The following is a 142,539-nucleotide window of genomic DNA, read 5'->3' on the forward strand; positions in this document are numbered from 1 at the left end:
TGCATGTTACCTTCTATTCAGGTTGAGACCCTCAGTATAATTAGTGAAAGTCCTGTAGTGTGGATATATATTTATCTATTACGGACTATATAGATATGATTGAGATGTCTAGGATGTATCTGCGTATCGGGTCTCTGTTTGGATTGTAGTTAGGATAGAACTTGTTCGTGGGCATGACCCACTATTATTTTTCAGGTAACGGACGGTTCCAGGTCTTAGAGCTTCTTCGTGCTGAGCAGAGACGTCTACTCATTCTACCGACGATGTAAGAGGTTCTTCATGGTTTAGCAGTGGACTTCTTTTTAGTTGTTCGCTTTCTAGTATTGGCTTTTGATTAGGGGTCCACCAGATGGATTCTCGAGTTGTATTAGAAATGGAGAATTTGGATGTATCAGAATAATTCTTTATTAATTTAATTTTATTCTGAGGTTTCAGTATTTGGTTTATCATTCTAGTTTCTTTTCAGCAAATTTTTATTTATTCCTGTTCCTTAATTGTATTCTATGTTCGTTTATTACTAATTTGTTTGATATCCTCGGGTAGTCGGGCGTGGGCCTGGCCAACCCACATCCGGAAATCCGGGGGTATCATAATTTGGAGTCCGAACGAAGGAAAACGAGCGAAAACAAAAGTCGACGTCACGACGTCGAGACGAGCACCCCAACAAACACCATGACATGTTAAGAAAGAAAAAAAATTCAGCCAGAACTGAGAGCCAAAACGAGGTCCGAAACGAATTTTTCTGGAAAAATATAAAGAAGAAATCCCCCCCCCCCCCCAAATCAAGTTTTCTACCCAACAACGCGGACGAAAACACAAAATAAAAATAAAAATCTCATTGTGAAATACCCAAATTGCCCCTAAATCAGAAGAGGTCAAGAGAGTCAAAAAGCTGTTACAGGATCTGTATGCAACTGAGAGCAAAAACGAGACATCAAACGAATTTTTCTGGAAAACACGAAGAAGAAACCCCCCATAAAATCAAGCTTTCTACTCTACAACATGGACGGAAACAAAGAAAATGCCCTATAAAATGCCCAGAATACCCCCAAGAAAATTAAGTCAAGAAGTTTAAAATCTTTCCGAGCTACTGCCAAAGGAAAGGAAATGGGGCTTCGGGAGGTTTTTAAATTGTTTAAATTGAAAATGCAATCTTAAAATACACCCACAAGACCCCCGGAAGTTTTGGATTGATCAACACATTTTTCAAAAAAAAGTTGATGAATAATACCAAGTACTAAAATCTCAAGTTTTAAAAAAAACATATTTATAAACTTTAGAATTAATGGCCTTTGGCCTCATGTCATACATACAGAATAAGCATCCAAAAAGTATTCTTAGGTACACATTACATATCTGGAATTATGGATACAAGTTTTGCTACATAAGGCTACAAAAATGGCATTTCATGCTAATATTTGTATGAAATGAAAACTTAAAAATTACAAGTCATCCAAGGAATGATGAGCATCACGAACCAAACCTTCGTACCTAAAACAAATCCCAAGTAACTTCGGGGTGAGTAAAATAAAGTTACTCGTAGGAAATGAGCATGCATCGACCTAGCATTTTACAAAATTATCACATTATGGTGAAACATGTTAAAGGGGCTTATGCTACCTAACGTCTATATCAAAATGAGACTCAGGGAGCATTCTAAGCTACCTTAGAGCATTTCTAGCATAACTACATTATTTATGCAATTCACACAATATAGAAGCATGTTATACAAAGTAACAAGATATAGATTGTCAAAGTTATCAACTTGAAATCTAAAATACGAAAACCATTAAAGCGGATCATGCCACCTAACGTCTATGTTCTAAATGAATCTAGGATCATTCCTAAGTTACATTTGAACACCAAAACACAAATCACAATATCGATGTAATTTAACCAACATTAGAACTTCCAATACAACGTATAAAACATGATTTCTCAAAGTTAACATCTTGAAACTCAAAATGGAAAATCAAGTAAGGAACAACAAGTTACGATATCATCTAGTTATCAACTTGAAATGTAATGCAAAATCAAACCAGGTGGATACTTGGACATCACGCTGGATCAGACCGACACCATAGTAACCTCCCTATGTGCGCACTAGACTGTAGAGGACAATCCCCCGTACTAGAACCATATCCTAACCGTAGTCAAACAACAACATCCCCAAGTTTCCAAAATCAACAAGTTATGCAACAACGTATATATCAATATGTATATACAAGATAATCAACTATCTACCATGCACAACCGAATTTGGAAACACATACAATATATGCTCTAAGTCCACAACTACTAAGGCATGACAAATGTCGAATCTTCAGTGTGCGATTCGTTACATGCTAGAACAATATATCTCAACATTGAAATCATAAACTTATGAATCTAATATAAGTCCAAAATCATGATTTAAACATATAACCAATGTCAAACACATAATTAAATCATTAACTCTATAGAAACGGAAATTAATTAAATAAACTAATTAATTTCTCTAAGTTTCAAATCTCAATCTAATGATCCCTAATTAACACATATTAAACAATATTGCATAACCATTACATACATCCATTCAAAATCTTAATTAAACCAATGGAACAACAAAGTATAATTTAATTAAATCATGATAATTAAATCTCCAACTTCTAAAGTTGCTTCAAATGGTCCCAATTTAATATATGCTAGTAAACAAGTCCTAATCATTTCAAATATCAAGTTTAAAACTCAATTAAGCCAATGGAATCCTTAAATTGATTTTAATTAATTCATTTAATTAAAATCTCTAAATTTTCATACTCATTCAAATGCTCCAAAATTAAAGTATGTTAAAGAGCATGCCAAGACTTAATTTAATAGCCTATCACAAGTTAATTTCATGCAAGGTACGGCCATGTGAATTAATCTTTCACAAAAGAAAAATATTAAATAAAAGTTGCAATTCTTATTCAAATGACCCAAATTTAATATATATCAACAATCATACCAAGGCCAAATTTACTAGTATGTTATACTTTAATTCTAAATTATACACATCCTTGAAAATTAAAGTATATACAAGGAAAATAATTTAATTAAATTTTAGGATTAATACAAAACATGCATACAAGTGGTATAAACTTATAAAATCATCAATGCAACATAAATAAAAGTCTAAGACATCCCCTACCTCAATTTGAGATGAAAATCTCAAAAGCCACCAAAATGAAACGGCTTTGAATCTGACAATACTTCGGAGTTTTATCGAGGACAACGTTGTGAACATTAAACTCCAAACAGGACCTACCAAAATCCTAATAAGGGGAAAAGATACGTGTAGTCAAGACAAGCATAAAACACGAAGGCACTACAACTTTTTAACAAGGGGAATGAGGTTTAATTGAGAGAAAAAGGGTGGCAGCCCCCCTTGGGCTGCCATGACAGCTTCTGGTCATGCATGAAGAGAGGGGAAGATCACTTTTTAATTTTATAACCCCCTATTTATAGGAAAACCCTAAAAGTGCCCTGCCGGATCCGAAAAAGTGAAATTTGAGGATTCGTGCTCAAACGGCAAAACTCTGTGAACAAAAAAGAACCGAAATGAGAAAATATGAATAACAGAAGAAATGGTGTTGAAAATCGAGTCCTGAGTAGAGAGATATTCTCCGAACAAGTTCGGCGACAACTGGGACCAAAAACCCTAAAATTGGGAAAAAAAAAAAAACTACCAGAAGACAATTATAAGAGTACACGACTCGACGAAAAGTGAAAATGAATCTCATACGAGGACCCAGGCTCAAAAAGAGGCATTTTTACAATAACTTTCATTAATTACACAATGGCCTCTCCAAAAAGTAAAAACTGCACTAATGACCCAGAATGAAAATATCTTCCAAAAATATTTTCTCAAAAACTACTGAAATAAAATATCTTTAAAAGATATTTATGAAAAATATTCCAAGAAAAAAAAAAAAAAATTCTGAAAAACACTGCATCCATGCCCCTATGAACACGTACCGGGAGTAACCAGAGTACTTTATTGCAAAAGTAAAGATACGTATTTCGTGGAAACCACTTAGAATAAAGATACATGAAGTCAAAAACTAACTCCGAGCACGAAAAATGAGGTTGTGCCAAAAAGTGACAAACGGGGAAAAGACAAAATAGGGAAAAAGACGAAAAATGAATAGTGTTGAAAAACGAAAAATATGAAAATGACTCGATCTTTAAAGGAAGTTATCAATCCAAAGAAAAGAGTCTCAGAAACCATTTCCGAGCACTCAAGACGACACTAAGTGATGAAAAACCAAACACGGAATAAAAAAGACAACGGAAAAAATTTATCCGCAAAATTTGAGGAAAAAGGAAAGGAAAAAAATAACCGGGTCATTACACGTGTCCGTGTCCAACACTGGTACGTCGACCCACAGAGCCGTGTCGGTGCTTCATAGCTAGTCAGAGTATTGTAGCTGGTTTGCTAAAATTCTCAATAATTAGGCCATATTTGGTGTGGGTGAATGGAATGAAATAAAAGGGAATGTAATGCTTTTCTTTCCATTCTTGTGTTTGGTGTGTGCTTTTAAAGGTGGAATCATTATTCTCCACCATTCTCAGAGAATGGTCATCCACCAAAATCATTCCATCTTTTTACCAATGGAATTGACATTCTATTCCCACATGGAATAGGATTTAAAAAAAATTATACCTAAAATAAAAAACATATTCATCATCGATCTCTTTCCAACCCATCATGATCTTCCAACCCATCATCATCTCCTTTTCTCAAACGGTACGTGGAATATAAACACATAACCCTTGCTCCGCCGCCACCATCATCATTATCCTTGCTCCGCCGCCATCATCATCATCACAACCCAGCCGCCGCTATCATCACAACCCTTGCTCCACCGTCATCATCATCTCCTTGCTCCGCTGCCATCATCATTATCACAACCCAGTCGCCGCCATCATCATCACAACCCAGCTGCCATCATCACAACCCTCTAGTCTTTGTTTCCAATTTCAGTTCATAAAAAGATGAGGCAGGTTAAGAAGATGCTTTTTTGATATTGATTTGAAGGTTATTTATTAATTTGAAATGATCATCAACTTTTATATTGGCGCGGTAAGGCAAGATCAGAACTGTCTAGAAGCGGTTCAACATCATGAAAGATTTGCTCCGCCACCATCATCACAACACTTGCCCCGCTGCCATCATCATTATCATAACCCAGCCACGTTAATTTTTTTGTTAAATTTTTTTTATTTTATTTTTTTAAGTTAAATTTCTTTATTCATGATAAAGGGTAATTTGGAGAAATCAATGTAAATTAATTCCATTCCAGTTTTAAATTAGTTCAACGAAACACATGAATGAGAATCATCATTCCATGTTTCCCATTCCATTCTCAACTTCATTTCATTCCCACTCTATTTCATTCTTGAACACTAAACTAGCCCTTAAGGATTTTCTTTTTATGAAAGCGTTTTGTAGTGACAAATTAAAATGGAATGTGTGCGTGGGTGGTTAATATGAGGAAATGTATAGGACGGTTTGTTTTCTTATTTAGAAAATAGTTTTTGTTTTAAAAAAATAAAAAATTTAAAACATCATGTAGAGAAGTGTTATATTCTCTTCCCGCACTGAGTGACAAACAACACATTCACATCATTTTGTTTATGGAATGATGAAGAGATTCAATTTTATTACAGTATTTCTCTAATATTAATATGAATGATATCACATAAACAAGAGGATGTTTCTACTTGCTTAGGGCCTGTTTGGCATCTATTTTGTTTTGTTTTTGGCCTGCTATAGTAGTCTTTTTAAAGTACAAAATATGTTTGGCTGGGCTTGTTGTGTTTTAAATAGTTCCAAAACAATTTCAAAAATAGGCCCAAAATATGAAATACCATTTTGGTGTTTTTCCATCTTTCGGCATTGTTTGGGCTACAAATTACTGTAGCGGAAGAAACAATTCTTTCATTAAACTATAATAAGTATAACACGTATAAAAGGCAAAATGTCATTTTCTAAGGTTTTGTTTGGCGCAGCTGTTCTTGGCGATTTTAGGCGATCGCAAATCATTTCCAATCGCATCCATCTCTATTCTCGTTCTCTACTCTGATCTTACCCTCTCCCTGTCTCTGCAAGTGCAAGCTACAAAATCTACAAGAATCAGAAGTTCAAAACCCATTTATTTCAGTTTATCTATCTGTCTGCACCTATTATTACCTATACCTCCATCTGTATTCTTGTTCTCAGATCTGAACTTGCCCTCTCTGTCTCCTCTCTCTCGTTCTCATATCTGAACTTGCCCTCTCTGTCTCCTCCTCTCTCTCTCTCTATGCAATTGCAAACTACAAAATCTACAAGAATAAGAAGTTCAAAACCCATATATTTCAGAAGTTCAAAATCCATATCTGTTTGCAAGAATCAAAACCTATTACCTATATAATCAAAACCTATTACCTATATCAAAACCCATATGGGCATATCATTTCAGATTGGTCAAAAAATCAAAACGCATATCTTTCAGTTTCCGTCACCTGCTGCTCCAGTTCGGGTTCGCCATTCGCAAGCTTCCATCGCCTGCTGTTACCTAATAGTTTATTGCAAAAATTAAAAAAAAAATATATATATATATATATATATATATATATATATATATATATACATATATATACATCCCGAATATCCTATTTTGGTCGGATCTAAAATGAATTAGAATTACTATTATTAAATGTGCAAAATGTTTCAGTGTTTCGATATTTCAGTATTTCAATCTTTATTAATTTATATAAAAAAAAAATATTTACTATACTATTATTAAATGTGCAAAGTGTTTCAGTGTTTAGTATTTCAGTATTTATTTATTTATATAAAAAAATATTTATTAATTGATATAAAAATAGTTTCTATAAAATTCTAAAAATTACCTAATAAAATCAATCACATTCTATATAAAATTCTTATTTTTAGCTATTTTTTATGGATAATTATAGTTTATGTAAAACTCTAAAAATTACCTAATAAAATCAATCACATTTTATATAAAACTCTTATTTTTACTTATTTTTTATGGATAATTATCACAATATAACTGGCCCGGCCCAGTTATGATTATGTCATTATCAGGAAAGTACACATGTTATCATCCTATTCATCTGAGAAACCTATAAATAGAGGCATGGAGGAAGGAGGAAGGGGTACAGAAATTGAGAATTCTAGAAATCTAGAATTCCAGAGTAAAATACAGAAACTCTGCCAAATAGTTTCAGTATTTCAATATTTATTTATATAAAAACAATAGTTATTAATTGATATAAAAAGAGTTGAATTCTAGTCAAAGAGTTTTACTATTAATTTATACAAAAAAAATAATATTTATTAATTGATATAAAAAGAGTTTTTATCTATACTATTATTATATGTATAAAGAGTTTCAATATTTATTTACTTATATAAAAAAATATTTATTAAATGATATGATAAAACACTAAAATCTAAATAATAAAATTTAAATTAACCTATTTATCAATTTATTATTATCAATTTTTTAATAAAAGAAAATCTAATTAGACGAATTATTAATGTAAAAATTATTTTTTAATTGATATATAAAATAAAATAATTTTTATAAAACTCTACTATGAGTTTCTTAATAAAATTAAATCTTATTGGACAAGTATATATTTAAAGAAAATAAAATAATTTCTATAAAACTCTATTATAAATTACCTATTTTATTTTTAATAAAACTCTATCAACAGAGTTTCTATAAAACTCTAATACAAATTACCTACTTATCTATTTATTATGAGTTTTTTAATAAAAGGAAACCTAATTAGACAAGTATTATTAATATAAAAAATTATTTATTAACTGATACAAAAAGAGGTTTTAAAAAACTCTAACACAAATAACCTATTTGTCTATTTATTATTAGTTTTTTAATAAAACTAAATCCAATTAGACAAGAATTATTAAAATAAAAAATATTTATTAATTGATATAAAAAGAGTTTTTAAAAGAGTTTATATTAAATTCTAATACAAATTACCTATTTATTTATTATAAGTACTTTAATAAAATAAAATCAAATTAGACAAGAATTATTCATATAAAAAATATTTTTAATTGATATAAAATATAAAATAATTTTTCTAAAACTCTACCACAAATGACCTTTTATTATCAATTTTTTTTAATAAAAGCTAATCTAATTAGATAGGAATTACTAAAATATAAAAATATTTATTAATTCATATAAATAGAGTTTAAAAATATAATTCTATAACACTCTAACACGTATTACATATTACAATTTTTTAATAAAAGAAAATCTAATTTTCAGAGTAAAATATAGAAACTCTACCAAAGTGTTTTCGTGTTTATTTATTTATATAAAAAAATAATTGTTATAAAAAAGTTTTTATCTATACTACTATTAAATGTGCAAAGAGTTTCAGTATTTAAGTATCTATTTATATAAAAATATATTTATTAATTGATATGAAGAGTGTTTTTCAAAAAAAAAAAAAAAAACTCTATCAAACTGCAAAATCTATCTAATAAAATTTAAATTAACCTATTTATCTATTTACTATTATGAATTTTTTAATAAAATAAAATTGAATTAGACAAGAATTATTAATATAAAAAATATTTATTAATTGATATATAAAATAAAATAATTTTTTGAAAACTCTACCACAAATTAACTTTTATTATGAGTTTCTTAATAAAATTAAATTTAATTAGACAAAGATATATTTAAAGAAAATAAAATATTAAATATGCAAAGAGTTTCAGTATTTATTTATTTATATAAAAAAATATTTATTAATTGATATGAAAAGTGTTTTTATAAATAAAAAATAAAAAAAACGAAAAAAAAACTCTATAATGCTCTAAAATGTACCTAATAAAATTCAAATTAACCTATTTATCTATTTATTATTATGAATTTTTTTAATAAAAGTAAATATAAAGATTTAGTATTTATTTATTTATTTAAAAAATATTTATTAAATGTGAAAAGAATTTCAGTATTTCAGTATTTATTTATTTTTACAAAAAAGTTTTATTAATTGATATGAAAAGAGTTTTTATTAAAAAAAATATATATAAAAAAAAAAGAAAAGAAAAACTCTATAAAAGTCTAAAATCTATCTAATAAAATTCAAATTAACCTATTTATTATTATGAATTTTTTAATAAAAGAAAATCTAATTTTCAGGGTAAAATACAGAAATTATGCCAAGTTGTTTTAGTATTTATTAATTTTTGTAAAAAATATTTATTAATTGATATAAAAAAAAGTTTTATCTATAATATTATTACATGTGCAAAGAGTTTCAGTATTTAAGTTTCTATTTATATATATAAAAAAATATTTATTAATTGATATGCAAAGAGTTTTTTTATAAAAAAATAAAAAATAAAAAAAAATCAATCAAACTCTAAAATCTATCTAATAAAATTTAAGTTAACCTATTTATCTATTTATTATTATGAATTTTTTAATAAAAGAAAATATCTAATTAGACAAGAATTATTAATATAAAAAATATTTATTAATTGATATATAAAATAAAATAATTTTTCTAAACTCTACCACAAATTAACTTTTATTATGAATTTCTTAATAAAATTAAATCTAATTAGACAAGGATATTTTTAAAGAAAATAAAATAATTTTTATAAAACTATATCACAAATCACATATTTTATTTTCAATAAAACTCTATCACACCCGACAAAGATATAATATTTAAAGAGTTTCTATGACAAGCATTATTAAGATAAAATATTATTTATTAATTAAGATAAAAAAATGTTTGAAAAGAGTTTCTATAAAACTCTAACACAAATTACCTATTTATCTATTTATTATGAGTTTTTTTTAGTAAAAGGAAATCTAATTGTAGAAGAGTTATTAATATAAAACAATATTTATTAATTGATATAAAAAGTGTTTTTTAAAGAGTTTTTATTAAACTGTAACACAAATTACCTATTTATTTTTTTATTATAAATAGATTTTCAGAAAATAAAATAATTTCTATAAAATTGTACCACAAATTATCTATTTTATTTTCTTTAAAACTCTATCACATATAACTTGTTTTTATCTATTTATTTTTTAATGAAGGAAATCTAATTAGACAACAATATATTTAAAAAAAATAAAATATTTTTTAAAAAGAGTTTATATAAAACTCTAATACAAATTACCTATTTATGTTTTATTATGAGTGTTTTAATAAAATATAATATAACTAGACAAGAATTATTAATATAAAAAATATTTAATAAATGATATAAAAAATATAATAATTTCTCAAAAACTCTACCACAAATTATCTTTTATTATGAGTTTTTTAATAAAAGAAAATCTAATTAGACAAGGATATATATATTTAAAGAAAATAAATAATTTATATAATATTCTACCACAAATTACCTATTTTATTTGCAATGAAACTCTATCACATTAAATAATGATATATTTAAAGAGTTTTTATAAAACTTTAACACAAATTACCAAAACTTTACCACAAATTAACTATTTTATTTTCTGTAAAACTCTATCACATATAACCTGTATTTATCTATTTATTATGGATTTTCTAATAAATGAAAATCTAATTAAATAAGGATATATTTAAATAAAATAAAATAATTTTTATAAGTCTATCACATTAGACAAGGATATATTTAAAAAAAATATGTGATAATATAATAATACATATAAATAAAATATAAATATTAAAGAATTTAAACATTTCGGTATTTATTTTTTAATATAAAAAATATTTATTAATTAATATAAAAAGAGAACTTTATTACATATAAGTATATATAACCCTTGTATTTATATATTTATTATGAGTTTTTTAATTTAAAAAAAATCTAATTTTACAAATATATATCTAAATAAAATAAAATAATTTTTATAAAGCTCTACCACAAATTACCTATTTAAAGAAAATAAAGTATACTTCCAAAAACCACAAACTCCATATAATAAACTTTTATATTAATTTCAATCTAATGTATGATTAGTGTAATTGAATTTCTATTTTAAAATTTAATTAAAAATTAATATAATTGAATTTCTATTGTAAATTAAAAATTATACTAAATTACAAATTACCTAATAAAATTCAAATTACCTAAAGAATTTATTACTTTGCAAAACTCAAATATTTCACTATTAAAATAAAAAAAATTATTAATTAATAAAAAATAATATATACATATTTCAGTATTAATATAAAAACGTAAAAGAATGTATTAATTTACGAAACTTGAACTCTATCACCAATTTCAAAATATTTCAGTATTTATTTATTAATATAAAATAAATATTTATTAATCAATATAAAAAGAGTTACAAAAAATTGCAATTTATTTGTAATGTTTATTGTTACAAGCTTTAAATCAACAATTAGAAAATATATATATATATATATATAAACAAAAATTTTATAAGTTACAAAACATTCACTACGTGCATCACACGTGCCTTTTCCTAGTATATATATATATTTGTGAGACCAAACATGTTTTGCATGTTTTTGTTTCTCCCATTTCTACAGCAAAATATAGTCCCCAAAAACACTCCTACAACAAAAACATTATTTCTGTTTTAGCCAAAAACAAAACGCATGCCAAACGGACCCTTAGCAAATGGACCATTATTCTTTGTAGTCTGAAAAGAAGAACCCCGTGGATTATTGAATACTGAATATATAAAAGTGATGCAATAGTAATAATAATAAATAAATGGAGAGATATGTGCTAAGAAAACTATGATAATTATTTATTTAGAAAAAAAAAAAAAAAAATCGAGTAGCAAAAGACTAATTAAAATTTGAAATTAAAAAATTAACCACCCACTAGAGTAACAATCTGGTAAAAAAATCTACCATTTACCAAAATTAACTAAAAAAAGAAAGAAAAAAGATTCCCTAGCAAACTGCCTCCACCACAAGCCTCTTGGCAACATCCCCAGCACAGCCAGTCGCCCCAAAAACTTCTTCGGAAGCCTTGACGCTGCAGGTCTCCTTTCCAACACATGCCTACAAAATTATATTAATTTAATTAAGAATTTCTATTAAAAGTTGTTCACTATATAATAAACACACAAACAGAGAGAGAGAGAGAGAGAGAGAGTATTTACTTTTTGGACTATGGAGGATGCATCATTATTGGCTTGGCAAGTGCCCTTTTGGAGTGAGCCACATGTGCCTTGTACGTCTCCGAAACTAGCGAACTTGATGGCTGAAATGGGTCGACCATGGCATGACAATTCCATGTGGTTGTTTTCGTAAGCATTTCCACAAGCTGTCCCAACCTCAACAGTTTGGAAGTTCACTAGAGATGGGTTGCCTCCAAACTCCTCAAATAGAATCAATGTGTTTACATCGTTGGTCATAAACGACCGTGGAACATGGTACCTGAATATTATTATTATTATTATTATTTTAATAAAATTAGCAAGGTATTATTCATTTTCAATTAATATAATAAAAAAACGATGAAATTGAAATAAATTATATCTCACCATCTTTGTGTGGGTTGACCACAGTTGTAGACACATTTTTTGTCGTCGTATTCACCACGATAATCACAAGCATCAGTGCTACAACCATCCTCCTGAGCTAGAAAGCTAGGCCAGTATCGTCCAATGTTGTGACCATTCACCCAAGCAAAACCTTTGCCCAACCCTTGCAAGTCTAACACTACTGCTTCTTTTCCCAATGGAGCTTTGAAAGTAGTCTAATAACAACACACAAAATGAAAAAGAAAAAACATATGTACAATTATTTCTTTTATTTTTTTTTTCAATGTAAAAATGAATTTAAAAAATAATAAAAATTTTGTTTAAAATACCTTATACCAAGTCATCATCCTGTTGGTGGGGAGATCCTCTACGTACCACTTGGTTTCATTCCGTGAGTCCTCAGTGTACAACTTATTATCATCAATGCCACTTACTCCCACCTTGTACACCCATTTATGCGCTGACAAGTCCATTATCACTCTCTCGTCACCTTTCCTTCCGATCAGCTCAACTGGTCCTGGTAACCCCGATTGTACCTCATCATAATTAGGACCATAGTTCTGCATAATACAACACTCATTATTACCAAACATTTCAAATCAATATAAAAATTAATAAATAATTAAATTAAATTAAAAAAATACCTGTAGCCCAACAGTAGCACTGAGTAGGGATATTTGATTCTTTCCAGGATTCAGCTTAACCTTCTTCTCAAACACGTAGTTGAAGATGCCATATGTTGCCCATTCAGAACCTACAATTTCAATCATATGTTATATAAAGAATACAAAAAAAAAAAAAATACTAATAATTAATAATTTAAGTCGAAAGTGATTTGATATTTACCTATATGTTCGCCATTGATATAAGCATGAAGAACATGACCAGTACCATTAACTCTGATGGTCATATTATCACTCCAGATGGGATCATCATCCTTGATGTTTACGCTATAAAAACGATATTGAAAATATATATATATATATATATATTGTAACTTAGAAAATTGAATCAGAAAATAAGTAATTGACAATTTTCTAAGAAGAATTGTGAGATATTTACCTTGTCATGTACCACAAATAATCACTAACATCATTAGTAACCTTTTGATCTATGAGCTGACTTGCTGCAACATCACCCTTGCCATGTAACACCGTTTCATCAACGTTCTCGGGCCTCCACACCCATTTAAGAGAACTTGGTTCACTTTCTGCTTCATTTGACTTCTTTACCATCACAGAAGTTTGAGTGTTCACCTATATAAACACACATATATATGTATCAATAGCTATATATATATATATATATATATAATATTAATTTTTACAATAATTCATGGTAATTTACCTTTGCACTATTATAAACTTCATTCTTGCAATCTGGAAGAATGCTAACAGACCAAGCAGGAACATTATATTTACTTCCTTGAAAGTTGACTGTAGCATCCGTAGTGGTATTAGAATTGCTGATAAAGCAGCTTGATGTATCGTTGGTAGCATATATGGTTGCCTAAAAAAATTTAAAACATGATTATTAATTATTAGAAAGATTTAATAAACATTATTTACAATATAACAAATGATATATAAAAAATAATGTTATAATATATTATCTCACCGAAATATCATTCCCCAAATCAGATGTGGATATGTTTCCATAAGTGAGTGTCTTCTCGATCGACTTCAATACATTATGGAGCTCCTTTAGATGTCCCCATTTTGGTTGATTTAAATTACCTAAATATTTAAAATATTAGTAACAATAACAATAATGCAGGATTAAAATCCATATATTTCTAATATTTGGAAGTTCAAGTATATCTAACCATATTCATCAAGAGGTGCATCATAATCATAAGATGTGGTGATGTATGGACCACCAGCTGTTCTTCCAAAGTTAGTTCCGCCATGATACTGAAATGAAACAGCACAATTGTAAAAATGAAAATTTAAAATAAATAAATATATGGTAATCGTATGACAGCATTTAAAATAAATAAAGATTTACCATATAGTAATTCTGGAATGTGCCACCAGTTTGATAGAACCGTGCAACAGCATAAGCAACATCCTCGGCAGTCCTATGTGGATCTTTACCACCCCAATTCTTAAACCTAAAATTATTGTTCAAAAAACAGTATTAATTATGTTTAAATAAACTAAATAAGGAAATTATAAAAAGAAAAAAAAAATTAATAAACTAACCATCCAGTCCAATTTTCAGTCCACATCTTGGGACTATTGGGATTGTTTGGAGTGAATGAATCACAGTACCAACCATTGCATGTGTTTATCTGTCAATAAAGTAAATGCAGAAAAAAATAAATTAAATTTTAATGGAAAAGACTTGAAATATTTGTTTTCATAATTAATATATATATATATATATATATATAAGAAAAATACCATTGGCTGTGGAGCATCTTTTTGTTGGCACATAATCCATGGAATTCCAATATCTAGAGAATCAGCCATCTTAGCACACCAATCAATATAAGCTTTCCCAGCATCACCATAGGATGTCATTACATTCCCATATTCATTCTCAATCTGTTTAAATTGAATTGTAAGCACAAAAAAGGAAAATCCCAAATATATATATATATATATTCAATAATAAATGAAAATAATTATACATACCTGAGAAATTATAATAGGGCCTCCTTGTGATGCATAAAGCTTTTCTTTTTTCATCATGTCTACTATCAAGGTTGTAAAATTTTTCATCTCATCCTAAACATATAAAAATATGTTACAACTTATACAGAATTTTTACAGTAATGCTTGAAAAAAAAGGAAGTTATATTTACCATATAAGGACCATTTGCGGTACGAAGTTCGATTCCAGGAATATTATGGAGCCACACAGGTAATCCTCTATGTAAAGAAAAAAGGAAAAAATGGTACATAATATGATAAAGTGAATACGAAGTCATAATTAGTAGAAGATATGAAAAAAAAAAATTGATAATGAAAGAAATTTAATTACCCATAATTCCATTCAGCACAGACATATGGTCCTATACGAAGAACAGCATAAAGTCCAGCATCTTGAATGGTTTTGATAAACCTTACAAGATCAAGATTGCCCGTAAAATCGTATTGACGACGCAGTGGTTCATGCGCATTCCAGAAAACATAGGTTTCAATTGTATCTATTCCACCTTCTTTTGCTTTATTTATCAGATCAGGCCACATCTAACATTATTTTAAACACAAAACAAAATTAATGAACCGACATAAAGAAAAACCATATGTTTCATCAAGTTATATATAGAATACAAATTAGTGAAATTTCATAAAGAAAACTAAACAAAAAATTTCACCACTTTTTAAAATTCTAACAATATATTCTCTGTTAAATAATAATATCACATATGAATGGTTTTGTGTTTTCTTCATTATCTAATGGATAAAGTCCATCAAAAAAGATGGCTTTTCCCCGGACGAAATATATATATATATATATATTATATCATATATTTAAGATAAATTTTACCTCAGTTGTGCTTCGGGGATAGTGAATTGAACCGGACAGTAGAATTTTACGTTGACCATCAATGGTGATAGCTCTTCCATCATGAGAAACTTCAATGGAGAAGATAGGAGGACAGAAAACCAATAGAGTAATGGCAAAACAAAGAGCATAAAAGCAACCTTTAGAATAAGCCATCTCTAAGATTTTAGAGAGGGCTAATAATAATAATGTTAACTCAGCTCGACTGTATATATATATATATATATATATATATTAGAGCAGTATCACAATTCTAAAGTAATTCAAAGTCTTCCTGATCGAGTAGAAAGTAATGTTGGTTTAAAATTCCAAGTATATTATCCAAATTTTATAAGTATTTTAAAATTCGAACTTATCCAAATCCCTATATTAAATGAAAATCCTAGTCAATATTCTAGAGCTATCCAAATATTTTCGTATCATAATTTAAATAGTAGTTAATTTAAGAGGTTTTTTTGGTAAGTAGTTAATAAGTTTCGAGCAAAGTCAGTCATGTAAATAATTGTTGTTTGTATGAATTCAACTCCTTTCTCATAATGGAAAATAATTTTATTAGAACAATTGAATGCGCCTTATTGTTCTTCTCAAAGTTACAGCTAAAGTCCTATATGCATTCCACTCGCCCAAAAAAAATTTGCGTTCTAATAAGCTTTTATTAGAATTCAGATTTATGTGAAGAAAGATGGGTAATTCATTGTTTACTTAAAAATAAATAAAAATAAATTTATTGGTAATGGGACATGGAGTTTAGATTTATGTGAAGGGAAAAAGTTAGGTAAATCATTCATTATTCGCTTGTGCATTTTTTCACAACTCCACCGTGAATTAGGATAAATTATTAGATGGCAGAACCATTAATATTTGGTTGATCAATTCAAAAATGACCTCTTGACCATTAATATTTGGTGAATCAATTCAATTAAAACTCTTTGATTGAGAAAATGACCTCATAAGAAAGTATTTATTATAAATAAATCTGAATAACAATATGGTCCACCAAATATCAAATGGTTTAAGACCATCTAATAATTTCTCGTAAATTAGACCTTAAAAAATCCACTATTAATTGGAACTCCTTTCGTCGAAGCCTCCATTGTAATTAGACAGGTTTTCGCCTTGCCCCGCCCCGTCCCTAATGGGATGGATTTGGTAGCCTCTAAATGGGCTGGAGCCAGGTATAATAAATAATCAAAAACCTGAAGCGGATTTGGGGCAGGGACGGATTTAGTGACAAACTCGCCCCAATCCCGCCCCAATTATATATGTATCTTTAATTTATATATATATATATATAATTTGTATTTAATATTTTTAAGATCCTTATTATTTTGTTGGAAGTCTAATTTAATATTTTAATATTCATTACTTAATAATTTAAAAGTTGAGTCAACTTATTTATTAGTCAAATTTGAACACATTGGGCTAGTTTTTTACTGCATAATAAAAGTGGCATAATCCGCCTCGCAATTAAACGAAATATACGTGGTGGAATTGGTACTTTGTCTATCGAAGTAGGGACGAGAATAGTATACGAATTATAAATCAGACCCAAAATAGAAACAAAATTGGTACGACAATATTCCAACATTGCGGAATAGGGTTTAGCAGAACCCACTCCACTGCCATCCTAGTTGTAATAAGCCAAGATTTTTGTTAAACCTCGTCTGCTGATAATCTTTGGTTGGGTAACCTTTCAAAAAAAAAAAAAAAAAAAATCTTTGGTTGGATAGTGTGTAAAAAAAAACAGAGAGGTTTGGGCAGCATGTAAAAAAAAGAGGTAGAAGATTTAAAGCATGAAATCAATTGTTAATGCATTTGTTACCGTGAAAAAGAGAAAAAATGATATTAATTACGGTAAAAAAGAAATGAGAAAATAGTATAATTAACTACTTATTGTATATGGTTGATTAATTAAAAAAGAAAGAAAATGATAATTAAAAAAAAAGGAAATAAAATTATTTTAATGATTTTACTATCCTTATCTTTTTTTATATATAGTTTTGTCTTTTAAAGATTAAGGTTAAATTTAGTATTAACAAAGTTTTATTAAAAATGCTAGTCTTTCCTTACATTTCCTCCACGACTGTAAATGAACCAAGCTTCCGACATATAACTCGAGCTCGGCCCGGGTTTACTAAACGAACCAAACTCAAACGAAATTCTTAGACTAGTTTATTAAACGAGCCAATTTCAAACACCTCTTTGTTCGACTCATTTGTACGTGAGAAGATTCATTTTGAGCTCGAAATATATAAATATATATAATTTTTTAGTCAATTTTAACCGGCCAATTATCCCACATTATTATTTCATTTTAAACCACCAAGAAAGCCAAGTCCAAGTGTATTCCACCCAACCCAACCCAACTTTTACTCAGGACAAGTGCATCCAGATCTCACCCTATGGAAAATAAAACCAAATGCGAGCTCATTTTCTATTCCCAAGCCCATTCCCCCTTAATCTTTTTAAACCCTAACCACAACATTATCTGTTCTCTCCACTGACTATCAGCCGCAAAACAACCCCAACCCCCAGCGACAGAAGCCGCAGCACTAATCGAAAACGAACCCAACGAAATCAGTAACAGCAGCAAAATCTACCATCTCAGCTTAGTTCTCTTCTCCTCTCATCTGGTCTCACTTTTCTCTTTTTCTTTTTGAACGTTTGTGTTGAATTTATTTATCATGATATATTTCTGTTTGATTTTCTCCTTTCTTTAAACATATAGTTATATACATACACAGAGGCTTTGGAGATGAAACACTGATATGGAACTATGGAAATCAAGATCGATGGCATTATGGCAGCTCACAGATTCATATATGCAATTATTTTTTAAAAATTAAAAAAATAAATAAATTAACAAGCAGCCGAGCTGAGCTCGAGATCATTCGAACCAAGCTCGATCCTGTGCAGGCTAAACTCAATCAAACTCGAGCTCATTCGAACCAAGCTCGATCCTGTGCAGGCTAAGCTCAATCAAACTCGAGCCAAGCTCAATCATTCCTATTGACCGAGCTGAGCCAAGCCCAAACAGCCCAATGCTCAGCTCGGCTTATTTACAGCCCAAATTTCCTCCCACTTTTGGAAGGACACAAAACCTACACATCATGTCTAATTTGTATCATTCCGACTACCTCAGTTTCCTTTCTTTTGGTTTGATAATCTATACCAAACATAATAATTCATTTCCCTCCATTGCCTTTCTTTTCTTTTCCATCCACTACCCTCCAACCAAACTGGGCCTTACAGATTCTTCAATCTGCATAAAGACAATTAAAAGAGTGCCCAAAAAACCCCTCAAAAACCCTAGAAAGAAACTAGAAAGAGCAGGTGTTATGCATCTAGGTAAGCGGGTTAAATCAAGCCCTAATTAACACAAACCATAACTGCTACAACCAGTTAAAAAAGTAAGGGCAACCTGCACAACAAAGAAAGCAAAGAAAACATTAAGTTCCCCTATCATTCGACTAATAAAACTATTGTTTGAAGTAATAACTTGGATGCCCTTAAAATCAAAGCTGCCCAATCCTTCCACAATGGAGCTTCGGAACAACCTTTGGTCAAGATCTCATCCCCAATACAAATACATGATATATATCGTCACGCATCACAGGTATATTGATAGCAATACACAAACCTAAATATAAAGTGAAGAAAGAAAGAAAAGTTGAACATCCTACACTGTTTAAAGATGTGATTCCTGCCAGCCAAGCAATGGTAGGGGTTCCTATATGATTATTACTGGTAGTACATAGGCGGCTGGGTCGTAGCAATGTTTGGATATCCACCATCGTAGATTGCCTGACTTGCTCCAGCAGCACCCATTCGCTGACCCTGAAGATGCATAAGCGCTTGCATGCCACCCATTTTACTCAATGCCATCTGTCGTTCATATGCTGCAAGGTCAGTTGCTGAAAAACCTGGCATATGTGCAGCAGTTGGTGGGGGTAGGGGTGCAGAGCTGGTCCCTGGCGGAGTAGGTTTGCTACCCCATGAGCACTGCAACATAAATAAACAATCAAGCCTTTTAGTACAAGCAGGATGTCTTGAGAATTCTCTTTACCAACTCATGAATAGAGAGAGAATATAGTTTGCTACCCTATGTGCTTAATTGGCATTCAAAAACTCAAAAGATTTAGTAATTGCCACAATGCTCTTATTTGGAACTCTACTGGGTGAAATATCCTAAGCTCCGCAATTTCACATTTGCAACAAGTAGAAATTATCTTTACATTAAAATTGACGGTATAAAAGATTACCTTAATCGGTTTGCCAAAGAGAAGCTGGGCATTTCCCATCTGAATAGCCCTAGCTGCTTCAGCATGAGTACTATATCGCACAAAACCAAAACCTTTATCTCTTTGTACCCTTACATCTTCAATAGCCCCAGCACCAAGAGAATGGAAATGCCTGTGGAGATCAACTGAAGTGACCTGCAATATTATTGTTTATGATAGATATTGCTCATGAGAAACAAAGCTAAAGATGGATGTTCAAAATATATTGCTAAACTTCTCCCAGGAAATATGAGATGTAAACATAAAACCAACTTATTGAAAATATGGCAAGATGGAAACTAAAGCCAGTAATGCTTCAGTTGATTTAGTCATTAATAACAGAACTAATACTACCATAACTTATTGAAAATACGGCAAGAGGGAAACTAAAGCCAGTAATGGTCCATAAGTATACATTTGCTGCAGGAACTAGAACAGTGTTCTTTTTGTACTCTCTTAGGTAACATGGACTCTTCAAAAATGTGCAAAATATCCATGTTGAACACACTACACATGGACAAAGGTATGAGGTACGTGCCTTGACATATTTGGTTGGACATGTACCCAAAAAACATATTAATTTGATGAATAATTTGATATCAATTTTATATAAAAAAAAAATAAATAACTAGGAAAAAAAAAATTTATTCAACATTTTTTTAGATTATTGCTTCAAAAAGAGTTAAATGCTTATTCTGAACACTATGTTACAGAAAAACATTACTTTACTCTAGAAAATAGAAGAAAAATATTTAGCAGTATCTTTGTATCCTTCTACTTAGGGATTTGATACATCCTACACTCAAACCACATACCCCACACCCAACACACATACTGAGTCCAGGGTACATAAATACTATTGCACACTTTGTTAATAGTTAAGAAAGGGGGAGATAATAGAGTAAAAATATTTTAAAAAGTAAAGGAAAAGAAGAGAATACAGGTTAGATCAAAAAACCTTTTTCTTGTATTTTTAACAAAATGAATTCAAAGATGCTACCACATTGCCATAGGAAGTGATACTGGCAATGGTGGCTCAGAAATATATAAGGGCGCCAAGGGTGCTATTTGAACAAATAAGGCAAATTGAAGGAGATCCCACTAACTGTTTGGGAGATTCAAACAAAATTGAGTGTTCCCAAAGTGATATTGGCAGTGCCACGCAACATTCAGAGAATGGTGGCTCGGATATACATAACGGTGCCAATAGTGCTGTTTGAAGAGGGAGGCAAAGTGAAGATAATCCAACTTACTGTGTCGAGCATGGGCTCACATGCATGGACACTTTTGAACCCATCTTTAGCAATATAAAATAATCTAACAACCCATAGCTTCCCATGGATTCACTGTTCCCTCCTTGTCCCACCACAAGGCTGGGACAACATTTGCAGTTTTCATTATATACAACCAATAAATAATAAATTGATAAAACCGATATTCTTTTAATATATATATGTTCAAGAAATCCTCACCTCTGGAGCAAGATTGCCAACGTAAACAGTAGTATACTGAGGATTATTCTCTGGAGCATCATCACTGGCCCTCTCTTGACCATCTTCTGCAAAAATAGTAACAGTCTGGTTGAGAAGTTTATAATGAAAACAGCTTAAAAAATGTAAAAACCATACCTTGAGCAACCATACCACAAATGTAACTTCAATACTAGTTTGATTTCTTTACATATTTTTATGATTATTTAGAAGTTTCATTTTAATGTCTCTACTCCACCTGCATCTGTACATGATAAGAATGACATCACTTTAAGTGTAGCTTGAATTGGACATTGTGCCGATGCTAAATATTTCTAAACATTTAAAGTGCACCAATAAACCTTTTAATAATTATTAGGGTCAAATGCAAAAAACCTCTCTGAACTATTGGGTTTTGCAACTAACCCCCTGAACTACAAGAAACCTCCTTGAACTATGATTTTGTTGCAAAAAAAAACCCTGAATTATTGATTTGTTGCATTCCGGTAGGTGACTTGGTTGGAAATATTAAAAGACAAATTTACCTTTACTTAAAACTACGTGGTTTTGAAAGTTATAGCTGATGTGGCAGTTGATAATTTAATAGACCAATAAAAATGTGACACCAATGCAACAGATGAGACCATGGCGGCGAGGATGGTGGGTCTGCAACGAAGAAGGACACAATGATGCTGTTTTCCGGCATCGGAAGGAGAGCCCCTGGCCGGAATTCATCGCCTCTTGCTACCCAAATCAATCACCTAATCACCAATTTGGATCACTGTGCTCACCCCAAAAAAGTGCATAAACACCCACAAACCACTACTGTAATCAATCAAACAAACCAAATCTTACACCCAATCACAACCCCACAATCAACACCCCAATTCGCATAATCGGACCATGTAATCAACAATCCAGAACTGTAAATTCGCACTATTGCAGCAAACAAGGGACATTAGTGTCTTTTCATGGTCATGAGGGCATTATGGTCATTAAAAATATAGTAGGTGTCATGTGACCATCACGTGATACTTTAACGACAAGATCCAACCAGAACAGTGACGGATGGGGTGATCTGCAACTTTTTTGCATAATTCAAGAGGTTTCTTGCATTTCCTCATAGTTGAGGGGGTTTTTTTGCATTTTACCCTAATTATTATTCCCTCAGTTCCAATTAGGTGGTCCCTCTTTTCATTTTTGAATGTTCCATCATACATGTCCATTTTGAAAAGCAAATGTACCAAATTCTATAACATTTCTAATCTACCCTTTTTAATTTTGAAAATCCAATTAAACTACTTTTCCAAAAGTTGCCTTACAAGTAATTCTCTAAATTTTTTGAGTGTAATTTAAAATATTTTGACACACTCAATATAACATGCATGCATTAAATGTAACTTTCTTAATAATGAGTTTAAATTTCAAAAAATGGACAATAAATATGGAACAGAAGGAAAACCGTGATTTGCAATGGCAGCAATTAAAAACCACATGGCAATTCAATATAAAAATTTAATGTTAACAACCAGCAAGGCAAAGAAGGAAAGAACAAAAAAATCACAGTAATAAAAGTTAAAATTAATAAACCTTTTCCCCTTGCACAACTAGGTATTTAGCTAGAAGTGAAAATTCATTAATGAATAAACCTGATGTTCCATTGGTTAGTTCCACGACACTTTTGACATCCGAATTCTGCTTGTTGTCATTGCCAGCACCCTTTGTCGCCCAGTTGCACCGGATTTGTCTGCTTCCAAGCCACTTTCCTGTAATTTTAGATCAGAAAGTATCGCAATTTTACAAGAAAACATGAAATTGTAACAGGGGTGATCATAAAAAAAAAAAAAAAAAATCGTACGAAAATAATGATGCACTTTTTAAAATTTTCAATTACAATTATCTAATGGTGTAGCCATTGACAGGAGACAATTGCCACAACATTGATATATATGCTATCATATAAAGCCAAAATAGGCACGACAAGTGAAGCCGACCCAAAATTTCAACCAATGACACCCCTAAAAGAAAAAATTCTCAAAAATAATTTTAACGGATATGATAGTTATTTTAAGTCATCCTGGTCATTCAAACTTCTGCAATCAACACAGGGCAACTATAGCAAATCCTATGTTAATTGGCTCCTCTTAAGTGATAGATTCTCGTTGGAACAATATATTGTACTAGAATAGCTACATTATCAAATAATGGAAGTCTTTTTACATCCAATATATTCAATGAGAAGAGGTGTCACGTCACCCTTTTCATATTATCATAGAAATGATAGCGACAGAAAGCTTCCAGAACATAAATGGCAAAGGTATTCTATGTGCTATATTGACAAGTGGAAATTACACTGAAAAGAAAAGCTGAGCTAAAACAAACCAAAACGCACACGAAACAAGGAGGCATAGCTCTTTTATATGCTTGTCACCCATATATTTCCAGCCTAGTAAGGGTAATAGGAAGAGGAAGAATGACGACAAATCTAATGTCTCCAATCAATGATAGAACCTGTATGACAACTAAATGAGATGTGGTGTAACATCACCCTTTTCATATTATCATAGAAATGATAGCGACAGAAAGCTTCCAGAACATAAATGGCAAAGGTATTTTATGTGCCATATTGACAAGTGGAAATTACACTGAAAAGAAAAGCTGGGAGTCCAAACAAATCAAAATGCACACAAACACCCATAAATTTCCAGCCTAGTAAGCGTACTGGGAAGAGGAAGATGACGACAAATCTAATGTCTCCAATCAATGATAGAACCTGTTTGACAACTAAATGGGCACCCGAATCGGACTGAACCATTTGTAAGACAGTGATTTCTCAATAAGATCAATTCTTTTGATTGTATGATGGACTCCCCTAAAAAACATTGGCACATGTGTAAACAAGGTGCTCAACCTAACTGAGCTATAGCCCTTAGTGTCTGTGATACAAATTTTATCATGTAGATACTTTATTGTCAAGATGAATATTCCATGATTCAACATCATAGCTTTTTGATCTGTTTATATGATATTTATAATTCATCGATGCAATGGGTCCCATTCGCCTCTCTTTGTGATGATAAATGAACTACTAACTCAGTGGTTAGAGTGTTGATTTCATACAGCGGCAATCAGTGGATCAAATCCAATAGTAGGTAGAACTTATTAGATACCTTTTATTGATTTTGTATCTTTTCTATTTCATTTTTTTAGTTTTCCAAATTTTTTTTTTTTTTTTTTTTTTTTTTTTGGTTGCATTCAAATCTGATTCTGCTTGATTGCATATGATATTACTTAGCCAAAGTGGCTGCTCCCAAAGCTCGTTTTATAAGATAATATGCAGAGAGAGAAAACAAACAGTGAAAGAAACAAAAGCAGAAACAAACTACAATGATGTAATGAAAACTTCCTCACCATTCAAATCATTAATTGCAGTTTGGGCATCCTGGCCAAAACAATAAATAAATAACACAATCACGATGTGATCCAATTAAAAAAAGAAAGAAGGCCAAATAACATCAAACTAAAAGAAGGAAAGAAAATAAAAATAATATAATTAAATAAAGCTCAAAGTACCTGTTGATTCCGAAAAGAAACAAACCCAAAGCCCCTCGATCGTCCAGTCTTTTGATCCCACATAACCCTCGCATCTCTGTAAGCATCAAGTTGCCAACACATTTCAAATTAGCATAAAAAAAACAAATGTTGAGCTTTCTGTAACATTCAGTTTCAACTCCTGGGCGATCAGAAGTACAAAGATAAAATACAGAACAGGAAAACAGAGCTTACGAGCAACTATGATAAACGGAGAAACATGCAAACAAGGTAGCATCTGTAACTTCAGGGCTAAGATCGCCGACAAAAATGTTGAAGTGACCTAGGACCAATGTGGAAATAGCATAAGTGATCAACAAATTAATGTAAAAGGCAACAATGAATCAATTTGTAGTATAAGGAATTAAATAAGTGAATATATACAGACCTGACGTATCCTCTCTCTGACTACTGGCATACGCCCAGTTAACTTTGATAGGCTGCCCAAACCTGCAAACTACATGTTAAATACAGCACCAGGACATATGTAACATGCAATTCATTAAGTTATTTAAAAGGTTCTATACTCACAGATGCCTTCCATTAAGAGTCACGATAGAAAGGGCAGCTGATCTACGATCGTAGTAGTCCACAAAACCATACGAGGACTGCAAGCAAACAAAAAAAAAAAAAAATACACCACCATGTCAAAAGTATATGATAAGAAGGAATCTAAAACAAAAAAGTCTAGAAGACACAAATTTACAAAATAAACTAGTACATAAGTAGCTTCAAGCTGTGTCTAACACAAATGAAGCATTCATTCATATTGGATACAAAAACTAGTCGGGGAAACTTTTCTCATAGCATTCTGTCTAGTGTAGACATCATGAACAAAAGGAGGTTTGAAATGAGAACATTAAAAATAGACCTTCTCCTTTCGAATCAGCTTGCATCCTTCCAAGGGACCGGTACTTGAGAAAACCTCTTGAAGAAGTGGTTCAGTAACCTGTGGATGGATGTTTCCAACATACCTGCATTATATCATAGATTAAAAAGTGATCAAAAACAGCATGACCATATTAACACTTGGAATCTAATTTCATTGAAAATTTGATGTGTGGACAAAGCAAAACATATAATTTAGGGGGGAAAACCATATAATAACAAGAGATAAGATAAGATATACTTATATACTGTGAGAAAGGAATATTCTCTTGTATGTAAAGTATAATATTGTTGATATGCAACATTTAAAAACTAGATCGAGGCAGGAACTAAGTTTCCATGTTCCAATGACACTTGAACATAGTTCAAAAGAGCGAACCGAATAATGACACCTAATTTTCCCTGTTGAAATGACACGAGTTAAACATAGTTCAAAAGAGTGAACAGAAAAGTGACACTTACACACTACGGCATGTACTTGAATCAAACCCAGGAGGCAGGTTTCCACTCAAGATAGGCTCAATCTGCAAAATCAGCAAGCACTGTAAGAAACCAGATGGATAAAAAAAAGGGTTACGTGCAGAAAACACCCCTCTACTATACTTGTACATATCCCCTGGTGCACAAAACACCCCCAAATTACCAAAATGTGCAAATAAGTCCTACCTGACACATTAAAATTAGAGTTTGACCAAATTACCCTTACATACACATTATTTTAGAAAAGATGTTTTTGTGAAATGATAAAAGAGGACTCCCTAATCTCCCTCTCTCTCTACCATGGCTCTCTCCAAACCCACCTTCTTCACCCACCTCAAATTCCTAACGAAACCCCATCACCATTGCCCGCTACCATCGTTCTCAGAAAATAATTTACATAACTATTTCAAAACCATGAGTATGGATTAGTTCGAGAATAATCAAAGTTGACACCTCTTGATTAATACCAAAAGGCTCTAACAGACACAACTCATGACCCTAGCTATTCAGAATTTTTTTTTTTTTTTAACCAACCTAGCTATTCAGATTCATTTGAGTTAATTTGTCTTCAGTTAATTAGTTTAATAATGACCTTAAAATTTATAGTAAGTACATAGACTACTCCATCGTAGAACAACTAATGTTGAGACTTAATTGCCATGGAAGCAGATAGAAGTCCACTCTTAAATGTCAAATTAGATATTAGGTTTTGCTGCAAATCAATTGCCCAATTAAATACAATTATTGTCGACCAATTAAGTTGCTTGGTTGGACTTTGTTTTCGACTGCCTTGCATTGTTGAGCTGTTCCATCGGACATTGTACAATTACAATTAAAATGATGAAACTAGTATACAATTAAAATGCTACATATATCCAGTAGCGACTGAGCCTTTTATAAATTAATGTGTAGGTCCATATATATACACACACACACACACACACACACACACAACATTTTGGAATGTAGCAGTACTAAGTGAGCCTAGTCCAGAATATACATAAAAAGAAATGCCATGGAATTTTACACACATAACTTAATAAGGAGCTTCCTTTGTTGACAAGAACAAAGGAATGGTCAACCACAAGGTGTGTCCGCCTTCAATTTATAGTCTAATTAGATAGGAGTTGAATCCTATGACCGATACAAGTAAAGCATAATGGCTCAAGTTGCTTGATATATAACTTATATTTGCTGCCTTTGGCTTAAAAGATGCATTTTCTTCTAATTTTTTTTTTATATAAAATGCAAAGAATAATGGCTTCAATCATTCTTTAACTGGACAGGCCAAGCTAAAAAATAAAGATTATTACTTGGTACAAGGGTAAAAAGTTGCAGTTTGCAAAGAACAGTTGGAAAAAACAAGAGACAGTTGATGATCTTGAATCACTATATTGTACCCAAATTATCATATGAACATTCTCGTTCTATCTTATAGGGTTCATGTGCCCTTAACACCCCTAAACATTGCAAATATATATAATCCACACCCCCAAAGGCAATTTCGGAAGGGTAAAAAAGAAAAACTGTCATGTAAGCATTATTTTATGTCACTTTTCTGCAACAAGTAGTTTGAAGGGTGTTTCCGCACTTTTTTTTCAAAAATAAGGGTTCACATAGCACGTTTTAAAAAGTAAGGGGCAAAGCGCTATGCGGAATAAACTTTAGGGGTGTTTTCCGCACTTAACCATAAATAAAAACATGCAAGAAAGAAACTCATGGAGTCATGTAAACGTAATAAATTAGGAATATTGAAAGTAGACAGATGACAGCAAACAAACAAGAATCCCGGTCTTCCATTTTTATAAAGAAATTGATTTTTTATTATTATTAATTTTTTATAAGTATTTTTATAAAGAAAATTTTGCCAGAATACTGATCACATTTATCCAATATCTATTTAATGCTTCATTTCCTAATCGACTCCATTCATTTGATTTCTTTAATACTACTAACTCACTTGTTTAAGTGAACCACCAGAAGAGACTAGAGGGAAAATGATGGAGAAATACACTTGACTTAGTCCACAAATCTTCAAACAGCAATTAGAATAAAATAAAATAAAATAAAAAAATGCCAACGCAAATAACAAAAGCATATATCCAAATTTTTGGATTTATAATCCCCAAAATGTCCTAGGGACCACAGAGAGTATCTCAAAACTAGGCTCCAGCTGATAAGGCCTCAAAGAATTTCCAGCCAATTTAAAACAGAATCACAGTGAAAAGTTGAAAGTTCAATAATTATTTTGACAAAAAGGATTCCAATTGAAGTGTTTAAACCAGAAAAGCTCTAACAACAAAAATTCAATAATTATTATGACAAAAAGGATTCCTAACTTGTAGTATTATATAAATGAACAAAAAAGGAAGTTATTTTCAAAAGCTTTTAGCATTTCATTTTCTTTTCTAGAAACTTTTAACTAAGATATAACTCCAAAATAAACAATAGCTAACAGGCACAGGCACATACACCTACACCCACACAAGGACACACATTCACATACACACACCCCGCCAGTAATACAAATTAGAAAGATCTCATTTCACGGATGATCTGAAAACTGTCATCTACAAAAATGAGCATAGCCTTGAAAAATATCTTCTCCTTATTTCCCACTATGTCTCTATATTTAAATTCCAAGTTGAACAGCTAAAATGAAACCCTTAAAACATGTCTTCAATCATACTTGAATTCCAAGTTACACGGTGAAAGTTAAATGCTTACAACCATATCCTCTCGCAGACTCAAATTCAAAATCTCAACTGGGAAAAGATGATTCAGAACCAAATTATTCGAAGCCAAAAAATACAACAGTAGAACAAAATTACACCCACGCGATTGTTTAAACAGTAGAGCAACAAAAAATTCAGCACATCTAAAAAAGAAGAACCAAAAGAAAATCTCAGTCCATGGTTGAGTTGCCGAAGGCAAGCATTTTAACAACTTTGAACCATATGCAGGGATTCAGATTCCCCAAGAATTATTAGTATTGAAAATAACCTATTCAGGTAAGCCTCATAGTTAAAGTAAGCTCATTGGAATAGATATTCCAGCTTCTCAGCTCACAGATCAAGGAAAATCTAAAAAATTTGAAAACTTTCACTGCTCTTTTCCCACAATTTCAAACAAACATATAACCAATGAGTAAAACACTCGAAAATTAAAAATAAAATAAAATAAAAGTGCTTTGTAAAACTATTACAACAAAAAAAACTCGATCTTCCTCAATAAACGAGTCCCAAAGTTAAAAAAATAAAAAATTGAGTTTGGACTTGTTAAATCTACAAAAACAGAAAAAAAGAAACCGAAATCAAAACAACACCTAGTTTATTAGTTTTTTTGAATCATAATCCACACAGAAAAACAAAAAATAAAAATAATAATTGAAAAGGAAAGAGAAACAAAATAATCAAGCAAAAAAAAGAAACAAAACAAAGAAAAAAATATCAGAAAAAATGCAAAAAAATACAAAGAGAATAAATGAAGAAACCTGAGGGGCTAAAAGACCAGGATGGTAAAGAGATTGCTGCATCAATGTTTGTTGCTGCTTCAGTCTCTGCGGTTGCATATTCGTGAATAGTAATAATATATATATATAATGACAGAAGAGAAAACTGTCCTGGAAAAGTTAGGGTTTTGTTTCAGACACGACGAAGACGAGAGGAGGAAAAAAATTGAAAAAAAAAAAATGAAAAAAAAAATAAAAATAAAAAACCCTCGACTGAGAGGGGGAAAATAAGGAAAGAGGGAACGGAGAGTCGATAAAGAAACGTCGCACTCGATATAATGATCTCAGAAATGCCGTCGACCCTAATCTGGTACGCCCGTTTGCATCTCAGTGATCAATGCAATCGGTATAAATACCATTCATTTCTGATACTAAGATTTCTTTATAAGGTAATTCATTTTAATATTAAATAACTTGCCAAAAAAAATTTAATATTAAATATTACTAGTGGTTTTTATTACTATGTAAAATGTCTTTAAGAATACAATTCATTGGTATTTAAAAAAGTATATATACCGCTTAAAAAGGGTTTGGATTATATATAAAAATGAATAGATATTTTTAGGGCTAAAATCAGGACTCCCAAATCAAGAAGTTCCTGAACTATTTAAGAGTTTAATCAATGTCTTTTTTCTTTTCACTTTGTGGTATTTCTAAACTTTATCTAAACCGGATTCATAATTTTCATATCCACAAATTAACTGTTTAAAATATCTACCATTACTAATTTATTATTAAATTTTTTGAGTATTTAATTTTCAGTAACATCTCCCTCACTTCTTACTTTCTAAAGTAAAAGATTGAGGTTCAAATCCATATAAATAAAAAGTAAATTAGATGAATGATTGATATAGTTAAAATTTACAGTTTTTGATGATGTCTGACACCTAACAATATATTATTTTGAGAAATAAAGTATTCCCACTTTTTAAATTAATGCAAATTTGTTAATAATAAGAGTGGATCAAGTTGGAAAAATGATTGATACAAGTGACTTCGTTTATAAGATACTAGTAAATTCGCTGACGAATACTTTTTGAAAAAATGAAAATATAAAAGTTGTTTTTTTTATTTTAAAAAATATGAAAAATGATTAAAATAGGAAAAAGTTTTTATAGATTTTTTTTTTTTTTTTTTTCACAGGCATGCCTTCACTGAATCCTAATCTCCCCTTAAAAAGTAGGAACCTGCACACTTTTATAATATATATATATATATATATATATATATATAGAGAGAGAGAGAGAGAGAGAGAAAGAGATTTCTATATTTAATAAAACTATAAGACTTATTTGTATTTTTTCTGAAATTCAATTATGTTCGAGAAGTACTGATATTTATGAATAAATTTAAATATTCTTCCTAATACAATGCCTATCTCACACAGTCCAAATTGGGCCATAATGCTTAACTCTAATAATAGCAATAGAGATATACACACACTGTTCTAGAATTAAACCCTCAACTACATTCTTTCGATTTAAATGTAATGCCATACGTTAAAATTCTCAATAACAAAGCAAAGATTATCTAATGATTTCTTCCCAACATAAATAAATCATATAGTTTCGTTCTCTTTCTGTTCAAAAAGTTCGATGGAAACTGTAGCAAAGTTTTAATGGAAGAGAGAGACATCCTTGAAAACAATTGAACCTGCTAATTCAAAGGTTCTGGATCTGATTGGATTTTGAATTTTTATTAAATGATGTATTAAGTTTGGGTTCAAGTGATTCTCTTCTAAGCCCATGAATTTTTTGAGAGCCCATATACTTACTTTAGTTACAAAATGTTGAACATTCCTCCAACAAGACTCAGGCCCAGACAGGAACAGGCTATTTCACAAATATGTTTGCAAACGTGGGCCATAACTCTAGGTGGGGTCCACACCAATTCAATTTTATTTAGTTTAGAAGGTATAAATTTAAAGTCAATGTTTGTTTTAAGCCGCATAAGCAAGAACCTCCTTATGATGAGGTGATCAAATAAAACATTAACAAGTGTTAAAGGTTTTTTTTTTTTTTTTTTTTTTTTTAAATAATGACTACAGGAAATAGAAATTGATCAATATTACTTTTGTGTTTTGAATATAAAATTAAACATTGTTCTAGAGGGAAAATATATATATATACACCACATATTATAAAGAGTGGGCCCAGGTGAGGGAATGACCCTAGGCCTACATTAGCTAATGATAATGTTCTCACTTTCAAATATAGAATTACATGTTATATATAATGTATAAACGGCACATTATACCAAATTAAATAACTTTTTCGATAGAAAAATCTAATAAATCTATTTTTATTGTTTTTATTTGGTGATAATTATCTTTAAATAATTTAATTTGGATGAGAAGTTCGTAATTAGATATAAAAGAAAAGAAGATGAACATAGAATGTTTTGTAATTTAGGAGAGATTGGGATGTGAAAAGAAAAGAAAAAGAAAGGAAGATAAACATGAAAAGTTTGAAATTTATGTATAAGCGAAAGAAAAAAAAAATTTCAACAAAAAACCCTAGAAAAAAAAATAAATAAATACTCACGATTAGTATCATGAAAACGAATTCATGATTAATATATCATTTTTCATGAATTTAGAGTGATTATTTGTCTTAACTCTCATATATAACTGAAAGATGTCAATCTGATATATATATATATATATATATATATATATATATATATATATATATATATATAAATGTTTGATTTTAGATTCAAAACACAGAAATAATATATATATATATATATATAAATGTTTGATTTTAGATTCAAAACACAGAAATAATATATATGGCTGCGTGATAGAGAAAGAGGTAATAGTCAGTTTCTATTCCCATCATTTTTTTTCCTTTTAAAATTCTAACACTTATTAATATTTTATTGGGCCACCTCATCATAAGAATGAGGTTCCTTCTTATGTGGCCTAAGGCAAGAATTATTCTAAATTTAAACAAAAATGGTTCTAAACAGATCCAGAATAAGACCGACAAACTGTATAAAATGAACCAATCAAAATTATAAAACATCGGTTTGAAAAGGTTTGATTCCATGAATTAAGCTTTAATTGCTTAAAGGTTTATGTTAGTGTGAATCAAAGGACATTGTTTACTTTTTTTTATGATCTAAATAAATTTATATCAACTCCTAATAAGTAGAGGGAGTGTATTTTTCGAGGTGTCAAGTGCCAGAGACCATGAATTTAGGTTTAACAAAAAGAGTAACAAGTCACAACAACTACATGGGTATATACATATCTATATATATATATATATGTGTGTGTGTGCGCACTGCGAATTACAATTACATTTATATAAATATATTTCTTCCGAAAAGAACTTCGACAATATTGTTTTAGGAGAGACTTAGGTCACTTAACCATCTACTTTTTAAATTAAACAAAGGAAAAACACCATTAGACCACACAAAAGCTTAGCTAACTTTCGATCATGGTATGTAAGTTCATTCTAATATCACAATGTCATGTTGGATACTTCTTTTATGTATTTTAATTTTTCTATGTATAGTTTTATTTTTTTATAATTTAATAAATTATATAACTTATCGAGTGAACCCTCAATTGGACTAGTACCTTGACCCGTGACACCTTTCAGTTGGACCATGATAATTATGGATGATATATATATATATATATATATATATATATATCACAGAAAAAGACATATCGAGTTATGTTGTAGTATACGGCATAGTTGTTTATGGGCATCACATGACAATATATATATATATATATATGCAGAGGGGGAATGGGTCAATAGAGGGGGAATGGGTCAAAATATTGTCATGTGATGCCAATAAACAACTATGCCGTATACTACAACATAACTCGATATGTCTTTTTCTGTCCATAAATTAATAACCATGAGTCTAGACGTGAACAACGTGAACAAAATAAAAGTCTTCTTTATCAAGTATTATAGATTCCTACCGACACCTAACACTGGTTGGTGCGTACCACTTGACCCGTCGTGGTCCATATATATAGATTATACACTATGTAATAATTATATATACACCATTCGTCTCGTGAACTTACTTTATTTCATTAAAGATATTTTCTATTCAAAAGTAAGTAGTCCATTAGTTTTCTGGGTGCATTTTTCAAATGCGCGTCTTTTCACATTCTTTAATCGACTTTAATCAGCACAATTTATCATGTGAGCCAAATTGCCAGATTAAACTAATTTTTAATTTACATATCATTGTGTTAGTAACGTAAATTTATATAGTGAGTCTATTTTTATAATTTTAATTAAATTTTTTTTATAAATTTTTAATTTGTGAAAAAAATTTATATAGTGAGTCTATTTTTATAATTTTAATTGAATTTTCTTCTTAAATTTTTCAAAATTTAAAGTATAAAATGCTAATAAAATAATTCAGTAAAACAAATTATAAATTTAGTTGAAACATTTTTATAAATTCTAAAAAATATAAAATATATATTAAAAAAAATATAAAAAATTCAATGGAAACATCCGCCCCCACGGTCCAGTCCGTGCCTGTGTGTCGGACCATTTTCAATCAACACATCTACATGGTGTTCAGAAAATTCGAGACACCTCTTGAAGGCTAACGGCAGAAATAAATAAATTTTAAACATAATTTTTGTTCATTAAAATTCCCAACCATATACCATGGTGATTCTAAATTCTTCATTGAAGGCTAATGGCAGAAATAAATAAATAAATTATAAACATAATTTTTGTTTATCGAAATTCCCAAACAAATACAGAACGGTGATTCTAAATTCTTCATTGAAATTTTATTAAAATGGAAGAATGATGATTGAACTGAGGTGGGTATTTAATGAGAAATGTTGGGCAAATTTTGATATAGTCTTAAAGGCCGTGGATCAATTTTATGAATATAAAGAAGATCAAAACCCTCTTTCCAGGAATTTTAACATACAGAGAGTAATGGAATTGAACTCAAATCCTTTTGAGTTGTGGTTTGACTGCGCACACATCCATTTCCAGATTAAAAATTACATTAGGAAATAAAAAATTCATTAAAGATATAGATAATTAAATTCTTACAGAAACTAATAGTAAGATCAGAACAGTTAGATCTAAAGACTGGGCATGATAAAGCCAAAATAGATAATGCCCAAAACATATAGTTAATTAAGATTGCAGTGCTGCTGCTGCTGCTGACAACTAAATATAGCCAGGAAAAAAAAGAGAGACTGCAAATGGTGCTTAAACTGCAGCGGAGAATTGAGCAGCTAAGCCTAGCCATGACTTGGTTTCGGCAGGCTTGGAAGGATGTTCAGCAGCCGAATTGCTTGTCTTGTATGGCGCTTGAGCCGTAATACTGTAAAAAAGCAAAACACAGAAATAACAAGATCAATTTATGAACATGTATAATTCAAACATTTATCTTATTGTTTATGGAAATATAGCAGCAGTTGCATTGCTCAATTTGCAAAATTAATCCCAATCACCAAAGCTCACAAACAAATCATAATTACATTTTTTTTTCATACATAGATTGATCTGCTGCTATATCTCTCTCTACATAACCAACTAGCAATTGTTTCAATTGTTTTTGTTTTTGATTGCTTACCGATCTTTTCTCTTTTCCAAGAACCGGGTGAGTGAAGCCTTCCTTGCAATTGGTAGATCTGCACATGTGAAAAAGAGTTCCTCATTAGATCCATCAGAAATATTCAAAACACTCTAATAACACTCCATAATTCCCAATTTTCAAATGAACAGAAGCTAGCAAGGAGAGTAAAAAGCTTACCAGTGACCATGGGTTGAGGAGGCTGCTGCAGTTGAACGCTGTCCTTGACCAAATAAGGGGCGACATTTGAGCAGGAGGGAATCAAAGGGGTGGACTCAATCGGATTAGGGGCCAACTTCTTAGGGTTATGGGAGCTAGCCATGCTAGCTAATTGCATCACTTCCTTTGCCTTTTCTGCCGGGAAGTCATTGAACACGATAACTTGCCCACCATAAAATATGGTCATTTGCGCAGTTTCAGGCTCAGATTTGTTAACCCTGCTACATAAATGACCAATTATAATCAATTTAATTGAAAAATATCGTGTTTAATTAGGCTAGTTCATGGCTATTAAGTTCCCAATATCCAGGAAATTATTATTATTAGCTCAATAATGAAGACAGTCCTCTATGGTTATAGAAATTAGGAAACTCCGTATGATTCCTTCAATTCCTTAGAACCATTTAATAGCAGGCCACAACACAAGTTTAGTACCAACACTTGCAACAATGCCCAATTAATCCACTACACACATCTACAGTATATATATTATTATTGTATTTTGTATTTTGTAATTTTCGGATTATAACGCACCTGGAATCAACTTTCTTGGGGACTTCTTCCTTTGGGAGATTGGTAGCAAAACCAGCTTGCTGAGGAAACAGGGGCAACCCGGCTGCATTTTGGGTCAAACCACCCGATTTCCCCATCACTGGGAACAAATCCATAGTTGTTGCCATCGCAGACGGACGAAAGGTATCAGGCACGCCTGCAACATAGCAAACAGCACAATCAGATCTCTATTTCAGTTCGAGACCGAGCACCTTCTTATATACAAGAAAGAGGTTTTCATATACATAAACAGGTTTTTATCTATTACCAGAAAAGAAAAAAAAAATGAAAATATAAATGGAAATATGCTTTGTTTTCATAATTAAAAAAAAATTAACAAAGCAATTTTAGCGATTCAACAGATACCTAGAATATCACACATTAATTAGTCCGTAAATTAGGAGGCAAGATTGAATAGTTGTAGGAGACAATTGAAAGTTGTGATATTGTTTCACCGAAAGAGACGAAAAATTGCAGGTTTGAGATCGGAAGAAGAGAAAAACGAAGACCGTACGTACCATTTGTGTCAATATTGCAAGTCATCCCGAGACTGAGATCTCCAAATGTTCCGTTTTCTTTCAAGTACTGACTCAGAAGACTGCAAGTATGCGAAAAATTCGGCTTGTCCATCGCTCTCACCGGCCTCTGGCCGGAAAACTGCACCGAATCAGTAAAATCCGACGAGCTGGACATAGTTTCCGGTGAACAAAACACGATCTGTTTGTGACCTTGTCGTTGTAGAAAGCCAAATACGAAAACCTAGTTACCAAGAATCAATGCTCAGAGAATAATCAATATCAAAGCTCTCTCGTTCTTCGAAGCAAGCTTTAGATGAATGTACTTGGAGCAAAACGCTTTTTCCGTATCTATCTATATACTACTAGTACCCCTCTCTCTCTCTTTCTCTCTCTACCTCTGTAAGCTACAAGCCTTATCTCTTTTCCTGTGACAAAAAAGCACGAGGAATATATGGGGCTTTTGGTGGGTTCGTTGCAGCTTCCAAACCTTAATTATTTAATATATTTTTTAAATGTTTCTCTTTCTTCTTTTTTCTATTCCACAATTCCAAACACGTGTTCTTTCCTCACAAAGCGGTGTCCATTGCGTGTTACCTTTTCTTATTCCAATACCGCCCACGTTTTACAATTATTTTACGTCTCGCCCCGGTTTCCTGCCAATTCTCTATTTTGTTTTTTTTACTTATTTAAAAACCAACCATTTACCTCAATAAATTATTGATAATGCACTGACAAAAACTGCCGACAAAAGTCAAGACCCATAGATTAGACTCTAATCTTAAACAATCACAAATCACTTATGTAAATGATTAAAAAAAATAAATTTATCTTCCATTAAATTTATAAAGAGTAATACATAAATTTATCTTCCATTAAATTTACAAAGAGTAATACATTTATCGTATTATTATTATTTACCTTTATTGCTTCTCTTCTTAATTTAAACTTTTAGAGCAACTCCGTCAGTGCTCTTTTTGGTAAAATTGGACCAATTTTTGAAGAATGAATGCTCCAATGAACTATGTAAAAAGTGGGTTCTAAAGAATGACTCTTGATGGAGGAGGTCGCCAAAAAGGGAGAGTAGTTTGGTGATTGAGCTCACTTTTTGTGAACCCATTTTTATTTTCTTTCATCTTTTAAATTCAGGCTAGAATGTTATTCCTAAGCCCAGAATACTATTCCTAAGTGCATGTTTGACTGAAATATCTCTCTTTTTTTAAAATAATTGAACCAAATAGTCATTAAGGCACTGTTTGGCTGATACAAACAGTGCCTTAAAGGCTTTTTTAGACAAAAAAAAGTTTTAAAAAATTGAAAAAAATTTATTTTTTTTCATTTTTAAATTTTTAATGTTCCTATTGACATTATAGTCATTAGAAATATAGCCGTTAAGAAAAAGTTAAAAAATAAATTTTATTTTTAATTTTAAAAATATTAAAATATTAATATTTTTAAAAATATTAAAATATTTAAAATATTAATATTTTTAGAGAGCAAAAGTACACCATTGGAGTACATGCTATAGTTAAAATTTAGACACTCTAAAATACTGACGTGGCCACGGGAAATATTTATGTGGCTATTAAAAAATGTTGATATGGCAAATTCGAAGAGCCCTAATTTTAGAGAGTCTATTGGAAATGCTCTTAGCAATTGTGACCATCTAATTATCTTTATTTGGTAAAAGAACCACTTAAAAAAATAGTTTAACATTAATGATGGATTTCTAAATATGTATTTACAGTATATAACTTGTTTTTTTGAACTTGGTATGAGATCAAATATGTTAAATATTTATCTAAGAGACTTATAAAAATAAGAAGGATTTCTTTTTTGTCTTTTTTTTTTTTAAAGTTCATCATAAGTTTAGTTTTTGTCAATTTCAAGATGCCTCAACTATCAAGTTTCAAAGTAAAATTATTTGGTAATATCAAAATTGGCTTAAAGCTAAGTAACTGAATTTTCAACTATATTTGTTTAATTAATATTGTAGCTTAGATTATTCTTTTTTTTTTTTTTTTTCTTTGGCAAAAAACTCATACTCATTTATTCATATGAGAATTAACCTCAATATTTTTATTTGGAGAAAAAATACTACTTCCTATTAGACTTACCCAACCCTAATACTTAGAATTTGTAATACTATTTAAGTTTACGTTACAGGAAATAGTTTTATAAAATTTGTTTTACCAGTACTACTAACCTCGTTTAGTGGGGAACTAAATCCTATGTATTTTGAAAAGATAAAGAAATTGAATTTGAAATGAAATTTTATTTGTGTGTCTAAATAAAATTAGAATTTAAGATACTAAAATAAGAGTTAAATCAGATAAACTGAAAATTTTAATTAAGTAAATTTTAAATATTAGTTTTAAAAATCCCACCACTTCTAAATTTATTTCATTCCAAATAATATGAATCCTATTTTAGAATTTGGTCAAATGTTGTTCCCAAATTGCAAACAGCGTGCGATTGGGAAGGGGTAGTTTGGTAAATTGAGTAAAGTGGGATTGATATCTTTGTGCAGTGCGTGAACATGAATTGAAATGGACGGACGGCGTCAGAATAAACGGAATTAGGTTAGGGATCTTGTGAGTGCGTATACTACGTGCCGTCTTGCAGGTAAGCAAGCGACAGGAGTGGGCCACCACCACGCACCCCCCATCTAAATTCGAAAAGACTGGAACAAAAGCAAACGGCAATTGCACGTTCCTTAGACAAACCATTGCTCGACACGTGGAAGGTACAATTCCGCGTGAGAATTGAGGCAACGCGGAGGAGTTGGTGGTGCACATGCACCGTAACACGTGGTGGAATCTCAGCGGTTGGTGGGAGGCGAACATCTTCCCCTCCCCGTGATTGTGACGTCCGAATTTTTATAGTTATAATATATATATATATATATATATATATATATATATATATCTGTATCTTCTCTGGCACGTGCCTAAATATAGTACTATGTACATGTGACTGGTTGAACTTGATTCGATCAATCAATTGGCTATCAGACTCCAGCTCATACTCGTCTTGATGTGTAGGACACTCACACCATCAGAACTATTTTAAAACATTCTCCTTTCTTGGTAAACAAAGTATTAACAATTTTAACTGCCGAAAAAAAAAAGAAAAAAAAAAGTATTAACAATTTTCTAGTTCAAATTTGGATAATATCACTATCATGTGAACCCATGGTGAGGTTGAGACATTTTGATATGAAAAGGGTGTGGATGGTGCATCTTATAACAATTATCATAATTTTTATATTTTTCTGTTATAACTATTTTTAAAATTTTTTGTATGATAGTCGATTTTATGAATATTTTACCAGCATATATTTTTCACCTTAACTGACATTTGCATTTTCGTCACAGAAATTTGGGTATTTATGTTTCTTTTCTATTGCTTAGTATTTTCACTCGTTCAAATGAATTTGGGTATTTAAGATCTTGTTTTCGAATCAGACTCTTGACTAGAATGGTGCGTGTAGAGCTGATCACCCAAGCCCACCAAATTATTTTTATTTTTTTATTTTATCTTTTTTTATACCTAATTTTAGCCAGCCCAACAAATATATATATTATTACTACTCCTATTAGTCCACCCAAAGAAACATTAATCGACCTTATTTACAATTTCTAAATTCGTCTTTAAATACAAGTGTTCTAATATATATATATATATATATATAGAGGTTAATTTTAATAACACGACATTTTGAAAACTACTTTCATTTTGAATTTTTGACCGACAACTTTTTCGTTACTTTACCTTTAAGAATGTGTACAATAACAATTTTACCCTCATTTATTATTATTTTTAATTCAAAACATCAGCATCGTTAAATATATAGAGACATTTAAAAACTTGAAATTGAATACTACAAATATAAAGTTTCTTAATAAATATATTTAAATAAAAATTTATATACAATACATTTAATTTTAAATATATTTAATAGAAATAAATTTTAAAAACATGAAATTAGATAATCATACATATAAAGCTTCTTAACATATATATTTAAATAAAAATTTATATATAATGTATTTAAAATTTGAATATATTTAATATTCAATTAAATTTTTATTTAATGTTAACATTATTATTTACGTAAATAAATAATTTTGGATGTAAATTTGTAGCATTTCTCAAAAAAATATATATTATTTTATACACAAAACAACTCTTTAGTAAGTTAACACAAAGTTAAAAGAGTAATAATATCATTTTACATATAATAAGTGTTTCAATACCTCTAAAAAGTGACATTTGGAGTATAAGTAAAAAATGGTTCAAACGGTTGTAATGTGAATAATAATATTTTTGAAAAATGTGTCTTTATATGAAATTTATCAAAATGTCAGAAAGTGTTAATGGAATTAACCCTATAAAATAACATATTTTATGATTGTTGAATATATTTTTTCCTTTAGTATATTTAATACTTGTTAATCACATAATAGCCCAGTAGCATTTCTCCACTTTGTCGAATTAATTCTGATTCTATTACTATATCAATCTCTCTATTTTTTGGACATTACTTTAAATAAGGTAATATATACTGAGTAAAAAATAAAATAAAAAGTATTACTTTCGCCTCAAAAAAAAGTATCATTTTAGAGAAATTATGGCAATTTAATTTGTGAGAATCATAACTTTTTAAAAAAGATATTTTTTATGAGATAAAGGGAGTAATATTCAACAATAGGCGATTTTGTTTTCAGGAATAAACAAAAAAAGCATAACTTGATATATGTAAATACGGTAAAGAGTGAAGATATTAAATTAAACCAACATAATAATAATAAAATGTAAATGTACTATTTTCAGAGTGTATCTCGTTATGACATAAAATCCAAATCCTACTCGATAAGGTAGAACCAGTAGCCCTACTTTTTGATATTTGTTGTGTCTGCAAATCTTGAGATGGTCAGTGGTGGTAAATGACGTGTTTGAAAAGTCTTTCTGCATCTACCACGTGAACAACGTGTTCACATTGATATTGCCAGATGAAACAACCTTCTACTTCACCAAAATTACAACACCACCTGCTTAAGAGACTAGTATTTATTAGTATAAATATAAAATGAAAAAATGGTATTACTAATACTGTGCCGTTTTGACGATACTGAGTAACTGACACCCAAAACGAGAACCGCCCCCATTTTGGCGCACCATACTAGGAATAGGGTGTCCAAATTTGTTAAAAAGGTTTATACAATTAATTTTGTTTAAGTAATTGTGTCACGTTTGAATTGACAAATGTATTCTGTTTATTATAATTTAAGTTATATGTGTTATAAATAAAAAAAAATTTGATTCCTTTATCACTATTTAAACTTGTATTTTACATCGTATAAATTTTTTTTTTTTTTTTTTTTTTTTTTTGTGGATTAGAGACAATTTAGTAGTAATTTGATTGAATTGAAATTTATATATTTTTTAGTATTTATTATTAGATTGAGTATTAAATAATCTAAATAATATAATATTTTATTTTAGTAAATAGATCATTAAATGAATTACACGTGTAACTTTTTTAATAAATAGAACATGTTAGTGTTAAAAATTCTTGACACGATTATTAAACATATCGTGTTCAAGTCGACTTATTTAATATAATAACTTTAAGTTGACCTGACACAATTATGACCTGCGAATACGAATTACTAGATAGATGCGATGAACTAATCGTAACCTATGATCCCATAAAACACATATAGGTTTTGACTATGGCGGGCATATTATGTAACTCCGTCGATTCACAATTCGCAAATCACCCCAACTATTATGGGATAGAGGGAGTATTAATGCAAGTAGACATGCGAATGTTAGACAAGGTAAATATTATTAGGATAATAAGGATTTCTCAAATTCTATTACGACTATGTGTCTATTTTAGAGTCGTATTTTATCATGTAATTTTTTTGATAACTAGAGGGAATTGTGATTTTTGTTGAGGTTTGGGCTCTATAAATAGATACTTAGGTTATTGTTGATGAAAGGTATGCGTGAAGAGACATGTAACCCGTAAGAACAAACTCGTGAGGGTGTAAATATAATGGGTGAAGAGAATTTACTAGTGTTATAATATCTCTCTAAATTGATATAGTGAAATTTTCTTATCTATTGACTTAACCCTTAATTTGGGTGAATCATGTAAAATTTTAATATTATTTTATTTTATTTTTGCACTTTTTATTTAAGAAATTAAAATATTTTCATGGTTTCACGAGGAGGAGCATTTAACGGTGTCCATTGACTACTCCATTAACCTAATGTCCGTGAAAAAGAAGAAATAATTTACTCTTATTTATAGAAAAATATGAATCCCAACACACACAGTACAAAACTCTCATAAAAGTAATCTTATTCGTAGGCCTCAACTATAATGTCTTCCAATCTCTTTATTCCTAAACCACAAATGATGGCCTCCTTGTAAAATATTTTTAGGGTACAAGAATCTAGTTCGTTTCTTAGACAATAATGATTAATACAAAAAGATATTCGCCTAAACAAACTTTAAGAGTTGAAATTAATCATACCTACATATGCTTAGGCCAAATGCTGTTTTTCACAATAATATATCGAGTCTTATTAAAAAACAAAAATTTCATTATTGAAGGACGTGGTCATTGGCAATATTAGATTGTTATTAATTGTGTTACATCATGCCAACTAAACAAGTTATGGTGGATTTTAAGGGCCATAAATGTATTGCTTGAACCTTTTCAAATAAGGAATTGTTGCTTCAACCCTCACATTTATTATTTTATACTTTTTTAATATTGAAAGTTGGGGTGCTTGAGCTCCCTAGAAACTGTTGAGATAGCTACATCATACCAGAAAGCTTAGGAAAGTCCAGCTGCAATTAAAATATGCCCCATATATATATATATATATATTACTCTTACTGAGAAATAATTTCATATTCTATCTTCAACCATGTTGACCATTTCTGGTCACACAATTGTGATATATTATTACTCAGAAATTGCAAATTCTAACGCGGAAATAACTCGAATACTACATTATTCAATGTCCCACATTTGCTTGTTAAAGAAAGATATTCTAATCTACCCAGAAATGTACTAAAAAGAGGTCAAACTTGATTACCATACAAAGAGTCCACAGTTGAATTTAGTGTGCCCATATATAGTTTCCTAATATAAACTATTTATACACACACATGTACTAGAGACAGAGAGAGAAGATGAAAAGAGATCAACCAATGATGCGAACTTAAGGTGTAACAGTAACACTCATCATAACAATATTATTCAGGACACATGTCATGGGCATAAAGGTAAATGTATTCAGATTCATTGTATAATTTAAACAAATTTATTATTATTATTATTTTTTTAACTTTCATCATTTAAATAGCCAGAGGGAAGCCAGAATTTTAGTTTAGGAGACCAGATGTTAAGAAAAAAAAATTATTTAAAAGAGTAGAAGGGAGAAAAAAAAAAGAAAAGAAAAATCACTACTTAAAAAGAAAAAAATAAAAATTTTAATTTAACAAAAAAAATTAAACTTTTTTTAAAGGAATTTGAAGAGTAAATTAAGAAAAACTAAAAAAAAAAAAAAAGAGATAATTTTAAAAATTAATAATTTTAGGGGGCATTGTATAAAAAATTTCATATATATATATAATATCTTGGTTTTCTCATTGAACACGGTGCTTCTAAACCGGTGACATCTATGTTTGGTAAGTAAATCCCATTTATATTAATTTTTCAAACAAAAAAAACTTACACACTTACTTATCTGTATTGACGAAACAGTTATTCTGAGCAAAACTTGAGTGCATCCAACCTTTATTTTAAGTGACATTAATACCTAACTCACATAGATTGAGAACTCAAAAACAACAAAATCAAGTCACGGAGTGGGAGACAAAACAGAAACATGCACGGAGCATGAAATCAACAACTGTTCAGAATATAATTATCAAGAGCGACATCCTTTAAAAGAATTATGTGACTTGAATCAATAGTATTATGAAGTTAAAAGCAAACTTTGAAGCAGCCACAACATGTGTTTGAATGGATTGTTAAATAACTGATGCCAATTGCCTAGTCGTCTTCATCTCCTTACACCAAATAGATCTGTTAGGAAAATTTCAATCTGACCAAAATGAATCCAGACACCTCTGGAAGTAAAATCCACATTCATAAATAGCTAACCATATATTTTTTATAAACCATTCTAAGGACTATGAATCTTTTTAATACTTGATTGATTCAGATTTTGTGGCAGCATATCATCCCATGTGTAAAGTACAAGATCTGCTCGTGATTATGAGCAGGACAATAGAAATAACACCACCCCTCGCAGTTGGTAAAATAACTTTTCTTGACATTTGACACTATATTTCTCATCAGTATACAGAGAACAAAATTACAGGAGAAGAAAAAGGAAAAGCAAATGAGAGAGGAGACAAATATAGAACAGGACAACCAGATAAACTAATCCAGCCTTTAACACCCAAACTTAAACCAGACAATTTCTCAAAAATCATAATCTATGTCTGACATGTTTTGGGCATCAGAGCGCTTAATGAGCTGTCCTTGCTCGTCATATAGATCAAGGTTTTCACAGGGGGCAGGGAAGACGGTCCCTATTACACGACCTTGAACAAAGGCACACTGGAATACATGCTTCTTCTTATATGTTATCCCCACTGACATATCCCGGAAAGTGACGTTTTTAATGGGAATTTCTTCACTCCCATGGATGCGCACGGGAACACGGACCCCCTGGCCATGGATTGAGGTGTAGCTTATGTCCTCAATTGTTGGGAAAGCCTTGGGGTCAAACCCTTCATCAGGATGTTCATTGTAGTCTGTCTTGATGACAATCCCGACTCGAACATTGTCAAATGTCAGATTCCGATATGTTATATGTCGAACATAACCCCCTCTTCCAGGACTGGTCTTGATCCGAACAGCACGCCTTGAGTCCCACACATAAAGGTTCTCTACAGTAACATTTGAGACCCCACCAGACATCTCACTGCCTATTGAGATGCCAGCACTGTTACAGTTCAGGCAAGTTAGATATGAGTTGCCATACATACCATTTGCAGATATTGTTATCAAAGACTAGTAGATGGAAAGACGCTAACACATGCCTCAATATGCTGCTTGTCATTCAATTGACCATGACTAACAATTAAACATTATCACTGGCCCATTTACCATGGCCCGAAACTATCAGGTTAAACACATAATGATCTGCCCGAGTGATTTTTTGAATGCACAAGTAAAAACCACCCATATCAGTATTGTTATTTTTTTTTTTAGCAATCTAGGAATGCAATTTTGTTTAATTCCCCTAAATTTGACCTATGATATGCCAATAACAAGAAAGCTTGTGCTTTCTTTGTACACCACGGCATTCTTTCTACATCCTCCAAACAAATAAACAATACTATCCTTCGATTAAAAGGAAATATACAATGGAGAGATTCACATTTTATTCAAGTCAAGAAAGAGTAGAAACAAAATGAATACAACTCAACAAAGCTGTATTCCAACTATTTGGGGTAATATTTCGGCAACTTATTTGTGTATACATAATCAGTACGTACAAATATTTTTGAGAAATTCAGGAGAATATCAAGGAATTGACAATGAAGGAGAAATTAAAGGAGAGAATTAAGAAGTAATAAATATTAATTCTAGTAAAGATAGACATATAAAGGCCTCAATTGTAAATTTTGCCTTAGGTCTTAACTTGTATCAAGCTGCTTATGCCACGGACTTGTTGAACATGCATGAGTTGGCATATATGAATAAAAGACTCATGAAGTGGTTCCTTAGGCTTGCACGTGTTTAACAGTTACATAATGCAATCATTAGATATACTTTCTTGATGCATCATAGCCAATAGCATTAACCTATTTCTGTTAAGTTGAAGTAATGGTAAGATATCTAACCTGACCATCGAGCGAACTATAACGTTACGAATGAGAATATTCGTTGATGGGCGTGCATAAGCAATTCCATATTGATCCCAACCACTCTTTATTGCAACACCATCATCTCCGACGCTTATGTAACAGTCTTCAATTACCATATCTTCGCATGAATCTGTTTAAACAATGGTGGCTAATCAGGTAACCTTGTATTTTGTAAGTTGTAACAACAAAAACAATGGCTGAATAGCTTCCTGAACTAGAATTTATAGAATGACTGAAATCATTGAAGCAGCAGCATTTTATTTGGCATATAGAAAGCAAATAAAGAACTCATTTTGATCAAAAGCAAGGTGATCCTACATTCCAACTATATTCATCCCCTGACATGTTCTTTTGATCTTCAACATATAACTGGCTGGGAACAGACTTTTAAACTCTAAAAAAGCATTCTCCAAATTCATTGATCAAGCCTGTTCAGCTGGCTGGCAAGGCCAAAGTCCCAACAAAATATAATTTGTTGAATTTATGCCCCACTCTATCCAAAAGTCAACTCAAAACCAGTGACTTGGATCAACTGGACTGGACTGGACTTATTATCCGAGGATAGCGTCAACTGGACTGGACTTGCCACAAGTCTGATTAAATAAACAGTAAATCAGCAGAACATACCAGGATCTATACCATCAGTGTTGGGAGCTTCAACTATGGGAGCCAAGATTGTGACATTTCTGATTGTTACATTCTTACAGTCATATGGATGGAGTGTCCAGAAAGGAGAATCACGTAAAGTTATGTTAGAAATCAGAATGTCACTTGACCACATAATCTGCACAAGTGGGCCCCGAGTGTGATTGAGAAGCTTCTGCCGATACTTCTTCCACCATGTTTGACCCTGTCCATTAATGGTACCATTATGCCCTGTTGGCCAGCAATAACATATATAAAATCAGACCAAGTTAGCAATTAGGCGACTGCAGAGAGAACAAGTGAACAGTATCTACGCCCAACATGATTATATCCAAGGACATTTGACTAGCCTACAATCTCAGCCATCATATAAGGAGTTAAATGTTTACATAGATGGCTAGTACAAAAGAAGAAATTCCTAAGCACAATTAACTAGTATGATTCCTGGCTATATCTCATACAAGAGACAGTAAATGACCAAGTGTCAATTAAAATATTACTGGCCCATGTGAATAATAAAGATTGCAATTATAAGCCACAGCACTTGTCATTGTAACCCGAGTATTTTCTAGCTAAAACAATTTCAGGCAGTTGTAAGGCACAGAAATAATTGGACAACAGTTGTCACAGGGATAATTGCATATAACAACAAATTTTGTAGCTTCTACTTCTCTCTCTCTTGCCCAGATACTTTTATTGAAAAAAAAACAATCAGCAATTATTTTATCAATTATGTTCTGGTTATTAATAAAAAAAGCCTGAGAAAAAAAAAAAGCACTAATAAAATTAGGTCAAAAACTTGCTTGAAAGGTCAAAGTCCAATCAGGACTATATCTGGTACAGTTGTATAATGACTTGGGTTAACGTTCAAGGCTGTTATAGTCTTGAATTTGGAGAGGCATAAAACCAGAATGTAACATTCAAAACCAACAGAGAACATTTATTTTCAGTAACAAGGATTTTGCCATGATATATAAAAACTTTATAGAACTCCCACCTGCGGATAGAGGATAAGAAATCTGACCTGTGATAACTACATCTTTTAGATTTTGACCATGTATCAAACTCCCATATCGAGGTCCAGGATGCTCTCTCCCATACCCATATGAGGGTAATGGAGGCATGAGAGTCCAGTATTTCTCATCCTGTTAAACACCATAAAAGAAAACAGATACAGAATAAGCATAAAGCTTGCTTGCAAAAAAGATGTAAAGCCTGAGAAATAGACAACACAGTTTAATCAAGCGTCAAAATCCATCCATTTCATACGCCTATTCTAAAGATCAGCAAAGCATATTGGTTAAAACATGTTGAATGCGAAAGTACTTTTGAGTTTTGACAAAGCAGTCCAAGTCAATATTGAGTAATGAAAATATACACAGTATAATTTCTTATCATATTTTACTCATCAAAAAAAAAAATTCTGATGATATTTTATGCCAGGTCTAATTTAATATCAACAAGTCAAGTAATACATGTCATTAGTGCCAGTCTGATATGAGTTTGATTCCCTACTCTGGAAAGCAAGAAAGTAACTAGGTTGTACTAATCAGCTATATATCATTGTTCATTGGTAAATTTTAAAATGACAACCAGCTTCATATTGATGATGAATAACAAGACATTGTGATAAATCATTCAATACTGTAAGATTCAGTATTAAAGGCCCGATTTCACCACTTCCCTAATATCCAGCTCTTCCATTTCTTCCCCCCATCTCCATGGCCATACCTAAGTGATTCATCATGTTGCAACTTTCTATTTGATTTCAATGTTAGTGGGGGCTGTAGCAGATATAAGTGCTACTAGTCAAAATTTGATAATGAGTAGCCTAATACAAACACATGAAATTGCACACATACATTATACAATACAACTTCTAACTTGTTATGCTGATCTACTACTAAGGCACCTAGTATGTGATCAGTTCTTACTTATTAATTCCTTTTTAACCTAATTTTCTCTTTTCATTTATTTTGATAAGTAAATTATTTTTATCTTAAACATCATATTTATAGTGTCTATTTAGGAGATTTCCTACCCTTGAAATTTTATTTTTTATTAAAATTTAATTCATCATAAAAAATATAATATATATATATATACACACACACAATCACCATATACACATATATTATATTATTGCTATTTGTCACAGCAATTTGTAACCATATGTTTGCTGTTAGAAAATTGGAACATAAGAAACATCCTTGAATAGGGAAATTAACAAGAAATGAAGAAGTTCTTGAATTACACTAAACGCAAGATGCACTGGTGTGTTGCTCAAATTGTCTACTTTCAACTGATATCACACTATTGTCTGTGATGTTGCAGCTAGAATTTGGTTTCGGGTCGCAACAACCTGACGACCCATTGATTGAGCTTTGCGGGTCATGGACCCTGTTCAATACTTGCTTGTAGCCTTATATATAAAGGCGTTTAGGGTTTGGAGTGGGACATCGAGAGACACTTAAAATCGCATAAAAGAGGGTGAGAGCTAGAGTTTGGGGGCTGAAACTTGTAATCTCCTGATTTTCGCATAGTGAAACCTTTCACCGGATCTTCATCGTGGACGTAGAGTCGTAGACACGACTTGTGTCGAACCACACTAAATCTTTTTGTTCTTTGTGCGACGTGTTTATTTTCTGTCGTGCTTTTTTTTTTATTGTTTTCTTGGGTTTGCTGCGTTTGTCGTAACAATTACAACTGAGAAACAAACTGCGACGTCAGTTAGATCAAGAAACATAAAATTCCACAAGGAAAAAAAAAAAAAAAGTAAAAAATGCAGGAAAGAACATCGCAATAATCGACAATTCAATGCTAAATGAGGTCAATGTTTACCCAGAGCGGAAATTTATAGTGATGAATTTAGAAGTCCTTCAACATGCTATTGTGCATTCTATAATTTTAAAATGAACTGAGAAGTATTCAAAAACTGGATGAGTTTTCCATAGCTCAAGCCCATCGATTATTTGATAGTTTACCGCATGGCTTCAGGTCATTTGACAAAAAATCATGTCAGTTGGGCCCCTTTTCAGAATTGACCGAGGAAGCTAAACTCGACTCTGTGAGGGAAAGAAGACAATAGACAGTTACTGAGTGCACTATTAGCAACAGTATGGGTGCAGGAGCAGCTAAAACTACATGTTAAGCATCAATTCACCAGAACAATTCAAGAGATATAAAGATTGATTGGTACACTATTAGCAACAGTGTGGGTGCAGGAGTAACTAAAACTACATGTTAAGCATCAATTCACCAGAGCAATTCAAGAGATACAAAGATTGACCGACACTCTTCTTAAGGAACAAGATTGCATTTTTGGGGAAAAAAAAAAACATTTCCTTTTTGGTTTTATGTGTGTTTAGAGAGAGAGAATCTTTGAGAAAGGTTGGGGAGAGTGAAGTCTGTTGGCCAGTGACTCTGTCCTTCATGATGAAATCTCAATTGCTAGCTCGAAAATAGAAGTAAACCTTGCTTTCTGAAAAAATGACCTAACTGCATCTTGGGAAGAAGTTGAAGATGAAGAAATGACCTTAGACATAAGGTCATTACAGAATGTACTCTTGATACCCTATATAATAATTGGAGCCTACTCCAAATTGGACACTTGACTCTAAAAGACACAGTTGAAGTCCTGAAATTCTTGGTGCCTCTGGGGATGCTGAAATTTATAACAAGATGGTTAATTAGTCAAATTCACTCAACTGACATGTTGCATGTTCCTGAAGGCTTTAACCACCTTTTTTTTTTTGGATAAGCCGAAGCCTCTAACATTATTGGAACTAAAAAGACAAAATGAAGGAAAAGACAATGCTCATTCTTCTATTCAAAAGGGACAAAATTGGAGAACTCCCTTTTCTTTCGCTCCATTTTGGCATTTTCTTCCATTCCAAGAGGTATACAGAAGTAGGGCGAAACATGGAAAAAGCAGACCCCTCCCTCCCTTTTCCATCCCCTTCCTCCCGAATCAGTCCATCCACACACACTGAACTGGCTACTATAAGTGACTTGGTAGTGGAAAGAATGTTTGGCATGAAATCAGAATGCAAATAACAAGGTTGCAACATGAATATGGATTTATGTGAAAAGATAAAAGGCTGCATTAATATGATCTGATGGGGCTAAGAGGAATCTACTAAGCTTTAACCAGAAAAGAAAAATTAAAAAAATACACCAAAAAATACTTACTTATTTTCCAGCAAGTATCCCGCTTTCCTAACCTCATTAATAGAATTAATCTAATACTATCAGCCCAAATTCGATCACAGCATAAATTATCAACCGAAAACATTGTCATTAGATTCACCAAATAATACGTGTATCTCATCCACTCAGAGGTATTCTCCTTAACTTGTATATATTATAAGATTCAGTGATTTTAATAAACGAACTTCAACAACTATTACACCATTAAAAGTTCTGGACAAGAATGCAATACACACACATACATAATACACACACATTTATACATAAATTAAGAAAAGATCGCAGGTAGCATTTTTATACCCTTTCATCTTAAATGCAGACATACAAGAGAATGAAAGCAGTAAAATTGAACAAGAATACAAGATATATAGTTATTAACCTAAGTAAACAAAACAAGTATACAAGTAACACAAACACTACACAAGCTAAATTTTGGTATATCCAAGCAGCTTAATTTCTTCTACATCTCCATCTAAGATAAAATTTAGAACATAATAACAAAAAAATAAAAATAAAAGAAAAGCACAAAAACTCACATCGATGCCAAGTATAACCGCATCTTCAGCAAGGAACAGAGTCATATGACTAGTCAGATTAAACGGTGCCGTGAGCCAGTACCCGGCGGGCACGTTGAGCTGAGCACCGCCTCTCTTCCCCAGCTTCGAAATCGCCGAGACAGCCCTCTCGAAGGCCTCGGTGTTTGGCGTCACGCCGTCACCCACCGCCCCGAAATCTGTCAAATTAAAGGCCACCGGCCGGAGCCTGGGCACTGGCCTCTCCGGCACAGCACGCCGGAAAATAAAAAACCCGTCGACTATGTTCCTCTGCCATAGGAACACCGACGCAAAGCCCACGATCCACAGTAGCGTGAAGAGGGTTTTGTGGGAAGTAAAAAACGTCGGAATCAAGCGCTTAAAGTCGAGCCTTTGGTGGTGCAATCGCCTCGGCGACGCTAGGGTTTCGACCATGGTCCAAATGAAAGGAGATCAGAGAGGAGAGAGATAAATGAGTGGAGTGGTGGGATTGTTTGGATACATAGAAAATCTTTGTGTATATGCGAAGCGTAAACGAGGGGCTTTGGTGAGTTTGTGGGAAGTTGGATTGGGTGTAAATGTCAAGTGGTCAGAATCAGGTGGATCGGGGGAGGTGGTGATGGAGTACGTTGGAAGGGAAGGGAAGACTGCGGAGAGGAGAGAGAAAAGACAAGTTTCACTTGGAAGTTGTTTCATGGACTTGGCAACGGGTAGTCTCATATAGAATTTGGTGTTACTTAGTATCTGTTGTGCCACGTGTTGTGGGATTTAATTTATTGTACACTTGTAAGTTTTTCATTAAACTTGATGTACGACCCACACCTATTCACTGATTAGTTTTCATATGTTTGGTTGAGCGAAGCCTTTAAAATTCTGCTAATATTATTTATAGCTTGAGTAATATTATTATTTAAAATTCAACAACATAGACTAATGACCAATTAAGTTATATTTGTTCATTTAAGAAACAAAAAGTAGAACACAGGACTCAAACTTAACATTTATTTTCTCTTCCACCACCTAAACAGCATACCAAACAATGATGCTAGTTTTCACTTACTCAAACATCCAGGATTCTCATGGTTAACACTTCTGTCACTTTTAATTGTTTATTCTTGTGACCTAAACCTAATAATTACGTGTGTGTGTGTGTGTGTTGACACAAACATTCATAAAAATTTATCCCCTCATGATTTCATTTATTGTGGTATCATTTGACAAAGTTAATTTATGTAAAAAAAATTATTAATCCAAAGTTCAAACTGATAGAATGAACACTGATAGAGAACATGAATACATATCAGCGATTAAAATTAGGAAATTTACTTATAATCTATTGATATTATTTGATAAAGTTAATTTATGTAAATGTTTTTATTAATCCAAGGTTTAAATCGATAGAATGATCACTGATACAGAATATGAATACATATAGTAGTGACTAAAATCAATAAATGTTACGTATAAATACTGATTTTTAAATTGTGTATATGAGATCAACTAAATGATGGGTAATATTTGCGAAAGGGGTCTTCATTAATAATCCAATATATGTGTACTGCAATTAAGATGTCTCTTTCATGGGGGTGTGAATTAGCAAACACGATACCCCCTATTGGTGAGGGGTTGCAATCTGTGTGGAGTTAAAGTCTTCAAGAGTCAGATAATTAGCAGGAGATTTGTTATATACCCAACAAACATGCCAATTAATATGTTGATGAATTGGGTTCGAACCCTTGCTAAATTGTGGCACTTAGCTTTTGGATTTTGATGTTAAATTTGGTCATCAAAATCAACATCACAATTCACAAGTTGATGGAAAATACAAGGTTAATAAAATTTTTGGTAGTTTATCTAACCCCATGACACTAGTCTAGAAATAAGCTGGAGTAGTTAAGGACATTGATTTTTAATAATACTTTATTTTTTTCTTTATTATTATTATTATTATTATTATTTGTCTATTCCTGGTTAGTTGGGAATTATTGGTATAGATAAAGGGTTTCTTTCCTTGTTTTAGTAGGCTAAGCACCTACACTGCTCATCTGAATGGCCTTACCTCTTACACTATACTACTATACACTATACTAGGTATTGTAGTATAGTGTATTATTTCTTTCATTTATTTTATTTATTTATTTATTTATTATACTCAAATATACATGTTTTCACTGAGTTAGATATTGTTAGACAATGACTCGTTGATTTTTATTTATTTATTAATATTTTGTGAGAATCAGGAATCAATTAACAGATCATCTTTTTAAAAGTTCAAATGATTAGATTCACGCAATCATGAACTTAATAGTTTAAATGAAAAGATTAGTAGAGAATTTCTTATTTCAAATAAGATTTAAGTTTACCCTTCTACAACATGCTTAAGGGATAAGAAATCGTTGACTAATCTTCTCGATTGGACTATGAGGTATAGTTAGACTAGCCTTCTCTGTTAAATTAGAGAAGGAAAATTGAGTTTTCAGACCTGGGTTAGATTATTAGACCTCAATAGCATTGTGGAAGGCAAATCTAAAAGCTTTGCAAGTTCACAGTCCAACTCACATATCCAAACACGTGTCAAACTGAAGTACCATTGGCCCATGCAATTCAATCAATCAAGGACCATCCGCTTCTAGACTACCAGTGTAGATAAGCAACTGGTGAGCCACCCTGCTAAAGCCCAGTGTACCAAAACCTGTCTCCATGGCCCTAGCCATTGCTTCCACCGCACTGTCAAGCCTTCCAACAAGGTTATACATACCACTTCTTCTACCATTACATTTCATTGCATAGCTATTGATTTAATGTGGTTCTAAGTTTTTAATCATTGCTCACTCCTAACTTTGTCCTGTTTGGTAATAGAGAAATACCCAGAAAATCTTTTCCGGGAAAACTCACAACATGCTTACCAGGAAGCACTCGTTTGAATGCAACAAAAGGAGGGGTCTCAAGTGTTTGTGAACCACTTCCTCCTGATAGACCCCTGTGGTTCCCTGGAAGTTCACCTCCTGAGTGGCTTGATGGCAGGTATTAACTCTCCCACTACATTCTCTGACATTACAGATTTCAATCTTTGTATTTGTGTGTTTCTCACTAATTATTGCTGGAATTGAGGATAATTTTTTATTGACTTTGTTAATTTTTTAAAGAACAGATCTTCTAGGGCTCAGATTATGTTAGGGATCGACCAGATTTTAATTTTAAATAGTTTATGATGGCTCCTAAAATGAAGTAATGCATTCGGATTGGTGATGAAAAGAGACAGTGCAATTTATATAAACATTATAATTGAACCAAATTTTTCTAAAAGAAGTACCAGACAGGGTACTGAAGTTAAAAAAGACCACATGGAAGATCTGCAAAATGGTGATAACACAAGATGCCCTTAATAATATCATCAACCACTTTAGTAACGACTGAGCGGTAACAGCAGCACAAAAATGAGACATGATGAGGAGTTTTAGGAACAATTTTCGTACTAACTCTGCTTAAAACTACCTTATTATACTCCACAATGGTTACATAGGAATATGATATCTTAAGCTTTTGTATATCTTGGTGACAGGAATTTTCTTTATTTGTATATTGCAGTCTTCCTGGAGATTTTGGCTTCGATCCACTTGGATTAGGTATGCGTATATTTTGAGTTATCAATTCAAGAAGTGCATTAGTAGTGTTGTGTGTTTGGAAGCAGTCGAGGGGAAACTATGGCCTTAAGTAGAGCGGAATGGAAACACATGATTCATGGAGCCGATCCCAAATAATTGGGAAAAGGCTTGGTTGTAGTTGTTGTAAAATCTTGGTGAACTTATTATTACTTAAGCTTACATATTACACTATCATAGCTTTAACAAACCTCTTTCTTTCAAGTTTTTCCTTGAAGAATCGTGCAAGGATTGTTACTTGCAAATTGTTAAAAAGGATCGTACTGTGGCTCAAAAGAAACAATTGGCTTGACTTGTGTACCAAAGTCATGATCCTGTTTTTATTCGTGTCTTGCTTGGTTTGGCCTCAAGTATATCAGGAATGGGCTACTCGTAGTCTAGTATTCGACAGTCATATTAGGAGCTGTTCTACTTTAAAGTTGCTTGCAAAGGCACCCCTAAATTATTTAAGTAGGTGACATTCATCATAAATTCATAATGCTTTCAGACATTGTTATATGATGCATCTCTAAAGCATGACCAATTTTTCCAGGATCCGATCCAGAGTCACTTCGATGGTTTGCACAAGCTGAGCTAATGCACGGCAGATGGGCAATGCTGGCTGTTGCCGGAATTCTTATTCCAGAATGGCTCGAAAGCCTTGGCTTCATTGAGAACTTCTCTTGGTATGATGCTGGTGCTCGGGAATACTTTGCAGATCCAACAACTTTATTTTTGGTGCAGTTGGCCTTGATGGGTTGGGTTGAGGGCAGAAGATGGGCTGATATGATCAATCCAGGGTGTGTTGACATTGAACCTACACTCCCAAATAAGAAGAAACCAAAGCCTGATGTCGGTTACCCAGGTGGATTATGGTTCGATCCCATGATGTGGGGGAGAGGGTCTCCGGAGCCAGTGATGGTGTTGAGGACCAAGGAGATCAAGAATGGTCGACTTGCTATGCTAGCTTTTGTGGGTTTCTGTTTCCAAGCCATTTACACTGGACAAGGTCCTATTGAGAACTTGATGGCTCACATTGCAGATCCTGGGCACTGCAACATTTTTTCGGTACATCATCTTCAATTCCCCAAATAATTATTGCATATTATATTCACTTTTAAACAAGGGCACATATATGCATCTCTAAGTCACAGCACAATCTAAATTAGTTTGAAAGAGCCTTTTTTGCCTGGTTCTTATGAGAATCACTTCCGTTACAGAATTGTAAACCTAAATTACTGAATTGTTGAATATTATCCAAATGCAGGAGCATGAGAACTAAATTGGTAATGGATAAATGTTAACTACTCTTTTCTTGCTTCCAGGCTTTCACATCACAGTGATGTTGTGGACTAGAGTACTGGTTGAGGGAAGATGTTGAAAATGTGATGAAGCCAGAGGCAGATCTTCCGATTTTTCTTTTGGTATGTAAATCATGAATATTGTTTTGTTGTTGAAGCGAAGCAAATGTACATATCAACAAGTAAAAAAATAGTTCATTTTGCTATTTTGGCCCATTTTTGTTCCCTTGTTTGTCATAAATTTTCATTTCTTAGTGTTCAAATAGATTAGTCGAAAGACTAGCAATGAGAAAATCCTCTTTGACCAACAATCCAAAAATAGAGTGGTTTGAATGAGGAAAAGTGAGAGGAAAGAGGTAAGAAAGACCTTTAGTTCGAAGCCATCTCCCCCAAGCCTTCGGATTTTGAGCTTAAATGAACCCCCAGCCAAGACAGAAGAGAACAGTCACTACCTCTGATCATGTATATGCATTTGAAAGTCATCTCGCATATGAAATGAAATTGTGCCTCAATCCATCAAACGCCCTAAATTGAACATGGAAGCAACATACAATTTCAAGACACCACATCATTGCTTTGTTTATGATCCATTCTAAAAACCTAAAGTACAAATATAGAGCAACTAATGCATATTTCAAATATAGAGCAACAAGACAAATTGTGCAACAGTTAAAAAAGAAAAAAAAAAAAAAAGAAAAACCAATTTTAACAACAGAAGTGGCTTTTGTTAAGGTAAACAGAGTTGACCATTTTCTCTCTCCTTTTCAGTTTTCAACCCAAAAATATGAACCTATTCTTAGCAAATTTGTGTCATTTGGAGTTGTCAACTCCATGATCACTCATCCTTCATCACAACACAACCCACATCGCGCCATGGCACACCATTCCATACCCAAAATTAGACAAACCAAAGTCCCAAACAAAAGATTGATCAGACTCATCCCCCATCTCTCCGAACAGCCGCAAGTTCTTCCCTGGAGGTGTCAGATTCCGGTCAATCAAATATGGCCGCTGTTCACCTCCTCCTCCTCCTATTCTTCTTCTTCCTCACATCCCTCTCTCTCTCCCCCCTCTCTCTCTCTATAACCGACAACGAGGCCCTCCTCAATTTCAAGAAATCACTCACGAATTCAATCAATCTTGATTCTTGGGTTCCAGACACATCACCCTGCAACACCGCCGGTGCACCATGGGATGGTGTTGTGTGTTCCAATGGAGTTGTCAATGGCTTAAATCTCGGCGGTTTGGGTCTCTCTGGTACCATCAATACAGACGCATTGCAGGAACTTCCTGGCTTACGAACCGTGGTTCTGGTGAACAATTCTTTCTCGGGTAAGATACCCAAATTCAATCGTCTCACTTCTGTGAAGGCTATTTATCTATCCAACAATAATTTTTCCGGGGAAATTCCCTCGGATTTCTTCTCCAATATGATGTCTTTGAAGAAACTTTGGCTCTCCCGAAACAAGTTTTCCGGGAAAATTCCGGATTCGTTGGGAAAAATAACACATCTCCTTGAACTTCACCTCGATTACAATGAATTCTCAGGACCCATTCCGTCTATTAATGGACAAGATAAATTAGTCGCATTCGACGTGTCACACAACAAATTGGAAGGTGAAATCCCCAAGAATCTGTTGAAATTTAACGCTCGTTCGTTCAAGGGAAATTCCCGGCTCTGTGGGCAACCAGTGGGCAAAGAGTGCCAGAAGGATTCGCCGCCGATATCGGCTCCGGTGGTCCACGAAGGGACGACGACGCCCATTGCGGCGTCACAAGAGAAGCCCAAAAAGACCAAAGTGAAGTCGAAAGTAGGGTGGGTAGTGGTAGGCATAATGGGTGCTCTGCTTTTACTCACAACGCTACTTTACCATAGGAAGCCTAAGAATGGTAACTTCAATTTGCTTGGCACAGAGCAGCTCAGTCATGAGGTGGTTGAAGTTCAGATTTCGAGGAGTCCAAGCAGGGCAAGCACTAGCCGGAAGATGAATCTATCAAGTAGCGGAGCAGGGTTGCCGAATCAGCGTAAGCCCACCAGTGATATTGTCATGTTGAATGCAGAAAAGGGTGTGTTTGGGTTGCAGGACTTGTTGAAGGCGTCCGCGGAGGTGCTTGGAAATGGCAGCCTGGGATCAGCCTACAAGGCGGTGATGGGGAATGGGGTGGCTGTTGTGGTGAAGAGGATGAAAGAGATGAATAATTTGAGCATTGATGCATTTGATAATGAGATGACTAAGCTTGCCAAGTTAAAGCATCCCAATATTTCGCCACTTTTGGGTTACCATTACAGGAAAGAAGAGAAGCTGCTAGTGTGTGAGTATGTTCCAAAAGGCAGCTTGTCATATGCGTTGCATGGTATGAAACTAATTGCTTTTGTGACCTTGAAGACTATGATATCAAATTTAGATTCCATGAATTTTGTTCTTTAATTTGAAACCTTTTTTATTCACATTTTTTAGATATATCTCTCCCCCTCATCGCATAGTGAAAGTATACAGTACTCCTAGCTACATGAAATGTGGTTTCCTTCTCAATAAAAACTCCAACTCCAGCTACATGACATATGGTTTCCTTCCCAATGAAAACTGCAACTCCTTGTGGAATACGAGTAGCACTTCTCAAAAGGGTATTGGATAACCCTCGGCAATGAAGCTAGTAAATTCAAATGAACCGGATGTGGACCTAACCTTTAGCATTAGTTGTAGAAAGAGCCCACAGACCATTGCTTATCATTTTAATGATACAATTCTAATTTAAAACAAGAGTAGAATGAAACTGCACTTCTTTCCCTTCCTCCACAAAAGGAAAACCTGCATTTTTTTTTTTTTTTTTTGCTTTTATCCATCTAAAACATTTATGATTTTATCCAATTATTTAGTTTAATGATCATTATTGCACATTTTTGGATACAAAATCTATTCTTATTTGTTTATTAATTATTGTTACCTTCTTACTACAAACATCTGATTATCAGGGGATCGAGGGACATCTCATGGCGAGCTAAACTGGGCTACTCGTTTAAAGATTATCCAGGGAGTTGCCCGTGGAATGAGTTACCTTCATACTGAATTTTCATTGTCTAAGCTGCCCCATGGAAATCTAAAGTCTAGCAATGTTCTTCTTGGCCCAAATAACGAGCCACTACTCTGTGACTATGGCTTCCATTCATTAATGAACAATACTGAATCCGTGCAATCATTGTTTGCTTATAAATCCCCAGAAGCCACACTAAAACACCAAGTTTCTCCCAAGTCTGATGTTTATTGTCTTGGAATTATCATCCTTGAAATTGTAACCGGAAAATTTCCATCTCAATATCACAACAACCAAAAAGGTGGTACTGATATTGTGGAATGGTTCCGGGAAGTAGTTTCTGAGAGGAAAGAGAAAGAATTGATTGATCCAGATATAGCAAGTTGTACGAGTGCACTTGGACAGATGGAGACGCTTCTCCACATAGGAGCATCATGTGTTGAAGACGACCCTAGGGAGCGGCTTGACATCTGGGAGGCCACTAAGAAGATAGAGGAGATTCAAATTTGAAGCAGTCTTAGTTATAGGTATGGGTAGACTAGCACCAGCCAATGCTTCAAACATGGACGCTGAGCTCTCCAATCGAATCCATGAGTCGGAATGGTGATAGATATGTTTTTGATGTTTCAAGACTACCAAAATGAAGGCTTTTGCGCGGCATTTCACAAAGGAGTTAATTCTCATTCCCAATTCTTAAACTAGGAAGAGGAAACAAATTGCGTAAAAAGAGTGTCGGAGGTTGAATTCTCTAGTCATGAGCGTGCATTTTGAAGAACTCACCTGGTGACCTTCAGTTCTGTGTTTGTGCCTTTGTTTAAGATGCAGGGTCAGGTTTGTTTGACACACTCAACATATATGAGACACGCAGACACTTTCACGCGAAAGATTGGATGACTACACACATATATGGGCCTATATGGCAGCTGAGAAGGAGTTATATATATGCATTTGTCCTTTCTTCTGTTGGCAACATTCAGTTGTTAATCCTTAGAAGTTCATGTACAGTTTGTATGTTATGTTAGAACAATTTTTTTTTTGCAATTGCCAACTAATTTGCAGAGAGGGCTTCCACTTCAGTAAAGAATGAAAAGCTGCAATGGTTGATTTACAAGGGCCATCTGGGAAAAAAAAAAAAAAATAGTTTCCCTTTTCTCTCTTTGGAAGGTTACCCTCTTGGACATTTTTGCCAATCCTGTAATGTTATACAGTAAAAGAAAATATAAATTTTTTTCCCACTCATTTAAACACAGTAAGTAGGGAGTGTATGGATTTATTTATTTTATTATTTTTATGTGTACTATGAATAGAGATTAATAAGAGTTTACAAAATCTACACAGAGTCGCTGTTCTTCGTGGTTCAAAAATGCCCTAAGCCTCTCCTCCCTGATTTGCCAAAAATGAAAAGACCCAAATGCCCTTATAGCAATCGTTTTTCATCTTCCTTCATGCACGCTGTAAAATTATGTTTAATTTCAATGTCACTCAATTGCTTTAGTATGCTTGTAAACAACAGTATATATCTATAAATAAAACTTGGATAAATTGTAAAAAGAAAATTTTTGTGTTTCTCCAATTGAATGATATTATAAATGGATTATTATTCCTACTAGACTTGCAAATTATGATATTGAATTAAAATATGTTATGGTTAATACCGATTTTTCTGACATGACAAAGATCATATTGAAAGTTATTTTAGATTCTATATAAAGGGAAAACTTTAAATGGGTATTAGAATGATCAAAGCTATTCTTCTCTAAGGAAACAAAAACATTAAAAAAATCAAATAACCAAAACTCAATACGCCTCATTTCAACTGCCCAGGAATCTTTATCTTTAATTCCCAACTTCATAATCACTTCAATAATATATGTATGTGTGTATGACAAGGAAGAGATCAGATACTTTAATTCATGATAAATAAGGGGATCAGAAATTGGCATAGATATAGCCAGATCAGTTTTTTTTGAGGGGAGAGAGCAATGATAGTAATGAAAATTTTGAGAAAGAAAAAGGAATGCTAAAGGGCAAAAAAGTCATTTTAATAATAAGTTGCGAGAGAAAAGTTGGAGCGCGAATAACAAATTCTCCCTTAAATTTTTTTTTTTTTTTTTTTTTTGGAAGATAAATTCTCCCTGAATTTTGTCAACAAGAAGAAAGTAGACCAGGGCTGGTGACAAGTGTGCGCAGCACAGAGCGTTACGTGGAAACCCCAAAATCAAGAAATATAAAACACACACTCTCTCTCACAAATAACAGTCAGTCCCGACATGAATCGATCGGCGGCGAAGAGCCTGCTTTTCTTGACGTCGTTGGTTCGTAACGCGCGTCTTCGACCATCTCACAACCGAACCATTCTGATAAACTCATGTCGCTTTTCCACTCCGGCAAATTCTCGAACATTTTCTGGTCAAAGCCCTAATCACCATCAACAATACCAACAAGCACAATCAGAAACCCTAAATCATAAAGATTCTGCTTCTGCATCGTCAGGATCAGCCTCTGCTAAAGAAGAAGCTCGTCATGAGAGCCAAACCTCGAGAGGAACACGACCACGAGCTGAATACCAAGACGAACAAGCTCGAGTGCTCAGTTCCTCCCTTAATCACGTGGTACCTACATTCAATAGCTTCTTGTTCTTATATATGTGTGTGTGTGTATTAGATTGTTTGCCATACTAATAATCATATTTATTATCTGTGATTTGAATAATTTTCGGTTATAAATTTGAGCACTATCATTGATCTAGCATTTGCATTGCAGTTGACATTCTTTGTCTTGTAATTTTTTCTGCATTTTGGAACTTATGAGCCAATCTTATCAAAAAAAAAGCAATGCTACTCAAACCCGGCTGATTAAACCATATGAAAGAAAAATAACCAAAGATTACATTCATGCGTGTTCTATATGAAGTTTTCACATCAATTTCCATTGGTCGCTTTTCTTTCGTCTTGGTTAGCTGACTTAGTTCTTCACTTTGAAAGCATTTACATAAAAGAAGGGAAAATCGTGAGGAAAATTTGATGCTCACACGTTGACAAAACTGTCTTAAAAATAGAATAAGCCTTATAATTGCATAAAAATACAATGGGCTTATTCAGTTTTTGTGGGATATTTAAGGTGTGCTATTAGTGAATTAGAGAATAGTGTTGATTTGTGTTTATTTGTAGATTAATCTGGGATGGACTGAAGCAGCCATGATTGCTGGTGCAAGGGAGGTTGGTGTATCTCCTTCTATCATTGGATCCTTCCCTAGGAAAGAAGCTGCACTAGTAGAGGTATAATATCCTTTTCTTCATTATTAAATTGTCACATGAATTTAGATTGCACTGCAATACATTTTAGGTTAAATTAGGCTATTAATGAACTACTTATTTGGCTAATTGAGTGTGAAGGACATTTTTTACGTTCATAAAGAACAGAATTTGATACCAACCTAACCTTTATCTGACTTTTCTAGTAATTTATTTCAGATGTAATTAATATTTAAGCAAAAACTCAGTTAAAACATTTGGGACAGGGTTATGGCATATCTGGCTTCTTTTGTTTTGTTTTTTTTTTTAATTTTCATGTGAGATAATTACTGCTTGGAGGTTTTACAAGACTTGTTTGGTTATGGCATTAGAATTAAATGTTAAATGGTAAAAATCTAATAAATTATACCTTGAAGGGCCAGCAAGTTGAGCTTTCTGGAAGAAGTTTTGGGGTTTTTCCTTAAGGATGCTAGAGCAATGAAATATGAGCAAGAGAAATTGAGAAAGAAAGGGAAGCGATTTGGTAATAAGTAGGATGCTACAAGAATTAATCCTGAAAGTTAGTTGAATGAATGATAGGGGTTTAGGCATACTGTTCTATGTGGGATTTTTGTATTCCAACTATGTGGTCTAATTTCTTATAATTAAATTAATCCAATGCCACAGTTGTATGGACTATGGCGACTATGGCTTATCCCTATCCCAATCCTGTTCCACGAAGAAAAATCAATTATCAAACCTACCCCGTTTTGGAATCGAGACAAGTTCGGAGTCTCGAGACATGTATAATTTATATAACTAAATACAATTCAAGACAGAATCTTTCAGAAAAAAATCAAATATAATTAAAAAAAATTAGCAATTATAATAGTAAATTTTGTTAACTTTATGATTAGGAATCCAAAAGATCATTAAAAAAGAGAGAACAGAACAAAAAGAAACATGTAATAAAATATTTATTTATGTAACTTTCTTAAAACTAAATAAGACAAGTTCGAAAGAGAACGACTTTTGACTCATTCACAAACCGATTGGATTAAAACCAAACCCTATAGAAGTGGGCACAGCAGGTCCCCATTGAGGTGGGTCGAATTTGCATCCTTACTTGTTCTTTGGTTTGGAATATATTCTGGTCATATGAAACCTCAATATAGTGTGCCAGGGTTCCTTGAGTGAAGAATATTGTTTTTTATTGTTTTTTATGCTCTTTGAATTTTTTACATGATATTACATAGTTTATTGTTCCGCGCCTATCAAGTGTTGGGGTCTCGTACAATGATTAATCATTCTAGTGTACTGAACTGAGTAGAGACCATCGTTATATTCCTATTATTCTAGCTCCATAATACAGTCTGGTTTGTCCAGTTATATTTCATTTTTATGCAAGTCACGATATTGCTGATAACTTTTCTATTTCCCCATTTAATTTGTCACAGTTTTTCATGGATGAGTGTTTGCAAAGGCTTATCGATAGAATTGAGTCAATAGAGGATTTAGGTAACACGATACCCAGTGAACGCATTGCAAAGCTCGTCAGGATTCGCTTAGAAATGCAGGCACCTTATATATCTAAATGGCCTCAGGCTCTTAGCATCCAGGTATCATTTTATGTGTACACTAACCTCTTATCAGATTACTACTTCATTTGTTAAGCTGAACGCTCACGATCTCTGTTAATATAATTTTGTGTAGGCACAACCATTGAATGTCCCCAAAAGTTTCAAGCAGCGGGCAATGCTAGTCGATGAGATTTGGCATGCTGCTGGTGATGAGACTACTGACGTTGATTGGTATGCAAAACGTGCTGCTCTTGGAGCAATATACTCAGCAACTGAGGTGTACATGTTGACTGACAGTTCTCCAGGTTTATTTTTCTTTTTCTTTTTCTCTCTCCCTCTCGTGAACATCCAGAGGACTAATTTGACGATATGTGGGAGCCATTTTCCTGGAACCTTCTCGGTAGTACAACTTGCAATCCCCTTTTGGTTGCTTACATCATGCATATTTTGCACAAGAATTGACATAATTAATGAGCGCTGTGGGAAGAAATGCAGCCAAAAGGGGATAATGCACAGAGCTGCCCTTACAAGTTACATGCGGCGCTTATTTTTTTTCCTAGTTGGGTACTCACACACACATGCCTCCACTGAGGCTCGAACCCCTGACCTCTCTTTGAGAAGTAGGGGTTTGGTACCGCTAGACCACTAGCCTGTTGGTATTAAGAGCGGCACTTAATCAAAAGTGATGTCCATAACCATAAAGTGGTGACCTATAATTCTGGTTACATAAAGATCACCCCATAATCTAGTCATGCAAATGTGAAAATGCATAATGATTCATTAGTTTCATGCCAAATTCTGACAGATTTTCACGATACATGGGCGTTCCTGGATGGGCGGGTTAAAGATGCCTTTGATTTGAAAAAGACCATTCAAGAGGTAACTCTTCCTTGGTCCCTTTCAAATGCTTTGATTCGTGTCTTTTGTCATCTATGGAATTCTGGAAAACTAGGGTTCTGTAAAACCCTAATAAGGGTGATGGAAATTTTGCAGGTAAAGTATTTAGCAGAAGCTGTTGGTGCAGGGATGGGGAGTACTTTGCAAGGTTTGATGGGGAATATTTTCAGGCCTGAACGCTAATGGTTGGATGATTTGGAAGGTTCTTTAGCAATCATCTGTTTCATGGTTGCTTAGCGGTTCCCAGGATTCGGAGTTTCTATTTATTCGTCATTGTTTTTACTGTTGCCTTTGAAGCATTGCTGAGTTTTGGAGAAATGCTATGTTTATGGAAGAGAGACCATGTTATGTTAATTGTAAAGCTGAATATGAGAAATGGTTATTGAACTCAAAAATATAAAGAAATAGAGAAATGGTTCATGCTATTAGCATCAATAGCTAGAGAATGGTTCGAGTATAATACCGATAAAATACTCAAATACAATGCTCTCGGACAGGTACAAAGTGACACGAGCGTGCAAACTACATGCACATTATGCTAAAATGAAGCTGAGTCCGCCGTGAATGATTGATTTACATACCTCCCTACTGGTCCATTTATCACTTCATTGCAAATTTTTTTCTCTCTTCTGTTGACCAATTTCAGTAGCATAATTAACCCTAGCCTGGATAAAATAGAAGTAAGAAAAGGTTAATACCCCCTTTCCAAAAAAAAATGAGGATCAAACTGACATGTTTCTTAAGCAACCGAAAGTGGAGATTCTAAAATTCACGTCATAGATAAAGTTACGGATTATTCTCTTCCTCCTTTGCATCCTTCTATGTAAATCACTATCAATGGTTTCTCAAGTTCCTATTTCTATTACCTCTGTTGTTTTCAACAAGTTTTCAAGCCACAGGACATGGATTTTGGTGATAGTCGGCCAATTGTCTGCGATAATGGAACAGGCTCGGTAAAGGTAAGTCAATTCCTGATCAGCTAAAAGAATGTACCCTTCAGTGCTGGAAATTTGAGCATGACATTCAATTCCAGCAGCTCAAATTGGTATTGAATTTGCCTATGACAATTAACATAGAACTCTCTCATCATGCAGGCTGGTTTTGCTGGTGACGATGCTCCATGTGTAGTTTTCCCAAACGTGATAGGGCGCCCCCGAAACAATCATCCACTGATTGGCATTGGACAGAAGGACATGTACTTTGGAGATGAAGCGCAAGCCAGACGTGGAGTCCTAAGATTAACCTATCCTGTTGGTCATGGAATGGTGAGAGATTGGGAAGCAATGGAGAGTCTGTGGGAGCATACATTTGAGAAGGAGCTCAGAGTTTCCATAGAAGAACACCCAGTCCTCTTAACAGAGCCCCCCATGAATCCCAAAATCAATAGAGAGAAAATGATGGAAATCATGTTTGAAGCTTTTGAAGTTCCTGCCACCTATGTAGCAATTCAGGCTGTGCTCTCCCTCTATGGCAGCGGTCGAACAACAGGTAACATTGAAACCATGTCCGCTATAACAACTATTATCTGTTATGATAAACACATTTGTGAGTGCACACACAATGCAAAATTGCACCTACTTTTGTCAAATATGTGTTTTTTCACCAACACATAATAATAATAATAATAATAATAAATTTTAACCAGGAATTGTGATGGACTCTGGAGATGGGGTCACACATGTTGTTCCCATCTATGAGGGATATGCTCTACCACATGCCATAGAAAGGCTTGATTTAGCTGGCAAGGACCTGACTGACTATCTCACCAAAATCCTAACTGAAGAAGGTTATGTGTTCACCACATCAGCAGAAAGAGAAATTGTTAGGGATATAAAGGAGCGACTCACTTATGTAGCAATGGATTTTGAGAAGGAACTTGAAATGTCTAGTGAAAGCTCTGAGCTAGACAAGCAATATGAATTGCCAGATGGGCAAGTCATAACGATAGGAGCAGGGCGTTTCAAGTGTCCAGAGGCTCTGTTTGATCCTAGCAGAGTGGGAATGGAGTCGGGTGGAATCCACGAGGCTGTGCTGAAATCAATCAGAAGGTGCGACATGGACATTAGGCGCGACATGTTTGCAAATGTGGTGCTTAGTGGGGGTACCACTGTAATATCCGGTCTGGCTGATAGGTTACTGAAGGAGCTGAGCTCTATGGTGCCTCCCGGAGTCAAGGTAAGGGTGGTTGCACCTCCTGAGAGGAAGTATAGTGTCTGGATTGGTGGCTCCATCTTAGCTTCACTTAGCACCTTCGAGCAGGTACCTTACTAGAACATGTATTCATTTCTCATTATTTGGGTGTCTCAAAAATTGGTTCAAATGATTTGTTACCATTTTTATGAATCAAAAAACAACTGAAAGCATAACAAAATCTCATTTATTTGTTTTGTTCTGTTTTCACAGCACCAAACCAAAAATATTACAGTAAAATATTATATCTCAGCTGTATAATTAAATATTGACCTACTTTTAATTTTGTTTTAGCAACTGATAACGGTAGCATGTATGGCAATCCAATTAACTTATACTGATTGCTGTGTTGCAGATGTGGATTTCCAAAGAAGAGTACATGGAGTCTGGTTATTCTATTGTGCACATGAAATGCTTTTAAGCACATTATAATAGATTGTGTTTTTTTATTTTTCGATCTTATAATGTATTATTCCTTCTTTTGCGTTATCCAATTAATAATAAAAAAAAAAGGTTCAGAATGCCCTTTTATCAGTAAAAAAACTTTTTTTTTTCTTTCTTTATTTTATTTATTATTTTTGTGGAGGTAATGGTTAGATCCTCCAGACCTGTATTCATTTTGTTTTTCTAAATCCATTTAACTTGAGATTATGACATATATATGCCCTTGTTCAAGAACCCACAAGCACCTAGAGGAGGTGACAAAGTTAGCTAAGCCAAGAGTAACAAGCAGCATTTTGGTGTCATGACTACCCAAACGCTATTAGAGAGTGGGTAATTAGAAAAAAGGTTATTTGATAAAAAAAGAAAAATTATAAAGTTATAAACAATAGAAACAAAAGGGTATTATTATCTCTTATAGTTCCTTTTCCTTTCTCTTCCCTCTCATGTTTTAAACAAAAACCATAAAATAACGTCTCTTCTTTTTCAACTTGTGTCCTTCTTACTTTCTGAAAAAAAGAAAAAAGAAAAATTTGTGTGGTTCGACTCTTGTATGATGACCATTAATAATAAGTATGACAAATTGCTTGATATAAAAAAATAATAATACACAAATAAATAAATAATATTAATCAAACAATATACCATTATTAAAGACATTTATTGATGTGTCCTGTCGTGTGTTTTACTTACCCATGTAAATAATAAAATAAATAAGAAAATAATCAATACTGGACAGATTAAATCTCCAAAAATAACAAAAATAGTCAATTTTGTACAATAAAAAAGAAACCGAAAACTGGTCAAAACAGCAGGTGGCTGGTCTTTTTCACTCCTGATATAAATAATCTAGTCAAATAGAGTGCGCCTCCACTACAGGACTGCAAGCACAAGCGTAGCTTATACTATAATACTACAACTAAATACATGAGCCTTGGTTCAAGATTTGAAAGCAAAGAAGATGATGGCCTCAGCTTCACAGATCGTTGAAAAATTGAATCTTAAGCCCCATCCAGAAGGTGGGTTCTATTCGGAAACCCTCAGAGATACTTCTATCACTCTATCCAAATCTCAACTTCCCCTCGAATGTAAGTCATACACTCATTAGATTCCAACTATTTCAGGATCTTGTTTATATGTGTGTATAATATATTCACATCTAAGTGTGTGTAATGTTTGTGTGTGTGTATATATATATATATATTCATATCTCTGTGTGTCTGTAGCGATTATGATTTGTTGCTCCTACTTGTGTAGTAGTTATGCTGTTAGATTCTGCTGTTTGCATTTTCTCAAAAGTGGGATCTGCTCTGCATCATCTTAGATTTGCGTGCCTAACTGAATATGCAAGTAAAAAGTCACAATTAATCTTTCTTTCTTTTTTTTCCCCCAATTTTGTGTGCTTATATTGAAATTTCTGATCTGGGTACTGTTTTGGGGCTTATGAATGTGGTACACATTTTTTTTTTTGTTTTTTAAATGGGGTATGATTTTTGTTTGCTTGTGGCCATTCATGTTGTTTTCCTTTTTGGGGCGTCCATTTTAGTACATCGTTGAGCATAGGTGCACATTGAATAGGGTTGTATGAGGTGCCATTTAATTTGTCTTTTGAAAATCTGAAATAGTAGCATATTTTTCATTTTCAATTTTAGAACTATGTTCTAATTCTTGTAGTAAGTTGTAGCATGTCTGGGAGAACTGCTAAATATTCACTGGCAAAATGAGAAAACTGCTAAATATTCATTTATATATTTAAAATATTCTTCTTTTATTTCTTAGGGTAAAATGGCATTCTCTATAAAGATTAAATGCTCAATATGGAGACTTTGGTAGTCTTTGATCATAAATTTAATAAAAAGAACCCACTAAGAGAGTTTATGTAATGTCGAGAAACTTAATTCTCTCATACCCTTACTAATACATGTTCGTTCAGACAGGTCCGACACAAATCTATACATAGAGGTTGTTTGTTTGACATGGTACTTTTACACATTTAGAAGATCTCATTTATGTAATAGTTATGCTGTTAGATTCTGCTGTTTGCATTTTCTCAAAAGTGGGATCTGCTCTGCATCATCTTAGATTTGCGTACCTAATTGAATATGCAAGTTAAAAGTCACAATTTATCTTTGTTTGTTTTTCCCCCAATTTTGTGTGCTTATATTGAAATTTCTGATCTGGGTACTGTTGAGTGCACCTTTTGGGGCTTATGAATGTGGTATACTTTTTTTTTTTGTTTTTTAAATGGGGTATGTTTTTTGTTTGCTGATAAGGAATATGCTTGTGGCCATTCATGTTGTTTTCCTTTTTGAGCATCCATTATATAATACAACATTGAGCATAGGTGCACATTGAATGGGGTTGTATGAAGTGCCATTTAATTTGTCTATTGAAAATCTGAAATAGCACCATATTTTTCCTTTTCAATTTTAGAACCGTATTCTAATTCTTGTAGTAAGTTGTAGCATGTCAGGGAAAACTGCTAAATATTCAAACTGGCAAAATGAGAAAACCGCTAAATATTCATTTATATATTTAATTTAAAATATTCTTCGTTTATTTCGTAGGGTAAAATGGCATTCTTTATAAGATTGAATGCTCAATATGGAGACTTTGCTAGTCTTGAATCACAAATTTTTTAAAAAGAACCCAATAAGTGAGTTTATGTAATGTCGAGTAACTTTTAATTCTTTCATACCCTTACTAATACATGTTCATTCAGACAGGTCCAACACAAATCTGTACAGAGGTTGTTTGTTTGACATGGTACTTTACACATTTAGGAGATCTCATTTATCATAGGCAGTAGGGTTTCCCAATACTGTTTAAAAAAACACTAATTGGATTAAAATGAGAAACTTAGGTGGCACCGTACTACCCATTTTGAGCGTAGGTTTTAAGATGAGGTTGTTGTGCTGATTTCTTTATATATTGGAGGATTTGCCATTTCATATCAATTTATTGCATCTGTTTTGTATCTGAACAATTCTTTTGGGTTCCCCCCCCCCCCCCCCCCCCCCCTCCCCCCCGCTCTTATACCAAATCCTGAATTTTAGCTTTTTGGCAGACAAGGTTGATCGCCCTATCAGTACATGCATTTACTTCTTGCTGCCTTCAGGGAGTGTGTCACACCTCCATCGTATTCCATGTGCAGAGACCTGGCACTTTTATATGGGAGAACCTATTATGGTATAGGCCTACTTCTACTTACCTCTTATACATTGCGATATCTGCTCCGAAATGCAACCTCACCGCAGTCCATATGGATCATTCAGTGCTTACTATATTTGACGAACTGCCACTGAATTTGCCGGCATCATCAAATTTAATACATTTGATTTACATCCTTTCTCCATGTAGCTTAGTTATCATTAGAGAAGTTATATATTATGATGGGAAAATTTAGTGCCTCAGCAAACCAGATGGTCATCTATGTGCTTTCCATCGGACCCCAACACCTGGATAGCATCATAGTAATGATGCTGATTCATAATTTAAACGGGTGTTCTGACAGTGCTTTACATTTTATGCAAATGGCGCATAACTAATTTTGTTTCGGATTCTAGTTGAATCAAATGCATCTGGTGGACGTGTACAGAAGCCTTTTGTTTTGAAAGTAGAAGTTGTGCCAAGTACAATTTCCTTTTCCCATCTGCAAAATCATTGTGGACTATTCCTCTTGTTGAAATGTCATCTTTTAACCTTAAATCATCCATGAATGGGTAAATGGAACCTATATTAAGAATGACTTAATTTTCATATGGTGTGTTACAACAAACGTGCATCAAATCACCCAATAAGAAAAGAAAAGGGAAAAGCAACTCTTTATTTATGAATTATGTTTCTTCCTTAACACTCATTCTATCGCCGCCATGTGTTGTTTCAGATATTGGAAATGGATGAGAAAGATGGCAGTGTCAAGTTAACATGCCTTGGACCCAATCTAATGGAAGACAATCAGCATCTGCAGTATACAGTGCCTCCTAATGTGTGGTTTGGTTCATACCCATCAAAGGATGTTAACATTTCGATGGACAATGCAGTAGTCAAAACTGCACCGAGGGATGCTGAAAACCACTTTTCTCTTGTAGGATGCACCTGTGCTCCTGCCTTCCAGTTTGAGGACTTTGAACTGGCAAGACGGTCAGAGCTCATTTCACACTTTCCTGGTTATGAGGCCCTCATCTCTTTTCTCACATTTCCAGAGTGAGCAGAATGTTTGTTTTTTTGGTTCTATTGGGAAGTTTGGAATAGAGATTTAGCACACCCTCAATTGGAATAATGTAGCTGTTTCAAGTACTGCATCGTGGCATTGCCCTCATGCTTGGATCTGATATCTCATCTACTAAAGATGAGATTTACTTGATATTGAATTGTGATGTTTGTTGTTATACTGAAGGAAGAAATATTGAGCTTTTCTAAACCGAAATATTAATATAATAAAAGCTCATGTTGCTAAATTTTAAGACACATCTCTTGTTTACTTGCCAAAGTCTGCTGGTATACCTCATTTGCTTGCCCAAAATATATATGAGCAGATATCTTAATGTCCAGCATGCCCAAAGTTTTAAACCTAAGATTGTCTTTAAGGTTTGAAACTCCATCGGGTTTTGAGACTTGGACCCATATGTAGCCCCTTATAAAGTGTTTTCACCTTGGCAAGGACATCACATGTATTACTCTTTTTTCTGAGTGAACCAAGTCCGGGTAAGGTCTCACCTGTTAAGCCGTCTTTACGACGATTTCAAAGAACTCAAATCTCCAAAACAAATCAGTGATAAGAAGGAACCACCACATAACAAGCGAAACAGAGTAGAAGAATAAGAAGGCAGCAGGCAAAACAGGATCAAACAGGGGCATAGTCATATTTGAAGATAGTGTGAGGGAGATGCCACTGCTTATTGGCATGGAAACCTGGACCAAATTTTGAACTGAACTTCATTAACAATATGGGCATTGTTTTTCTCTCTCCAAATAAAACTCACCGCAACAGCCCACAACCAACTTTTAATAGAAAACCCATGAAACTAAATCCATCAGGAAATTAGACTCGCACCGAACATTGCATTTAACCCTCCTAAAAGAGCGAATTCTGTGAGTGAAAAGAGCACTCAGAGAGTAGGTAGTGTTTATGATCTTCAACACCAGCTCTACAAAACTCATGCCAATTAAGAATAGGTGTCTATGATCATCATTAGACTGCCACTTAATCATGGCATGCTCGGAATAGTGTCCTTTAAACAATTTTGAAGTCAGTCTCTTCCATTTTAATCAATGAATTAAAAGATTAATAAATAATTCCATTAAATTTTTAATTATAATTTTAATTTTTTAATTATCACAATTTAATAATCAAGTATATAGAGTTCTTTAAAGAGCGTTACTCTTGAAACTAGGTCATCAGTGGAAATACTGTGTGGTTGGATCATTGACTTCCTCAAGAATGCCATTAATCACAGTATAAATCCCACATTATATAATGTGACGATTAGAATGTAACATCATCACAGAACAAAGTCAACAAACACTAGCGCTTGGTACGAGATGTTTGCAAAAAAATACGAGACGAGCGGAAGTGACGCAATTTTGAATTTTCTCGAAGGGCAGAAGCGACAACTTGTAAAGGTAAAGGTTGCGTGGCATTAAAAATGGAACCAAATCCCTTCACGAGGCTCGCTCTGTGTTCGTCTAGTCTAGTGAGTGGAATCTCGGAGCTGACTTGCGCGGTCTTCTTCGTGCCGAAGAAATTGGAGCGCCCTCTCTCTCTCTCAGAAATGGTAAGAAACCAATGTATATGTAACATTCTCTCTAAGAATCTTCCTCCTTTAACATGTATCTTATCAACCATATATATATATATAGTTAGATATATGGAAATTTTGGCTTTGGTCCGATCTTTCTCTTTAATTCTAAAGATCTTTGAGGGAATATTAATTAACTACACTATGAACTGTCCTTTACACATTCGAGTCGGACTAAAAAAAATGCAAACATTTATTATGTAAATGAATTTGGCAAATCAAATGTGATGCATAGTATTTAGCATTTCAGTTCATCTTCTATTCTTAACTAATCTCAAGGGCTTGGTCGTTAAGAAGTCTAATTTCTATAAATCTTATAGAGCTGATCACATAAAAATGGTTAATAAGCTAGTGAAGGATTGATTCCAACAGACCCCACTTTCTATTTGTTGAAAAAAGTCACTCCAGACCACCCATTGCTTATCAAGATTTCTCCTATATTGACCATTTTATACGCCATAAAACTTTTTTTTAAGTCTTCCTTGAAAGCATCTGTGTTGATCAGCTGGGTTTCTTTTGTTATGCTTATGTTTCTTAATTCTTAGAATCATGTAGGAGACAATTCAGTATTCCGCAACCAAATATACCAACTCAAGTTACTCAATTCAACAGCATTTTTCCAACTACTTAGGTTTGGCTATATGAATTATGTTTCATATTCTGCTCTATGTAAGACCATAGCCTTAATTAAAACACATGTTATCTCATCTTAACTGACTATCTCAACCCATTTAAGTTTTGGTTTTCCTCCTTCCCTAGCATTATCCTCAATTAGGGCCGTGTCACTTTTACTACCCGGTTCAATTAACTGGCAATTGCTACACATGTCCAAACCGTGACTCATTTTATCTCCAATTGCGCTTCTTCAACCATCTCATGAACGTCTTCGTTTCTAATTTTATCTTCTTCTTTTTTTATCTTTTCCGTATCGTGAAAATTAAAGTTTTGACGTTTTTCATGCGGGATTTGATAAGATTAGGAAAAGAGGGTTCATTTAAATAACAAAATAACAAGTTTTATCTTTTTTTATAGATACGGCTGGACAAAACTACGGAAATCCTAACATAAAAATGCATCGTGTAAGAATCCATAGTTATTATTATTTTTTTTCTTCTTTATTTCTGTTTATTTCAGTAATGTAAAAAAGAAAGTAAATAAAAAAGGAAGAAAGGTCTGCCACACTCATTTTAAGAATAATTTGTTTTTTATTTTTCCGGGAAATTTTTTTGTTGTTTTTTAGTTGTTCAACATGGTGTCCCATAATATTTGCTTGGTCTAATTGTTGTTTTATAAAATTTACCTTTCAATTTGGAGGTATATGCTGATCACTCAATACGTCAAAAGCACTCCTCCATTTCACTCATTAAATGCCACACTAACAATCTTTCTTAGCAGTATGGCTCACCGAACTTCTGAATGTGGCAACTTCGTTGTTCACTCAGCAGACAAATGGTACCTTTCTTATTGGATGTGCACTCCTTTTTTATAGTAGTATTCTCTCTCTTTTCCCTTTGATTCTTCTTTTAGATAAGACACTGATTGTATCTTTTTCTTGCATTCCTTTTTGCTTCAAGTGGATTTGAGGTGTTGGTCATTGGTGAAGGGCAAACAATAATCATTTTATATTGACAGGATTTATTTGAGAAAGAGAATCAAAGGCCCCCGGCATTTTTGTTAAATGTAAATATAATTCTTAAAAAAAAATAAGCCCCACAAATCTTCAAAAAAGTTTGAGCAACTAACCTGGAGGGAGGTGTGGGTTTCAGTAGAATTAACCAAAAAAGGAGAGAGCATGAAGCACATATTGTCTTAGCATATGGAGTGAGCAATCTTTTCCAACAAGGATGACCGCTCCTCCTTCATCACGATTGAGGCTGAATATTAATAATAGTAGTAAGGCTGGTAAGCTAAACAATTTTGTCTGACTTCACAAATCAATCCAATAGATTGAGTTAAAATGTTTGTTTATTCATGTGACCAATTTAATTTTCTGTGTGCTTGCTTGATGTAGTGACAGGGGAAAATGAAACAGAGAAGGATTTAAACTGGTATCTGCCACTGTATAAAGCTGCAATCAGAGGTGATTGGGAGAGTGCTAGAAGATTCTTTGACCTCAATCCAGATGGGGTCATGGAAAAGATCACACGAACCTCCGAGACAGCACTCCACCTTGCTGTTGGGAAAAGGAAGACAATTCATTTTGTGGAGAAACTCATGGAGTTGGTGTCAACAGAGGCATTGGTTGTGGCTAATCAATTTAACGAGACAGCCCTTCACTTTGCTGCAAAATTTGGGAATACTGAGGCGGCCAAGTTATTAGTGACCAAAAATGCACACTTGCCTCATATTTGGAGCAATACGGAGTTACTACCTCTCCACTTGGCTACTCTATTTGGTCACAAAGAGACGGTTGTATATCTATTAACCGTCACCAAAGATGATGTGGATCCATGTCCCTTTGCAGACGAACCTGGGATCAAGCTTCTCAATATTGTAGTAGATTCAGGATTCTATGGTGAGTAATAAGAAGCCAGTTTCTTATTGCTGCTGAATTTATAAAATGAAAAAATAAATAAATAAATAAATTTCTAAAGAGTGTGAAAAAGGAGAAGCTAATAATCACCAAATTGTGTATTAATTTGGTACCTGTTAGTATTAAGTTTATTTCTAACTCTTTTTCATTGATGTTATAATACATATGTAGATGTGGCTCTGGATCTGCTTCGGCGATACCCTAAGTTGGCTACAACTGTTTCTCGTGGCGGTAATACTCCTCTGAGTATTATAGCAGGAAAGCCCTCTGCATTCCCAAGTGGAAGTTGCCTAAACTTTTGGCAGCGCTTAGTCTATTCTTGTGAGTTTCTCCAACTCCATTTTATGTTTTCTCTATCATCTGTACTCTCTTGTGTTGTGTTTCTATATTCTATTCAGTTTAACATACAAGAAGTGGAAACCGCACATTCCAAGTCAAGTAAGCCAATGATTGTATACCCATGTGAAAACCTAAAATGACTTGATGTACTTCATTCTAAATACTCACTTAAGTGATCGTGCGACACTTGCTAATGATGCATATAAAGGCATGATTACTTCTCAACCAAATATAGCTGCATAATTGTTGTTTAACATGCCAAAAATATGTTTCCAGTTTGCCACATTCTAGAAACTGGCAAAACCGACCTTGCTTGTTTTCACACAAGATCACATCTTGTAAGCTTCTTCTTGCCGACGTGCTTGATTAAAAGATTAAGGCTACATTAATAGTTCCTCCATGCAAAAATACGAATATGATTTGATATTTTCATCAGTTGATTTTGTTCAGATTCTTTGGATGTTGGAAAATGTTCTATGAATATTTCAGAAGGTTAAAAATGAGAAATTAGGGGAATTTGATATGTTTTCCTTTGTCACGTTGTTGTATCCTTTTCCATTAGTGATAGTTAACTGATATGCAACAAATAGACATTTTTTAGTACAATAGGGGACAATATATGGAGCCCACTAATATAGGTTCTTAGACCATAGGAGCATTCAGTTTTACTCAAAAGAGCATTTGGGGTATATATTGAAGGAAATATATTTTCTGTACTCTTTCATCTTGAAGGTGTTCCTCTGAGGCAGGAGAACTTACACCACTCCAATGTAAGAGACATTGAGAATCTGCCAGAAATTTCTCAACAGTGCATGCAGATGTGCTGCCAGGTTTTCGGTCGAAAACACTTCATTTCCGGTATGTCATTTTTCTTGTTTATAATTTGGTCTTATATGCAAGACATTCAATTGATCAAACAATTGAGGGGGTGTTTGAATCTCTCTGATAACTCAGATGGTGCAAGTGCACAGTTTTTAGCTTTGAAGTGAGAATTCTGCTTTTAGAATTGAACCTTTACAGAAATTGGAAGACTTCACCAGATATGATGATATGGGATTAGAGTTCTGCGAACTGACAAAATTTCAAGTATACTAAATATGATACATGCTGTATCAACATGAGCACGTCTTAATCCCACAAAACAATTTGGGTCAATGTCCTGATTGAGGATCATATTGGTCGATGTGAGTGGGGCCCCAATAATTGGACCAATTAGGTGTCAGGGATCTAAAGGCCCTCACCATATCAGTTGGTAATTTGGCATTGCTTTCATTAACTACAATTAGTTAATGTTTTCCTGTACACTTTCTAGTGATCTTGATTTTTTGTACAGTGTGCCAAAAGTTGCATGCAGTAATTTGGGAAATTATTGAAGGATTAGGTATGATACACAAAACTTGCCCCGTAAGCACCATCATTTTATTTTAAATTTATGTCATACATGAATTGATTTTGATTGCAGTGCCGCATGTTATGCATATACGTGACACAAAACTGATGCATCAGCAAGCTCTTCAACTTGTCAAATGCTTGTGCGTTGAAATTATTAGTGTGGATAACTCAAAAGCTGCCAAAATATTTAAACCACCAGTCCTTTTGGGAGCAAGTTTAGGCATTCATGAGGTAGTAGAAGAAATTTTAAGGTCATTTCCAACTGTAATTTGGTCTTTGGACAAAGAGCAGCATGATGTATTCCAACTGGCAGTTATAAATCGTCATGGAAACATTTTTAACCTTTTATATCAGATGAATGGGCACAGACATATGGTGGCTCAAATTAGTGATATTAACGGGAACAATATCTTGCATTTGGCTGGAAAGTTGGCACCTCCACATCGTCTCAATCTTGTCACTGGTGCAGCTTTGCAGATGCAAAGAGAGTTACAGTGGTTTAAGGTGATTAATTTCTTTCTGGTCCAGAATTATTTGATTTTTGTTATCACGCATGATCAGGCCCAAAACCACTCCTCAATCACTAATTTAGGTGTGGCCTGGGATCCCATTTTTGAAGTTGTTTCTTTCATGGCATCTTAAAAATTGGTTAATTTTGTTCTTTGATCCTTAAGTTTGGGTTTTCAGGAAGTTGAAAAACATGTTCAGCCTAACTACAGAGAGAAGAAAAATTCTGCTGGAAGAACGCCTGCGATGGTATTCACTGAGGAACACAAGAACTTGGTTAGAGATGGAGATCAATGGTTGAAAGACACAGCAAAGTCGTGCATAATTGCAGCATCCCTCATTGCTATGGTAGTGTGTGCAGCAGCAATTACTGTACCGGGTGGCAACAATGGTGATGTTGGTTCTCCAATTTTATTCAAGGAAAAACCCTTTGCTATCTTTTCCATTTCAAATTCATTCTCTTTATTCTCGTCCACCACTTCTGTGTTGATGCTCTTGTTTATCCTCACTTCACGATGCGCTGAATCTGATTTTCTCTATGCGATGCCGATGAGGTTAATTATCGGTCTTGTTACCCTATTTCTCTCCATAACTTCCATGATGGTAACCTTTAGTGCCTCAATTTATCTTGTATTTGGTGATAAAAAAGCATGGATTCTTATCCCACTGGCTGCATTAGCATGTCTTCCTGTGACGTTGTTTGTGTTCTTGCAATTTCCTCTCCTCGTGGAAATGATTAAGTCCACGTGTGGCCCCAGCATTTTTAGTAAGCGAAGTGAGCATCCTTTCTACTAGATCTGCAAACGTAGAGAGTTCTTTGCTTTGCATCCAAATCCTGTAGTGAATACATAATGTTTGCCTTCCTTTATGTTTTTTATCACTCAGATGGACACAAAATTTCAGTGATCTGTTTAGGAATGTTGTAGTATAACTTACATGTTTCCTATGTATCTTCTAAAGTAGTTTTGTGATCAAAACAATTTTGGCCTCTTTCTGGGGAAAGTGATCTAGCCTCCAAGATCTATTTTCAACTTTCTAAAACAAAAATCAATTTCATTACAAATATCTGGAAGTTTTGATATTTCGTCCACCCTGCACCCTTGACTACAATTTGAGAGTTATTTTGAATCTGCAACTCGGTCATTAACTCGATGGGTGCATAATGCTCGGTGGAAAATGCTGTTGAACCTGATGCCTTGTAATTACTGTTGGAACATAATGCAGAAGGATAATGACTGTTTTCAGAACATCGAAGAAGCTATCAGAATGCATGAAAAAAAAAAAAAAAAATGGTCGCATGTGAGCGTCGAGACGTTACTGCATATAGTATAATGGCTTTGAGGTGCATCCTTTCTTGCAATTGTGCCATTCAATCATTCATCAGAAGGCACCACACAACCCCGGTTGGTGATACTGTGTCATCCAATAATTACAAAGATAGCATCCGTAAATAGACAAATGTAAACAAATGACTGAAAATTTCAGAAACAGCAGTCACAAACATTTCTACAATTATGTAGGTACCATTGTTTCAAATTCATAGGACTGCAAGACCAAACTCTTTTTCTGGTCAAACAGCCGCAACCATCTCATGATCAGACATAATCGATATGGTTAGTCATTATCTTCTTCGAAATCTAACCAATCATTTGAACGCAATAGAGAACAACACAGGATGAAAAATCCTTCTATTATGATCAAGGTGGAAATGCAAGCACAAGAATTTGTTCCTCTAATAAACAAAGATTATATAATTGTTATTGTATATATGTTTCTACATCCTTTGCTAGGTCATCGGGAATTTAGAACAGGAATACATGAAGAATAAAAATATGCCTTCCATCTTACAAATATTCATTCACACTAAATTTGATAAGAGACAAACAGTAATCAGACCACCTTCACCTTGCCTGCTGGTCTAGTAGAGGAGACGCTCACTCCGCTTACCAAAAATGCCAGGGCAATATGTAGAACATACCATATCCACTAGGAGGGGGAATTGCAATGATACAAACAAGGTCACTGGTAGACAGGCAAATGCAGCCACTGGAATGAGAGTCCATGACTTTTTATCACCAAACACAAGATAGATTGTGGCACTGAATGCTATCATCATGGATGTTATGGAGAGGAATAGGGTGACAAGACCGATCATTAACCTCTTTGGCAGGGAATAGAGAAAATCAGCTTCTGCATAGCGTGCAGTGAGGATGGACAAGAACATTAATAGGGATGCAGTGGATGAGAACAGAGAGAATGCATCCGAAACAGCAAAGATGGAAAACGCTTTTTCTTTGGAGAATATTGGGAAGCCCTTGTCACCATCGTTGCCTCCTGGTACAGTAATGGATGCAGCAAAAGCTATTGTCGCAATGAGTGTTGCTGCAATTGTGCATGAATTTGCTGCGTCTTTCATCCATTTCTCTCCTTCTTTAACCAAGTCCTTGTGTTCCTCAGAGAATTCCAGTGCAGGTGTTCTTCCAACTGAGTTTTCTCTATCTTTGTAGTCAGGCTGCACATATTTTTCCACTTCCTGTAAGGAAAACGCTGACGTTTGAAACTAATCAACAAATCTGACCTGTTTCTAAGATATGGTGAGAATAATAGGATCTCCTAAACCTCATTACCTTTAAACTAATATGAAATTCTAAAAATAAACTTATTACCTTATACCACTGTAATTCACGCTGCATCTGCAGAGCTGCACCGGAGACAAAATTGAGTTGATAAGGAGGTGCTAGCTTTCCAGCCAAATGCAAGATTGTGTTCTCTTTATGGTCTCGTAACTGTGTTGCCAACTGTTTGTGCTCATTCATTTGGTGTAAGAGGTTGTAAATGTTTTCTTGACGATGTATAACTGCCAATAGGAATATATTATGGCCCTCTCCATCCCGAGACCAAATTGCAGGTGGAAATGACTCCAAAATCTCTTCTACAATCTCACTAATCCCTAACCTTGCTCCAGAAAGAACTGGTGATCTAAATATCAATGCAGCTGTTGAATAGTCCAACCCTGTAACTTCCATGCACAAGCATTTAACAAGTTGAAGATTTTGCTGATGCATCAATTTGATGTTCCTGATATGCTTCACATGTGGCACTGCAATTAAGATCAGCTCAAGAACAACAATTAAAATCAGCTAAAGAACAACATAACCTCCAAACATGATACCTACCCGAATAGCAAAAAGGGAAAAAAAAAAAAAAAAATCAAGAGCTTTTGTGTGCTGACAGCCAATTTAGTATTTCGTACCTAATCTTTCAATGGCTTCCCAAAGTACTTCATGCAATTTTTGGCATACTGTAGCACAAAATAAAACCAGTTGCAAGAAATTAGACACATAAGGGCATTTTTTTCATATCAGAAGGACAGTAATTGTCATTTCTGAGAACTTGCCAAAACAAAGAAAAGATTGTTATTCCTCAGGCAACAATTGCCAGGTCTCAGTAGACATAGTTTAGACATTAAATATTTGATTTCTTAAGCAATGATAGATTAAAATATTTATCGCAAGTAGGTGTAATTGAATTATTTATATCGCATGTAACAAAAATCCTGCCAGTTATGCAATTAGGAAATTTGTAGCAGATGCCTAATGAAAACAGATATTATTCAATTTGCCATTTTGGTTTTACTCCCAAGTGTACTAGCAGTCAATAAAATGCATTTAAGTAGCTTGTTAATTATAATCCTGGATCAAGAACAAGGAAAATTTGACATACCAGACAGATTGTGTCCCCCAAAAAGTCCAACCCAGCTGCATATATGCACACAAATGTGAGAGCTAATAGGAGGATTCTCCATGTCTCCTCCTCCCTTGGGGCATCTGGTGTTCTCAAACTTCACAGGAACACCTACAAGATGAAAGAGGAAAAGAGTTATGCTTCCCCCAGTATTATTATAAATTTCCCTCTGGATAATCTTTTAATTTAAATAGATCTATTTGTGAGATCTATCAATTGAATTTTTTCAGTTACCAAAAGCATCCATCCAGTGAATGCATTTTAGCAGCTGTCATCAAATACTTGGGAGACAACACTAGTGTTAGAAAAGTGAGCTCTAGTCCTCTTAAATTTCCTTGTCTTTTATTCTTAGAAATGCTGCATCGTATTGTTGCACAACATGACAGCTTCTTTCTGAAAGACCTTGTGTTTGTGAGGCAGACATTCATGGCAATGTATCACCAACATCAAGTTGGTAAAAGAATAGTATTGGTAATAAGGTAGGCAACAGATGATAAGAGGATAAAGAATGGAGTGGAGAAGCTAACAGGAATAAATGACCCGTTGCCAAAAATTTAGGCGACTTCCACTAGGGAATGCAGAAGGCTTTCCAGCAAGCATACTCAAGGCAGTGTTACCAGCAGATGACCTCAATGTAGCCAACCTGGGGTAAAGGCGAACCAGATGCAGAGCCACGTCTGTCAATGTAAAAAGATGGATACAACATTAGATTTTTTTATTCTTTGAACTCGACATGGAATGAAGCAGCTCAATATTACTAACCATAAAATTCGGCAACTATTACGAGATTCAGAAGCTTTGCACCAGATTCATCTGCAAACAGATTGGGCTCCATGTCATCTCTAGTGACAGTTAATAAATATGAAACCATCTCCCTGTGGGCATATCCAGCAGCCACATGGAGAGGCAATAATGAACCATTCCAAGTATTGGTCAAGTCTGGATTATGGGCCACTAATAACTTGGCCGCCTCAACATTGCCCAATGTTGCAGCATAGTGAAGGGCCGTATCACCCATTTCATTTCTCAGACTTGTCACTGCCTCTCTTGGTATCAACTCCAACAGCTTCTCCACAAAATGAATTGCCTTTGTTGTTCCAACTGCAATGTGGAGTACTGTTTCTGAGGTTCTAGTGATCTTGGCCGTGACTGCATCAGGATCTTGGTCAAAGAATCTTCTGGCATCCTCCCAATCGCCTCTGAGTGCAGCTTTGTGTAATGGCAGGTACCAGTTGAGATCTTTCTCTGGTACTTTGTTTTCTTCTGTCTTCAAACTTGTGTCATTGTTTCCTCTTGGACGTTGAAGCAGTAATTTCATCAGTGGACCAGGTTCGCGATTGTGGTCAACATTCATCCCAGATTGCTGTGAAGAGCTTGCCATGTTTATTGGACCTGATCCTTAGTGTGCTAAGGCAATTTCAAATCAGTCTGTATTTGCAAGCTAAACCCTGCCACAACCTCCACCACCTTCAAGATCTTTAATGTGATTCAACGGTGCCATTGTTTTAGAGAAAAACATAAGCCACCCTTTTACTCTCTCTTTGGCAATCTTCCGTTGAGAGCTCAGTCAACATCAAAATAGCTCTGATCAGTATCCACCGCCAAAAAACTACCTGAGATGAAACAATAAGGAACTCAGGGAACTATATCCCCAAACCAGCATCCCCGTAATATTAAAATAAACGACGGAGGAGAAAATCAATGAGGAAAAGAAATATGCATATTCCTCTGACCTCTATAGTAATAAGAGAAGACTTCAAGGAGATATGACATGATTGTATTCTCCTTACAGCTCATATTTAGAAATATACAGGAAAACATTTTCCAAAAAATATTTTACATAGAAACAAAATTACCTTGATTCCTTAAGTGAAATTAGACATATTTCCCACTCCTTTTATGGATGTTTGTATTGCCCCACATGTTCATTCTCAAATGTAGTTACCCTAATCACTCGTATAATTAACAAAGATGAGAGAGACTTGTCCCAAGATTGTAATGTTTCTGTTTTTGTTCATGAAGCTTTAAGATGATCTTCCAAAAACCAAGAAAAAAATGTTGTATAAAACTATTATAAAATAAACGGAAATCTAAAATCTAAAGCTAACAAAGCTAACGTTACCCAGAAAGCAAAAGAGAGAGAGAGAGAGAGAGAGAGACAAAAGAAAAAAAAAAAAAAAAATCTAACATTTTATATGAAAAAGAAAGTAGGAAAGAAAAAGAAGAAGAAGAAAAAAACCTAGATCAGCACATTATAATGGGGAGAGTGAGGAACAGGTGAAGTTGTTATACCTATTATTATATCCATAATTGTGGTCTTGGATGTCTTCAGTCAATCCGAGTCTTTCTACACAGCCGGTAACGAATCCAATCCAACGCTTTCATCATGAATTGTCGCTTATGCCCTCCAAAGCCAAAGGATTCGTAAATCAATTGCACAACTTTCTTTGGCACCTTTTCGTCTCGCATCGCGATTTCTCGAAGCCAATATGTCGGTCCAAGTTTTCGAGATCTCGTCATTAGATGACGATCAAACGATGTCGTGTTGATTGTTTCCCTTCCACACTTCCGCTTTAGCATCGGTGGCCTCGACTTCTGAGTTTTGATTTCATTCAGCCGTGAAAAGGTTGCGAGAAAGTGGAAATTAGGGTTTTATTAGTAGAGTTTCAGTCTCTTGTAGGTATTGTCAATATGGTTCTTTTTCTTATAATTCTTGATTTATTTCTGTAAATTTGCTTCACTAACACAACATTTGTAATAAATTTTTATCAAAATTTTGATTTTTATAGGGTTCACATAGCAGCTGATCAGTTCCAATCAATGGCAACTGATTCGAGCTTCCTTGATGGACCTGAAAAGGACTCCTCTCTTCAGTCTATCTGCTATAAGCGCGGTTCACTTCAGCTACTCGATCAGGTATCTCTACATGCATGTATACATATATATTTATATTTATATGAATTTTTTTATTATTATTTTTTTTGGAGCAAAACTCGAAGCATTTCTCCTTATCAAAAAGCAAAAATGGTACTGCCTGTTTAAATTCAATCCAGATGGTGACTTAAATAATGGTAACTTTTATGGTTGGTGTTGGGTTCTCATCTTCTGCTTAGCTGATTATGACTCTGTACTGTACTGTTTGTGTGGAACAGAGGAAGCTTCCCCTTGAAACCACTTACTTGGATATTCGAGATTCAACAGATGGATGGTAACATATTTCAACTCTTGCCCTGTTGTCCTCAATTCATATCATACTATTTATTTCTGATGAAAATTGTGTAATGGATTGATTTTATCGACTTAAATTTTTTACTAATCACAATAAATGTTGTGTGTGTGTGTGTGTGTGTGTATATATATATATATTCTGCAGCTAACACTCCTCTTGATGTCAGACAGTCGTTAGGAATTTTAATATATATATATATATATTGATCTTGATGTAAATTATGAATCTAGTATCCTTATCCCTCTCTGTATATATTTTACCCAAGATTGCTACCTAGACCAGAGTAAAAGCAGGTAGAGGTTAACACAAAGATAATGAACCTCGGTACTAGTAACAAGGGTTGTAGCCTAGTAGTATCTCCTCTACCTTCTTAAGAAGGTTGGGGCTCAAGTCCTATTAGGGACAAAAAGTGGGTGCGTGAGTTTCAACTTATAAATGTTTAAGTAATTTTTTTAAGTATTGCCTCAGGACTGCAATAAGAGATATGGTGGTCCGTGGGGCACCTGCAATTGCTATAGCTGCAGCCCTTTCTCTGGCAGTGGAAGTGTGTAACTTGGAAGCTTTTAATGGGACATCCAATCATGCAGCATCTTTCCTGTCCAACAAATTGGAATATCTTGTCTCTAGGTAAACAGCAGATGGTAACAATAAATCTGAGTTTTTGCTTGTTAATGACATGGTGATTTGTTTCTGCGTTATAATTCAAGCTTCGAATAATGTAGTCATAGCATTTTCTGCTAATCCTCAAAAAAATAGCTGACATCTTGAATGCCTTATCTTTTTTTTTTGATAAGTAACATCTTGAATGCCTTATCAGCCGACCAACTGCTGTGAATCTTTCGGATGCTGCAACAAAACTTAAAGAAGCCATATCAAAGGCAGCTGCAAATGCATCAGAAGCTAGGACTGTCTTTCAGGTATTGTATCTGTTGTTCTTAACACTTCTCAATAAATAAATAAAAAGGGAGAGAGGAAAGTAAAAGGAGTAACTGTTGTTTTATGACCTTTCAATCAATGATGTGTTCTTCATTTACCTAATAAATCCACTTTGGGGCTTATTGGGATATGACAGAGAGAGAGGAGAAAGGCTTAAACATCATGTATCATACTTATCTCCTTAGCGTGTACTAATGTTCTGTTGCACTTGCAATTTCTATTATTGCTAGGCTTACATTGAAGCTGCTGAAATAATGCTTAAGGACGATGTTGCCTCAAATAAAGCAATCGGGTCCTATGGTGCTAGTTTTATTCAGTGCCAGCTCAAAGATGCTAAGAGGCTGTCTATTCTGACTCATTGCAACACTGGCAGGTATTCCCCTTCCCTCTCCCTCTCTATCCACCTGATCCTTTAAGAAGCAAATGGCGGAAAAAATGAAGTGCCAAAGAATGAGCTTACCATATAAAAATTTTGCTAATCGTTATTATTCATGCTGTTATAGTCTTGCTACTGCTGGATATGGTACTGCACTGGGTGTGATCCGTGCACTTCATGCTGAAGGAGTTCTCGAGAGGGCTTACTGTACGGAAACACGTCCATTCAACCAAGTGCGTATATAGCTTGTATTGTTGCTAATTTCATTAAGGAAAATATGTGCTGCCACATTCCAATTTGGCAATATCGCAACCATGGTTGGACAAAGTGTTGTTCTGCAGTGCCTGAATAGAGTAAAATACTAAAATGTGATTGTTTGGAACATTTCATGAATAAAATAACTTAGATGTTTATTTTGCAATAGTGATGGGAAAAGACTCTGAGGACTAGATAAGGAAGCAAGGGTCCTCAGCAAGTATGGGATTTGGGAGGGCAGCTATGAAGATGAACTCTGATATTTATTGACTGATGATCGACAAATTACCTCCGAAAGTTCAATAGTAATAATAATAATAAAAGATGACCTCTGAAGATAAATCTTTTCCTTGATTTCATAATATATAGCAAATGAGGACTTGTGATGACGAATATGACCTATCTAAATTCATAGGATGATGAATATGATCTATCTAAATTCATAGGGAAAAATTTACCTTCTGGGCTGATGAGATGGAGGCAGGCTCAAATTTTTAATGCAAGCCACTTTAAACCAAACTGAGGCCATCCAACTGCATCTGAATGGCATGTGTGCCACTGATTTAACCTCTGCGCAAGTAGACAGATGGGAGATTCAGAAATTTTTTACCACGAAGCATGTCTTCAATCTTTTCATGTGAATTGCTTGACCTTGGGGGAACTTTCACCCTCCAAACATTTCCAAAGGCCTGTAAGGGTTTCCAAAGGCTTAGAAATGACCATCAAATTTATATACTGTACTAAAAAGGGATAGTTGAAGGTGGCTGTGACGGTATATCGTTTGTTTAGCCTGAAACGTTGAATAGGTCTTTTTTTTCTTTTTTTGGGGTATGTGTGCGTGCCTGTCGAATGTAAAGTAGTTGTGTTTTCTCAAAGAGAAGTGATGTTCACATCTGTGTGATATTCAAGGATGGGTTATGTAATTGTGTTGTTAATATAACTTCTTGACATCTAACAGTTTAATTTTGCCTTTGTTTATCAATGGTGCCAAATTTATTTGATTCTTCAACCTGCTGCAGGGATCCAGACTGACAGCTTTTGAGTTAGTCCACGATAACATCCCCGCTACTCTTATAGCAGATTCTGCTGCAGCTGCATTAATGAAAGCTGGACGTGTGAATGCTGTCATTGTTGGAGCAGATCGTGTGGCTTCAAATGGTACTTAAAAAGACACTGCTGTGAGATTTGATAGTAGAACATATGTTTGATGGATGCATTTTAATATAAATGCAGGTGATACTGCTAATAAGATCGGGACATACAGTCTTGCCCTGTGTGCGGTTCGTCATGGTATTCCATTTTATGTGGCTGCACCATTGACTTCCATAGATCTCTCTCTTTCTTCTGGACAAGAAATTGTTATAGAAGAAAGATCTGCAAAGGAACTGTTGAACTCACGTGGAGGACTTGGGGAACGAGTTGCCGCGTCTGGAATCTCAGTTTGGAACCCAGCATTTGACGTTACCCCAGCTAATATAATAAGTGGTATTATTACTGAAAAGGTCTCTCTTTCTCTCTCATGCGTATCAAAAATAGTTGTTTAAATGTAATTTTTTGGATTTCAGTCTAACGATGTGAATTATCTGATCAGGGTGTCATCACAAAGACTGGCAGTGATGCATTTGACGTAAAGAGTTTTATAGGAAAAACACACTGCATTTCACAATAGGAGAGGGATAGGTGCGACTCTGATGATATCCATCAGGCTGAAATCTAATTTACATAGCATGGAATCTGACGTATTGTTGTACACTAGTAAGATGAGAACTGCAATCTGGTTTATGAGAGTTACAGGAATGAGGTGTGCTTGGCTGGGTTTTGCTTTGTCTCCCTCCATTTTTTTGGATAATTTAGCAGGGTTCAAGTTAACGTCACTAAAACAAAGAATCAAAAGAACATGGATTTTTTACTCTCTTGTCAGGAACTTGATTACCAGCCAATTTGCCAAAAGAACTATGGTGATTGTTTGGAAATTACGGCAATTTACCATCGTTATTTTGTTTCAAGTTTTATATATATGCACATTAATTGCATGCTTTTGATCACGAAAAATTACCAAAAAAGAATTGTGCCTCATAATTCCAAAGTTCTGGATCAAAATCTGCAAAAATCCTTGAAAGAAACTAGCATGCGAACGAGAACCATAAACATGCAAAATCCACCCTCTTCCCTACCACGTCCAAAAAAAATTTTTGTGAAAAACGATCAACTATATCAACACTAAATTTAATATATAGTAGTTATCATCGAAAAACTAAATCAAAATGGCAAAAGCGAAGAACAAAGCCTGTAACCAAGCCAACCCAAAGTGTGAAAATCAACAGGGCAGAACAAAATTATCAATTACATTCACAACTAAATATCAGACAATGTAACCAAGGCAACGCAAAGTGTGAAAATCAACTCTCAATGTATAATATTCAACAGAGTATCAGAGTACTAGTCATAAAAGAAACAAGGGAAAGAAAAAATCTTCAATGCAGCTCCAATGGTGCTTGGCTATTTGATGTCCCATTTCCTTAGCGATACTGAAATACAGAATAAAATATATTAAAAAACGAAGAATAACAAGAAGATTAAGGAAAACGAAAAAACAAAAAGAATTCAGTTTTTTGACAAAGCATTTGTGCAAATATTCTCGGAAGTTTATGCAGTATGTTCTCCAACTCTTAAAAATATAAAGGCCATCATCATACACAAAAATTGTAAGTACTTCTGAAAATGTCAGATCTACAAAAGACAAAGAAGATGAACTTCAAAATGTAAATTGCTAACAACATTTAAAAAATCTGCCTAGTAATGTGCATCATTCATGGCAGCGATACTCTTTTCCACAGATGGTAAAATCAAATGTCTCAGTCCACAGATCACATGCAAAATGAAAAAATCTGCCTAGTATGCATGTGTAAGTTCATGATAAACGGTGACCACAAATTACACGTGATAATGAAAAGAAACAATCAAGAACCCATCACCACATAATATCAAGCAGCTGCTCATCTTCTCAACAAAATAAGATGACGGTTCCTTTCTGTTCTCAGCAGCTACTGAAGACATTCTTTTTCACCAGCAGTGTCATTACAAAAATATGGGTCATGCCAATAATGAATACAAATAACATGAAAAATGCAAACCAAACTCACTTTATGTAAAACATATTAAAAAAAGAGGGTAAAATGCTCTTGCATCCCCTCAGGTTTACCTTTATTTGCTCACAGATTAAACTAGTAGATAAAAAAAGTTTAAACCTCCCCTCCAGTTTGATTGACTTTGCCCCGACACCCCCTTCTGTTAGTTGATCGTCAGCCAGATGAAAATTCAAATAACTTGAAAATATAAAATACCAAAGTTACCCTCTATTATTTCAAGTACAATATTAGTTGGACCTTTATACCCTCCCTCACCTATTAAAACTTAAAACCCATCTATATACATAGACTGCTTGCATATACATATGATGAAAACACAATCAATCTGAACCAAGTTCATATCGGAATCCACTGGAATCATATTTGGCAATTAGTTGATGTCAAAATCAACCAAAAAAAAAAAAAATCAATCAAAAACTGCCAGGAATAGAAACCCAGAAGCCCACCAATACACATATACATACACGCATACACAGGATGAACACAATTCAAACTCAAAATTCATGGATCATATTCCAATCGATTTCTGAAAAAAACAATTCATATTCCAATCGATTGGTCTGTGTCGTGGCGGTGGCGGTAACTTTGGCAGGCCGCGGTGGTGGTGAAGATGGTGGCTGCGTGGAAGAACCAAAATCACTAATTTTCCAACCAGTTTAGGAATCAAAGCGGGCAAAACAAAAACGAGCCCTAAAATTATACTCTCACATAACAGCCCAAATCAAGAAAATTTTTGGGGAAGAGGAAGAAGACATGGCCTTTGCTAATCGACTGTGTTCCAGAAGTCGGAGAAGAGGTGGCAGCCGGTGGCGGTTTCGATGAAGGCGGTGTTGCCGTGGTGGGACGCGAGGAGATGAATTTGATGATGTTGAGGGAGTGATTTGAAGGTAAAGTTATGGGCTGAAGTTTGATTTTCAGAACCCACTTCTTAGATCAAGAATTATCTCTCTATACAGCCACATTGTATGTATTAAGGGAGCTGGGAAATTTGGGTGTCGTAGAAGAGAGCAAATGGAGAGAGAAAGGAAGATAAATGGAGAGTGGCGCTAGTGGTGGCTATGGCCGTCACGATGGTGGTGAAGATGGCGGTGGTGCTGTGGCAGTGGTGGTGACTATGGCCAATGCGGTGTTGGTGAAGATGGTGTTTGTGACGTGGCGATGACGGTGAATATGGTGGCGATGACAGTGAAGATAATGTGGACGAGGGTATTATGCTGTGACTGATCCAAACTTTTTTTTTTTTCCTTTAAAAAAATGGTATAAACTTTGTTTATGAGAATGTACCAAGTAATCAAATTAAGGGTAGAGGACATTCCTCATTTTAACTGTAAACATCAGCAATGATGGGTTATATAAAGTAAGGGATAATAGTAAAATCTATTTTCTGTTAAAAAACAAACGGCTGTTAAGTGTTCTGACAGGGGGTGTCAGAGCAATTTTTGTCCAACTTTAATCTATGAGCAATAAAAGCAAACCTAAGGAGGTGTCGGAGCATTTTACCCTAAAAAAATCAAATGAAGAAGAAAAACACTTGAGGCCCTTCCTCAATATATATTAAAACTGACCTTGATGAAGCCAATTGCCTTCGCATTGCTGTGGAAGCACTGTCTGCAACACATGAGTCCATACTTCCTGATTAACCCGTGTGGGTTTCCACAGACCCGGCTGATAATCATTAAATGAATTAGAATAAGAATTTTTAATAATTTAAACAAATTAGGTAAATTGTAAATCTCAAATTAGTTAAGTAAAATGTACACAATACATCTATCTATGCATATTCTTATAGACCATCAACCATCAAGCAAGAGAAACCAAAGAATGTCTAAACTAAGAATTACCTTTATTTTATCATTTTTTTTTTTCATAGAATAAGAGTCAACATTATTAGTAGGATGGGCACCGGACAACATGGAGATAGGTTAGCGGTATCCATAAAAAAAATACCAAACAAATTAGAAGGAAAATTTTACCAGCCGGTCATTTGGGAGGAAAAATGAGTTCCAAGGATGAAAGATACCTCTTAAAAGAGGTTGAGAATAAAATGCCATTTTGGAGGGAAATTAGTTTATGGATGGAAAATTGCCTCTTCAGAGATATTTTGAGAGGAAAAAGCCATTTGAAAATGAGAAAAATACCTCTTAAGAGAGGTTTTGAGAGTAAAATGTCATTTAGGAGGGAAAATGAGTTTAGGGATGAAAGGTACCTCTTGAGAGAGGTTTTGAGAGGAAAATGAACATTTGGGATGAAAATGAGTTTAGGGATGAAAAGTACTCCCTAAAGGGGATTTTGAGAGGAAAATGCACATTTGGGAGACAAATGAGTTTAGGGATGAAATGTAGCTCCTAAGAAGGTTTTAAGAGGGAAAATGTAAGTTAAAAAGTGTGATTGATGAAAAATACCTCATAAGAGGGTTTTGAGAGGAAAAATGCAATTTAGGAAGTAAAATGTATGTAAGGATGAAATGCAATTTTATAGGTGAAAATGACCATTTACATGGAATGGGTTTTAAAGGAGTAAATGAGAGCCTAAAAATGAGGAGAGACTTGGAAGTGAGGTTCTAAAATGAATATGACCATTTGCATAGAATGGATTCTTGAAATGCAAACTGAGAGTTTAAAAGAGGAATATTTATAAAACAACCATTTAAGGATGAAAACAAACGTTTTGAGGGACAGTGTTTAAAAAAGAATGATTTGCGAAAAAATCTAGAGAAAAGAGTGGAAGGGTAGTGTATCTAGGGATCCTATGGGATTTGGGCACTAAAACGACATGGACAGTGGAACTTGGAAATTGGTATGTGCGTGCGTGTGTATTTTTTTTTTTTTTTTTGATAAGTGCGTTCGTGCATGTGTATAATTAAAATGTGGTATAAAAGAGGGTGATGACTTTGAACATGGACAAGTTCCTTTGCAAATCTCCCAAGGGAAACGAAATTGAACTTTCCAAAGGATCGTATGATTCTACAAGAGTCATCTATTGAATGAAAATTTTGTCATGGCATGACAAGATTGTCATTCCACCATAACAAGCATGCTTTTGAATGTGTGTGTGTGAGTGTGTGTGCAAACATAGTTTCAGAAACAAAGGTGACTTTTGTCATGGAAAATCTACTCATACATCCCTAAATGGAGATAAACTTGGAACTCACGGGTCATACACACAGCTCCAAATTGAAATATATTTAACTTTTCATAAGAGAATCATCTATAGCATGAGAAGATTTCCTCGTTATAATTGTATAATGAAAGTGGCATCCCGTTGTAACAATCACGCCCGTGAATTGTGAAAAACATGTGAATATGTGTACTAATCTTAAGAAGGTTCATTTTAAGGCATGAATGCACACAAAAGGTGTAAAATCTAAGGTTTAACAAGAAAAGTAAACCTAAAGGGGGGTTATAGGAAGATTTTAACAAGGTGGGTAGTGGGCTCATCACAATTCCTCATTCCTCCTCCGGTGCACCCCTACCATTGGGCAAAAGAAAAAGAAGGGGGTAGGCGATGATGCAAATTAGAGTTTAGGAGGTGATTACCTAGTTGTAAGACCTCTTAGAATACCTCTTTGAAGATTGAATTGAGAGATAAGGATCCAAAGCCTTGTTTGTTGACCTCTATTTTTTTGCAGCAACTTTAGAGCTTCAGTAGAAGACCTTCCAAAGGTCAAAAAAAAATTGGGATTTTGCGTGGAGAAATCCCTCTGAGTGAGCTTTCCAAGCATATAAGGCTCATCTTTATGCTAGGAGTTCTGGCATTTTGAGTCGAGGTAAGTTCTGAAGATTTGAAAAACTGGAACAACTTTGAGGCTTGATTTGAGAACCTTACCGAATCCAAAAAATTCTCAGACTCTATATGTAGAGAGCCCTGGAAGTCGGCACTTTAACCATATAAAATGGAGAATTTTTCACCAAGTAGATTGATAGATATATTTGTTTTCGCGAAGGTGGGTTCTGCTATAAATTTTCTAGGTAGATTTAAGGATTAAGGGAGTTTTTGGTTTGAGCTTCTCTCTCTACATACATGGGTAGAGAGAATGGGATTATTTCTAGAGAGGGGTTTTAAAGAGAAATTCTCTTAAATTTAAAGAGAGAGAGTGTTTGTTGGAGCTATATAGGGGCTTATAGAGAGAGTGTTTGATGGAAGTGATCGGAGATTAGGCTATATATAGACAAAATGCAATAGTGCAAAGAACCAAAAGGCCATTAATAAAAGATATAGTCGTGATGAATACATTGACCAATTAAGCTAATTTAAGGGTGTCCTCACCGAGGTGATGAGGACAGTAACAAAATAGGCTACCTTTGAGTTGTGCTCGCAGTAGTGATGAATATAGAAGTAAAATAGGCTAATTTTGAGACCTTTTCACTAGGTGATGAGGACACTTACTAATTAGTCTAATCTTGACCAATTTTGACTAATTTGAATAATTTTGACCAGTCTTGACCATTTTTGACGTGTCTACCTAAATTATTAACGTCTTGGTCAACATTGATTGTGTGGTGCCAATATGACACAAGAATTGCCTTTGTCCTCATCACCGGTGAGGACACCTCAAAATTAACCTATTTTGTCATCGTCCTCGTCAACTTGGTAAGGACGCCCTTAAAATAGCCTAATTGGTTAATGTCCTCATCACACCCTGGAAAGGACATGAAAATACAAGCCTATTTTGGAAGTGTACTCATCACCCTGATGAGGACACAAAAAAATTAATTAAAAATGGAGAGAGAACTCCCCCTAGATGCGGCCACTATGCCTTTCATTAATGACCTTTTGGTCATTTTGTCTCTAAATAGCCTCCTCTCCTCTCACTTTCATCATCCATTTTCTCTAAAAACCCTTATAATGCCTATATAGCTCCAAGAGACTCTCTCTCTCTCTCTCTCAAATTCCAGAGAATTCAATTCTCTACAACCCCTCTCAAGAAATAACCCATTTTTGTCTCTCTACCAATGCAGAGAGAATCTCAAACCAAACACTCCCTTAACCCCCCAAATCTACCCAAAAAATTGGCAGCTAGACCCACCTTCACTAAAACAACTCTCTCTCAATATCTAATTGGTGAAACAAGGCTTTGAACCCTTCTCTCTCAATTTAATCCACAAAGAGGTATTCCAACAAGGTAATCACCTCCTAAACTCTACTTTGCATCATCTTCTACCTACTCATTTTTCTTTTGCCCACGGAGGCACCCTTCTGAACTCTTAGCATTTGTTTGTGTTGTGGATAAACTTGCATGTGCTGTACTTTTCATTGCATTTACTTTCCTTACATTTCCATAATGTTTTTAATTTATGTAATGGACCCCTAGATCATGTTTGTGTCATTTTTCAAACCCTCATCACAATTCTCATAGGAGTATCCCAATTGTAGGGGTGTCGGACGGCAAAACACACTATCAGAGGAAGAATGAAGAATTGTGATGGACCCCTAGATCATGTTTGTGCCATTTCTCAAACCCTCGTCATAATTCTCATGGGATTATCCCAATTGTAGGGGTGTCAAATGGCAAAACAGACTACCAAAGGAAGAACGAAGAATTGTGATGAGCCACCTACCCACCTTGATTAAAACCCTCTTAGAACCCCCCTTAAGTTTACTTTTCTTGTTAGATTACATTTTTGTGTGAATTTATGTGTTCAAATTAACCCACTCGCACCCACACACTTTTACAAGCATGCTTATTACAATAAAATGGCATTTGCGTCATGTTGTTATAATAACAAATTTTCAACATGCTAGATGACTCTTGTAGGATTCCTACATGCACTTCCTCCCTCTCTTCCCTCTTGATTTTTACACAAATCACCCTCTCCTAAACACTTCCCATTAAAACTCTTATCTTCATCATCGAATGGTTGTTTTATAAACATTCATCTTTCTAACCTCACCCATTGCATTTTAAAACCCCATTTTACATAGAATGGTGATTTTCATCCTCAAATGGTCATTTTCTAAACTATCCCTTCTAAACCTCTCATTTTGCATTTTAAGGCCCATTCCAAGTAAGTGGGCATTTTCACCTTAAAACCTCATTTTCAAAACTTTCCTTCTTATATGGGGTAAAGTGTTTGGCATTTTCAACAAACAACAATGAATTTACGTAACTAAAGTAAGAAAGTAAAGGTAGATAATAGGATTTGCTAGAAAAATATATTTACTAATCAAAGTGAGAGGGAGAGATTAAACATAATGCCTAAAAGTGACAAAAGAATAGAGAATAAACTTTAGATGGTATGAACGCATAGAATGTAGACCTTTTGATGCGCCTATCATAAAGGAAAGAGTAGTTGTAACTTCGTATAGAATCTAAGAAGAGGCATCAAAGCCGGTCAAAACTAACATGAAATGAAATAATTAAAAATGAGAATGCACGTTATGCATGTGGGCGATTACATTTATTTGGACAAAAGCAAGGATGATTATGATGACGATAAGTCAAGCCAAGTTTGGCTCTAACCTTTGAGTCCCAGCTCGTTATGCAACTTTTAATTTTAAAATAACAAGAGCCTTGCACCAAGCTAAACACATATATAAGCATCTATGTCGCTAACTAAACTGATTTACCATAGTCTTAGCCCTTAGGGTTTAGTGCAAAGTACATTAAAGGCCCATTTTGAGATTGCTATTGAACCACTTAAAAAATGCTTTTATTTTGAAAATTTGCTTTTAAAAGTGTTCGGTAACAACAAATAAATAAATAAACAATTAGTAGAGATTTTAGCTCACTCGAGCTTTTGAATGAAGCTAAAATTTCTTTTTTAAAACTGTGTTACCGGTAGAGGTTCTATATTCTAGAAAACAATATTTTCTTGGACAGTTGTATCCCTTTTTATTTGTATAAAGACAATTTTATCCCTTATTTTATAAAGTCCTGTTATCCAAGGCAAGAAGACTCCAATATAGAATTATAAAATTAAAATGAAAATGATTTAAAAAATATTAAAAGGTGCTTTAATTATGAAAATTATATATATAATACATCAACAAACACATACCATGATTTTACTAGCAACAATTTTGTGACAACTCTATTGACAAAAAATAAATAAATAAAAATAAAAATAAATAAATAAAACATTTTTTCATTACAACATCAACACCAAACGGAAAATAAATACCATGGGTAAACCTCAGGTCCTAAACAGAAATTTCATCAACTACTGCTTGTTTACTTGCTCTATTAGAATACCATCTCGCTTAGGACTAAGGTTAATTCCATTGTTCGTCACAGGTTTGCTTGTCAATTGGGTTGAATAAATGGATACTAGTGGAATGAAGTTTGCTAGGTGACATTTCTTGCTCCTGTGATATTGGATTTTTTTTTGGATACATGAAATCATGGCATGACTGGATGTTGAAATATACTGCTATATTTTCGGATGAGTCTAAAGCTCCTAGAGTGGAGGTTTTATAACCTATGGTGCTGCCTCTTGCAACCGATTTTTAAGACGCACTAACTAAAAAAAAAAGGAAAATGCATAACTTCAACTTGACAAAAAAATGTAATAACTAATCAATCAAATAGCGAACTTTCGTTTTCTAACAGTTCCAGCGTTTACTTTGCAAGAAAATTAAACAGAAAGCTTCATTTTTTTCCCAGGAAAGAAGTGCGTTTCCCACAAACTCTAAGGTAAAGCAAACACAACCCTCATGAAAACTTCTTAAACATTTGTTTTCTTTTCATTTTCTCCAGGAAGTGAAAGTTTTCATACGACAAGAGAATATAATACTTCAAATTTGTACGGTCAATAACAGATTAGCATCACTTTTACACCTATATAAATATACATATATATAGCACCTGAATTCAATGAAGCTTTACCCCCAGCTATAAGTACATATAAATATAACTTACCAAGCTCGCGATCCAGGGCCATAGTTCTTGGGATGCGAGTTCCAGACGTTCGAGTGACCCATCCTCTCCCTCTCTCAGCTGTAGCTTCGAAACTAGGGTTTCCACGGCGTTAAGTCACAGATATAGCACAGAGAGACTCGCAGACAGTGTGGCGCTTTTCAAAACCCTAGTTTGAGCGATCTCGGCACTTTAAGCAAGTCGGCTGGAATGCATTGTCCAAAATGCCCCCATTGATTTTTCATAATCCCAAAACGGTTGCATTTTTTTGTGTACCAAATTGCCCTTTTCCAGAGTTTAATTATTGTTGGAACTTATAATATCCGTGATAAAGAAGGTTTAATTTCAATGACACGAGCTTTTGACCAAATCTCACACACAGATACTTTTGAATGTATCACTCGTGTCCTAAATCTCTTTTTCCTAAATAATATTGTCGCAAGTGTGATAAATGTTAATTTATCTCTAATTTTTTAATATTTTTATTTCAAAATATTAGAAATTTAAAAGAATTAAAATGCCCTTGATATGACACCAACCCCTCCTTACCAATTTCACACTCCCTCTTCCTCTCTTTTCCCCTGAATAAATTATGGATTGGAAGCTTGCTCTATTCGCTTAAACCATTGGTGTAAAGTTTGAATTTCGGGAATTCATGACGAATAGTTTGGCAGATATCGTCGTGTTTGTGTTGAAAATCCGGTTGAGCGAGGTGGAGGCGATGGCGAAAAACTCGGGATTCAATATTGTGGTTAATTAGAACTCGATGAACTGTCTACCTCGGTTGAAGCCCTCAAGGACATTGTCGTCTTCACAGCATAACACGTGGATTCACTAAGTCAAGTTCGTTTTGGACAAAATCCTCCATGTGACGATCTTATGGGTAAGTGTGCCATGGACGGGTGCAAACGGCATTAGCATACTACAATACTGGGTGAGCTACAAGTGTATAATCTTACATCTCTTGAGTATAGAAAGGAGAAATGTTATATATATAGGAATTGTACACTCCAATTAGTATGAGGTCTTTTGAAGTAAAATCCAAAAGCAAAACCGTGTGGGCTCAGGTCCAAAACGGATAATATTATACCATGTGGTGTAGTTGGTTGTTATAAATGGTATCAAAGTCTGACTCAATTGGAAGTATGGCCAACGGGGACATTGGACCTTTAAGAGAATGATTGTGATGACTTTGTAGGTGGGTGCAAGAGACATTGATAGGCTATCACATTGGGCGAGATAGTGGTGCGCAATCCCATATCGCCTGGGTGTGGAAAGGAAAAGTGCAATATATGCAAGATTTGTACACTTTGATTGGTATGAGGCTTTTTGGGAGGGTAAAATCCAATAATAAAACTCGAACTTGTTCAGCTCTTAAAAACCGTGATCTTTTCCAAGTGCAGAAAGGAGGGTGAATGTCGAGCGTGCCAGGAACTGTTATCGTTCCGAAGTGGATATCCGAACAATTATCTAGTAGGAAATTGTAGGGATCAGGCGATTGTACGAATGACTGAAATTACCACCTTCGGAGGTTCTTTTTGCCTTGAAAAAAGATTTCTGGACTATTCTATGGCTAGTGGAAAGGAAAGTGGTATTAAAAGTGCAGGACTTCAAAGTAAGGTGCTGGAAAGTAAGAATAATAAGTGCAGGACTTGAATTAAACATATTGAAGGTGCATTACATGAATGTAAAGAGATATGAAATGTAATAGTTTAAGTGTTGTTTTTGCTGTGTGATTTGAACAGGGTTTGTATGTTAAGCCTAAGTGCTCTATTTATAGAATTTCTTTGCAGCAGTTGAAAATATGGCAGTTTTAGCAGCTTACACTTGGCCTTTCCTCGGACTGCCAAGTGTCCCATGCTCTTTCAGCCTTCTCTCAATGTTACCATGTGTAAAATCATGTTTTCCCATGATCTACAACTGATAAATAGTGGTCTTAGCAGTTGAATGCATACATTCAAGCCTTCATCCACGTTCTAGAACTGCCAAGATGGAAAGGCGGCGGTTTCCAGCAGCAATTGAGAAATTCCACCGAAGTTTCGAATCATGCCACGTGTCCCATGTCTTCTTTAGTTTTCTTATAATGTTGACATGTGTAAGAATATGATGTCCCATGAATTTCAGTTTTGAAGGAGTGGTTTTGGTAGTTCAATTCCAATTGAAGTCTTTTAGCCACGTTCTGAACTTCCAAATGGAATGGGCCACAATTTCCTAACTGCCTGTAACTGCCCATAACTTGCAGGTAAGTGTGCCACGTGTCCACTTGGAAAGTCACACGTCTTTCCAACTGCAAGTAACTATTTTCCTCTTTGGCTGACACGCATCCCATTAGCAACAACTTTTCAACTGCAAATAACTGATTATTCCCTCATTGGCTGACACGTGTCCACTTAGAAAGTCACATCTTTCTAACTACAAGTAACTGCTTTCTTCTCTGCCTGCCACATGTCCACTTGGAAAGTCATGTCTTTCAAACTACAGGTAATTACTTACCTCCTTGGCTGACACGTGTCCCTGTGTAATTACTTGTACCAAATGGCTTCATTTGATGAAGCCACGTGTTGCTTCATGATTGCACCTTTATTTACATATCACCTTTTCCAATTGGAAATGCTTACATTTCCATTGGGATTGGCGACAACAACCATTCCAGCTGGAAAATATTTATGGTGTAAACATACGCCCCCCAAATTTCCATGCCTCGTGGAGTACTCGATCACAAGGCGTGGGATTTTAATTTTGAGTGAGGCTTTGGCATATAACAAAAACCTTCCATAGTGGCTGCCATTGTAGCTTCCATTGTTCTTCATAACTTATATTGCACTTCGGAAAATAAAACTAACTACTATTAGGAAATGCATGGAAAACAAGCAAAATGAGTAATTTCCAGTATGAATAGAACCTGGACCATGTATTGTTAGGGCTGCAAATGAACCGAGCCGAGCCGAGCTTTGGGTTGTTCGGGCTCGGTCGTCATCTTCAGGGAAGTGCTCGGGCGAGCTTGGGCTAGTCGAGCTCGAGCTCGGGCTCGGTAGAATTGCGAAAAGCTCAGGCTCGGTTACATACCCTATAATCACAATATAAGAAACAAAACATATCTTTCATGAAATCTGATCGATCTCTTCCGTGAAATCCGATCTCCACCTCCAACAAAAACGGGGAAGAAGAAAAAAAAAAATACAAACAAATTTTCAAGATCAAAGTCACACCTTACAAGATTGTAAGGACTCGATCTAAAGATATATTCCACTGCCTGAACTTAAACGTACGTTTAAGAGAGACACCAAGATCAACACATATCTTTCATGAAATCTGATCGGTCTCTTCCATGAAATCCGATCTCCACCTCCAACAAAAACGGAGAAGAAGAAAAAAAAAAAAAAAAAATACAAACAAATTTTCAAGATCAAAATCACACCTTACAAGATTGTAGGGACTCGATCTAAAGATATATTCCACTGCCTGAACTTAAACGTGCATTTGAGAGAGACATCAAGATCCGTTTAAAGGAGTGAGAATGGTGCTACCGTTCTTTATTAGATTATCTGAAGATCCCTTGCCGCTACCGCTGGAGACTTCTTATTTTAGGGTTATACAGTTATACTTATCTTTTAACTTAAAACAAATCAACGGCTGAGAAGATGAATAAGTATTTAATGGTTGAGATGTAGTTTTATTTGAATGTGGGCTAAAGTCTTATAATTCTTTGGGCCATTATGTGAATTGGCCCAAACTTATATTCATATGGACCAAACCTTTTAAATATAAAATTGTAATACAGATGGGCTTTCTTAACGAGCTTGTTCACGAGCCTAACGAGCCGAGCTCAAGGTTGCTCAAGCTCGGCTCGTTTACTAAACGAGCTTGAAAATCGGGCTCGAGCTCGACTCGTTTACTAAATGAACGAGCCCGAGCCGACCTTTTAACGAGCCGAGCGCGAGCTATTCATGAACAGCTCGGTTCACTTGCAGCCTTATGTATTATAGTCCCTTTTCAATGAAACGTTCTATACTTAGGAAATTAGTCGATCTTGGAAATACAGCTAGGTCCACTTCATGGCTTTGGCCAATGCACTTATTTCCAAGTACTTAGTCTTTCATCCCTTGAATGAATGATCCTTCATATGCTCGGACTTAACTATTGGAATGGCCATGTGTGGCCATATGCTTCATTTCCAGCTTTTTGGTTTATTTGAAAAGGAAGCACTAGCCACTTTAGGTGGCTAGTTGAAGCACTACGGATTTTCAGTCTTCATAAATGAAAGGGCGATACTCCTTCATCCAATTTGTTGCCCCCTAGGGTCTGGAGGTTTACGAGGAAGACGGATTTGTACATCTTCTGGCCAAATAAATAGTTGATTAGCCATATTTTTCCCCCCAAACACCACTAGAAGTGGGTTTAGGTCTACTAAAAGGTTGTTGCTCCATTGAAATTTCTTTGGAGGGGGTTGTCCTTCAAACACCATTAGAAAGGCCATGATAGCCTTGGTGGCATGGTTGTAATTCGTTGAATGCTCATAAATGGAACCTCAAATTGAGGTGGTTGGACTATTGTTGGTGGAAGACACTGCACCTGAGGTGGAACCTGCACCTGTAGTGGAAGTGGTTGAACTACTACTGATGGAAGGTTCTACACTTGGGATTCCACTTGAAGTTGAACCTGAACTGGTAGAATGGCTGTTATTTCTCCACATTGGACAGTAGAACGGCTGATATGTTCCAATGTGGACTGTTCGCCCTTTCCATTGAATGTTGCGAATTCTGAAATTCTAAAATTCCTTGGATACTCAACATCATCAGTGAACTTTGGATAGGGCTTCTGTAAGTCTGTCTTCTAACCCTTCGAGTTAGACCAAATTCTTGTTGGAGAAACTCTGCAAATTGGCCTCTATCAAGTGCCATAGGTCGTGAAGGGTTGTTGTCTGGCCAACCTTGAGTTTGATTGGCCACTTGATGCCTTCCACCTGCCATTAACAATGGGTTGGCATCTGCATAGTTGTTCCTGCCACGATTCCTTTTTCCTTGGTCAAGAAGTGGCTCCCTTGGAAAAGGTTGCCCCCAACCGTTATTGGAATGACCATTGGTGGCCTCGGAGGAGCAAGTGCGGCTAACTAAATGTTCACTGGTAGAATGTTTTGTTGTGCTTGAGGGATTTGATATGGCCATGGTTGGCCAGGCTAATCATGCCAAGTCTGTTATGGAAACGCCATAGTTGGAGGGTTCTGAACTTGCTGAGTGACTGGCATGGGTACTGATTGTGGAATAGTCATCTGTGCCATTGGAGCGGTCACAGGTGCAGCTGGAATGTAAATATGTGCCATTGGAAAGGACTGCACCTGTTGCTGAGTTGGAGGGAACGGCCCTGCATGTCGTTGAGAGGAAGTACCTTCAACAAATGTGGCCAGCCTGCTAGCTTGGAAGGCCGACTGTTAAGACCCTTCAGAGTTATTTGGCCGATGGGCCAAATCTTGAATCAAACCTCCAAGGGACCGTTCCAACATGGACTCAAACCTACGAGAGATTTGGTCCACCAATTCTGCTAGATTCCGCTCTTGAGAAAGTGCAGTTTTAGATTAGTCTTGCGCAACTCTAGCTAAGTCTTGGGCAACTTTTACTTAGTCTTGCAAAAACCTATCTTGCTACATTGCCATCATGCGGATGTTATCCATGATGAATTTTTCCACCATATCATTTTTATCAGGTCCAAATCGTGAACTTTCCACTGGAAGTTCATTGGCTTGCATCTCTTCTACTTCGGCAGGGTCTTGGATAGACTTGCCTTGCCTTCTTCCACCGGTCATTGAAAAATCTGTTAAGATGTCCAGTCGGGCGTACTTAGATGTTCAGCTTTTAAAAACCGTAGTCCTTTCCAAGTGCGAAAATGAGGGTAAATGTCGAGCGTGATAGGAACTGCTGTCGTTCCAAAGTGGATATCCGAACAATTATCCAGTAAGAGATTGCAGGGATTAGGCGATTGTACGAAGGACTATAATTACTACATTCGGAGGTTCTTTTTGCCTTGGAAAAGGACTTCTGGACTATTCTATGGCTAGTGGAAAGGAAAGCGGTATTGAAAGTGCAGGACTTCAAAGTAAGGTGCTGGAAAATAAGAATAATAAGTGCAGGACTTGAATTAAACATATTGAAGGTGAATTACATGAATGTAAAGAGACATGAAATGTAATAATTGAAGTGCTGTTTTGCTGTGTAATTTGAACAGGGTTTGTATGTTAAGCCTAAGTGCCCTATTTATAGAATTTATTTGCAGCAATTGGAAATGTGGCAGTTTCAGCAGCTTACACTTGGCCTTTCCCCGCACTGTCAAGTGTCCCATGATCTTTCAGCCTTCTCTCAATGTTGCCACGTGTAAAATCATGTTCTTTCGTGATCTATAACTGATAAATAGTGGTCTTGGCAGTTGAATGCATATATTCAAACCTTCATCCACGTTCTAGAACTGCCCAGATGGAAAGGCAGCGGTTTCCAGCAGTAGTTGATAAATTCCACATGGAAGTTCCGAATTGTGCCACGTATCCCATGTCTTCTTTAGTTTTCTCATAATGTTGAAATGTGTAAGAACATGATGTCCCATGAATTTCAGTTTTAAAGGAGTGGTTTTGGTAGTTCAATTCTAATTGAAGTCTTCTAGCCATGTTCTAAAACTGCCAAATGGAAAGGGCCACGATTTCCTAAATGCCTGCAATTGCTTCTAATTTGCAGGTAAGCCTGTCACGTGTCCGCTTGGAAAGTCACACGTCTTTTCTATTGCAAGTGACTACTTTCCTCTTTTGTTAACACGTGTCCCATTAGCAATAACTTTCCAACTGCAAATAACTGATTCCTTCATTGGCTGACACGTGTCCACTTGGAAAGTCACGTCTTTCCAATTGCAAGTAACTGATTCCTTCTCTGCCTGCCACGTGTCCACTTGGAAAGTCATATATTTCCAACTGCAGGTAATTACTTACCTTTTTGGCTGACACGTGTCCCTGTGTAATTACTTTTACCGAACTGCTTCATTTGATGAAGCCACGTGTTGCTTCATGATTGCACATTTATTTGCGTATCACCTTTCCAATTGGAAATGCTTACCTTTCCATTGGGATTGGCCACGACAACCTTTACAACTGGAAAATATTTATGGTGTAAACAGAATCTAAAACGGATAATATCATATAATGTGATGAAGTGAGTCGTTATACTCCAACTCTGGCCAGATTTCTTATCACACCTCGACCATTGAACTTGTCGGCCATTTGATCAAGAGCCTTCTGCTTCACTTAGTGGTGTTTAGTTCGACAATGACACGCTTGACCGAGGAGGTGAGGTTAAAGTTAAAGCTGTCAAAAATAATAAGGTAGGACGTTATTGTTTATGGTGGTGGGTATTACCATTTGCAATGTCAATTCATCCACCTAACCCCTTAGTTTTTATTTTATTTTTTTAATTTTTCATATCTTAGCAAACAAGACAAGATTACATTGCTTGCAGATTACATGGCAAACAAGACATAAGACACTAGAACATGCTAGAGTGGCTATCCTCCCACGCACCATGAGGACCATCAGTATAATATTGGACAGGTGGGCCCACAACTAACACCACATCACGAGGTGACAAACAAGGACGACGGAACAACGCACATAGCCGGAATAGTATATCGCCGACGTGTTGCTATCCCCGTAAACACCATTATCATGAACACCATCTGCAACATAAACCCCCACCAAGCATAACGAGAAACAACAAAAATCCACATCAGATATGCACAAATCTGCCCATTAAGTCCGGCAACACCCATTCACGTGTAACGACCCAACTCCTCATGGATCCGGATCATTAAACGGGTCCTAACCCAGCCCAAAAACATCCAAGGGTAAAATGGTAATTTCACGTTAAATTTAAATGTCGAGGCCCCAAAAAGGGCAAGATGGTAATTTACCATAATTCAATAAATTGAGACTCAATGGTACAACGGTCATTAACTTGTATCATATAGTAAATAAAATAAGGTTCGGGACAATATAGTCCTTTCGGGGTAAAAAAAATAATTATGGCATTTTATTGGTTCATAATATAATTACTTGCAACTTCAATTGGGTGCCAATGTAATTTAAGAACTTAAATTGGCAATTACATAAAAAGACAGAACCGGTCGACGTATACACCTTATACGTCGACTGGTTTGGGTTATGAACAGTGGGAAAACCCACTGCCATGATACCGGTCGACGTATGGGGATACATATGTCGACTGCTTTGGGATCAGGATACCGGTCGACGTATGGGAGGCCATACGTCGACTGGTTTAGGACGTCAACAACTCAAACATACGATACCAGTCGATTGGTTTGGGAAACTGTACGTGGATCGGTTCTTGAAAATCTTCACTCCCACTTTCCACTGTCCTGTGTAACCCCTATACACCTTGGTCGTTTAACCACCCACGTCACTACACTTACGTGCAAAATTAATACATTTCAACAATAAATTCAAGTACAACAATCACGTTATTAACGCAATTTATCACATGTCACTAAAATACACTAAAGGATTTAGGGTAATTAAAAGTTAATTACATTTTAACATCAAATAAAACTACAACAACTATCAACAACATGAATCACCACACGTTACTTAATTACACAAAAGGCTTATGATTAAATAAAACTTAATTACGTTATCCAATGGCCTACATTGCAAACTTATTTACATTCTCCAAAAACTATGATTATATATGAAATGGCCGAATACAAATTCGCAAAAATCATCTTCTAATAACTTTCAATTTTGAGGTGGATTAGCATCAGCCGGTTCTTTTCCAAGACCTGAAAAAAAATATATATAGTAGGCTGAGCTATATGCTCAGTAGGTGACACTTAAGACATGCGTCTTGGGTCCCCGTGAATCCAATCAAAGCATGGGCCAATGGGAAATATGGAGCATACAACATAGGGGATTAATACAACATTCTAACCAAATTCGAATACAAAGAATGTAATGCCGTGGAATGCGAATGCATGCCAATGTCACTCCCCATTTTCATTCTAAAAATCATCACTTTCAAACGGTTAATATAATTCGCCATTTGGTGACCCCGCAACAACATGAGAGGAGGATTGGCTAGTGTCCTTGACCCTTGGTACCCCCGCGGCGTCATTATGGGGCCCAGCTAGCTCAACCACGCTAGGGTGACTCCCTAGTCCCCTTTACGCTATATTAACCCTCTGGCCCTTTGGTACCCCCGCGGCGACCGGGTTTTTCAAAACGCTTTCATCAAAACATTCTTTCCCAAAACTCCCATTTTAATTTCAAAAATAATTTCTTCCCACTTCCTTGCCCAATGTACATGCACAGATGCATTTATATCATGTCAATATTCACCATTTCACAATTAGTTCAAGTTATCTAACAAAGCATGGTTCACAAGAGTTGCTAGAGAATCCACAACATACTCTCATATAATAACATCTAACATTTTAAGCATTCAAAAGTCACCACATAGACATGTTCTTCACATAATTTGAACTAATACATCTACTTATGTATTCATACATATTCAACCAAATCGAAGTAAACTATAATTAACACAATTGAGTATGTAAGAATACAAGTCAAGTGAATTGACTCACTAAAGTACAAGACATCATGGATTAAGGGTCCCCACCTTAAAATTGGACAAAACCCTTGACATGGGTTCTTAAATTCGAACTCCAAAGGAAGGCTCAAAGCTGAAATTGATGGTACTCACGCGTAGAGCTCGTCGTGCTCTCCGTTTCGCCTCAAACGTCACTCAAAAACTCCAAGAAGTGAAGAAGTTATCAAGATTCAAAGATTTGAAACCAAAAATGAAAAAGAAAAGCCAAGAGCAAGTGGGAGGGAGAGAACTTACTGGAGAATGAAAAATGTGAGAGCAAAGATATGGTCTCAAGACCACATTTGAGGTAGTGGTGGGTCACACCTTAATTTTATTTTCTTTTCCCTTTTTCTTTTACTTCAATTCTTACACCACACACATAAATGTACCACATCAAGATGCTACATAATTCACATAATTAAGATGCACAAAAAAATGCAACTAGACCCAACCATAATCCCGTACGTAAAATGTGAAAAGACGAAAATGCCCTTGCGGCGACAACATTCCGGAAAAAAGAAAAAATGCAGAAAATCAGAAACGTTACAATCTCCCTAACTTAAAAGGATTTCGTTCCCGAAATCAAGCCATACCTGGGGAAAAGAATAACTCTGGGTACGTGGAGCAAACCTGCTGTTCCAGCTCCCAAGTAGCCTCATCGACTTCGTGGTGTCTCCAAAGAACTTTCACTAGCGATATCATTTTACCCCTTAACACCTTCTGCCGTGTGTCAAGGATCTGAACTGGTCTCTCTTCATATGAGACATCCTCATCAATGTCCACATCAACCCAATCTAAAATGTGAGAAGGATCCAGATCTTACTTCTGTAACATTGATACATGAAAGACATTGTGGACTCTGTCCATCTGTGATGGTAAAGCAAGTCTGTAGGCAACCTCTCATGTCCAAAATCTCAAATAGTCTTATAAATCGTGGCGACAACTTGCCACTTTTCCCAAATCTCATCAAACCTTTCCGTGGGGAAACACTTAGAAAAACATGGTCTCTTACTTCAAAAGCTAGCGGTCGTCTCCGCCTATCTACATAGCTCTTCTGTCGATTTTGAGCCATGAGCAACCTCTGTCTCATCAATTTAATCTTATCGGTAGTCTCGAGTACAATGTCGGGTCCTAAGGCAGCTGTTTCGCCTACCTCAGTCCAACAAACCGGAGACCTACAAGGTCTACCATACAACGCCTCAAATGGAGCCATCTCAATGCTCGCTTGATAACTGTTATTGTAGGCAAATTCAATGAGTGGTAGATGATCTTCCTAACTACCACCCAAGTCAAGCACACATGCCCGGAGCATATCCTCCAAGATCTGGATAGTACGCTCCGACTGGCGGTCCGTCTACGGATGGAATGCCGTACTCAGATGCAATGCTGAGCCAAACGCTGCTTGAAGTCCTTCCCAGAACTTCGAAGTGAATTTAGTATCCCTGTCCGAAACAATGGTTACTGGAACTCCATGTAACCTTACAATCTCATTCACGTAAAGAACGCCAAGCGCCTCTGCATCATCTGTTGCCTTAATAGGCAAATAGTGAGCCGTCTTGGTCAATCTGTCAATGATGACCCATACGGCCTCGTTGCCTCTTCGTGACATTGGAAGACCTGTCACAAAATCCATCTCAATCTGTTCCTATTTCCACTGCGCTACTGGCAATGGTTGCAACAACCTTGCCGGTCTTTAATGCTCGGCCTTCACCTGTTGACAGGTAAGACACTTAACCACAAACTGTGCAACATTCTTCTTCATCCCGTTTCACCAATACTGACGTCTTAAATTGTGATACATTTTGGTACCACCTGATTATACTGCAAAGCGGAAAGTGTGAAACTCCCGAAGAACATCCTCACGACAAACCGTGGGGACAACCAACAAATCTCTGAACCGTAAACCCCCATCTGCATGCAAGGTCCAATCTTTCACTGTCTCATCACTGGAGATCATGGTGTGAATGGCGTCCAAATCCGAATCCTGTCTCTGTGACTCAATCACTCGTCCGACAAGAGTAGGCTGAGCCACAAGATTAAACAAGAAAGCTGGTTCACTGTCACCATCATCGTCAAAACATTGCAATCCCATTTCTGCCAAACTTTCAAGCATCTTCCACTTTCGGATAGCCAAACCGGCCAAAATGCCACGAGATTTCCGGCTTAAGGCATCAGCTACAACATTTGCCTTGCCCAGATGATACTGTAAATCAAAATTGTAATCTTCCAAGTACTCAACCCATCGTCTCTGTCTATTGTTCAAGTCCTTTTGGGAGAAAAGGTACTTGAGGCTCTTGTGATCCGAGAACACTTCGAATTGCTCACCATACAAATAATGTCTCCAACACTTCAAAGCAAACACGACTGCCATCAACTCCAGATCATGAGTAGGGTAGTTGCACTCATGAGTCTTCAACTGTCGAGACCCATAAGCCACTACTCTACCATCCTGCATCAACACACATCCCAAGCCATCGCGTGAAGCATTACAATAAATCACAAAACCCAAGCCACGCTCAGGTATCACCAACACTGGAGTTGTAGTCAATCTTGTCTTCAATTCCTGAAAAGATGACTCACAGGCTTCATTCCACGTAAACTTGATCCCTTTCAGGGTCAAACGAGTCACAGGCGCTGCCAATCGTGAGAAATCTTTCACAAATCTCCGATAGTAACCCGCTAGACCAAGAAAATTATGGATCTCAAACACATTCTTGGGTTGCTCCCAAGTCAAAATAGCTTCAATCTTCGATGATCAACTGACACTCCACCTTCCGAAACAACATGCCCCAAAAACTTTACCTCTTGTAGCCAAAACTCACACTTCTTATATTTGGCATACAATCGGTGTTCTTGTAAAATCTGCAACACGATAACCAAATGGATCTCGCGCTCTTCCTGAGTTCGCGAGTACACAAGAATGTCATCCACGAAAACTACCACAAACTGGTCCAAGTAATCATGGAAGACGCGGTTCATCAAGTCCATGAATGCCGCTGGTGCATTAGTTAAGCCAAATGGCATAACAAGAAACTCATAATGTCCATACCGAGTACGAAACGTTGTCTTTGGGATATCCTCATCCCTAATTCTCAACTGATAGTAACCAGACCTCAAGTCAATCTTTGAAAAACAATTGGCACCCTTCAACTGATCAAACAAATCGTCTATCCTTGGCAAAGGATACTTGTTCTTAATGGTGGCATGATTTAACTTTCGGTAATCAAAGCACAACCTCAAAGAACCATCTTTCTTCTTAGCAAATAAGACTGGTGCGCCCCACGGTGACACACTCAGTTGAATGAAACCCTTTATCCTCAAGTCATCAAGTTGCCTCTTCAATTCTTCCAATTCAACTGGTGCCATACGATACGGTGCCATAGAGATCGGCGCGGTACCGGGCATCAAATCAATAGTGAACTCCACTTCTCGGTGTGGAGGCAACTCCGTCAAATCCGTTGGAAACACATCAAAAAAATTACAAACAAATGCCGGATAACTTTCTTCCACAACATCATCTTCCTCGGCTAGAAGACTAGCCAAGAAGTAATCACCACGACTCCGTCCATGAATCCCGTACAATGATAGAGGCTGGGAATCACTCCGATCTCCCATGAAAAAGAAACAGTCTCCTTCTGGAGTGCAAATTGCAATTCTCCCTTTGAAACAATCAATCGTTGCCCGGAAGAAAGCTAACCAATCAATCTCGAGAATAACATCAAAGCTAGTCATCTCCAGGAGGATAAGGTCAAACACGAAAGTCCGTCCGACTATCAAAATGGTACAATCCCGCACAACTCGGCTCAAAGACACTGAAGCCCCAACCGGCGTATCAACACACAACGCCCAATCCATGAAACTGACCTCCAACCCCGATGTAAGTGCAAATGATGATGAAATGAAAGAATGAGATGCACCAGAATCAAACAAAATATGGGCCCAAGAACCAAACACTGGAAATATACCTCAGAGAACTGACGGTCCAGAAGATGGATCAGTCGGTGCAAGTGTAAAGACACGTCCCTGCTGTGCCTGTGCTTGAGAACCACCAATCTGAACACTAGACTGCTGTGCCGACACAGTAGAAGTATCCCTCCTAGCTGGACGAGAACCTTGAGAAGACATGACATGTTATGGTGGTGGCGGTGGTCTAAAACCTGACTGAACTGTAGTCGACTGTGACGGCCTCTGTCATGACCCTCTGCCACTACCGGTGCCTGCTCCCTGACTCTAACAATCTCGAATCAAGTGACCCTGCTGGCCATACCCATAACAAGTTCTTGGAGCTGGAGAAACTGCAGACGATTTCATAGGGCAACTGGACTTGTAATGCCCTGGCTGCTGACACTAAAAACATACGACTCCACTCTTGTCAGACCCAGCTGGCATAGGAGTGGTAGGAGCAGATCGTGCAGACTGTTGCCCCTGAAACTAAAACGGACCACCTTTATTCCTCTTCTAAGAAGATCCCTCTGAGGATGGCCCCACACCTCTCTTTTGCTTCAATTGCTCTCTTCTTGCATTCCTCTCTCTATTGTCAGCCTCCAACATCAAAGCCTTTTCCACTCCTTCAGAGTAAACCTTAATGAACTGTGCCGTGATCAACGGCCTCATCCGATCATTAAGGTCAGAAACAAACTTCCGAGTCATGTTAGCTTCATCTCTCACCATTTTTGGAGCAAAATGGGAGAGTGAGGTGAACTTGTTCTCATATTCCGCCACTGACATGTTCCCTTGAATAAGGTTATGAAACTGGTCTTGTAACTCCCATCTTTTGGAAAGCAGAAAATACTTCTCATAAAACAATTCCTTTAACTTATCCCAACTCATCTCCTCCACCTTGTACCGGCTCGTAACCGACTTCCACCATAGTTTGGCATCCTTAGCAAACTTATAAGTTGCTAGGATGATCTTCATATGATCCTCCGTCACATCCATTGAGGTCAACTGAGTTTCAACTTGATCCATGTAGTCGTCTGCTACCATTGGATCCGCACCGCCCTCAAACATAACCGGCATCAACTGAGAAAATCCCTTAATGATCTTGAGACGTTTTTGTGCTGGCGTCTCCTCAACTTGAACTGTAGGTTGTGGTGCCGACTGCGACTGAGCAGCAATCGTTGCCCTCGCGGCACTTTGCAACAAACGATTCAACTCCAGTGCTACAGAACCTTCACCTACTTCTACGGGTGCTTCAACATTATCCCTCATCGGGGAAACAACTCTTGGGGGAATCAAGTCCCTAAGAAGTGTGTCCTCATCATTTAGCTCATCCGGATTGAACTAGCGCTCTCGCCAACATCACCCCTAGTCGGCTTAGGGCCAACTTCCCTAGTTTCTTCACGCCGTGACATCGTGCTATAAAACGAGAGAACGGTTCAAAAACATGACGCTAAAGTTCACCGTGGACGACTCAACAGGAAATGATAACGTACCAACATTTAACATGCACAACTATACAAGAAACACTTTAGCGTAACATTTAAGCACATAAGCAATTAAGCATGCTTGTTCAAGAAATAAAACATGTAGAAAGTAGTTACATAAGCAATGTAAACAACACCCCAAGAAACTCTATGTAGGCCACTACCCGTTGTCCTAATGGCTTTCGAACCAATGCTCTGATACTATTCTGTAACGACCCAGCTCCTCATGGATCCGGATCATTAAACGGGTCCTAACCCGGCTCAAAAACATCCAAGGGTAAAACGGTAGTTTCACGTTAAATTTAAATGTCGAGGCCCAAAAAGGGCATGATGGTAATTTACCATAATTTAATAAATTGAGACTCAAGGGTACAATGGTCATTAACTTGTATCACATAGTAAATAAAATAAGGTTCGGGACAATATAGTCCTTTCGGGGTAAAAAAATAATTATTGCATTTTATTGGGTCATAATATAATTACTTGCAACATCAATTGGGTGCCAAATGTAATTTAAGAACTTAAATTGGCAATTACATAAAAAGACAGAACCGGTCGACGTATACACCTTATACGTCGACTAGTTTGGGTTATGAACAGTGGTAAAACCCACTGCCATGATACCGGTCGACGTATGGGGAGCCATACGTCGACTGCTTTGGGATCAGGATACCGGTCGACATATGGGATGCCATACGTCGACTGATTTGGGACGTCAACAACTCAAACATACACTGTAAAAATACCCGTCGACTGGTTTGGGAAACTGTAGGTCGACCGGTTCTTGAAAATATTCACTCCCACCTTCCACTGTCCTGTGTAACTCCTATACACCAACTTTTGGTCGTTCAACCACCTACGTCACTACGTGCAAAATTAATACATTTCAACAATAAATTCAAGTACAACAATCACGTTATTAACGTAATTTACCACACGTCACTAAAATACACTAAAGGATTTAGTGTATTTAAAAGTTAATTACATTTTAACATCAAATAAAATTACAACAACCATCAACAACATGAATCACCACACGTTACTTAATTACACAAAAGGCTTATGATTGAATAAAACTTAATTACGTTATCCAATGGCCTACATTGCAAACTTATTTACATTATCCAAAAACTATGATTATACATGAAATGGCCGAATACAAATTAGCAAAAATCATCTTCTAACAACTTTCAATTTTGAGGTGGATTAGCATCGGCCGGTTCTTTTCTAAGACTTGAAAAAATAATATATAGTAGGGTGAGTTATATGTTTAGTAGGTGACACTTAAGACATGCGTCTTGGGTCCCCGTGAATCCAATTAAAGCATAGGCCAATGGGAAATATGGAGCATACAACATAAGGGATTAATACAACATTCCAACCAAATTCGAATACAAAGAATGTAATGCCGTGGAATGCGAATGCATGCTAATGTCACTCCCCATTTTCATTCTCAAAATCATCACTTTCAAACGGTTAATATAACCCACCCTTTGGTGATCCCGCAGCAACACGAGAGGAAGATTGGCTAGTGTTCCTGACCCTTGGTACTCCCGCGGCGTCATTATGGGGCCCAGCTAGCTCAACTACGCTAGGGCGACTCCCTAGTCCCCTTTGGGCTATATTAACCCTCCGGCCCTTTGGTACTCCCGCGGCGACCGGGTTTTTCAAAACGCTTTCATCAAAACATTCTTTCCCAAAACTCCCCATTTTCATTTCAAAAACAATTTCTTCCCATTTCCTTGCCCAATGTACATGCATAAATGCATTTATGTCATGTCAATATTCACCATTTCACAATTAGTTCAAGTTATCTAACAAAGCATGGTTCACAAGAGTTGCTAGAGAATCCACAACATGCTCTCATATAATAACATTTAACATTTTAAACATTCAAAAGTCACCACATAGACATGTTCTTCACATAATTTGAACTAATACATCTACTCATGTATTCATACATATTCAACCAAATCGAAGTAAATTATAATCAACACAATTAAGCATGCTAGAATACAAATCAAGTGAATTGACTCACTAAAGTACAAGACATCATTGATTAAGGGCCCCCACCTTAAAATTGGATAAAACCCTTGAAATGGATTCTTAAATGCTAGAATACAAATCAAGTGAAATTGATGGTACTCACGCGTAGAGCTCGTCGTGCTATCCATTTCACCTCAAACGTCATTCAAAAACTCCAAGAAGTGAAGAAGTTATCAAGATTCAAAGATTTAAAACCAAAAATGAAAAAGAAAAGCCAAGAGCAAGTGGGAGGGAGAGAACTTACGGGAGAATGAAAAATGTGAGAGCAAATATATGGTCTCAAGACCACATTTGAGGTAGTGGTGGGTTCCACTTTAATTTTATTTTATTTTCCCTTTTTCTTTTACTTTAATTCTTACACCACACACATAAATGTACCACATCAAGATGCTACATAATTCACATAATTAAGATGCACAAAAAAATGCAACTAGACCCAACCATAATCTCGTACGTAAAATGTGAAAAGACGAAAATGCCCTTGCAGCGACAACATTCCGGAAAAAAGAAAAAATGCAAAAATCAGAAACGTTACGCCACGATCCAAAGTCAGTGGCTGCCGGCTAAAACACCACTTTGATTAAGTAAAAAATGGTCGGCAAACAACCAACAGCCTCATGTCCATGAATCAACATAATATAGGTCTTGAAACACCAAATCGGATGAAGTATAGATATCGCCCTTACAAGATATTGCATAATACATTTTTGTTCTTTTTTAAAATAAAAAATAAAAAATAAAAAATATTTTTCATGATTTTTTGAATTCAAAACAATAAAATTACCATACTTAAAATTAGTGCACGCTTACCACATATTTGTTCAATGCATCAAAACAGTGCCATTTTTGTATACGTAATGGCAACAAAACCTTTTTGTTAATCTATCACATAAATGGATTAATACACTCTGAACATTTCTCACTAGTCAAACTTGGAGGTCATGGGAGACACAAATATTTTATAGTTTTGAAGGTCCAATCTAATTAGCTTATTAAAGCATCTCTAGATTCTCTATAATCTTCAACTCGTGGCACATTAAACACATAATTTTGGCATATAGGTTTCTTCTAACCGAATTTAGTTGTCATCTGACATAGAATCATATATATCAAATTTGGTATACAACTTTTTAATATGCCAAATGAATTGTTCCTTAGTAAAAAAAAAATAATAATAATAAATAAAAATAAATGGTGAGAATTCACCATGAATTTACATTGAATCAGGAAGTGGAGGTGGATATGATCGTCATATAACCATCCAGGGGCGGAGGGGAGGGGGGCTGGCAGGGGCCATGGCCTCCCCTAATTTTTTGGAAATTTTTTTTAGTATAGGTAAAAATATACTAAAAATAAAATAGTATAGCATATATGATATAAAATCTATACTTGGCCCCCTGAAAAAAAAATTATTTCTTTAATTAATATTTTACAAAAGACAATTTGTATATAATCAAAAGAAAGTGATTTAATTGACTACTATAGAACCCCAATTATATATGATATAAAATCTATATTTGGCCTCCCTAAGGAAAAAAAAAAATTTATTTCTTTAATTAACATTTTACAAAAGACAGTTTATATACCATCAAAAGAAAGTAATTTAATTGACTACTATAGAACCCCAATCAAAATTTAATTGACGACTATAGAACCCCAATCAAAATTTAATGTGACCATCTTAAAATTTCAACTTAAACACCGTTCTTTTCATAATGTGACTATCTTAAAATCCTTCCAACTCAAAAACGATTCTTTCCATAACCTTAATATCCTAAAATTCCATCTCATACATGATTCTTTCCATCACTTCTTTTATTATTATTATTATTTATTTTTATTGGAATGCTTTCATAAGAATTCTATAAAAAAATTAATTTTTACAAAATATAGAACAAAAATTTCATTTGAAGTTTTGAATATCAACAATTTAAGAATCTAAATATTTATTTTATTAATTTGTTTGTGGTTTTTTTTTTTTTTTTTTTTTTTTTTTTTTTTTTTTTTTTTATCACTGTTATTGTTTTGTTAAATTTTCAATTGTTACTTTTTTTTTTTTAAAAGAGTTATATTTGTTTTTTTTTTCTTTTCGGTAAATAAAGAGGGTTATTTAATTAATTTTTTTATTTATAATTTTGGCATAAATCTTATTTATGGTTGTTCAGAAAGTTTGATAAATTTTTTTTTTTAAAAAACTATTTTTTTTATTTAAATAAATTAAAAAAAGTTTAGGTACATATATTTTTGTATGAATATAATAAATAGTAAAATATTTTTACCTACTCAATATATATATATATTTTTCAAAACCTCTAGCTGGATAATGTTGTTTATAAGCTTTATTCAAATTCGTAAATGTTCGTGATTTTTTTGAGTTGTATGAACAGAGTATGCTTTCAAGGCCGTGAAGGCGGCGGAATAACCTCCATTGGTGTGCGTGGAAAGCACTCAGTTTGTGTTGGCACGCAGAAGAAATCTCCGGTACTTATACCTGGTTGATGGTTTTATTGTCTGTATGAAATTTATCTAGGGTTTGAATCATTATATGTTCAATTTGATTAATGGAATACTAATATGAGCTGGACAAGCTTTTGGATCAGACTAGTGTCACACATTTTTTTGCTATTACTAAGTATCTTGGATTGTTGACCATAGGAATTACAGGTTTGTTAATTTTTTAAAAAAATTTTGGGTCTTTTTCACCATGAATTTACATCGAATCAGGAAGCCAATAGTTTTGGACGATCTCTCTCTAGATATGCAATTTTGATATCAGGTGCTTAATGGGTAAAACTCCGATACTCTGCTATGCTTAATTCTATTGTTCACAATGCCCCACGTCAGCTAATTAATTTTTGTTTTGTTTTTTCAAAATAAGATGGTGTTGCTTGATGAAACATGAACTGATGTAGTGCTTTATGACTTATGAACCATAGTATCAAGCATCATCACGGATTATCAGAGAATAAATATTGGAGATGATCCAAATTCATACCCTGTAATTGATTCACTGTTATTTTCTAAATTGAAAAGAATCTCCCATATAAATGCAGTTTTATCACATATTGTGTTCGAAAATGTATATTAAATGTATTGAGCTTGTTCTGTTGAATGAATAGACTGTCAAAATCTGTGGAAGCCTATATGCATTAGATGATCACAGTGCTTGCAATTAAATTTTGGGGTACATGTAATTCATAACAATGTCTAATGAGCTGATCAAACTGAATGTAAAGTACTTTTTATCATTAAAGGAAAATCTTTAATACATGCAGGACTAAATGCCCCCAACCTTGTATGCCATACCCACTCTTCCTCCTAGCATTGCCTTACTGTTAACAGCACCCAGAAACTTCATGAACCTACAGTTGTTTCCCCTTTGCTCTGGTTGGGGTATATGGTATTCATGTAATTAACGTTTATTTCGTTCTGCAAACTTCAAAATGTATTTTTGGGTGAATTAATTGATCTTTGAGCAATCAATCAATCTTTGATTTCTGGATAATATTTTAATTTAAAGCATTTGTTGATGATATTTATCTTGGTCCTTTTCAGCTGATGCAAGGACATTGGTGCAACAAGCAAGGAATGAAGCCGCCGAGTTTCGTTTTAGATATGGATATGAAATGCCTTAGGATGTGTTGGCCAAATGGTATGTTGATTTTGCTTCATAATGGATTGATATTTGGTACCAAGTTACCTTAATTTCTGCTTCTCCTGTGGATCTATCACATTCACTTCATGCCAAATATTGCTAGTTAAGATGCCTTATTTTACAAGAAATAATAGTCCACGGATCTTCCCCTTTTAGGTAAACAACTCATAAATACCCACAATTTTCCCCGATTGGGATTTGAACCCCTCACCTTCCCTTTGGGGAAAATAGGTTATACAACCTAGCTAGGTGTAACATTTACCCAAAAGCTCGAACTGTTAGGCCAGCCACCCATTTATACCCAATCTCTTTCCCATCCGATTCCGATGTGGGACAAAATGACCCTTGTTACATTCTCCCCCACCCAAACTCGCAACGCCCTCGTTGCGGTTGGGCCACCCTGCCTACCTGGGTGGACTCACTCGGACGCCTTCCAGGCCGGACGCTTGGCGTGGCACCGGATCAAGGACTGGGTTTGGCTCTGATACCAACTGTAACGGGTGGGCGCTTGCCCATTTACCCAAAAACTCGAACTGTTAGGTAAGGCTGCATACCCACCCATTTATACCCAATCTCTTTCCCATCCGATTCCAATGTGGGACAAAATGACCCTTGTTACACTAGGCTAATAAGGCGCCAAGGCGGTGCTAATAGCCCACAGATCTTGTTGTTGGTTCAAAGCTCTAATTTGATTAATCAATTGTCCTCATTTCATTGAAGGAAAAAAAAATAATAATAAAATTGTCCTCATTTCGCAACTAATTTTAATTTTCTCCTGTAATTATATTATTTTATTTTATTGATACTTAATTCAAAAATAATTTCGTGGTTCCTCAAGGCTTGTTTGGGTTTTAGTATGATACTTGTCTTTGATGATTAAGAATAAACATATGTAGAAATATCATCGTCGTACTCTGCTAATAATTGAATCATGTGCTTCCAGGATTGCAGACAAGTCTCAGGTTTATACCCAGCATGCCTATATGAGACCCCTTGGAATAGGTTCGTCTGCGGTCTCTTGTATGCTTTCTAGGATCTTTGTTATATTTAAATCTTCATGTAATTGAATAATATTTAGAGTCAGTTCAAACTTTCTTTCTATCTCTCTTGGGTTTTTAGATAAGTTTTAGTTATTGTTGTTGATTATTGCCTTCTTTTTTATCATATTTCATTTCATTGTGAAGTTGCTATTGTTAGAGTTGCTCTGCACAATCAACCGGATTTGATATTAATTGTTGTGATGGAAACGCAAAATAAACAACGTTGTTCAAGGAATAAATAAGCAATCATGAAAAATAAAAAAAATCACACACAAGAATACAAGATATACATGGTTCGCCCAAATCTTAGGACTACGTCCATGGAACACACCGAACAAATTCACTATGAAAAAGATGATAAATTACAATAGAAAATTTTCTCTCAATCTCTCTCTCTTGTATTGACACAAATTTATCTCTAACTCTCACACACTCTAAAATCTGATTAGAGTTGATATCAAGAATTTGCCTTTTGTAGAATCCAAAATCAATAAGAAAGTTATAACAGATCAGGAAACTGAATTTTTCCTAAACCAATAAGGGAGTTAAAACAGAAAACTGAATTTTTCCCCTAAAATTCAGTAATATTGAAGTTTCCATATAATTAAATCTTCACAAAACCACAAGCTATGATTTTGGGTATATTGACGAAGAGAAAGGGCCTCAACTCTTCAAATGTGATCCAGCTGGTCAATTTTATGGTCACAAGGTACATGGCTACTTGTTTCCTTTTTTGGTTCATAATTCTAGTAACTTTGGAGGCCTTATTTCTAATAAATTCTGGTTAACTGGAGTGCATGCATGGCGATTTTCATTCAACTAATTTTCCCAAATCTTTGTTCCATCTTCTTTGAGGTTGATACCTTGCCTAAGGAGCAAGTTTTGGGCTGCTAAGTAAGACGGTGCAATGATAATACCAATGAAATAGAAAATTACCCGTGAAAACAATGATATGCTCCTTGCATTTAAACTGCCACTGATGCACCCCAACCCCAACCTTTTGCATGTCATGATTGGTTTGGACGTGGTAGTCAGGTTAGTATTTTTCCTGTGTGACAATATATTGTTTAGAATAGTTGTTCTCCTATGGAAATGAGAGGCTCTGGTACAGTTCAGTTATACAGTTATGTTTACTTGAAAACTGTTAGATCTTTTTGTTTCAGGAACATATTTTGACTGATTTCTCACTTTACTGCTGGCTACAAGTGCTAGGTTACAAGAGCAAGAGGCAATTAATTTTTTGGAGAAGAAAATGAAAAATGATCCTGCATTTTCTTATGAGAAACAGTACAGGTACAGTTTTCATGTTCTATCACTATTATGAGGCTGGTAAATGGAGATACTTAATGAGTTAGTCCCCACCCTCTTCTTGTTTTAATGCATGTACTGTTGTTTTATTCAAGGTTTAAAAGTTGTTGAAGCACTTATTAATTAATTAATTTTATTTTGTGTTACTTTCAGTGGGCTACCTACCACTGCCTGTATGGCTATTAGTTGTTAGAATATGTGATTTTTCTTTTGAAAGTTTGAAAATGCTACCACAATGGCTGAGAAATTCTCAGTGCATTTTTAAATGCAGTAGATTGATTTTACACACAGATATATTCCCTTGCTTTTAATAGGATCACAACTCTTGAGTTGAATCTCAATACACCAGATTATCTCTATTTGAACCGGGGCAGTAGAAGTTTCCGATGGAAATATGCTAATAAGTTGTACTTTCAGAGCCAATGGAAATATGCTAATAACTTGTACTTTCAGATTTTATATTTCCGAGGTATTTTAAATTTATGCACAAAATAGAACTATAGAAGTATGAAGAGTAACTCATCTATTGACATGTTACCCTCAAGATTATACTAAAGTACTAATGTTGTAACTTTGCTGCTGTTCTGTAGACCTCAATTTCTGCTCTGCATTCTGTTCTCCAAGAAGATTTCAAGTCGACTGATATTGAGGTAGTGGAATTTTCTGTATTTAACATTTTAACAGATTGTTGTTATTGCACAAGAAACTTTTTATTGTTGGCTATCCACTGTGTTCTAACAATTATTACTTCCATGGTTTATTATCTCACTAGGGTAAAATTTGAAATTATCTCTGGCTTATTCAGCACATGATTTGGGATTGGAGTAGGTCACTAGGTCATCAATATAAGCATCTAACTCTGAAATTATACCATCTATTAATTGTTTTTTAAGTTGATCTTACTTAAATGCTACTAATTCAGTGTTATAGTATAAATAAAAGCATAGGCCAGACAAGATATCCATGTTCAGTACTAGAAGCACTTTGTGGTGTGTACAAATACAATCAAATACAATGCGAAATATGATTGTATCTGTTGTGACTGTGAATTCCCATCATCTTGCCCCCAAACTAATATATGTATGTGGTTAAATTATTTTGTATGGTTGAATAACTTTCTGATTTGGACTGATTATGAAAATTTGGCTATTTGGCAGGTTGTCAGGAAAGAGAATCCAGTTTTCAAAGTGCTGTCAACTGAAGAAATTGACGAACACCTGACTTCCATAAGCGAGCGTGATTGATTAAAGAGTATATTTGGAGCTTGTTTGAGATGTCTTGGTTAATAGTATCATAACTTCATGCTTCTATTGGTTAGGGAGATATATATATATATATAAGGTTGGGCTCATCAGTTATCAAAATTATATTTCTGTATATATATATTATCAGATAAACTGCTTTCTGCACCCCCTATTTTTAAGTCATGACTTTGTTTCTGGGAAATACATACAAGATACCTACCAAAGAAAAAAAACCTTATTGTTTGGTATGTCCGATTTGGCTGGGAAGTTGGGAACCTGTATGAACTGTTATGAATTTCAAATGGATGCCTTTGTGCTTAGTGTGGCTTCAAAGCAGGGCTCCTTGGACAGTTCATCAGTAGCTTGTCCCTGTATTTTCTCCCTTCTCAGATTTTTCTTTTTTATTTTTATTTTTTTATTTTTTATTTTCAAGTAAAATATATTTTTTAATTTTTAATTTTTGGTAATTGGCAAAGGTGTAGGTCAAGGTTGAGATCGAGTCTATCAAGCGGGGCGTGTAAAATAAATTTTAATTTTTTTTCTTGATAACTATACACCAAAAACTAAAAAATAGTGGAGCCTAGATTCCAATGATTTGATGTTATATCTTGATTGATTTATTTAATGGTTGTCATTTTTTCATTCAAATTAGATTTGGGTTTCATTATGTGATGGGATCATATTTAAGAAACTGCCGATAGGTTTTTATTCCGTCATCTCTAGCTACGGAAGTCTAAATATAATATATATAAAAGAAAAATAAAAAGAAAAAGAAAAAGGATTTCAGTCAACTTTGATAATGACTAAATGCCATTACTTAAATATGATGCAAAACAAAATTTCAAGCGTTCCTTAATACAAAAAAATCATTGTTCAAGCCCTTTATATCCTGACAAACTAATTTGTGTTTTATTGGGGGTAGGCTTTTCAATTCCCTGTATTCATTCCTTGTGCAAAAACAAATATGATTCACATGTAAAGTAAAATTGTCCACTTATTATGTATGTCAAGAAATGAAAAAAATTATCAACTCAAAGTAAAATTAGAGATAAATGACATTTTTTGTAAAAGAGTCTAAGATAACTCGACTTATATTCGGATTTTATTGAAATCCCTTGAGTAGGATGTTGTAATATTTTTTAATACATTTTTATTTTATTTTATTATATGCTAACATCTCAAATAGATATTTTAAAGATGTTAAAATCACTTTTAAATATTATTATTTTTTTATTTTAATGTGCTAAAATTATATTTTTAATAATTTTTTAAATATGATATTTTTTCATAAGACGAAGAGTATTTTAATATCAAAATTACGTTGGAATACAGGGCAAACATGTTGAAAAATATTAGGACAACCCTTAAAATGATTGGGACTCTGGCGTGATTATTCTCCAATGTCCATTGCACACGAAATGATCCAAGTTGATGGGATTGTAGACACAAGTGATTTGATGGACAGACAAAGCATCATGGTGGTGATTTGATATTGTAACCCACGCCCCCGCCCGCCATCATCTTTTTTAGTTATTGGTCGCAACAAACAAAAGATTCTTTGGCATAAGCGACACATACACAGTGAAAGCTACCACATTTTCATACCCCATGTCACTCACTTATTATTGAGTAATCCCACGATTTCAACATTTCCCATTTTTGTGTCCACGTGTTCGCTCACAAGTCTTTTTCTGGTGTCAAATTTTAGGCTATATCCTCCAAAGGTATGCATGCTTACATCCATTATTCCATCTAGATAGTTGTGGTGGGACATTTTTGTAACTTGCTTTACTAATTGGATGGATTCGAACTCCAAATTCTAATTTTAAACTAATTTTCTAAATTTAATAGAAGTACTGTATTCAAGTGTATCTTCTTTACTGTACGAACTAAGTTGAGAGAAAACAAAAATGTATTTCAGTTGTTTGTCATGACGAAAAGGAAAAAAAAAAAAAAAAAAATTAGGAAATTCATATGCATAACTGATAGAGAAGAAATTATTTTATTTTGTAAGGTGAGTATGAACATAAATCTTAAAAATATTTCAATATATTTATTGTAAGACCATTTTGTGTTGTTTCTAAGGCACTGGTACTATAAATATTTCAATATAAAAAAATGTGAGATAGCATAATTATTATATTTTGGTTTGCAAAATGGGGGATTAGTTGAAATGCTTGAACACTTGAAGTTAAGATGAGCTCTGTATTATTAATTTCCCATTGAGCTTCATTTCCTACCTAACTTAGGTTGAATTGCATGGGGTTAGTATGAAATTTGCTAAAAGTGTGGAGCTTTTTGGTAGCATTCCTTTATGGGTTAGGCCTTAAAAATAAATAAATAAATAAAATTTCTTTATGGGTTAAGATTACATAAGGTTGGCATTTTATTTATTTACTTATTTTTTTGACAAAAAATTCATGCATTCATTTATTTCTATAAAAATTTAAAATCTCACTATCCACTTTAAAAAATAAAGTGTACATCCTTATACTGTAACGTTTTTGTTGGAATCTCCCCCATTAGACTTAATAATATAAGATAAAGAGTAGAGAGTGTAAGAATCTCCCACAGCCACTAAAGATGGAAACGAATGACTTGTGTCATATTCTACTTGAATATACAGATAAGTCTCTTTGTTTATATTTTTATACACATTCTTATGATTAGCGTAAGGTTTATTTAAAGTATTATTACAGGTGGAGATGTCGCTTTTAAATGCTTCCAGCTGGCTTGCTGATCACAGTGCTCCATGTGATTTTTTGTCATATTATTACTTACTTGATAAACTTTGCTTTTCACCAAAGGACCCAAGAATGCAACCGCAAACCTAAAGTCCATTCACACACTCACCTAGTGGTCACCCTTAGTGATTGGTCTAAAGATGGAACAAGTGATCACTTAAGGACCATACCCTGTATTTTGGTGGGATTATAGAGGAACCATATCCTGGTTTTTCAATGTTCATACACTCAACCCATCATGACATAGCATGGTGTGTGATTGATAATGAAATGACATGAGACTCCAAACTCATTTTGTTGCCATTAACATGTGATGCAATACACCATCTTCAACAACCTTACCAAAACCAACCCTGCAAGCCCATTCAATTTTTCTGATTATTGCACATGGGCTAAACCCTTGACTCAACAAGTAGTTCGCAAAAGTGGGTCAACATTCAAACCCACAAGTTTTACTTGACCCTACATACTCATTTGTCATAAATCGTCCCCAAGTTCTTCTACTACCACCACAGCCTATAGGGGACAAAAAAACAAACACCGTTAATAAGTGTCATAGGAATTAAACACCAAAATATGTGTAGAGAGGCTACTTCTCTAACCTGTGAATGGCTGTTTATGTGAAGCAAGGAGTTAGAAAGTGTGTTGATATGTTTATGGGGAGCAAGGAATTAGAGTATCTCCGATACTAAAATGTCAAATTTGGATGTCAAATTTATATTTTGACAGTCCTAAAATGTCAAATTCGGATACCAAATTTATATTTTGACAGTGCTACAGTGTCAAAATGTTACATTCTAACAATAGTGCTCCAATAATGAAAATGTTATTTTTTAATAGAATCACTATTCTTTTTCAACTTCCATTCCCACCATTCATATTTGCTTCAATAATGTTAATATTAGGCACATTCCAAGTCAAATTGTAGACATTAGAAGGAAACTAAAATTACACTTAATTAACAATAATAAAAAATCTAAAATATCTGGTCAAAAAAGGACCCAAAAATATATATATATGTATAAATTTATATATTTGATTATATTATTATATAATTTTTTTTATATATAATTCTTTTTTCTTTTTAGGAAATTTATATTATATATATATATATGTATATTATATATATTTAATTATATTATTATTATTATTATATATATATATATATATTTGATTATATTATTTTATATATATATATATATATATATTTAGGGCAAATCATTTCAGCCTCCCAAATAGCCATATATATTTTTAGGGCAAATCATTTCAGCCTCCCCAATCGCCTCCATCTCTACTCTGGTTAGAACTTCCCCCCCCCCCCCCCCCTCTCTCTGCAAATGCAAACTACAAAATCTACTTGCCCTCTCTCTCTCTCTCTTTGCAACTGCAAACTACAAAATCTACAAGAATTTCAATTTATCTATCTGTCTGCAAGAATCCAAAATTCAAAACCTATTACCTATATCAAAACCCATATCATCTCTCTCTACTTACTCTCTCTATATCAAATTTCAGAACTTCCTTCTCTCACACACATTTGTGTGAAAAGCAGCCGTTAAATCTCTGAAGTTGGATTATGAGTATTACTGTTGTTTAATAGCAATGATGGGATAGGGGAAGAGCGAGAGGCAATTGGTGGAGTTTTCGATGTCGGAGTTTTCCGATGCTGTTGAATATCTCTCTCTTTGTTGCCCTGTGATGGAAATAGGATTCAGTTCGTTGCTTTCTATGGGCCCAGCCCATATAGCAATTGCTATATATTTTGCTACAATTGACATAAGAAATAGCAAAGTTAAAAAGTAGCAGCCCAAATAGTATTGCATTGGAGAGCCTATTTTGAAGCCCATCTGTTATATTTTGAATTAGCAGCCCAAACAGCAGTCCCATTGGAGATGCTCTTAGAAAGTGTGCGTTGATATATGAAGTTGGGACACGGGACACGGAAACACGACGACACGAATACGGAAACACGACAAAATTTTAAAAAATAGGACACGAACACGGTAGGAATTCACCAATAAAATATTTTTTATATATATTCAAAATCCACAATACCTTAAATTTAATCTTCCTAAAAAAATATTACAATAAAAGAAATACTTCAATTCATCATCTAAGCAATTAAGAACCTAACAAAGTTATTAACAAAATTAGACAAATAAGATCAAGTATATTTCCAACATGTTTAACATACTTCATTCATCAGTTTACTGTATGTAGTTTTTTTTTTAAAATTTCAAAATTTTACTTTTAAACATTTAAAATTACATTAGGTACCCCTTTTTTCTAAAAAAAAAATTACAAAATATACCCGCCGTGTCCAATATGTGTTATCCGCGAGTCCCCCGTGTGTCCCATCCGTGTACACCCCATGTTTAATAAAAAATAATTTTTGGACATTTCACAGAAGTGTCCGTGTCGGACACGAGTGTCAGTGCTCAGACATGTGTTCGACACTAGTACGGGACCCCCCGGGTGGAGTGTCCATGCTTCATAGGTGTTGATTTAAGTGAGCAACCCTAATGGACATGCTGTCATGTAATGTTTAGACAGACCTTGGTAAGAACTAAGAAGTTGAGATTGTAAATGAAAGGCTTAATATGCTATTAGACGGACAGTCTCTATAAATGCGGCTTTCTAGTGGAAGCTCAAATGTGCAAGGCCCTTGAGATTTCTAAAAATTCAACTTAATATCAAAATAAATGTGATCATTTTGCATTTTGAGTTGCAAAATTATCATTAAAGTGCTTCAATCAAGTTTCTTCAATATATTTTTTTCAATAGATATCATAGCCAATCCATTCTATATCTCTTGTGACATCGTCGACCGTATGTAAGATTTGATTAACTTCAACTTTCAAAATCTTCTCTCACAATTGTAGTTGGATAGTCAATAATACTCTATATGCAATCTAATCATTTAGAAAACAATAAACTAGCTTTTTTTATTTATTTATAAAATCCAATACTTTAATTTTTTTTTTTTTTGTTCCTCTTGGTAAAACTTTTCTTAATGTCATATCAATATCAGAAACTATTTCATAATTTAGGAGATTTTTATTTGGGAGAATGTGACAGTTGATTGCGTCCATGAGTTAAAAATTAGGTTGTTTGGATTGGGGATAAGTGTTTTTTTTTCAAGGGAGGAGACGAAAACAAATTTTTGTTACCATACAAATTATTGTATTACATATATAATTTGATAGTATAAATAGGTGTGTTTATTGCCATATTTGTTTTTAAAAGTTATTTATTATCACAAATTTACATGATATGTAAGTGTGTGTATTGTCTTTTAATTATGGAAATTATGGCATGAAATGGATATGTGTTTAGCTTTTAATTGGTTACGAGACCATGGAATTGAGATATACTATACTAGGAAAATGATTCTTGCACCGAATAGTTGAAGTGAATTGCTAGATAATAAACCTAAATTTGAGACCCTTCCAAATTTGAGGTGCACCGAATAGTTAAAGTGAATTGTTAGATAATGAACCTAAATTTGAGACCCTTCCAAATTTGAGGCCCTAACTACCCTAGGAATGGCAAATTCCCCATCCCCGCCCCTTCCCCGCCCCTTTTATAGCGGGGATGAGGACCCTTTTATGTAAACTGGGATGGGGATGGGGATAAATTTTGAAAATCCAGCGGGGGCGAGGATGGGGTAAACCCACCCCGATTAAGTATTAAATTACTAATATATCCTTACATTTAATAATTTATTACTAAATTAGATTTATTATATATATGAAAATAAGAAAAATTATGTTTTTTTAAAAAATAATATATGTTAATCGGGGCCGGAGCCGGAGATAGGGATAAGAGGTGGGGGGTGGGTATGGGGGTGGTGGTGAAATTTTAAACGGGGATGGCGGCGGGGACGGGGATTGAAAAATTCAGCGGGGATGGGGATAGAGAATGAAATCCCCGCCCCGCCCAGCCCCATTGCCATCCCTAAACTACCCCTAGGTCGCCTATGCCGAGGATTGCCCTGCAAATGTATATAAATTACCATTATTATAATCAAGGGCGGATCCAAAGGTGGGCAAAGCTAGGTGATAAGCGCCGAATATTACATATTCAAGCGTCATTTCTTGCATTAGTTAAGTCCATTATTAGAGGATAATGTACATTTTTAATTTAGTTGTGTATTTCTTTCTGATTTCAGGTATTTTTCCCGAAAATGATCAAAGAAGCGGTTTTGACAACTTTCTGTTGAAATACGTACGCCGTGTCAGGGAGTCATCTTCAGGACCTAACCTCTTCAGTTGCCGTTTTTGTGAAGTTCGTGGCTTAGTGTTCATAGCAGAAGCCGCGTCAGTACTTCGGCTCGGAAAGGCTTACGAGAAGCCTTGATTTAAAGTTGCAGTGGCAAGCCTCCGCGGGCACCCGCCACGCCACCACGGGCGCCCGTCAATTCCCTCATCTCTCTGCCTCATTTCGCGGAGCCTTGATCAACGCCCGCGGGAGCTCCAGCATCTTGGTCCCCTTATCCTTCTTTTGTGTGGTTTAGCTTCATGCAGAGGGGGGAGCTCGGGATTTTGGGTTTGGGGAGTTGGTTTTAAGGGTATATAGAGAGTGAAAGCTCAATATTTTGGGATATCTCACATTTGGCTAAGTTCTAGAGAGGGAAAGAGTGAGTTGAGAGGGTCTTGGGTGTTCTTGAGCTTAAGGAGTGAAAATGGAGAGGGGTTCTTTATCTTCTCCTCCATTCTTTGTCTTCATGGGTAACTAACTTCTTATCTAGGGAGGTGATGAAGCCCCATTTTGTAAGCATTGCTTTGTTTTGATTTATATTTGAGGTATAATGTATATATGTAACTTTTCCATGAATTAGAGCACTTCATATTACTTAGGGCTCTCCTTTGATAGATTCTTCTTGATTTCTATTTCACGTGCTTTTATTATGAAATTAAGGGCTTGACAATATATGGCTTGGTGATCATGTCTAAGGTTGCATCCTAATTTAGGTAACCAAAACATGTAATGCTTTGATAGATTATTCTTGTATCTTGTTTTCATATATTTCTTGAAGATAACGTATCAATGTTATGTTGTTGCATTCTATGGTTATATATATATATTTCCCCAAGTAAATCATATCCTAGCATGCTTATTGATGGGTAGTGGATTCACTTCCTTAGTCCCTTTTTAATCGTCTTTGCCTGTTTACTTCTTAGCATTAGTGTTTTATGCACTTTTCAATTCATAATCTTAGTGACAATTCAACAAATCCTCTATATCTCCCTTTGTCATTCTAAAAATGACTCTAGACACTTAAGTTGCCATAAACTAGCAGTCCCAATGGTTCGACTTACCCGACCAATAGCCCTGTTTTATAATGATTTGTGCTATTGCAAAGGTTGATGTATAATTGACAACCGATCACTGGGCTTCAGCCCACCCCAAAAAAAAAAAAAAATTGCCATACTACTTTAAGCCCAGTCCAAAATAAAAAAATAAAAAAAAATAAAAAAATAAAAATAACCGAATAATGATAGCCCAGTCCAAAGTTAGTCCAGTCCAAAATTAGTCCACCCCATTCAGAAAGGCTGGATCCGCCCTTGATTATAATATAGTAGTTAAAATAAGTAAAAATATCTAAATACTGTTTTGGGAAGTAAATATTTTTCTAAAACAGGTTTGACACTGTATTATAATAAAAAAATTACCATATAAATTACCATATAAAATTCCTAGCTACTAAGTTTAAATATAAAGAATTTTTATTTCATTTAAAAGGGTGGGGACGGAAATAAATTATTGTATTACATATATAAATTGATATTCTAAGTAGGTGAGTTTATTACCATATTTGTTTTAGAAAGTTATTTATTACCGTAAATTTACACAATATGATCGCCAAGAATAATCTATCAAAGTATTACATGTTTTGGTTACCTATTACCGTAAATTTACACAATAGGTAACCAAAACATGTAATGTATTGTCTTTTAAATATGAAAATTATGATAAAAAATGAATATGTGTTTGGCTTTTAATTAGTTACGGGTCCGCCATTACTGATTCTGCAAATGTGTATAAATTACCATTATTGTAATATAGTAGCAAAAATAGGTAAAAATATCTAAATATTGTTTTGGGAAGTAAACATTTTTTTAAAGCATATTTGACAATGTATTATAATAAAAAATTCCTTTTAAAAATATTCCTAGCTACTGAAGGGCAGGGACGGTTTCAAATTATTGTTATCATTCAAATTATTGTATTACATATATAAATTGGTATTATAAGTAGGTATTTATTGTCATATTTATTTTTGAAAGTTATTTATTACCATAATTTTATGCGTATGGTCTTTTAATTAAAAAAATTATGGTCTAAAATAGATACGCGTATATGTTTAATTGGTTATTGGACCATTGAAAACAAAGATATACTATTATATTAATGAATCTAAATTTGAGGGCCTTCTAAATTGGAGACCCTAAACGAATTCCTATCACCTATGCCCAGGACCGGGCATTGCAAATGTGTATAAAGTACTATTATTATAATATAATAGCAAAAATAAGTAAAAATATCTAAATATTATTTTGGAAAGTAAATATTTTTCTAAAACATATTTGACCCTGTACATACGTAACTTTTATACATAACAAGTTAAATATTCTAATCATTATAATGATCTAACTATCTAAGTGAAGTTGTAATTGGGCTTGAATCCACTGCAGTCTACATACACTCTGCGCCATTGACTTTCCCATTCGCAAATCACAGAGTCTTGTGTGTCCACTTGTTTTACAAGTGACAGTTTCTGATTTTAGTGCCCTAAAACATCAATCATTGGGCTTTCGTTCCTTTAACAAAAGGGCAAGTGAATTGATGTGATAACACCAACGCTAACAAAATTCACACCACCCTAATCCCGCTGAAAGACACGTGTAAGAATATAATAACTCAAGAATCCGATATCACACTAAATCCATGAGATAGCGGGTTACAATAATATTATTCCTCAATAGCGAACGACACTCACAGACCCACACAGAAATCTCCTTTCCATTCCTCTCCTCGCATAAGAGAAATATAGAACGCGTTATTTACAGAAATGATATAATAGGATACCAATATCACTTCACTTCCAAATCCAAATGTACTGCGTCACACACACAAACACACATATATATGTATATGTAAATATGTGTGTATATATGTATCACGCGAACACATGATCGGTATGTATAATTGAATTGAATTTTTGTTTCATACAGAATTCGAAGTAATGGCGATTTCTGGTACAGATTCGGAATTACATGTTGTGAAAGCGAGTCCTCAAATTGAAGTAGAGTCGGTGAAATGCGAATCGTGTGGATTCACAGAGGAATGCACTTTGGCCTACATATCGCGGATTCGAGAAAGATATAATGGAAGGTGGATTTGTGGATTGTGTGTTGAGGCAGTGAAAGATGAGGTTTTGAGATCAGATAGGCTGATAACTACAGAGGAAGCTCTTGATAGGCACATCGATTTCTGCAACAACTTTCGATCTTCGAGTCCGAATTCCAGTGCTATGGAGCATCCGATCTTCGCCATGGGACGCCTTCTCAGGAGAAGTTTGGATTCTCCGAGGGCTCTCCGATCGACGCCGAGTAGTCCTCGTCGGGACCTTCGTCGTCCGACCTCACTGCTTCGATCGGAAAGTTGCTTCTCTTCTCTGTCTCGGTGATCACCATTGCAAAATTCATAGGTAACTTTGAAACAGAGTAGATATCAGAAAACTTATGAGTTTTGAATTATTACAGAAAATTGTTATAATTAGTTAATGCTAATCCTAGGGCTCTCTGTTTTTAATATAATTTTGTTTTTATTTCTCTAATTTTAATTTTTTTTTAATAAAAAAGATGTACTGTGAATGATATGAATGAAAGTGCTGTAAATATAGGAGGGAATAGATGAAAGGAAACGGAGGGAGAAGGAAAAGTGAGTGGGGGAGAGGATCAATAATCCTTTGTTTGGGATATATATATATTTTAATATATTGAAAATAAATAAGTGAGATAAAAAGGTTGGAAATGAAGCTGCTCTATCCTTAAACTTTTTTTTCTCAAAGAGTGGAAAAAAATGGATTTAAGGAAAAATAATTTTGAGATTATCTAACTCGAGAGTAAAATTAAAAGTGATTTTCTCTTTTATTCTTCTACTTTAACAAAATAAAACATTCTTGTATTTTCTTCTCTCTTGTAATTAAAATTAAAAGGTTGGCAACGGTATCGATAATCCTTCCTTTAGAATTTTTTTTTAATTATTTAGAGAAAATAAAGTAAATAATGGAAAATAATCTCTTATATCCTGTATGATTTTCTCCAAGCCTCAACTTTGGTGAGGGTGGACAACATGCCATTCAAGTCTTCCACAAGAATAATCACTATATCTTCTCTTTTAAAACTATAAATCAAAGCATTAAATTTCAAATTACAATATTTATCCATAATATGGTAAATCATTTTCATAATTCTGTGTTTTTTATGTTCTACTCTTTTTTCTTAGCGTGTGCTAGACTTGCTCATTTATATGAATGAGATTATCGACTGCAATTAGCTGTCAATGCATATATACGAAATTCATTCAAACTTGAACTAAGTTTTTTCCAATTTCAAGACACTAATTTCATGTTACCGAACATAATTAATGGAACCACAATCAACGGTTGTAGTTCCCAACTCCAGATCATAACACTTCTGTAGATGATAAGTTAATTTGTAGATGTACCTCCATATGATTTTTAAAATCAATAGAGTCGTCCAATTTTCTGAACAAACCAGGAATTATTTAAGACATGTATATGTAGTGTAATTAATTATCCATATTTTCTGCAGAGTAATTGATTTTAAATCCATTTTCAGGTGGACCAGTTGTATAAAATGACATGTTTAGTGGGTGCCTAAACTAGTGAAAAACTGAATACAGAGGCAAAAAACAATAAATGGTGACAAAGAATGAAGTCGATGGAAAGGTTTTTCTGAAAAGAAAGATAGCAGTGAAGAGGATGCTAAAAAGATTTATACCCAGCACACTGCTTTTGTTCATACGTATACTATATATATATATATATATATATATATACTCGACAAATCTTAGTGTCTCACATGTAGTTTGATACGGTCATGACTGTTTTTATTGGTTGTTGAATGGGGAAGGAGAGATATATTTAAAACCATGTCATGACAGACTTTGTCTGTCCTAACCAATTTACTATTAGTACATGAATTCCAATGGAGCTTGAATCAGACAATTCATATCGTTATCACGAGAGCAATGGCCATGTTAGGTCAAGTTCTGGACTTGTATGGTTGAAAATCTTCTCTGGTCTGAATATACAAAAATATCAAACATGTGGGGTCGAAGTGTCGAACTGTTGTTTATTTGTTTGATTTGTTCCACAGCTGATCTCAGTGTGTTAGGAAGTCGTCTTGTCTTGGATGCTACAACAAAAGCAAAAAAATATATATATACTTTCACTGCCTCGAGCATTGACCCTTAAAAAGCTTATAAAGTTATCGGCAAAAAGAAGATGAGAGACTGTGACACCTTCTCGGTTTAGTTCCATATAAATTAATTTCCTATCTCTTCTTCCCTGAGCTTGAGGATCACACGAGTCTAAAATTCTCAATATGGGTAAAAAAGAAGGGAGTGAGGGGTCTTCTTGTGCGAGACCTCTTGGTGGCTTGAAGAAATATATTGAACCCCAATTGATGGCAGTGCCCCATTTTCTTCCTTTCATTCAATTTTTTTCCTGAGCAATTTATAAAAATCCGACCAAAAATCCAATATATATTGAGAAATTGATTTTTTTTTTTTTTTTTTCCTAATGCATACAAGGGACACTTCAAAAAACTTACCCCAAAATCACCAACTTCTACTACAGGTTGAGCTCAAATGAAGTTAGGACTTGGGAGTATCCGTTTTGTTAATTAACCGATATAATATCCAATTCAGTCTGTCGTAACAATTCTCTTCCTTTTTCTCTCATTTTCTTTGAAGGTAGCTTACCTAACATAACATGTCTTGTGCTTTATCACTTACACTCACTAATTAATGTCTACTATTGGAAGAAAAATTAGGTACCTATGCATGCCTATAGGAGCAGAGCTTTACTAGGCATTTTTTTTGTCAATTTTTTATTCGTGTGGTGCCACTGCATTAATTGGAAGCTGGTGAAGAAAATAATATGGTATTTAATTACCATTATTGACCTTGACGAACTTAGAAAATTATGTCAAGAAAACGGTCTTTAACAACAATTAGGATAACAAATTACAAATGGGTATTATATTTGTGGGTGTAGTGTACGTGAGAGAGAGACATGGATTGCCGGATGAAGATAGGGACTGGTCGGTGATGGAAAGAACTGTCGAAGGCAAAAGGTTTGAAGACTGAAGTTATATTATGTGATATATCTTATATATTTTTTGTACAAGAGGAAGAGATGAGAGAACCAAAGTGTGAAAGAGATAAAATAATATTTTAGGAACTTTTATAATAGGGGGCATTTGTGAAATTTTAGGGGGGCATGATATAAAATTAAAAAAAAAATTCCAGAGGGAGCATTTGCCACACTGGTCCCCTTATAGGTCGTGGCTGATAATTGGTTTTCCTCAAATACATATTAATACGATTTTATTGAGGATACTTTGACAAAAGTGATCAACCTAGATGCTCTATAGAAATATGCCACACACAAGTCTTCAAGTTGGGGTCTGTCTTTGAAAAGTTGAATGCTTAAATCTCAGTCTTCAAGTCGTCAGTCCATGTTTTTACAATGGGTGTGTGGATAACCATTCTTTTGTGCACTAAGAACCTAAAATTCTCTCCCAAATCTGCTAAATTTTAATTAACCCATTTGATTTTGATTCCTCCAATTCATTAAAAAAGTCGGATATGACTATTCACAAAGGCACTGCGTGAGCCTACTATATGAGGTGTCAGTGTCGCGTAAGCCACTGATTGGTTATATCGATTGTCGCAAAAAATATAATTATTCACCAGTTTATAAAGTAATGCTAAGAATTTAATTATCCAGGATCCAGCAAATTATCAAATCTCATAAATATTCATAATTTCATATATGTGTATATATACTTGGGTGTACTGTAGAAAAAACTGTCGACTCTAAATTATTGTAGCAGCGAGTCAAAAGGTAGCTAAATTATTGTAGCAGAGAGTCAAAAGGTAGCAAAAGACATACATACCATTGTTAGTGTTTTACTTCCAGCAAGTCCTTCAACAGTCTAAGAAGCTTCAATGAGCAAACAAGTGAAAGGGTCCAAACACGAACAAATGGCTAACAATCTTTATTGGATTGGAACCCAATCCAATAAAGATTTGCTGGTTTTATTGGTAGAAAAATATTAATTAAACGTCGGACTTTAATCTGTGAGTAAGTTGTTTATTAAAATAATAATTAGTGTGGGGTGGAAAAATTTGATACGATCCGTTGACATGACTTAAACACGATACAGTTAAATGGGTGTATATTGACCTTAAACAGTACGGGTCATAAACGGACTAACACGATTAACCCGTTTAATTAATTATGTCGCATTTGGATTAAGGTGGTTGAACCCGTATAAATTGTGTATATATTTTTTAACTATACGTGTCATAAACAAATTTATATTTAAGTCTAAAATAATTATCTAAACTTGTGTATTATAATTTACTATTTTGTAGACTAGAGAGTATTTAGTAATTTGTTTAGATTAAAACATATATTTTTTTAGTATTTATTTTTGATTGAGTAGTATTAATAATTTAAATAATATAATTTTTTTTTTTTAGTAAATAAGTCATTAAATGGGTTATTTGTGTAATCCATTTAATAAATAGGTCGGGTTAGTGTTGAAAGTTCCTGACACGAATATTAAATGTATCGGATTGAACTATTTAGTACAATAGTCTTAAATCGACATGACATGATTATGATATACGAACACGAATTGCGATCCCTAATTAATGGATTTAGTTAGGCCTTGGGTTAAGAAGGCCCACGAGAGACAGAGCGAACTGGATGGCCCGAGTTTAAATTGGGGAGTCGATGATGATTTGTGAAAGATGAAGATAAAGAGTCCAACTGGTTGGCCCAACTCTAGTTGGACCCTGTCTTGATTGATTTTGAAACAGTTCGAAACTTCGAGTCGGTGATGACTTGTGATTTGTGAAACCTTTTCATAAACCTTACTTAACGTGTTTAATAATGTATATCAACTTTTATGTTAAACAACCTTTAAAAATATGTATATACTTTCCACTGTCCATTTTAATCGTTTCGTTTTGGGAATTCAAATTTTTTAAAATAATTGTTTTTGAGTTTAATTTTTTAAAAATAATTATTTTTATAATATTTTTGTTATTGTATTAATAATGAATGAATTATCAAATTTACCGGGGCTCAAAATAATGTGATTGTCTACTTTTTATATGTTCAATTGATAATATTACAAAAAATAATACATTAACTTGTTAGATGGGACAATTATTTTGGAAATGATAAAAAAAAAAAAAATAAATAAACACTTATTTTTGGACAGAAAGAGTATTAAACACTTGAACTTATTGTTACAGTCTTGTTGCAATCCCACATCGAATTGTGTATTGAAATGTTTAGAGCGAGCAATGGAATGCTTGCATCCATCTGGTGGAACTTTTAAGTTGGAAACCTATCATGCATGAAGTGCTGTAACTAGTTTGGTCTATTTGTCAAAGTGAATTAATTAAGACCATTGATAACTTAAGGTGAGAGGAAAAACTAATCTATCTCGAAATCATATATAATTATTATTGTTTTCTTTGAAAAGTTATCATTATTGAAAATTCAGAGTATGTATTATTTGATAATTCAATTCAACTCTAAAAGAATAAGCGCTTATTCAATTAAATACGTTCATAACACAATTTAAATATTTTTAATATATACTTAAAATTAATATATATATATATATATTAAAAAATATTTATTTTTTAATTATTACTTAAAAAATTCAACTTTTAAAACTTTTAATAATTAAAATTTTATTTTATCAAACAACCGCTAACTTGAAAATATGTAAATTGAGTAATATGAGTATAGGTGGAGGTCCAAGTGACACCACTAACGTCACGTGACATTAGTGAAATTAGTGGTGGTGTATACTCACATCATTAAGTAGTGAATGATAAAATAAATTAAATAAATTGTTTAATATATATTTCAATTTAACGATTAAATATGAAAATCTCGTCGGATGAGTCCTCCATATCATTTACTCTCTTTCATTGCCTTCTGACACGTACATTGACTTTTTGTCACTCTATAAAAATCCTAAAATAGACCGTTTCTTGAACATCTATTTTTACAGTATTTTTCTTCAGAAAAAATGTTTAGTTTTCTATAAATTAAAAGAGAAAAGCCATTGATTTTTTAAAAGTTCCACCACATAAATGATAAAATGATACACTCCCTCCCTCTTAATTGAAGTGTGTTTAGTAATTTTTAAAGAGATATGTAAAATATGCATTATTTTTTAAAAAAATTATTAATTTATTTTTTTAAATTTTGAACATTCAAATTTCAAATTTTAAACTCAAAAAATATGTATATAAAGATGTAAAATATATTATTTGAAAAAAAAAATGAATAATTATTTTGAGACAGACCAACAAATAAAAAAAGTATGACACTTTTTGTTTTTTTAGAGTATTTCCACCCGTTGTGTATATATTTTTGTGTAAATCTGGTGTGTCATTATAGATTTACACAAAAAAATTAAATTATTTTTTTTTAACTCCAGTGTTGTTTTATACCTTTTATGTAAAAATATATTCTTCAAAAATAACTAACCAATATCATGCATGTACCACCATATAATTTTTATAAATCTGATTTCTTAATGGAATGAGAAAAATAAAGGAAAAAGAAAATATGACAATAATTTTATACATTGATGATGTAATATTATATTTTAACAGGTTGTCGATGATAGAAAAAAAAATTATATATTTTATAAAAAAAATATTTTAACAGACTGATGGATATTATCAAATACGGATATTATCAAATAACTTTCTCATACCATAATTAAGGAATCATTCCTATTCTTTCAACTTCATTTTCGAACATTATTTTCTTCCAAACTAAACAAAACCTCACGCACGCAACCTCCCAAAAAAGAATTGATTCCAAAAAGCAATCCGTGTGGAGGCTTTGAGCCCTTACGCGCGAATGAGATACGCCTCCTAATCTCACGCGCTTCGTCCCGTCAAAACGGACAAAACCAATTCCATAAATATACTCGCAACTCCCAAAACAAAATTTGGGAGCTCTCTGCGCAACTACCAAGTGTTTTGATCTTCTTCTACTCTCTGTATCATCTTTCAGGTAAATTTTACTTTATCTGTCTATGTATATGTGTTTGTTTGTGTGTGTGTAAACGCACTTGTTTGATTTTGAGGGTAATTCATCATCACTATAACCTTTAATTGTCCCTTATTAGGTTTTCAATTGCCACAATTAAAAACTTTATTCTGTTCCATTATAAAAAATCAAACTTTAGATCGATTCCTTCTGAACTGGTTTACTTAGAGAAAATTATGCAAGACTTGAATGGTTTATACTATCGAAGGCAGTCCCGATTTCGCGGAGTTTTCAATGGAAGTTGTGCCATAGCGTTGTTTCTGTTCTTCTTCTTCCACGAAAAAGGTCATTTTCTCACCAACTCACCTCCTGTTAAGTGGGGTCTGAGAGGTGTGTCATATGTTGGGATTGATGATCAGGCTGAGGTTATTGATAGGCGAATTGCTGAAGTTGGGGTGAATGATGGGTCAGTAGAGAATAATTTGACTGCAAAAAATATTGTGGCTTGCTCTGGATTGTATGAACACAAAGGTTATCGGAGCCCATGTGAGTTTTTGAGAGCCAATCCTCAGTGCACGTCCGGAGGTGTTTTCGATTACATAGTTTTCTTTTATTGTGATTGCGAAGAACATAGTTTGTTGGGCTATGTAGTTCTCGTTGTTTGGTTAGCTGCTCTGTTTTATTTACTGGGTAATACTGCTGCGGATTACTTTTGTTGTTGTCTTGAGAAGCTCTCAAATCTGTTGAAGTTACCACCAACAGTTGCTGGTGTTACTCTGCTTCCTCTTGGAAATGGAGCGCCTGATGTGTTTGCCAGCATTGCTGCTTTTGTGGGCAGCAACGCTGGTGAAGTTGGTCTTAATAGCGTGTTGGGTGGAGCTGTGTTTGTTACTTGTATTGTTGTAGGGACTATTTCTATGTGCGTGGCCGAACAAAGGGTTAAGATAGATAAAAAGTGCTTTTTAAGGGATGTGTGTTTCTTTCTCTTTACTGTTGTGTCCCTATTTATTATTCTGATTGTTGGTAAGGTGAGCATTGGGTGCGGGATTGCATTTGTTTCAATCTATGCGGTTTATGTCTTCTCTGTTGTTGCAAGTGAAATTTTGAAAAAACGCGGCTGGAGGTTAAGGTTGGGTTTGGTTATGCCATTGCTACCTGTTTCAAGATGTATGTTTTCTAATGAAAATGAAGAGGATGAATCCATGAGTGCATCACTTATTGAGTCTGATTCTGAGAATGATGTGCCGCTTCTCCAAACTAAGGTGCCCCATTGGATGTGGACTTCCCATGTGGCAATTTATTCAAATGAGGGTGTGAAGGATAGAATAGAAGAGAGCCCAAAGCCTTTATGGGGTTGGAATGAAGCGGAGATGGCGAATCATGGCTCCACTTGTTCCAAGTTATGTGCATTGCTGGAAATGCCCCTGGTGCTTCCGAGACGGTTGACCATTCCTATAGTTGAGGAGGAGCGGTGGTCGAAGGGGTATGCTGTGGCCAGTGCTTCATTCGCACCCATGCTTCTGGCATTACTCTGGAACACCAAAGATAATGTGGGTTCTCTGGGTGGAGAAATTGCATATCTTATTGGTGCTGCAGTTGGTGGTGTTCTTGGCATTCTTGCATTTATATACACCAGTGCTGATCATCCACCCCGCAAGTTCTTATTTCCATGGGTTTTTGGGGGTTTTTTTATGAGTATTATTTGGTTCTACATTGTTGCAAATGAGCTTGTTGCTCTACTGGTCGCATTAGGAGTGATATTTGGAATCAAGCCATCAGTTCTCGGATCAACTGTATTGGCATGGGGCAACTCAATGGGTGATTTAATGTCAAATGTGGCTCTGGCAATGAATGGTGGAGATGGTGTGCAGATTTCCATGTCAGGATGCTATGCAGGGCCTATGTTTAACACACTTGCTGGTTTGGGGATCTCAATGCTGATTGGGGCCTGGTCAAATAGACCAATGTCATATGTACTTCCATGGGATAGTAGCTTGTATTTTACAATGGGGTTTCTCATGTTAGGGCTTGTTTGGGCACTAATTGTGCTGCCACTAAATGATATGCGCCCTAGCAAGCTGTTGGGAATGGGCCTTATAACCATCTATTTGGTATATCTCTCATTCAGG

The 142,539-nt window shown here is 34.6% G+C and overlaps 15 protein-coding genes across 29 annotated transcripts in view; 9 read left to right on the forward strand and 6 right to left on the reverse strand.

Annotated features, from left to right (window-relative positions):
* Nucleotides 1-11,567: 11,567 nt before the first annotated feature.
* On the reverse strand, nt 11,568-21,816 carry LOC132277017 (beta-galactosidase 15-like). The gene is made up of 18 exons (XM_059778706.1): nt 21,555-21,816; nt 16,053-16,141; nt 15,543-15,751; nt 15,364-15,430; nt 15,194-15,286; nt 14,960-15,103; nt 14,759-14,847; nt 14,562-14,667; nt 14,380-14,467; nt 14,172-14,290; nt 13,902-14,063; nt 13,617-13,810; nt 13,401-13,504; nt 13,199-13,308; nt 12,884-13,114; nt 12,555-12,769; nt 12,171-12,447; nt 11,568-12,069 (listed from the first exon to the last, which is right to left on the reverse strand). Exons 1-18 carry the CDS (start codon nt 21,613-21,615, stop codon nt 11,959-11,961), a joined length of 2,469 nt encoding a protein of 822 aa, XP_059634689.1. The 5' UTR covers nt 21,616-21,816; the 3' UTR covers nt 11,568-11,958.
* LOC132277018 (oligouridylate-binding protein 1-like) lies at nt 19,504-30,546 on the reverse strand. The gene is made up of 12 exons (XM_059778707.1): nt 30,272-30,546; nt 26,761-26,822; nt 26,282-26,384; nt 25,942-26,018; nt 25,799-25,860; nt 25,606-25,693; nt 25,393-25,468; nt 25,231-25,261; nt 23,469-23,585; nt 21,823-21,908; nt 20,333-20,506; nt 19,504-20,072 (listed from the first exon to the last, which is right to left on the reverse strand). Exons 1-12 carry the CDS (start codon nt 30,347-30,349, stop codon nt 19,812-19,814), a joined length of 1,215 nt encoding a protein of 404 aa, XP_059634690.1. The 5' UTR covers nt 30,350-30,546; the 3' UTR covers nt 19,504-19,811.
* Nucleotides 30,547-35,297: 4,751 nt separating this feature from the next.
* Nucleotides 35,298-37,637, reverse strand: LOC132277019 (protein TIFY 10A). Of its 2 annotated transcripts, none has more exons than XM_059778709.1 (5): nt 37,168-37,637; nt 36,632-36,806; nt 36,059-36,318; nt 35,879-35,936; nt 35,298-35,626 (listed from the first exon to the last, which is right to left on the reverse strand). In XM_059778709.1, the coding sequence occupies exons 1-5, from the start codon at nt 37,340-37,342 to the stop codon at nt 35,512-35,514; spliced, it is 783 nt and encodes a 260-aa protein (XP_059634692.1). In that variant the 5' UTR covers nt 37,343-37,637; the 3' UTR covers nt 35,298-35,511. The 2 variants fall into 2 exon arrangements, with proteins under 2 accessions (XP_059634692.1, XP_059634693.1); XM_059778710.1 differs by having other exon boundaries at nt 36,059-36,315; nt 37,168-37,635.
* A 7,873-nt stretch (nt 37,638-45,510) lies between these two features.
* Nucleotides 45,511-53,218, reverse strand: LOC132277020 (probable polygalacturonase). Its single transcript, XM_059778711.1, has 5 exons — nt 52,528-53,218; nt 48,807-48,927; nt 47,765-48,013; nt 47,114-47,267; nt 45,511-46,209 (listed from the first exon to the last, which is right to left on the reverse strand). The coding sequence occupies exons 1-5, from the start codon at nt 52,957-52,959 to the stop codon at nt 45,684-45,686; spliced, it is 1,482 nt and encodes a 493-aa protein (XP_059634694.1). The 5' UTR covers nt 52,960-53,218; the 3' UTR covers nt 45,511-45,683.
* A 1,936-nt stretch (nt 53,219-55,154) lies between these two features.
* Nucleotides 55,155-57,682, forward strand: LOC132277021 (photosystem I chlorophyll a/b-binding protein 6, chloroplastic). The gene is made up of 5 exons (XM_059778712.1): nt 55,155-55,271; nt 55,384-55,548; nt 56,113-56,150; nt 56,719-57,233; nt 57,491-57,682. Exons 1-5 carry the CDS (start codon nt 55,225-55,227, stop codon nt 57,506-57,508), a joined length of 783 nt encoding a protein of 260 aa, XP_059634695.1. The 5' UTR covers nt 55,155-55,224; the 3' UTR covers nt 57,509-57,682.
* A 113-nt stretch (nt 57,683-57,795) lies between these two features.
* On the forward strand, nt 57,796-61,885 carry LOC132277022 (pollen receptor-like kinase 3). Its single transcript, XM_059778713.1, has 3 exons — nt 57,796-59,205; nt 59,272-59,821; nt 60,441-61,885. Exons 1-3 carry the CDS (start codon nt 58,471-58,473, stop codon nt 61,007-61,009), a joined length of 1,854 nt encoding a protein of 617 aa, XP_059634696.1. The 5' UTR covers nt 57,796-58,470; the 3' UTR covers nt 61,010-61,885.
* Nucleotides 61,886-62,687: 802 nt separating this feature from the next.
* LOC132277024 (uncharacterized) lies at nt 62,688-66,644 on the forward strand. Its single transcript, XM_059778715.1, has 6 exons — nt 62,688-63,111; nt 63,670-63,777; nt 65,190-65,351; nt 65,446-65,617; nt 66,118-66,191; nt 66,306-66,644. Exons 1-6 carry the CDS (start codon nt 62,770-62,772, stop codon nt 66,390-66,392), a joined length of 945 nt encoding a protein of 314 aa, XP_059634698.1. The 5' UTR covers nt 62,688-62,769; the 3' UTR covers nt 66,393-66,644.
* Nucleotides 66,645-66,779: 135 nt separating this feature from the next.
* On the forward strand, nt 66,780-69,487 carry LOC132277023 (uncharacterized). The gene is made up of 4 exons (XM_059778714.1): nt 66,780-67,168; nt 67,304-67,697; nt 67,855-68,468; nt 68,755-69,487. The coding sequence occupies exons 1-4, from the start codon at nt 67,112-67,114 to the stop codon at nt 68,818-68,820; spliced, it is 1,131 nt and encodes a 376-aa protein (XP_059634697.1). The 5' UTR covers nt 66,780-67,111; the 3' UTR covers nt 68,821-69,487.
* A 208-nt stretch (nt 69,488-69,695) lies between these two features.
* Nucleotides 69,696-73,310, forward strand: LOC132277026 (uncharacterized). The gene is made up of 3 exons (XM_059778716.1): nt 69,696-69,928; nt 71,908-72,029; nt 72,727-73,310. The coding sequence occupies exons 1-3, from the start codon at nt 69,802-69,804 to the stop codon at nt 73,048-73,050; spliced, it is 573 nt and encodes a 190-aa protein (XP_059634699.1). The 5' UTR covers nt 69,696-69,801; the 3' UTR covers nt 73,051-73,310.
* Nucleotides 73,311-74,491: 1,181 nt separating this feature from the next.
* LOC132277028 (uncharacterized) lies at nt 74,492-80,414 on the forward strand. 8 transcript variants are annotated; one of them, XM_059778731.1, is made up of 10 exons: nt 74,493-74,617; nt 76,037-76,093; nt 76,216-76,543; nt 76,653-77,156; nt 77,346-77,495; nt 78,246-78,371; nt 78,847-78,894; nt 78,976-79,136; nt 79,260-79,409; nt 79,593-80,414. In XM_059778731.1, the coding sequence occupies exons 3-10, from the start codon at nt 76,486-76,488 to the stop codon at nt 80,205-80,207; spliced, it is 1,812 nt and encodes a 603-aa protein (XP_059634714.1). In that variant the 5' UTR covers nt 74,493-74,617; nt 76,037-76,093; nt 76,216-76,485; the 3' UTR covers nt 80,208-80,414. The 8 variants fall into 8 exon arrangements, with proteins under 8 accessions (XP_059634712.1, XP_059634714.1, XP_059634706.1 ...); XM_059778724.1 differs by adding an exon at nt 75,674-75,720 and having other exon boundaries at nt 74,494-74,617; nt 78,976-79,409; XM_059778723.1 differs by having other exon boundaries at nt 78,976-79,409.
* A 671-nt stretch (nt 80,415-81,085) lies between these two features.
* On the reverse strand, nt 81,086-85,506 carry LOC132277027 (uncharacterized). Of its 5 annotated transcripts, none has more exons than XM_059778719.1 (7): nt 85,449-85,506; nt 83,919-84,769; nt 83,684-83,833; nt 83,136-83,267; nt 82,666-82,713; nt 82,079-82,512; nt 81,086-81,945 (listed from the first exon to the last, which is right to left on the reverse strand). In XM_059778719.1, the coding sequence occupies exons 2-7, from the start codon at nt 84,535-84,537 to the stop codon at nt 81,331-81,333; spliced, it is 1,998 nt and encodes a 665-aa protein (XP_059634702.1). In that variant the 5' UTR covers nt 84,538-84,769; nt 85,449-85,506; the 3' UTR covers nt 81,086-81,330. The 5 variants fall into 5 exon arrangements, with proteins under 5 accessions (XP_059634702.1, XP_059634701.1, XP_059634704.1 ...); XM_059778718.1 differs by having other exon boundaries at nt 85,396-85,487; XM_059778721.1 differs by having other exon boundaries at nt 81,086-81,924; nt 85,013-85,487.
* A 207-nt stretch (nt 85,507-85,713) lies between these two features.
* Nucleotides 85,714-89,958, forward strand: LOC132277030 (methylthioribose-1-phosphate isomerase-like). 2 transcript variants are annotated; one of them, XM_059778732.1, is made up of 10 exons: nt 85,714-85,836; nt 85,946-86,072; nt 86,309-86,364; nt 86,854-87,012; nt 87,203-87,302; nt 87,552-87,694; nt 87,825-87,930; nt 88,972-89,110; nt 89,186-89,454; nt 89,544-89,958. In XM_059778732.1, exons 2-10 carry the CDS (start codon nt 85,977-85,979, stop codon nt 89,619-89,621), a joined length of 1,146 nt encoding a protein of 381 aa, XP_059634715.1. In that variant the 5' UTR covers nt 85,714-85,836; nt 85,946-85,976; the 3' UTR covers nt 89,622-89,958. The 2 variants fall into 2 exon arrangements, with proteins under 2 accessions (XP_059634715.1, XP_059634716.1); XM_059778733.1 differs by having other exon boundaries at nt 85,774-85,832.
* A 317-nt stretch (nt 89,959-90,275) lies between these two features.
* Nucleotides 90,276-99,127, reverse strand: LOC132277031 (small ribosomal subunit protein uS14-like). Its single transcript, XM_059778734.1, has 3 exons — nt 98,960-99,127; nt 92,667-92,766; nt 90,276-90,480 (listed from the first exon to the last, which is right to left on the reverse strand). Exons 1-3 carry the CDS (start codon nt 99,019-99,021, stop codon nt 90,472-90,474), a joined length of 171 nt encoding a protein of 56 aa, XP_059634717.1. The 5' UTR covers nt 99,022-99,127; the 3' UTR covers nt 90,276-90,471.
* A 33,896-nt stretch (nt 99,128-133,023) lies between these two features.
* LOC132277032 (uncharacterized) lies at nt 133,024-135,313 on the forward strand. Of its 2 annotated transcripts, XM_059778737.1 has the most exons (3): nt 133,024-133,256; nt 133,323-133,768; nt 134,925-135,313. In XM_059778737.1, the coding sequence occupies exons 1-2, from the start codon at nt 133,250-133,252 to the stop codon at nt 133,745-133,747; spliced, it is 432 nt and encodes a 143-aa protein (XP_059634720.1). In that variant the 5' UTR covers nt 133,024-133,249; the 3' UTR covers nt 133,748-133,768; nt 134,925-135,313. The 2 variants fall into 2 exon arrangements, with proteins under 2 accessions (XP_059634720.1, XP_059634719.1); XM_059778736.1 differs by having other exon boundaries at nt 133,026-133,768.
* Nucleotides 135,314-140,440: 5,127 nt separating this feature from the next.
* Nucleotides 140,441-142,539, forward strand: part of LOC132277033 (cation/calcium exchanger 4-like) — a 2,442-nt gene continuing 343 nt past the window's right edge. The window contains exon 1 of the mRNA XM_059778738.1: nt 140,441-142,539. This exon is cut by the window's right edge and continues 343 nt beyond it. Coding sequence (XP_059634721.1) covers nt 140,647-142,539 — 1,893 coding nt within the window. The 5' untranslated portion in view covers nt 140,441-140,646.

Source organism: Cornus florida, unplaced genomic scaffold (assembly GCF_030987335.1).
Source record: "Cornus florida cultivar Cherokee Brave unplaced genomic scaffold, ASM3098733v1 CherokeeBrave_3.0.0_Hap2_Chr10, whole genome shotgun sequence".
Lineage (NCBI taxonomy): Eukaryota > Viridiplantae > Streptophyta > Magnoliopsida > Cornales > Cornaceae > Cornus > Cornus florida.

Excerpts from the sequence above, each read along its gene's own strand:
- LOC132277017 (XM_059778706.1), bottom strand. The coding sequence starts at position 21,615 with ATGCTCGACACAGTAAGTTGGATTATCTTCACTTTGCCTCCCTCTTCA. Across the intron at positions 16,142-21,554 it reads CTCTTCAAACAGCACTATTG|TTTCTCATGATGGAAGAGCT; the intron begins GCACCGTTATGT and ends TCTCCATTGAAG. Across the intron at positions 13,309-13,400 it reads TATCAATGGCGAACATATAG|GTTCTGAATGGGCAACATAT; the intron begins GTAAATATCAAA and ends TTGAAATTGTAG.
- LOC132277018 (XM_059778707.1), bottom strand. The coding sequence starts at position 30,349 with ATGCAACCGCAGAGACTGAAGCAGCAACAAACATTGATGCAGCAATCT. Across the intron at positions 26,385-26,760 it reads TCAAGTACATGCCGTAGTGT|GTATGTTGGAAACATCCATC; the intron begins GTAAGTGTCACT and ends GATATAATGCAG. Across the intron at positions 21,909-23,468 it reads ACTAACCAATGGAACATCAG|AAGATGGTCAAGAGAGGGCC; the intron begins GTTTATTCATTA and ends CTATTTTTGCAG.
- LOC132277019 (XM_059778709.1), bottom strand. The coding sequence starts at position 37,342 with ATGTCCAGCTCGTCGGATTTTACTGATTCGGTGCAGTTTTCCGGCCAG. Across the intron at positions 36,319-36,631 it reads CCCAAGAAAGTTGATTCCAG|CAGGGTTAACAAATCTGAGC; the intron begins GTGCGTTATAAT and ends TCATTTATGTAG. Across the intron at positions 35,627-35,878 it reads TTGGAAAAGAGAAAAGATCG|TATTACGGCTCAAGCGCCAT; the intron begins GTAAGCAATCAA and ends GCTTTTTTACAG.
- LOC132277020 (XM_059778711.1), bottom strand. The coding sequence starts at position 52,959 with ATGGTCGAAACCCTAGCGTCGCCGAGGCGATTGCACCACCAAAGGCTC. Across the intron at positions 48,014-48,806 it reads AAAAGATGTAGTTATCACAG|GGCATAATGGTACCATTAAT; the intron begins GTCAGATTTCTT and ends GCTGGCCAACAG. Across the intron at positions 47,268-47,764 it reads CACTGATGGTATAGATCCTG|ATTCATGCGAAGATATGGTA; the intron begins GTATGTTCTGCT and ends TTGTTTAAACAG.
- LOC132277021 (XM_059778712.1), top strand. The coding sequence starts at position 55,225 with ATGGCCCTAGCCATTGCTTCCACCGCACTGTCAAGCCTTCCAACAAG. Across the intron at positions 55,272-55,383 it reads CTGTCAAGCCTTCCAACAAG|AGAAATACCCAGAAAATCTT; the intron begins GTTATACATACC and ends GTTTGGTAATAG. Across the intron at positions 55,549-56,112 it reads CCTGAGTGGCTTGATGGCAG|TCTTCCTGGAGATTTTGGCT; the intron begins GTATTAACTCTC and ends TGTATATTGCAG.
- LOC132277022 (XM_059778713.1), top strand. The coding sequence starts at position 58,471 with ATGGCCGCTGTTCACCTCCTCCTCCTCCTATTCTTCTTCTTCCTCACA. Across the intron at positions 59,206-59,271 it reads CGCCGATATCGGCTCCGGTG|TCGAAAGTAGGGTGGGTAGT; the intron begins GTCCACGAAGGG and ends ACCAAAGTGAAG. Across the intron at positions 59,822-60,440 it reads CTTGTCATATGCGTTGCATG|GGGATCGAGGGACATCTCAT; the intron begins GTATGAAACTAA and ends TCTGATTATCAG.
- LOC132277024 (XM_059778715.1), top strand. The coding sequence starts at position 62,770 with ATGAATCGATCGGCGGCGAAGAGCCTGCTTTTCTTGACGTCGTTGGTT. Across the intron at positions 63,112-63,669 it reads GTTCCTCCCTTAATCACGTG|ATTAATCTGGGATGGACTGA; the intron begins GTACCTACATTC and ends GTTTATTTGTAG. Across the intron at positions 65,618-66,117 it reads GTTGACTGACAGTTCTCCAG|ATTTTCACGATACATGGGCG; the intron begins GTTTATTTTTCT and ends AAATTCTGACAG.
- LOC132277023 (XM_059778714.1), top strand. The coding sequence starts at position 67,112 with ATGGATTTTGGTGATAGTCGGCCAATTGTCTGCGATAATGGAACAGGC. Across the intron at positions 67,169-67,303 it reads ATGGAACAGGCTCGGTAAAG|GCTGGTTTTGCTGGTGACGA; the intron begins GTAAGTCAATTC and ends CTCATCATGCAG. Across the intron at positions 68,469-68,754 it reads CACTTAGCACCTTCGAGCAG|ATGTGGATTTCCAAAGAAGA; the intron begins GTACCTTACTAG and ends GCTGTGTTGCAG.
- LOC132277026 (XM_059778716.1), top strand. The coding sequence starts at position 69,802 with ATGATGGCCTCAGCTTCACAGATCGTTGAAAAATTGAATCTTAAGCCC. Across the intron at positions 69,929-71,907 it reads ATCTCAACTTCCCCTCGAAT|ACAAGGTTGATCGCCCTATC; the intron begins GTAAGTCATACA and ends GCTTTTTGGCAG. Across the intron at positions 72,030-72,726 it reads ATATGGGAGAACCTATTATG|ATATTGGAAATGGATGAGAA; the intron begins GTATAGGCCTAC and ends GTGTTGTTTCAG.
- LOC132277028 (XM_059778723.1), top strand. The coding sequence starts at position 76,486 with ATGACCGCTCCTCCTTCATCACGATTGAGGCTGAATATTAATAATAGT. Across the intron at positions 76,544-76,652 it reads TAATAATAGTAGTAAGGCTG|TGACAGGGGAAAATGAAACA; the intron begins GTAAGCTAAACA and ends TGCTTGATGTAG. Across the intron at positions 77,157-77,345 it reads AGTAGATTCAGGATTCTATG|ATGTGGCTCTGGATCTGCTT; the intron begins GTGAGTAATAAG and ends ATACATATGTAG.
- LOC132277027 (XM_059778719.1), bottom strand. The coding sequence starts at position 84,537 with ATGGCAAGCTCTTCACAGCAATCTGGGATGAATGTTGACCACAATCGC. Across the intron at positions 83,834-83,918 it reads AATAGTTGCCGAATTTTATG|ACGTGGCTCTGCATCTGGTT; the intron begins GTTAGTAATATT and ends TTACATTGACAG. Across the intron at positions 82,714-83,135 it reads TGGGGGACACAATCTGTCTG|TATGCCAAAAATTGCATGAA; the intron begins GTATGTCAAATT and ends TTTGTGCTACAG.
- LOC132277030 (XM_059778732.1), top strand. The coding sequence starts at position 85,977 with ATGGCAACTGATTCGAGCTTCCTTGATGGACCTGAAAAGGACTCCTCT. Across the intron at positions 86,073-86,308 it reads CACTTCAGCTACTCGATCAG|AGGAAGCTTCCCCTTGAAAC; the intron begins GTATCTCTACAT and ends TGTGTGGAACAG. Across the intron at positions 87,931-88,971 it reads AAACACGTCCATTCAACCAA|GGATCCAGACTGACAGCTTT; the intron begins GTGCGTATATAG and ends AACCTGCTGCAG.
- LOC132277031 (XM_059778734.1), bottom strand. The coding sequence starts at position 99,021 with ATGGGTCACTCGAACGTCTGGAACTCGCATCCCAAGAACTATGGCCCT. Across the intron at positions 92,767-98,959 it reads GGCCCTGGATCGCGAGCTTG|CCGGGTCTGTGGAAACCCAC; the intron begins GTAAGTTATATT and ends AATGATTATCAG.
- LOC132277032 (XM_059778736.1), top strand. The coding sequence starts at position 133,304 with ATGGCGATTTCTGGTACAGATTCGGAATTACATGTTGTGAAAGCGAGT.